General features: G+C 47.3%; 4 protein-coding genes, 1 non-coding gene and 1 pseudogene across 16 annotated transcripts; 2 read left to right on the top strand and 4 right to left on the bottom strand.

Moving 5' to 3' along the window:
* Positions 1-9,536: 9,536 nt before the first annotated feature.
* LOC116751956 lies at positions 9,537-10,063 on the top strand (annotated as a pseudogene).
* A 31,212-nt stretch (positions 10,064-41,275) lies between these two features.
* Positions 41,276-93,659, top strand: JADE2 (jade family PHD finger 2). Of its 9 annotated transcripts, none has more exons than XM_032627998.1 (13): positions 41,367-41,383; positions 46,937-47,121; positions 52,079-52,136; positions 54,262-54,350; positions 65,353-65,510; positions 69,691-69,851; positions 70,520-70,731; positions 72,197-72,364; positions 73,854-73,970; positions 75,225-75,689; positions 84,856-84,973; positions 87,561-87,689; positions 88,962-93,659. In XM_032627998.1, the coding sequence occupies exons 3-13, from the start codon at positions 52,079-52,081 to the stop codon at positions 89,768-89,770; spliced, it is 2,484 nt and encodes an 827-aa protein (XP_032483889.1). In that variant the 5' UTR covers positions 41,367-41,383; positions 46,937-47,121; the 3' UTR covers positions 89,771-93,659. The 9 variants fall into 9 exon arrangements, with proteins under 9 accessions (XP_032483891.1, XP_032483889.1, XP_032483892.1 ...); XM_032627997.1 differs by lacking the exon at positions 41,367-41,383 and adding an exon at positions 42,614-42,948; XM_032627995.1 differs by lacking the exon at positions 41,367-41,383 and adding an exon at positions 43,137-43,241.
* Positions 43,253-46,428, bottom strand: LOC116751737 (translation initiation factor IF-2-like). 2 transcript variants are annotated; one of them, XM_032628007.1, is made up of 5 exons: positions 44,617-46,428; positions 44,500-44,585; positions 44,203-44,352; positions 43,902-43,981; positions 43,253-43,664 (listed from the first exon to the last, which is right to left on the bottom strand). In XM_032628007.1, the coding sequence occupies exons 1-5, from the start codon at positions 44,652-44,654 to the stop codon at positions 43,533-43,535; spliced, it is 486 nt and encodes a 161-aa protein (XP_032483898.1). In that variant the 5' UTR covers positions 44,655-46,428; the 3' UTR covers positions 43,253-43,532. The 2 variants fall into 2 exon arrangements, 1 of the variants encoding a protein (XP_032483898.1); XR_004349325.1 differs by lacking the exons at positions 43,253-43,664; positions 43,902-43,981 and having other exon boundaries at positions 44,204-44,377; positions 44,500-46,428.
* Positions 93,660-101,637: 7,978 nt separating the features above from the next.
* SAR1B (secretion associated Ras related GTPase 1B) lies at positions 101,638-133,562 on the bottom strand. 3 transcript variants are annotated; one of them, XM_032628004.1, is made up of 8 exons: positions 133,436-133,556; positions 123,720-123,835; positions 123,064-123,139; positions 119,063-119,182; positions 111,061-111,126; positions 109,489-109,592; positions 108,076-108,207; positions 101,638-106,584 (listed from the first exon to the last, which is right to left on the bottom strand). In XM_032628004.1, exons 3-8 carry the CDS (start codon positions 123,119-123,121, stop codon positions 106,468-106,470), a joined length of 597 nt encoding a protein of 198 aa, XP_032483895.1. In that variant the 5' UTR covers positions 123,122-123,139; positions 123,720-123,835; positions 133,436-133,556; the 3' UTR covers positions 101,638-106,467. The 3 variants fall into 3 exon arrangements, with proteins under 3 accessions (XP_032483895.1, XP_032483894.1, XP_032483896.1); XM_032628003.1 differs by lacking the exon at positions 123,720-123,835 and having other exon boundaries at positions 133,436-133,562; XM_032628005.1 differs by lacking the exon at positions 123,720-123,835 and having other exon boundaries at positions 101,638-102,144; positions 133,436-133,542.
* On the bottom strand, positions 117,155-117,259 carry LOC116752470. The gene has a single exon (XR_004349536.1). It is a non-coding gene; the product is annotated as a U6 spliceosomal RNA (small nuclear RNA).
* Positions 133,563-136,632: 3,070 nt separating the features above from the next.
* On the bottom strand, positions 136,633-137,956 carry LOC116751462 (protein N-terminal glutamine amidohydrolase-like). Its single transcript, XM_032627372.1, has one exon. It carries the CDS (start codon positions 137,851-137,853, stop codon positions 137,230-137,232), a length of 624 nt encoding a protein of 207 aa, XP_032483263.1. The 5' UTR covers positions 137,854-137,956; the 3' UTR covers positions 136,633-137,229.
* Between the last annotated feature and the right edge of the window lie 3,147 nt (positions 137,957-141,103).

Here is a 141,103-nt window from a genome sequence, read left to right as displayed (position 1 = left end):
CTGACTTCGAGGTTATAAGCTGTAGCATTAAGGCTGATTGAGACTGCATGCCATGTAGTTCCTCCACTAGGACATACCCTGAGCTAAGCTTCATATGGCCAAATGTCTGACTCCATAGAAAGCACAAGAGCAAAGGTAGTCCTTAAAAACTGGGCTTTCTCACTGCTTTAGTGAAGTAGTGACATCCAAGCTATGCTGCTCAGGGACCCCTCTGACAAAGCATAACCAACACCAACAAGAGGTGCATCCTCACTGGGAGACAGTGACCAGAAGAACAGCATAGGGAAGAGACAGCAGACCCTGCATGGGACCTTCCTGGACTATTCCAGAGCATTCCCTGGAGCTCCCAGAAATCCTTGGGGCACCAAGCAGGGGGCTGCAGAAGCCCTGCTTGAGCAGGTGGGAGTTAAGAGTCAGGGATATATAAGCTGGAACCATGCCTGGGTCCCCTTGTCCTCACAGGCTAGGGAAGCAGTGTGTGTGTTCCTGCATCCTCCCCATACTTGGAGGCTGTTTCAGTAAACTGTAAGATATAGTATGGTGAGGACATCCTGTGTGTAGTGTGAGAGCATGCTGAGAAGCAAGAGGTCAGTGGGAGCTAGCACCTCCAGGGAAGGGCTCCAAGATGAGGCAGGGTGTGTGGTAAGCCTTTCCAGGTTGCTAAGTTTTAGTGGTATAGAGAAGAGAGGACTGGCCTGGCCTGGCCAGTCCAGCCAGCATCAGGATAGAGGCTGGAAAGGCCCACAGAGTCATCATCACCATCTTCTCTGAGGAACTGGATCTCAGGCTTAGGAATATAATGTGTCTCATGGAGGCCTGCAAACCCCTAAGCCCTCCCCTGCATCAGGCCTCACTCCTGCTCGTCGACAGATGAGCCTCCCGAGTCTTCTGCAAGTATTTTCCTTTCTTCCTCGCTCACGTTACTCCCCAGCCTGTCACTTTCCAGCACCCCGACATGGCACTGAAATGGCTTTGGCTGGGTGTCACCAGAGTCCTCCTGACTGTCAGATCCATTGCAGTTTTGTGGGGTTTTTTTTTTCTAATTTTTATTTATTTATGGCTGCATTTGGTCTTCTTGGCTGTGCAAGGGCTTTCTCTAAGTTGTGGTGTGCGGGGGCTATTCTTCGTCATGGTGCGTGGGCTTCTTATTGCGGTGGCTTCTCTTGTTGTGGAGCACGGGCTCTAGGTGTGCAGGCTTCAGTAGTTGTGGCACTCAGGCTTAGTAGTTGCGGCACACAGGCTTAGTTGCTCAGCAGCACGTGGGATCTTCCCAGACTGGGGATCGAACCCGTGTCCCCTGCATTGGCAAGCAGATTCTTAACCACTCACCACCGGGGAAGTCCCAGATCCATTGAAGTTTTAAAAAATAAACAGCTTGCTTGAGATCTAATTCACACACCATACAATTCACCTATTTAGAGTATACAATTCAGTGGTTTTTAGGGTATTCAGAATTGTGCAACGATCACCACAATCAATTTCAGAACACTTCATCACCCTCCTCCTCAGAAAACCATGCCCATTAGGAGTCATTTTACTTTTCCCCTCACGTCCCACTTCTAGACCTAGATAACCACTAATCTACTCTCTGTCTTTATGGATTTGCCTATTCTGGATATTTCATTTAAATGGACTCACACAGTATGTGGCTTCTTTCACTTACATAATGTTTTCAATGTTCACCCGTGTTGTAGCATATATTAAAATTTCATTCCTTTTTATGGCTGGATAATATTCCATTGTATGGATATATTTAATCTGGTTTATCCATTCATCTGTTCATGGCCATTTAGGTTGTTTCTACTTTTCGGATATTATGAATAATGCTGCTATGGAATTCATATACAAGTTTTTGTATGGGCATATATTTTCATTTCCTTGAGTATATTGCTAGGAGTAGAATTGCTAGGTTATATGGTAACTCTATGTATAATGTTTTGAGGACCTGTCATATTGTTTTTCCAAAGCAGCTGCACTGTTTTACGTTCACATCAGCAGTGCGTGAGGGTTCCAATTTCTCCACATCCTTGCCAACATTTATTATTATCTGTCCTTTTCTTTTAATTGAGGTATAGTCGATTTACAGTGTTGTGTTAATTTCTGCAGTACAGCAAAGTGATTCAGTTATACATATATATATATACATTATTTTTTATAGTCTTTTCCATCATGGTTTGTCACAGGATATTGAATATAGTTCCCTGTGCTATACAATAAGACTTGTTATTTGTCCATTCTATATATAATAGTTTGCATCTACTAACCCCAAACTCCCACTCCATATGTCCTTTTGATTAGAGTCACCCAAGTAATGTGACAGAGGATCTCATTATGGTTTGATTTGCTTTTCCCTAATGGCTAATGATGTCGAATGTTTTTTTCATGTGCTTATTGGCCATTTGCACTCTGTGTTCTTTGAAGAAATGTATATTCACATCCTTTGCCCATTTTTTTAAACTATTTGTCTATTATTGAGTTGTAAGAGTCCTTTATATATTCTAGATACAAGTCTCTTGTCAGATACATGATTTGTAAACATTTTCTACCATTATTTGGGTTGTTCTTTTTACTTTCTTGATTATGCTCTCTGCAGCACAAATTTTTTTATTTTGATGAAGTCCAGTTTATCTCTTTCTTCTTTGGTTGCTTGTGCTTTTGATTTCATAGCTAAGAAGCCATTGCCTAATCCAAGTAATAAATATTTATTCTTATGTTTTCTTTTTAAGAGTTTTACCTGTTACATTTAGGTCTTTGATCTGTTTTGAGTTAATTTTTCTATATGGTGTGAGGTAGGGATCCAACTTCATTCTGCATGTGAGTATTCAGTTGTGCCAGCACTATTTGTTGAAGACTGTTCTTCCCCTGTTGAACTGTCTTGATACCCTTGTCAAAAATCAGTTGACCTTAGGGAATTCCCTGGTGGTCCTGTGGTTAGGACTCTGTGCTTTTGCTGCTGAGGACCCAGGTTCAATCCCTGGTGGGGGAACTAAGGTCCTGCAAGCTGTGTGGTGTGGCCAAAAAAAAAAATCAGTTGACCTTAAATGTAAGAGTTTATTTCTGAATTTTCAGTTCTATTCTGTTGATCTATATGTCTTATCCTTATGCCAGTATCACACAGTCTTGATTACTGTAGCTTTGTAATAAGTTTTGAAAGCAGGACGTGTTAGTCCTCCTTTTTTGTTCCCCCAGCTTGTTTTGGTTGTTCTTGCTCCATTGCATTACCACATGAATTTTAGAATCAGCTTGTCAGTTTCTGCAAAGACGCCCATTGGAATTTGATGGGGATTGCATTCAGTCTATAGATTGCCATCTCAACAACATTAAGTCTTCTGATCCATGGACATGGGATGTGTTTCCACTTATTTAGATCTTTAATTTCTTTAAAAAATGCTTTGCAGTTTTCAGTATATATCTTACACTTCCTTGGTTAAATTTATTACTAAGTATTTTATTCTTTGTGAATTGTTTTCTTAATTCATTTTTGGATTATGTTGCTAGTATAGAGAAATACAATGGGCTTTTTATATTGATCTTTTTTTTAAGATAATAGTTTCCAAATATTTATTTATTTAGGCTGTGCCAGGTCTTCGTTGTGGCCTGCAGACTTCTTAGTTGCATCATACATGCAAGATCTAGTTCCCCGACCAGGAATTGAACCCGGGCCCCTGCATTGGGAGCACGGAGTCTTACCCACTGGACCACCAGGGAAGTCCCTGTTATTAATCTTATATCCTGAAAACTTGCTGACCTTATTTATTAGTTCTAATAGATGTTTAGTAGATTCCTTAGGATTTTCTATATACAAGATTGTGTCATCTGTGCATAAAGATGGTTTCACTTCTTTCTGGTCCAGTGACCTTTTATTTCTTTTTCTTGCCTAATTGCTCTGATTAGAAATTCCATTACAGTGTTGAATAGAAGTGATGAGAGTGGACATTCTTGTCTTATTTCTGATCTTCAGGGGAAAGCATTCAGCATCTCCTCATTAAATAGGATATTAGGGTTTTTTGTAGATGTTCTTTATCAGGCTGAGGAAGTTCCTGTCTATTCCTAGTTTGTTGAGTGTTTTTAGCATAAAGAGCTCTTGAATTTTGTCAGAAGTTGTTGAGATTATCATGTGGTTTTTGTCCTTTATTCTATTGCTATAATATATACATTAATTGATTTTCAGATGTTAAACCAACCTGTGCTCCTGAAATAACCACATTTGGTCATGGTTTATAAAACTTTTTATATGTTATTGGATTTGGTTTTCTAGTATTTGTTGAGGATTTTTATATCTATATTCATTAAATATATTGATCTATAGTTTTCTGGTTTTGATACCAGGGTAATACTGACCTCATAGAACGAGTTGGGAAGTGTTCCCTCATGTTTATATTTTTAAATGACTTGGTTTTCATATTGCAAAAATAAGAAAATACAGAAAAGTACAACTAAAATTAAAGTTACTTATAATCCCACTAAGTAGAGGTAACCACTGTTAATATTTAAGTGCATTTCCTTCCCATTTTTCCTATGCTTATACATGTTAAAATACAAAATTGGCATCATGTATATGGAGTTTGGTATGCTGTTTTGCTTTTTGTTTTTTTTTAATGTTAAACTTACATTTGTGAGGACTACCCTAGTGGCGCAGTGGTTAAGAATCTGCCTGCCAATCCAGGGGACAAGGGTTTCCAGCCCTGGTCCGGGAAGATCCCACATGCCATGGAGCAACTAAGCCCATGCGCCACAACTACTGAGCCTGCGCTCTAGAGCCTGTGAGTCACAACTACTGAACCCATGTGCCACAACTACTGAAGCCTGTGTGCCTAGAGCCCGTGCTCCACAAGAAGAGAAGACACCACAATGAGAAGCCCACGCACTGCCATGAAGAGTAGCCCCCGCTCACCACAACTGGAGAAAGCCTGTGTGCAGCAACAAAGACCCAATGCAGCCAAAAATGAATAAATAAATAAATAAATATATTAAAAAATTAAATTACATTTGTGGGACTTCCCTGGTGGTCCAGTAGATAAGACTCCACGCTCCCAGTGTAGGGGCCTAGGTTCTATCCCTGGTCAGGGAACTAGACCCTGCACGCATGCCACGACTAAGAAATCCGCATGCCGCAACTAAAGATCCCCCATGCCACAACTGAGACCTGGCACAGCCAACATAAATAAATAAATAAAATAAAATAAAGTAACATTTGTGAGCTACAGTGGAATATTGTTCACCCATAAAAAGGAATCTGCAACATAGATGAACCTTAAAGACATCATGCTAAGTGAAAAGCCAAACCCCAAACGTCATATATTGTATGATTCCATTTATAGGAAATATCCATATACTAAGGTAAATCCATAGAAACAATGCAGATTGGTGGTCCAGGGGCTGAAGAGTGTGTGTGTTTGGGAGGTGGGGGGAATGCGGAATGGGGAGTATGGAATGCTTAGTGAGTACAGGGTTTCTTTTGGGGGTGAGGATAATGTTTAGAATTATTTAGAGGTGGTGGTTGCACAACATTGTGAATATACTAAATGCCACTGAATCGTTCATTTTAAAATGGGTATCTTCATGTTATGTGAATTTGACCCCAATAAAAAAATTACATTTGTGAGCATTAGTGTATGTGATTTAAAGCTATTTAAAAGTGTGATCCTAAAATATTTTATTAGATTTTTAAAATTACAATATGTACATATTTTGTTGTTATGAAGTAAAGTAATAGTTAAGGTTTATGTGGAAATCCCAGAATCCCATAATGATTTCTCAGCAGCTACAAATATTTCATTACAGATATACTTTGTTTTACTGTATATCTAAGTCATCTAAAATTATTATTATATTATGCTATAATGAATATCCTTAAAATTGCTTTTTAGAAGTGAGTTATTATTTCCTAAGTTACTAGTTCCTAAATGAGTTGTCATTTACTTAGGATTGATTCCTAGAAGTGAGTGTTTGGGTCAAAAGGGAGGAATCAACATGTGTAAGATTCTTCAAGTTCACTGCCAATTTTTTTACACAGCTTCAGCAATTATAATATTTTAAATAAATCTTTGCCAGAAAAGGCAAAAATATAAAGTTTTATAAGATACTATAGGAGAATATCTTCATAATTTTGGGAGAGAGAAGATTTTATTAAGCTAGACACACCCAAAAAAATCATAAAATTAATACATAAATTGAATTATTCTCAAATTAAAATTTCCTGTTCATTAAAATATTACAAGAATTAACTGGCAAGATACAGAGTCAGAGAAAATATCTGCAAAACATATAATTAGTAAATGGCTGTATCCAGAGTATATAAAGAACTTCTATAAATTCATAAGAAAAACAACTGAGTGATAGCGAAAGTACTATGTATAAAAAATTTTGAGTATACCTAAGGTAGTATTTAGAGGAAAATTATAGCATTAAATGTACATATTTGAAAAGAATTGTTGAAAATATGAGCCAAGGATGCATTTCAGGAAGTTATATTCAAAGTAGAAGAATGAAATAATAAACATAAGAGAAGAAATTAATGAAATAAAAACCAAACATACAATAAAAATTTTTTATATTAAAATTTATTTTTCAAAAAAATAAGGAAATTGAAATACTCTTTATTATGAAGAAAAAAGAAAATAAAGAAAAAAGGAGAATAAATAAATAATAGTAAGAATGAAGAAGGGGATATTACTAGAGATCAATACACATTTAGAAGATACTAAGGGGCTTCCCTGGTGGCGCAGTGGTTGAGAGTCCACCTGCCGATGCAGGGGACACGGGTTCGTGCCCCAGTCTGGGAAGATCCCACATGCCGCAGAGCAGCTAGGCCCGTGAGCCATGGCCGCTGAGCCTGCGCGTCCGGAGCCTGTGCTCCGCAACGGGAGAGGCCACAACAGTGAGAGGCCCGTGTACTGCCCAAAAAAAAAAAAAGAAGAAGATACTAAGAAGGTATTAAGAACAACAATGCCAATAAATGTAAAAAGTTCAAGTGAAACGGAAAAATCCCTAGAAATAATAATTTATCCAAGGTGGCTCATGAAGAAATGGAAAATCTGAATAGTCTCATAAATATTAAAGAGATTGAATCAGTATTTATCTACTTATTTTTTTAAATTGAAGTATAGTTGATGTACAATATTACATAAGTTACACAATTCACAATTTTTAAAGGTTATATTCCATTTATAGTTATTACAAAATATTGACTATATTCCTTGCATTGTACAATATATCCTTGTAGCTTATTTATTTTATGCATAATACTTTGTACCTCTTAACCCCCTACTCCTATATTGCCCCTCCCCCCCTTTCCCTCTTCCCACTGGTAACCACTAGTTTATTCTCTATATCTGTGTGTTTCTTTTTTGTTATATTCACTAGCTTGTTTTATTTTTTTAGATTCCACATATCAGAGATATCATACAGTATTTGTCTTTCTCTGTCTGACATTTCACTTAGCATAATATCCTCCAAGTCCATCCATGTTATTACAAATGGCAAAATTTAATTCCTTTTTTATGACTGAGTGGTATTTCACTGTGTGTATATGTGTACATATACATGTATATGTAAATATGTACACATCTCACATCTTCTTTATCCATTCTTCTGTTGATGGACATTTAGGTTGCTACCATATCTTGACAATTGTAAATAATGCTGTTATGAACGTTGAGGTGCATATATCTTTTGGATTTAGTGTTTTTGTTTTTTTATGGATATATACACAGGAGTGGAATTGCCAAGTCATATGGTAGTTCTATTTTTAGTTTTTTGAGAAAACTCCATACTGTTTTACACAGTGGCTGCACTAATTTGCACCCCCAACAACAGTGTAGGAGGGTTCCCTTTTCTCCATATCCTCACCAACATTGTTATTTGTGCTGTTTTTGATGATAGCCATTCTGACAGGTGTGAGGTGATATCTCATTGTGGTTTTGATTTGCATTTCTCTGATGATTAATGATGTTGAGCATCTTTTCATGCGCAGGTTGGCCATCTGCATATCCTGTTTGGAAAAATGTCTATTCAGGTCTTCTGCCCATTTTTTAATCAAGTTGTTTGTTTTTTGGATGTTGAGTTGTATGAACTGTTTATATATTTTGGATATCAACACCTTATCAGTCGTATCATTTGCAAATATTTTCTCCCATTCAGTAGGCTGTCTTTCTGTTTTATCGATGGTTTCCTTTGCTATGCAAAAGCTTTTCAGTTTAACTAGGTTCCAATGGTTTATTTTTGCTTTTATTGCCTTTGCTTTAGGAGACTGATCCAAAAAAATATTGCTATGATTTATGTCAAAGAGTGTTCTGCCTATGTTTTCTCCTAGGAGTTTTATGGTTTCTGGCCTAACATTTAGGTCTTTAATCCATTTTGAGTTTATTTTTGTATATCGTATTAGAGAATATTCTAATTTCATTGTTTTACATGTAGATGTCCAGTTTCCCCAGCACCACTTATTGAAGAGTCTGTCTTTTCTCCATTGTATATTCTGGCATCCTGTGTCATAGATTGTCTGACCATAAGTACATGGGTTTATTTCTAGGCTCTCTATTCTGCTCCACTGATCTATGTGTCTGTTTTTGTGCCAGTACCATACTGTTTGATTACTGTAGCTTTGTAGTATTGTCTGAAGTCAGGGAGCATGATTCCTCCATCTCTATTCTTCTTTCTCAAGATTGTTTTGGCTGCTCGGGGTCTTTTGCATTTCCATACAAATTTTAAAATTATTTGTTCTAGTTCTGTGAAAAATGCCCTTGATATTTTGATAGAGATTGCATTGAATCTATAGATTGCCTTGGGTAGTATGGTCATTTTAACAATATTAATTCTTCCAATCCATGAACACAGCTGTCTTTCCACCTGTTTGTGTCATCTTCAATTTTTTTCATCAGTATCTTATAGTTTTCCAAGTACAGGCCTTTTACCTCCTTATGTAGGTTTATTCCTAGATATTTTATTGAATCAGTAATTTAAAATCTTCCCGCAAAGAAAACTTCAAATCCAGATAACTTTAGCTGTGAATTATAGTGAACATTCACAGAAAATAAATTTTCATTCATACACAAACTATTCTAGAAGTTTAGAAGTTTCTACTGCCAGAAAACCAAAGCTATCCTCCTCAACTCATTTCATGGAATTAATATGACCCTAACCCCCAAATCTGACAGGATCAATATAGGAAAATTAAAGGCCAATCTCACTTATGAACACAGATATAAAAAATGCTAACTGACCTATTATTAAACAAAATTTAAGATCATATGAAAAGTATTATTTTAAAAATTTAGGAGCTTCAAGCTTAGTGAGGCCCGGTAGGGCTTAGAGGCCCGGCTGGCTGCAGCTGGGGAGCCTGAGGCCAGGGCGTCGTGTGCAGGCCCTACTGGGCTGGGCCGTAAGCCACAGCCTCGGCAGCTGCAGCGAGGCCTTCTGGATGCCGGTTGGGGCTCTGCAGAGCAGAGCAGAGGCTGCGCCTGGGCCATGGGTGGGCGTGAGCGAGGTAGCCCGCCAGCGGGCCCACTCCCTTATGCGTGGTGGATGCGGCCACGGTGATGCATGCCCTAGAGGAAGAGAGCTTCGCGCTGTCCATCTTTTCCACCTCTGATGCAGAATTTGATGCTGTGGTTGGATATTTAGAGGCCATTATCATGGATGATGAGTTCCAGTTATTACAGAGGAATTTCATGGACAGGTACTACCAGGAGTTTGAAGACACAAGAGAATAAGCTGACCTACACACCTATTTTTATAGAATCTATTTCTGTGGTAGAAAAGTATATAGAAGAACAGCTGTTGGAGCAAATTCCTGGATTTAACATGGCGGCTTTCATTACAACTTTACAGCACCATAGATGAAGTGGCGGGTGATATTTTCGACATCCTGCTCACGTTTACGGATCTTCTGGCTTTTAAAGAAATGTTTCTGGACTATTGAGCAGAAAAAGAAGGCTGGGGACTGGACTTAAGCAGCGGTTTAGTGGTGACTTCATTGTGCAAATCATCTTCTATGCCAGCTTCCCAGAACAATCTGTGGCCCTAGGTCCCACCTCCAGGTAATGGGATCTTTCTAGACATCACCAGCCCAATAGACTGGGAGAGGCTTTGGCTAATGATGTCAGAAGAATACATCTTGGAAAGACTGACTCTGTTCTGCAACTCTTCGTTAATGTTAACTATTGATGGGTCAGGAGAAAATTAGCTGACTTTCCTGGGACACATTCTTGTCTTCAGTAACCCTAGTACTCCTCCCCGAGTAGACACGTCTCTCAGGAGCTTCTGAGTATGGCTCCTGCATTAAGCTCAAGTCCAGCATTCCACCTGGGGGACACTTCCCCAGCATACATGTTGGTGTGTCCATGTTGGAAGAACCCACCATCATCAACTGTCTTGGCCCAGCAGGCCTTGCATGTCCCATGAGACTTTTTGTGCACTCACAGCTTTTTATATGGGTCAGAGTTTCAGTCCTGCAGTCTCAATGGGGTTTTTGACTGGGAGTATTTATCTAGGGTTTAACTCAAGCTAGCTGACCATCTCAAGATTTTTGAAAATCCTACTATCACAGTTCATCTTGGCTGTAGGAATCAACTTAGAGAGATTTCCTTTACCTAAAAGGTACATGTGAAAATCAATTCTTAGTCTTACATGTACAGTCCTTGTGTCACTTTCTGCTGCTCCTGATGTAGTTCCATTGTTTCTATAACTCTCGTTTACGTGGTTTTTTAAAAAATAAATTTATTTATTTATTTATTTTTGGCTGTGTTGGGTCTTCATTGCTGTGCACGGGCTTTCTCTAGTTGCAGCAAGCGGGGGCTACTCTTCGTCGCGGTGCACGTGCTTCTCACTGCGGTGGCTTCTCTTGTTGCAGAGCACAGGCTCTAGGCGCGCAGGCTTCAGTAGTTGCAGCACACAGGCTCAGTAGTTGTGGTGCACGGGCACAGTAGTTGTGGCTCGCAGGTTCTAGAGCACAGGCTTAGTAGGTGTGGCGCACAGGCTTAGTTGCTCCGCGGCATTTGGGATCTTTCCAGACCAGGGCTTGAACCCGTGTCTCCTGCATTGGCAGGTGGATTCTTAACCACTGCGCCACCAGGGAAGCTCGTTTACATGTTTTTGGAAAAATATTTTTATAGATGAATACTCAGGCTAACCTAGTGGATATAATCTTAGAACTTCCATGATTACCTACTTCAAGATCAAAGTATTATATGCTGTGTGCTTTTTGGCTATTAGTGTTACGAAAGCAAAAATGCTTTCTATGTTGGTGTTCCTATTTTACTGGGCACCAATGAATGTATGCTGGAAATGGTCTAAAAGGTTTCCTCTTCTTAGAGCATGTTAGTATTTGTGCAGGTTTGCTTAAAACCCTTTCTTTGTAAATCAGCTCCTTAGGTTTTCTGTTGGGGTTGGGGCTCTGCACTTCCTTCTTGCTGTCAAAATAATCCTACCAAGACAGTGTTCCACTGGTCTAGCTCAGTAGGAGATAGCAAACAGCTTTACTGGCCATCTGTCTGCTTGGATTTAGTACACTGGTTTAGTACAGTGTTTGATAGAACATTACTGACTAGAAAACATGGATGTCACATCTCTAGAAAGAAAAACTATAGTGGTTCAGTTCCTAATGTGTACCTTAGTTTTTTTGTTTTGTTTTTTATTTTTTATTTCAAGTAAAAATAAGAATCTCTACTGACTTTTCACTTGGCTGTTCTGGTTTTAAAGGATGAACTATAGGCTGTGTGGTTTTCTGTACCAACGTGGTGCTTATTAAATACTTTTGTACAATGAATAAAATATGAGGTGTTTTGCAAAAATCAAAGGAAAAAAATAGGAACTTATGATCAAGTTATAATTAATTCTATGAATGCAAGTTTTGTTTAATATTCAAAAACATTAATTTATCACGTTAACAGATTAAAGGAGAAAAACCTTACGGTTATCTCAATAGATGCAGAAAAAGCATTTGATAAAATTCAACATCCACTGAATCAAATGGATGAATAATTCAAAAAAAATTTTGCCAAACTGGAACTGGAAAGAAAATTCCTTAATTTTCTAAAAGCTTCTTTTGAAAAATAACTAATGCAAGCATCATACTTAGTGGTGAAACATTGAAAGTTTTCCCTTTGAGAACTGGAACACAACAAAGATATCCATTACTACCACTTTTTTTCAACATTATACTGGAGCTTATGGCCAGCACAGTGAAGAAAGAAAAGGAATAAAGACTGGAAAAGGAAGAAACAAAACTCCCATTATTTATAGGTGATAGGATAGTTTACAGAGGAAATAAAAAATAATCTACCAATAATTAGAATTATTGAGAGTTCAGCAAGTGTCTTGGCCTTAAAAAAAATCAATGTACTTAATAGCAGCAACAAAGAGAAAATTTTAAAAGGATAGCATTTGTAATATCAATTAAAAATGCCAAATCACTAGGAATAAACCTAATAAAAGTTGAGTAAATCTCCAATGCAGAAAAAATGAAAGCATTATGGACAGAAATTAAAGATCTCAATAAGTGGAGATATGGTGTTCATGGATTGGAAGACTCAATATTACAAATATTGTCCGTTCTTCCCCAAGTGATCTACAGATTCAATTTTATGTCTAATAAAAACTCAAAAACTCATCAGTATTTTTTTGTGGAACGTGACGAGATGATTCTTAAATTTATATGGACATGCAAAAGGCCAAGAATAGCTAAGTCATTCTAGAGGAAGAACAAGGCTAGATGAATTGCTGTACCAGATTACTATATATTTATAGTAATTAAGAGAGTATGGCATTGATTGGGGGATAGACAATTCAATGGATTAGAGAGGAAGTTATGCAAACAGACCTGCATATCCAGATGCTTGATTTGTGACAGAGATGGCACACGTAGCAGTGACAAAAAGACAGACTCTCAATAGAGTTGGCTGGAACAATTTGATATCCATATCAAGAAAGAATGAAATTGGAGGGACTTCCCTGGTGGCACAGGGGTTAAGAGTCCACCTGCCAGTGCAGGAGACGCGGGTCCAAGCCCTCATCTGGGAACATCCCACATGCCGAGGAGCAAGTAAGCCCATGCGCCAGAACTACTGAGCCTGTGCTCTAGAGCCCTCGAGCAACAGCTACTGAGCCCACGTGTCACAACTACTGAAGCCTGCACGCGCAGACCCCGTGCTCCACAGCAAGAGAAGCCACTGCAATGAGAAGCCTGTGCACCGCAACTAAGAGTAGCCACTGCTCGCCACAACTAGAGAAAGCCCGCGCGCAGCAACGAAGACCCAATGCAGCCAAAAATAATTAATTAATTAATTAATTTTAAAAAGAATGAAACTGGACCCCTATCTCACACCATACACCAAAATCAACTCCAGGGGCATATGGACTTAAATATAAAAGGGAAACCTGTAAAGTTTCAAATTAATAATGTAGAAAAATATCTTCATAATCTTGGGTAAGGAAAGTTTTCTTAAACAAAGCACAAAAAGCAATACTACAAAAGAAAGGTGAATAAAATGAAGAATTACCATTCATCAAAGACATTAAGGGAGTTAAAAATCAAGCTACAGAATAGCAGAAGATAACTGCAACAGATAAGATTAACAAAGGGTTTTATCCAGAACTCATTAGAATTAATAATAAAAGACAACCTAACAGAAAAATGGGCAAATCAAACTCATCCAGTTGTATACATTAAATATGTACAGCTTTTTTTTTTTTTTTTTTTTTTGCGGTATGTGGGCCTCTCACTGTTGTGGCCTCTCCCATTGCGGAGCACAGGCTCCGGACACGCAGGCTCAGCGGCCATGGCTCACGGGCCCAGCCGCTCCGCGGCATGTGGGATCTTCCCGGACCGGGGCACGAACCCATGTCACCTGCTTCGGCAGGTGGACTCTCAACCACTGCGCCACCAGGGAAGCCCTGTACAGCTTTTTTTAATATCAGTCATACCTCAATAAAGTGGTTTTAAAAGAAATAAATAATAATTTAAAAATAACTTGGCAGAAAGAAAAAGAAAAATGGACAAAAGATAGGCATTTTGAAAAATAAGAAACTCAAAGGCCAATAACGTTAAAAAACAGTGCTCAATTTCTTTGATAATCAGGGAAATGCAAATTAAAATCATGATGAGATACCATTACACACTTATCAAATTGAATAAAATTTAAAAGTCATGATACCAAGGATCAGCAGAAATATTCATCCATGTAAATCTACACAAACTTGTGCAACCACTTTGGAAAACAGTTCAGCATTACTCAATTAAGCTGTAAATAACATACTCTAATGACCCAGCAATTCCACGCCTAGGCAAATATGCTACAGAAAGAGTGCTTATAGGACAGGAAACATGGACAAGAATGATCATAGAAGCTGTGTTGTAATAGCCCTCTCATAGGTCAGGTTCCCAGGAAACAGATGCTGAGATGGAGTTTGGGGTGCCAGAAGTTTATTGAGGATATGAGGGATCAGCATCTATGAAAGGAAGGGAGAGAAGCAGGACTGAGCAGAAGTCAAACTGTGATGCAGGTTCAGTGAAGTCTAGGCCATCTTGGTAGGGAACTCTGGAGCAAATATTCCGCATCTGAATACTCCTATAGTGGATAAAAATGGCCCAGCCTCTATATCCGTCCTTTGTTCAGTCACACCATGCAGTCTGCTCTGGGAAGAGGCAAGGCACTATCTGTAGCTCAGGTGGACCCTGAAGAAGCTATGACTGACCACACTCCCAAGCAAATCCTTCCTTGAGGAGGGATCTGGGTGGCACATCTTTGCATCTGACACAAGGCCAAACTGGCAACAACCTAAATGTCTGTACAGAAGAGAGGTTAAACTCTGCTATGTTCATACAACATACCCATAATTCCCCAGTGTTTCCTCCGGTACCTCTGAGGCCCGTCTGTTCTAGGGCAACCAATGATCCTATCCTTGCCAATACTTAATTTGGACAGTCTTTTTAAATTCTAGTCCTTCTAGCATGTAGTTTTTTTGTTTTTGTTTTTGTTTTCGGTACACAGGCCTCTCACTGTTGTGGCCTCTCCCACTGCGGAGCACAGGCTCCGGACGCGCAGGCTCAGCGGCCATGGCTCACGGGCCCAGCCGCTCCGCGGCATGTGGGATCCTCCCGGACCGGGGCACGAACCCGTGTCCCCTGCATCGGCAGGCGGACTCTCAACCACTGCGCCACCAGGGAAGCCCATAGCATGTAGTTTTAATGAGTATTTCCCTAATGACAAATGATGTTTAGCATCTCCTCGTGTGTTTATTATCTAAATATCTTCTTTGGTAAAGTCTTCTTCAATTCAGTTCTTTTGCCCATTTTAAAATTGAGTTGTGTATCATTTTTGTATCTTTGTATGTGTAGTTTTGTATATGGCTCATACATATAGGCTTACAATCCATAGCAACCTAACTTTTGTATATGGTCTATGGTGTGAGTAAGGATCAAGATTCATTATGCTGCATATGGCTATCCAGTAGTTCCAGCATGATTTGGTGGAAAGATCGTTTGTTCCCCGTTGGGTTGCCTGGGTACCGTTGAAAATCAATTGATCGGGTATGGTGTGGGTCTGTTTCTGTCTTTACACTAATATCACACTTTTTACACTAGCTTTTAAATTTACCTGAATTCATTTAGTATAAGATCTAAAGTTAAAATCTGGATTTGTTTTTTCTCAAACAGTTAACCAGTTGTCCCTGGGGGGGGAAATATGCTTTCATCTCTACTGTTTTAAGGGCCGGGTTCATTATATATAGATTATACCCTATATGAGTCTATTTCTGGGCAATTCTCTTTCATTGATATGTCTGTGGTTTTACTCTCAGTTCTATGAAGAGTGTTTTGACTAATATTCCTACCTGGGAGTAAAGAGGGAGCCCAGAGCTCCAGCTGCTCTGGGAAGACTGCCTCTCCTCAGACCTCCAGACCACCGTCAGCAGGAGTGAAGAGGGCTCCTGACCTTTACTGTCTCCTCCCACCTCCTGACAAACCCAACCTGGCCACCACCCTCTGCCTCGGACCCCTCAGGCTGCTCTCATCAGTCCCTTCATCCCCATTCGTATCGGTCCCCACAAGAGGCCCAGAATTCTCAGGGCATCCCTCACCCCAGGACTCTAAGCCCCATGTGACTCTGTATTTCCCTCTTTGACCCCATTGCCCAGCCTACCGCATGTCCAGAAACCCTTTCACTGGACTCGCTGAAACTCATGATCTGGCAACAGTAAACTCCCCTATATCCTCAACTTCATTTCAAAATGTCCCTTTTGCTTTCTTGCTCTAATGAAAAACTGCCTCTCCTGTAAGGACTCCACTCTCCCTACAGCCTCTCAAGTGGTGGCTGTTTTCCCTCTAATGGTCCTTGTGTCCCTGAGTCTAGGAGTGGGTGGTGCCCATTTTGCTCCTCAGTGCCACTTCGAGACAGTTTGCCCTCCTCCTTAGAAACACCCATGTTTGGAAGCCATGTCATCAGAGAAGACCACCCATTTCTCCCCTTTTGCAGTCACTTATAGACCTCCTTGTCACTCTCCATCATTCCTTCAAGATTGTAGCTCCTGGCCCACAGTCACCCTCTCCAAGGCCACTCCTGCCTTGGTTTTTATTTCAGCATTCATGTAAATAAACAGACCCCTTGGACTCCTCTTCATGATCTTGGCTTCCACAGTGCCTCAGCCTCTCACTCCCATACCCAGACTTTAAACTGGTTGTAATCTGTCAGTGCACTCCCTTCATCACTTCAGTTTCATGCATACCGTTCTCCAGTAAACACTGCCTCTCTCTCCAGCTCACTCCATCTAGTACCCATCTCCACCAGTTCTTTGGGGAACCAAGCAAGTGTTCATTGCCCCACTTCCTTCCTCACCCAGCTCAGAGTTCATGATCCAGTATTATACTCTCTCCCTTGCCCCTCACTGCACTATAGTCACCTGGCAAAACCACATCCCTGGTTAAACTCAACCCTCTAGCTACTCTCCACCTGCAGCCACAGGCTGCCCAGGACTGAAGAAAAACCCACAACTGAGCTGAGCAGCCTCGCTTTATTTATTTATTTATTAAAGTTGTTTAGAACCTTTTTTAATTATTATTTTTTGATTTGTATACAATTTTAAAAGTTACTTTCTATTTACAGTTATTACAAAATATTGGCTATATTCCCCGTGTTGTACAATACATCCTTGAGCCTATCTTACATCCAGTAGTTTGTACCTCTTCCTCCCTCACCCCTATGTTGCCCCTCCCCCCCACTGGTAACTACTAGTTTGTTGTCTATATCTGTGAGTCTGCTTCCTTTTTGTTACATAGCCTTACTTTAAATTAATGCCACAACCCTCCCTAAGTGAGACCTAAAAGCTTCCCAGCAATCATACTTCATCCCCAAGTCTCCTCACACCCTCTCTCCCAGCGGATTGCTCAGATCTCCTCCTCCACCTCACTCTCAGCTGACAACCTCTTCCTAGCTTAAGAAAATAGAAGAGAAGTTCCATGGGCTCCACCACTACTTCCTCCACCCACCTGCATCTGTGCTCATCAACTCTGCCTTCCATTTCGCTAATGTGGGTGAACCTTCCGTGCTCCTATTTAAGGACAGCCCCCTTTTTTGTGCACCAGATGCCATCTCTACCTGTTTACTCAAGGACTTCAGTCCAACATTTATTCCCCCTTCTCATCTGCATCATCAAAATTCCCCTCTCTCCAGCATTATTCCCATCAACGCACAAAAATCCTGTAATTTTTCTACCTTAAAGAAAAACCTTCTCTTGGCCTTATATCCCCCTCAAACTGTCACCCTATTTCTCTGCTCCTATTTATGGCACAACTCCTGGAGGGAACTGACTCTTCTTGCCGCCTTCACGTCCCTTCCTCCCTTCCTTCCTCCCATCCGCTCCCATCAGCCCTCACTGCTACGGCAAGACTGCCTCTGTCAAGGATTCTCCATGTTGTTGAATCTCAAGCCTCACTTTCCTTGCCTCTTCACAGAATGTGAGAGTTCATCTGTCCCTCCTTGGTGCCCGGATTATCACCCCCCTCTCCTGGTTTCCCTCCTGCCTCTCTGGTTGCTCCTTCACCAGCCCCTTTGCTGGCACTTCTTCATCTCTAAGGCTTAATCCCTAGACCCCTTATCTCCACTCACTCTGTTGTTAATCTCCCCCAGTGTCCTGGCTTTAAATATAATTCGGTTGTTGACAACTTCCAAATTTATATCGCTGGCCTAAATCTTTTTCTGAATTCCCACTCATATTGTCTCTAGGCAGTCTCCTGAAGCTGAATCATGGCTGCCCCCCTCCAATCAGGCCCAAGCTTACCAAGTCTGCCTGGTCCAGAGCTCGCCCACATCCCATGTAGACATTTGAGTTTTAAACCCCATTAGAGGATGAAAGTTAAGACTTTTCCTCTGCATGGGCCTTTGGAGCCAGGGCAGTTGGAGTGGCTGAGCAGCTCAGGGGGAAGCACTCCTGGGTGGGTCAAGGTGACCACTGTGGCTGCATCATACATGTATACCGGTGCCTGCCCCTCAATACCAGTGCACTCTGCCTGCTCTGTGTCTCCTTCCTGCCTTCCTCCCCAGGTGCAGGGACATAGTGACTTTCCAGGAAGGCCCAATCCTGAGGACAATGCCCATCTACCTTGTGTCCTCGATGCATTGTCTCACCTTTGGACTCCTTAGCTCTCCGGAACCCCGTGGTGACCAGGACAAGTGCGGAGCTCTGCAAGACCCCTCTGGCTCCTTTCCTACCTTCTCTGGGCTTACTCCTCTGGAGCCATACCTAACCTGGGGAACCCACCTGGGCTTTCTTTTTTATTTAATTTTTCTTTTAATTTATTTTTGGCTGTGTTGGGTCTTTGTTGCTGCACACAGGCTTTCTCTAGTTGTGGTGAGCAGGGGCTACTCTTCTTTGCGGTGCATGGCCTTCTCATTGCAGTGGCTTCTCTTGTTGTGGAGCATGGCCTCTAGGTGCGTGGGCTTCAGTAGTTGCAGCACGTGGGCTCAGTAGTTGTGGCATACAGGCCCTAGAGGGCACACGCTTCAGTAGTTGTGGCATGTGGGCTCAGTAGTTGCAGCACGCAGGCTCTAGGGCACATGGGCTTCAATAGTTGTGACGCATGGGCTTAGTTGCTCCAAGGCATGTGGGATCTTCCCGGACCAGGGATCGAACCCATGTCCCCTGCATTGGCAGGCAGATTCTTGACCACTGCACCACCAGGGAGGTTCCCCACCTGGGCTTTCAAGGTGGGTTATGGGTCCTCCCAGACCAGTACCCACAGATGGGAGGCCGAGAGTGCTGTTCACTGCGGCAGGAGGCATCCATTTTCCAAGAAGCCTCCTGAGTGGGCTTCTTAACATCGGATGAGACATAGGGCAGTCTTCTCCTCCCCACACCACTCAAGGCTGCAATTTTGCAAACCAAGAATTAAAGGCTGCAATGCTCAACGCCCTGTGGTCTCCCAAAGTGGGAGGATCCTAAAGGAGGATCAGCTTCCCTTAGAAGGCACATTGGCAGGAGGTACCCGGGTAAACAAGCAATCTTGAGGCAATGCTAATATGCTTCTTCCTCTTCTTCAGAGTGTCTGGCTGAGTCTAAATTGAATTATTAATCTAGTCCTGTGTGCCCGTGTCACTTTTCCAGACAACCAGTTTATTCATGACTTGCCCACTAACAATTTCAACATGCAATTTGCAATGAAATTTGACTGATCATCAATACCATAATTAGTTGCAAATGTCTGTGCTTATATTTGTTCGGTGTAGGGGCTTTTTCATTAAAGTGACGGAGGCCAGTAAATGCCATGACTTTGCTCTGGGATATAGGACTAGCAGCAGCTGTCGTGTCTTGGGCCAGAAACAGGAGGGTTGGTAAAAAGACTGTGGGGATTTGAAGCTGCAGCACCAGGAGTTGTGTTTTCACATTAATACGTTTGTGTTCACAAAGAGGAATCTAAGTTGGGCAGATAATAACATGTGTAACCCTTGAGGAAGAAGGGAACTGGGGTTACTTTGCTTGGCCTCTCCCTCACTCTCCCCAGGTCTGCTTGTATACCTCCAGTAACAGGGGGCTTACTACCAGGTGAGGCAGCTCTACTTAGCAATTTCTTCCTTGCCTGGCTCCCACCTGCCAGTTGTATGTCTCTCCCACTTAGTCCAGGGTTCTGGTCTCAACACAGAAATTGGCACATTGCATGAGCTTGGGCCAGTCTCTGAGCCTCAATTTATACATCTGGAAAAAGGGAATCATGCAGTTGTCTTATCTCAAGGATTACAACAGTCAGACTTTTTAGCTGCAAGCAACAGAAATTGACTCTTAACTTAAGCAGATCAACTTACTTGACTTAAGCTAAATTGATTTAAACCAAAAAATAATAAGGATTTTGAGCAGCTGAGAGAGTCGAGAATCTCTGGGCAGAACGAAGAAGCAGCTCCATAGACTACACCACTTCTAACAAGGCCCCAGATCACAGTGCAGTACTCAATCAGGACCTTGCTGCCATCACTGTCACCACTACTACCATGCACTAGGATGTGCAGGTTGGGCTGCACCATCCTGTCCATGCCCTCGGGTATCACAATCTCCACCACCCCAGAACGTGGACCTGCTGCACTCACGATAACCAAGTGCTTCTTTGGGCCTCTAGCTCCTGGGTCACAATCTGGAGCCTGTGTGTCTGATTGTCAGAGCCTAGGTCATGCGCCCTTGCCCAGCCACAGGGAGGCTGGGAAACAAATGCACGTGGTACTTTCAGCCGCTCTGGTGGGAAGTGGGCTCTGCCTCAGAATGAGGGGAATTCCCCATCACAGGAAGAGGGTTCAGATCCTGGGTGGCCAAAAAGAAGAACAAAGAATCAAATATGATAGTAGATGTTAAAGAGGTTTGAAAAGGTATCAAGCTCCACACACCTGCTAAAAGTTATGATTCATTCTAAAAATATTTCTGCAGATACAGAAGGGAGAAAGTTGTGGTCTCTGCCCTCAGAGAGAACACAGTACAATCAGGGAGTAAGGAGGCATGAGCCAGATGACCCCTGCTCCAGGCAGGGGCTGGTAACTCTTGTGGATTTCAGGGTGCCCAGATTATACACTGATTAACTGTGATGTACCTAGTCCCAGTGAAGTGGACAATATTTGGGGGTTTCTGATGCAATCCAACATTTTCTTGGAAGTGGGTGGTATCTCATATTCTCATTGTATCCTAGAGCTATGCATCAGTCCCCTGATGTCTTGTATAGACCCAGGCCCAAGGATTCCTGCCTATACACATCTATTCCCTGTCGAGAACTGTTGTGGTTCCCCTGCTTAGTATCCATTTCTCCTCTTCTGGTAACAGCCACCCAACTTTCACCTGAGGAACTACTCTTGTCATTTTCACCCTGGGTACTTCAGGTGGTTAATTCCCTTTCTTGAGAGTCACATGTGAATCAGGCCTGGACAATCAGAGCGGCCTAATTCATTGTGCGTTATTCAGAGTTCCATAATAGTTGGTTTAGGGATGGGAAGTGACACAAGCCAAGCCATGAGTTCTAATCGGAGCCATACCAGGTATTTGAGTGGCCTAGAAAAAGATGTTGTCCTTTCATGGACTTGGAGATGTGAGGGTGTCATCTTGCAGCTGTTTGCAGCTGTCTTGCCATCACAGTCTAAGAACAGGGTCAATTCTAAAGAAAGCAGAAATGAAGAATAGCCTGGTCCTCAACAAGGACCTACTGTATAGCACAGGGAACTATACTCAATATTTTGTAATAACCTAAAAGGGAAAAGAATCTGAAAAAGACTATATATATGTATAAATGAATCACTTCGATGTACAGATGAAACTAACACAACATTGTAAATCAACTATACTTCAAAATAAAAAAAAGAATAACCTGGTCCTAATGGCATTTTTGAGACCCTGGACCAAGCTGTGCCTGAAGCCCCTGAACTTTTCCATTATGTAAACCAACCAACCCAACAAATAAATAGATCCCTTTTGCTTAAGCAAGTTTGGGTGAGTTTCATATTACTTAAAGCTAAAAAAGTCCTAATTGATTCCCCCCCCTACACACACACACTCTGCTAAAGTACCAGCCTTGAGCCAACTCCTTAGGAATAGCCACAATGAAATCAACAGAGGGTGTTCTCTCTGATACAGTAGTTCTTCAGAGCCCCATGATAAGGCAAGTCTCCCAAATCATTCCATTTTACAGATAGGAACACAAAGGGACAACTAACCAACAGCCCAGGGTACACAGCATCAACCTAGAGGCCTATGAATGAGGGGACTCTGGTACCATCCCCCAACCTCCCCAAATCTCAACCTCTCCAAATCTCAGAAGCCAGTATGAGGATATATAGCTAGAAACGAGCTGATCATATGGCTGAGGCAATGGTTGGTAGGATATCCAACCAAGAATGTACATGGTCTATGTAGAGTTCAAGAAACTAACCTAGGTCTATTATAAAATTCTTCTTGGCATCAGGGTAATAATTAAACTTAGGGCCCCTGGCCGCACCTGTCCAGGTCTTCTCAAAGACATCTCCAGGGCTTTCTCTCACAAGGCACCCCCACCACCACCCCAAAGGAGCCATGTGTGCTGGTTGACCGTCATTGCTTTGAGCAGTGAGCAGTAAACTAACTATGGCGTTTGCTCTTAACGACCAGCCTTCAAAGCATGGAAAGCATTACTCAAACTTTAAGGGAGCCACCTTCTTTCCCAAGATACTGAGGGGGACTTCTTTCAGAGATGCAGTCAGCTCTGTCATTCCAGGGAATGAAGACCTGGACCAGGGAGAGTGACTTGAGGACAGAATCTACCTCTGAGAAACCCTGCTTGAAGGTGTTGACAGTAGCATGGAATGGAGGTCCCATGAATTAGAAACTGCTCAGTACGGGACCAGATGGGGACCTTCCTCACCAGGCTCTGAGAACAGCCTGCCAGCCCCCTAGCAGTCCTGAGCTGCTAACTCAGTTACACAGGTGGACAAGACCTGTTCAGGCACGTGGAGCCCCTGTTGTATTTTTGGCACCGTATGACAATGTTGGGATGCCTAACCCTACATGGAATCTCACTGTTCTTACCCACAGTCAGAAAAATGGGTTTCCCAGAATGGTCCCAGCTTCAAATATTCTGTCCAGTTGTCAGACCCCATGTTCCAATTTGGGCTTCTGAAATGGTAAGGGCGCATTGATGCCTGAAAAGGACTCTAGGGCTAAGGACCTCTATGGCTAAGGATTTGGTACTGCGTGTATCTTGAAAGCCCCAGTGCCCCCCCACAAGCCCAAGCTCTGCAGAATTGTTAGCAGGCTGAGGGTAGGATCTGTGGGCCTGTGGGTATGGGGGCATCATTTCTGAATCACTTTTGGAATTGGGCTGGCAAGTATTTGTAGCCTAAGAAATGGGTTGAGACATTGCCTTGAATCTCTCTCTCCTTCAGTTCTAAGTTTCTTCACAAAAGCATCACTGCCCACTCACACACACTCACACCCAGTCCAGGTCAGGCATCCATACCTTTTGCCTGCCTCTAGAACAGTGGTCTGCAAACTATTTGTGTACAGGGTCAGACAGTAAATATTTTAGACTTTGTGGTCCGTAGGTCCATACGGTCTCTTGCAGCTACTCAACTCTGCCTTGTAATATGAAAGTAGCCAGAAACAATACGTAAATTAATGGGCTTGGCTGTGTTCCTTTGCTTATGAACACTGAAATTTGAATTTCATATAACTTCTACTTGTCATGAAATATTGTTCTTCTTTAATTTTGTTTTCAACCATTAAAAAATATAAAAACAGGGCTTCCCTGGTGGCACAGTGGTTGAGAGTCTGCCTGCCGATGCAGGGGACACGGGTTCGTGCCCCGGTCCGGGAAGATCCCACGTGCCGTGGAGCGGCTAGGCCCGTGAGCCATGGCCGCTGAGCCTGCGTGTCCGGAGCCTGTGCTCCGCAACGGGAGAGGCCACAACAGTGAGAGGCCCGCGTACCACACACACACACACACAAATATATATATATATATATATATATATATATATATATATATATATATATATATAAACAATTCTTAGTTCATGGGCTATACAAAATAGGCAGAGGGCCAGATAAGGCCCTCAGGCCATAGTTTGCCAATTACCTGTTCTAGAATGTGCCACCCTGGGGCCCAGACTCCCAGAGTCACTGAGGCGGTCATGTCCTATAGAAATATGGGTGGTAATAAAGTGATCAACCCTTTGGTTTGCCCAGAACTGAGGGGTTTCCCAGGATGTGGGATTCTGGGTGCTAAAACCAGGACAGTTGGTCATCCTAGGTAGTAGTCAATTACCCAAAGAGATGGGCTTCAGGAAGCAGCTGGCCAGGATTCCAGAGTAGCCCCTTAGAGCCTGCCCCATGCACTGTCTATTCCTTGCGGTTTGTGGTGGGGCCTTGTCCCACTCTGCTTGGCCCTCAGCAGGGAGATGCCCCCTCCTCCAAGTGAGAAATCCTCTGTGGTCTGGGAGCTCTCAAAAGGCAGGAAGTTGAATCATCAGCTCTGGTAACGTCTCCGTCAGCCTGTGGGTCGGCCTGGGGAGCTCAGGGCTCCAGGCCCAGGGGGCTGGCTCCACACTTTGTTTGCTGTTTTCTCTGAAAGGAAAGCTCTAGAAGGAGGCTTCCACTGAGGTTTCTGAAGAAACGAAAGCTGTTACATCAGGTGGGGGAGGAGAGCTGGATGGCAGGTCCATTGGGGCACTCACCCAGCTTTGGCCTGAGCTTGCTGTGTGACCTTCAGTTATTCTCTCACCCTCTCTGTTTCTTGGCTTTGGCTTCTACCACAAAAATGCTGATTCTTGAAATCCCCTTGAATTAAGAGTGTGGATGGTAACTTAGGAGAGCATCCTAGCTTTCTGGAGGACTTATTCTAGCTTTACGACCAGGGATGAAGGATACTCAGGTACACATCCTTGTCTCCCATTCACCTGGGAGCAGGACCTGACCAGCTACCCTGGTTCAGACTGCAGAGGCTTTAGGAAGGTGACAAGACTGGATTTAAGGGACTGAAGGAGAGGGGCAAAGGAGGAGTAGCAGATTAAAGAGGGATACCCACAGGTAATAACAGTGATACTGTCTACCACCTGTTCTTTGTTAAGCACTCACTATGTGTCAGCCCCTGGATGATCTCATTTGATCCTCGCAATGACCCTCTGAGATAATGACTATCATTATTTCTGTTTTATAAGTGAGGCAAATAAGGTCCAAAGAGGTCAAGTACCTTGCCCATGTTCAAACAGCTGCCAAGTGGTGGAGCAGGCATTAACCACTTTGTTAGACTGAAGCTTTGAGGTTCAGGGTTGTGGGCTGTACTCAGGAAGCCCACAGATGGCAGTGGGGAGGGATGAGCTTCCCAGAGAAGTCTAGGGTAGGGTGGGGGGAGAAAGTGTTCTTCCTTCCTGATACTGCACAAGGACCTCCAGAGAATACTTAGAAGTCTGGGGTTTGCTGGGCTGGGAGATCAAGCCCCTGGAGGAGACAAATGACACCCACAGATTCTCCAGAAGGTCTCCATGGGCCTGGTGAGGAAATTGGACACACAGCAGGGTTTGCTGCAGAGCAGAAGCAAAGAACAAAGACAGCCGGCCCTGCTCCAAAGGCATCCCCTGGATACTCTGTATGCCCCTCCCCGCCTACACGTGGGTGCCATACTCAGGGCTCAGACGGTGGGCCACAGGGTCCATGCCATGCCTTGCTGGGTTTCCCTTTTCCTCTGCAAGGAAGGGGACAATGGGAGATCAGCGGGTCTAACCATGTGTAGCAGGGGACCAAGCCCAAGAGGGGCCACTGACAGAATGTACTTGCTGGAGTGGAGGCAGCCCCCAAATTAGGTGTCCTCAGTAACCCAGCTGGTTGACAGTCCTGGGGAAAGACACCAACCCAGCTATCCAAGCCACTGACTGGACCCCCCAACATGGGCTCAGGCCAGGCCTAGAGATGCCTTCTCTGATTAGCAAGTAGGTTCCAAGCTAGGCTTAGCCAAACCTCTGAGCATACCTTACCCTCTCTGGGGCACCATGAAATTCTGCATGAATCCCTTAATCTAAAAACGGTTTTATTGATGTCTGCTATGTGGGCAGTGACTGGATTGGTAAGAGCAGGGATTTTAGAAGCTTCATTAGCTTAAGGACCTGCTAGGAGCCAGGCCTGGACTGATGCCTTGGGGTAGAGGTAGGGGGTCTGGAGTCTGCGTGCAGAGGCTGAGGCTACCCTCCTGACACTTGGACCTGTACTGGACCTTCACTCCCCCCCACCCCCCTTCCTGCCACATAGGCCTCAGGAGCCAAACTCTCCTTGCAGACATTTGGCTTCTATCACCTGGCTATTTTAGACAGTCCCACTGAGCTAGACTTGATTATGGCAGAACTGAAATAGTTCCATATTAGATGTGGCTGGCTCACCCTTCCAAAAGAGCCTTTTTAGGACCCTTGGGGTCTTATGGTGAGCACAGCCCTCATCCTACCCTCCGATCCCTCTGGCACGAATGGAGTAGCAGCCCAGGCAGCCCAGCCTCACCCAGGGCCTCCGGACAGAATAGGAGCTCCATGGACACATGCGGGACTGAGGGCCTGGGCAGCACAATGCTTCTGGCCCGGTCTGGGCCCTGCCCTCTTCCCTGCCCCCAGCTCCTCCCCACAGGAGAAAGGGCAGAACAGGACTGGCCGGTTGAGGACACTGTGGGACCATGCCCTGGGAGGGACAGTTCTGGGCCTCTCCCTGCTTCCTGTGAGTGTCAGCCTGGGTGTGGGGCCCGGGAGGCCCTAGTGCTTCCCAGTCCAAAGGCCGCTAACAGCCCAGGGACCGTGTGTGGAGGAGGCTGTTCTTCAGCCAGGGAAGTGCAGGGCAAAGGAGGGCGGGCTGGGGAGAAGGAAGAGGCTGAGCTTAGTGCCCATCGTGGGGCCTGAGTGTGTCCGTGCCAGGGCTTTCCCTCACCCTGCAGTCTGGACAAAGCTCTGCAGAAGAGTCCTTCTTCGGCTCCTTCTGCTTCCGGTGGCACGTCTCCTGTAGGACTTGAGTGAGATATCACCAGGCTGCCAGGCTCCGGAGGCAAGTTCTGCCCAGCCACTCCTGGCAGTCTCCCCTTCAAGGCATTTGTCCTTATCAGGGGTGAACGCTGTCAGACTTGCCAATGGTGGAACTTCTTACCCGGGGCAGGTGCGTGAGGGAGATGGGGATTGGGTCAAAGAGCCCTTGTGGGACTTTCCTGGCGGTCCAGTGGTTAGGGCTCTGCACTTCTACTGCAAGAGGCATGGGTTTGATCCTTGGTCTGGGAACTAAGATCCCACATGCCGCGCGGTGAGGCCAAAAAGTAAAAAAAAAAAAAAAAGAAGAGAGAGAGAGCCCTTTGCAAACCCCTCCTCTTGCCTCAAGGAGCCGGGGCTCCCCTGTAACCCTGGTCACCGGTGGGGCCAAGTGGTAAGAGTGGGAGGACCTCAAAACTCCAAGGGAGCTCTGGGGAGATGCCGTGTGGCCAGAACAAGGGAGACAGCCACAATCAGGGCTGCTGGTGTGGGATGGTTCTGCTCCAGAGGTACTGAGTGCCCTGTCTTGGGGACAGTGAGGGGTGGTGAGGAGGGAACTTGGAAACGGCGGAGGGGCTGGCCTCAATGCCCTCACCTGGGCACTGTGTTACAGACTAAATGAGCCCTTATTCAGACCGTGAGTCTCAGACTTCAGAGGAAGGTGCTGGCACTTCCAGGTCAGTGCCTGGGAGCACTTCCTGAAGACGTGGGCGCGCCAATATAGAAAGAAGAGCTGTTCAGACAGGGGGCCGTGGGAGCAAAGAGTCTGGCAGTGGGAGCGTGCCCAGCAGGTGTCCGGACCAGTGAGACAGCCGGGGAAAATGTGTACAAAGGTTGTGGGTAATGAGGCAGCAAGCAGTTCAGAGCTCTCGCCCTGAGCTCCATGCCCTTCCAAGCCTTTGCCCACTGTTAGGGTTGAATCGTGTCCCCACAAAAAGACATACTGGGGAATTCCCTGGTGGCACAGTGGTTAAGAATCCACCTGCCAATTCAGGGGACATGGTTTCGAGCCCTGGTCCGGGAAGATCCCACATGCCGTGGAGCAAGTAAGCCCATGCTCCACAACTACTGAGCCTGCGCTCTAGAGCCCATGAGCCATAACTGCTGAGCCCGCGTGCCACAACTACTGAAGCCCACGCACCTAGAGCCCATGCTCTGCAATGAGAAGCCACCGCAATGAGAAGCCTGCACACCACGACGAAGAGTAGCCCCTACTCGCTGCAACTAGAGAAAGCCCACGCAGAGCAACAGACCCAATGCAGCCATAAATAAATGAATTAATTAATTAAATAAATTAAATAAAAAATTAATTAAATAAAAAAAATAAAAAATAAATTAAATAAAAAATCCTAACTCCCTCCCCCACCCCACCCCACCTATGAATGTGACCTTATTTGGAAATAAGGTCTGTGCAGATTTCGTTAAGATGAGGTCATTAGGGTGGGCCCTAATCCCGTACAACGCATATGCTTGAGACACAGACACACGTGAAGAACACCACGCGAAGAAGCAGAGACGCTTAGACACAGAAGGAAGACAACCTGGTGACAATGAAGGCAGAGATTGAAGTTATGCTGCCACAAGCCAAGGAACGGAGAGAAGGAAGAATCCTCCTTTAGAGGCTTTGGAGGGAGCCCAGCCTTGCCAACACCTTGATTTCGAACTTCTAGCCTCCAGAACTGTGAGAGAACCAATTTCCATTGTTTTAAGCCACTCAGTTTTCAGTACTTGGTTATGGCAGCCCCAGGAAGCGAATGCCCCAGGCTGGTTCTGCTGCCTGGATTACCCTTCCATCCTGTCTGTGCCCTTCTAGCTAGCCTGCTTACTGGCTTCAAGTGCCACCACCTGCTCCACGTGGCAGAGTCTAATGTGAGTTCTTTGTGTCACCCAATGCTGAGACCATGTACAGTAGATCTGTAAGGTTTGCTGGCCAGCCTGCCTCCCAGACTAGACTGTTAGCTTCTTCAGGGCAGGGGCCTGGTATACAGTGGGTGCTCCATCAGTGTGAGGTAAATGGAGGGGTCATCAAGACTGGCACATGCCATCTGCTCCTTCACAGCCTAGCCCAGCTCAGGTGGGCACAGAGCTGCCCAGAGAGGTTACAGCATTGTCCATGCAGACCGCTCTCAGCTCCTCCACTCTCCAGTTCCCTCCTGGTCCCACATGAGTCTGAAGAACTTGGGGAAGTTCCTAGCCTTCTCTTTCAAGGAGTTTGCCGCACCATCATTGCTCAGGTCCCTCCAACAAGGGGACTGTGTCTGTGGCTTGATGACTCATGCACACTGCTCCATCCCGCAGCCTTGGGCGGGACCCAAGGCTGGGGATAATGCCAGCCAGAGCAGGCTAGGAGCTTGGACATCCCGTTGCCCCAGCCCAGTCCCAGGAACGGAGTGTTCTCAAGGCTTCGAGAAAAAAATCTGGAAGCAGGGAAGCAACTCTCATTTGAACTGAGATCTGAGTGACAAAAAGGAGCAGGCAGAGGAAACAGTGTGTTCAAAGGCCCTGAGGTAGGAATGAGCTTGACATGATGAGGAACTGAACAGAAGTCAGGGGAGGCTGAAGTATGGTGAAAGAGAGGTCAGTGGGAGGACATGTGATTAGATTGGGCCCATCTGGATAATCCAGGATAATCCCTCCATCTCAGGTCCTTAATTTAATCACATCGGCAAAGTCCCTATTGCTATATAAGTAACATATTCCAGGTTCTGGGGAGCACAGCATAGACATCTTTAGGGGGCGTTATTCTGCCTAATAGTATCTCTCTCATCCTCACGTCTGTCTCTTTCACTTCATTTCTGTTTTCCTTTCTACCTACCTATTTGGACCTGGCCATGGACCTATTGACCTGTCACCTGGTCACAATTTATCTCTCTTCCTACCCCTTATCAGGTATCAGCAAGTTACTTACCAATCTGTCATTCCTCCATGGCTTTAATCTTTCAATCTAATAATTGCATCACCCCTAAGCCATCAATCTAATAAACTGACTTTTAAAGTCAATCTAGGGACTTCCCTGGTGGCCCAGTGGTTAAGAATCCGCCTGCCAATGCAGGGGACACGGGTTCGAGCCCTGGTCCGGGAAGATCCCACATGCGGTGGAGCAACTAAGCCCATGTGCCACAACTACTGAGCCTGCACTCTAGAGCCCGCGTGCCACAACTACTGAGCCCGCATGCCTCAACTACTGAAGCCCATGAGCCTAGAGCCTGTGTTCTGCAACAAAGACAAGCCACCACAATGAGAAGCCTGCGCACCGCAACGAAGAGTAGCTCCCGCCCGCCGCAACTAGAGAAAGCCCGTGCGCAGCAATGAAGACCCAATGCAGCCAACATATAAATAAATAAATAAAGTCAATCTACCATTTACTTGTCCTCTGTCCATGATGAATTATCAATCATCTAGCTCCATATTTGCACATGTGTCACATACGTGGACATTCTCAACGTCTGCAAATAAATTCAATGAATATTCTCTGGGTGCTTGCTATGTGCCCAATTTTATGTTGTGTATCGGTGAGATAAAGGGCTGATGACACCCCCCCCCAGTAGCTATATTTGGTTTGCTTTACCATCATCATCATCATCATCACCATCAATGCAATCAATGCCAATCCATGTGCACTGTTCAAATTTGTTATCCACATAGGGACCTTTTGTTAAAATTTTTATTTATTTATTTTTTTATTTAGGCTGTGTAGGGTCTTCGCTGCTGCGCGCCGGCTTTTCTCTAGTTGCTGTGAGCTGTGGCTACTGTTGGTTGTGGTGCGCGGGCTTCTCACTGCAGTGGCTTCTCTTGTTGCAGAGCACAGGCTCTAGGCATGCGGGCCTCAGTAGTTGCGGCACACGGGCTCCAGTAGTTGCGGCATGCAGGCTCAGTAGTTGTGGCTCGCAGGCTCAGTAGTTGTGGCAAATGGGCTTAGTTGCTCCACCGCATGTGGGATCTTCCTGGACCAGGGATCGAACCCATGTCCCCTGCATTGGCAGGCGGATTCTTAACCACTGAACCACCAGGGAAGTCCATAGGGACCATTTTTATATGAACTTTCCTGACAAATCCAAGGTGTTCTAGTCTGACTTTTGCTCACTAGCCATCCCGTGTATGCATAAATAATGCAGACTCATTTTAACTTGATCTTAGATAAAGTGTGGGTAGAAAAGTATATCTGCTGGGCAAGCACGTTATGTATCAAATAAAAAATCCTAAACTTAAGTGGAAATTATTTTTAGGTTGTCTGGGCAAATAGCACAAAAGATAGGAACTCCAGAGATGTGGCATCAAGCATGTGTGGGTACATGCAGACACAATGGCACAACACACACATACACATACACGTGGGTACACACAAATGCACACATGCACACACAAGCACATGTGCACCCTCTCCCTTCCCTCTCTCCCCACATAACGGCTCCTTCCTTCCCCCCACGCACACAAAGGGCCAAAGCAGACACTTCTGCACTGAGTCATGTCCTGCCTCATCTTGTTTCCACTCTAGGTATCTCACCTCCTTACCGGGGTTGTGAGATCTTCTGGGGCAAGGATGGTGCCTGCTCTTCCCTGGGCCTGCCCTCCCTTCCTGGTTAGCTAGAGGACAGGGCACTTAAGAACTGCTTGCTTCTCCTTGAACTCTGAAAGCAGTTGGAGATCAGGAAGATAAGGAACTAGATGCCCAATGGCAGAAGCTCTCCAGGGGAGTCCCCATTGCTAAACACAGTTCCCCCTGCACCCTAGGAAACTGCCTTTCCTGCCTTAGCTGGATGCCAGGGTAATGCAGGGTTTCCTTCTTCTGTAGAACTCTCCTAAAGGACCTGTGTTAGGTGGATAAGCTGCCTGGAGCTAGCCTAGCTGGAGAGCAGCTCAACAAGAATACCCTTGTTTCCAAGCATCTCTGTTGCACAGGCATCCAGCGCCAATTCCTGTCCAAGCCTCTCCCCAGGGCCCTGGCAGGAGATCCAGCACATTTGGAAGCAGCTCGCCACCTGCCACAGCTGTAGGTCCTAGATGTCCAGCAGTTATAGTGCCCAAGGTCACCCCAGGCTCACAAGTCACTTTGTCCATAGTCCTAAAGAAGGAATAGCTTGCTCATTAGTGCCTGCAGGAGGCTCTAAGGTAGCCATCTTGCACCCTGGAGTACTTCCTGGCAATGGGAGGCTGGTCAAGGTCAGGACACCATTAATGAAGCCTTGACTGCGGTGAGGCATCTCAGAGCCAACTGGCCTTGCTGCTTCTGGCTCCATATTGAGCCTTAATCCTATCTCCATATTTGACCCTATGCAAACCCGATGTATGCCCCTTCTACATCTGTGGTATCCTCAGGTCAGGGACCTCATGTAACACATCCCTGTAGCCTGAAGCCAGCCCAGACCAACCATAGGAATTGTATGCAGAACAGGTGTGCACCTGTGCACAGGTCACACCAAGATCCCACAGGCCCAGAGCCCAAGCCCTGGCCTCAGGCACCATCTACTTCTCTCACCCAAGCCAGAGCCCTCACTCAGTGGATTTCACTAACTGTTTAGGTACCACCAGGTAATGAATTATCCCTACATTTGTTCCCTAAGGAGACAAGCTGGACCAGGTATCCTCACGCCAGATGTGTTGAGAAGAAAACGTGCTCTACCTGTCAGAGGAGGGAGCTCCTCCCAGAGGCCATGCTGCTCAGAAACTTCTCTCTTCCCACACTGGTTCCCAGTCGCAGTCTGACTCATGCCCATGTCTCAGCAGGCCAAAGGCCAAGTAGGGCTTTACCATGCCCTTCCTGGAGCTCAACCTCCATGGAAAGCATCTGGAATAGACTTAGAATCTCAGACCTGGCCAGCCGGAGAAGTCCAAACAGGCTCCAGGCCACCCAGGAGTCAGCACTGGAGTTAAACCAGAGAGCAGGCTTCTTGTCCCTGCCTGCCAGGACCACAGTCTAACCACTGTTAGGCTTGGGGAGCACATCCCTCTACCCCACTGATGCTTCTGTTCTTGGAGAATTCTAAGCACCTGTGGGGCAACCAGCACTGCCCAAGTGCAAAGGGCTTCTTGAGACTCCCCAACAACCACAGGGTCACCTCCTCCTCTCCATGTCCACAGCCCTACCCCAGCCCCTTACCCCTTCCCAACCTCACTCCTTATGCTCCAACAGAGGCAACTGGTCATCACCAGACACTTCATTTTTTTTCTATGAGATTACATATATCTGTGTGTCTGTGTTCAGATTAAAATGTAGACTTTTGTAGGTATTTTTTAAAGTAATTGGGATCATACTGTACATATTACCCTGAAACTTTCTTTTCACTTAACACTTTTATTAGGGCTCTTCCTACATCAGACACACAATGCTTCTTAGTTTGATGACTTCTTCTTTTTGCTCTTGGTTTATGTAGTGAGTTCTCTAGTGACAAATATTCAAGCTATTTCAAGTTTTCACTGTTATAAACAATACTGTAATGATGCTCTTAAACAGCTCCTCTTGTGCCCACATCAGAGGATCTCTCTGGGGGAGATTCCTGGAGGTAGACTGTACATTCTCATCTCCTCCTTCCAACGTGGGACAACCATAGGGTCTCACCTTTCACCCTCAAGAAGCATACTAGTATACTTTCCTGTACAAAGGGTGGTTCCCTTTTCAGGAAGAATCTTGGGGCCAGCTATGAGCATCACGGTGTATACCGTACTGCACTGCTATAGACCAAGCAGACACTACCCATCACTCTGGAATATCCTCCATCCTCTCATCATCTGAATTGCCATCTATATGTAGGTCCATCTCCAGGCTCTTTTAAAGAAACTCTCTTGACCATTACACCTCACACGCTCCAAGACAGTTTGTTTTACCTTGACCATCCCATCTATGCTTAAGGACTTGTCTTCCTAAATGGGCCTAGATCCCTAGAAGACAGGATCTTGACCTGGAACTCACTGCCCTAAGACAGAGCCTTGTTTGTATAGGTGCTTGTAAAATGCTTGCTATTTCTAATAAAATCAAGTTACCTCCAGTATGGCTATGAACTCATCAGTAAATGCATGGGAAGGGTCTTTGTAAGGCTGCCACATTGGAGGGGGGTGCTTTGATTTATGAGAAACCCTGGGAAAAGTAGAAAGGGTTTTTCTTACACTGTTCAACTTGATTTGGAGCCAGGGCCTTTGGTTCTTGGCGGTTTTTGGATTGGGCCAGACCCCTCAGCTCCGAGTGGGGTGTCTCACACTTTGACTCTGGTCAAGCTGGCCCCTGACTTGGCTGGAGTTACTGCCTGCTGCCAGTTTCTGGGGAGGTGTTTGGAGGCCCCAGGGATCTTCTTTGCCTTCTGCCATCTGTGACCACTGGGCTGGGGCTGAGAGTCTGAGAACAGACAGGTGGCCTGGCTGGCACATCATCTAGACATCTCCTGGGGCTGGTCAATACCATCTCTAAACCAGCTGGCAAAGGCTCCAGAGGGGTTCCTCTCCCCAGCATGCATTTGTAGCACCACAGAAAAAGCCAAGGCTGGATCTTGCCAGGTCAGTGTCTTCAGCCACAGGCACAGCCCTGGGCAGCTTTTCTTTCTGTTCCAAACCCCAACTGCAGCCCCTGTTTAGAGCCTAGGAGGCAGAGGCTGCTGAATTTGTCCGCTCTTGAATGCCAAACTATGTGCTTTGCACAGGGCTTGACACAGAATAGGCAGCCAGGAAATATTTACTGAATGGCCAACAAAATGAATGTTCACCCTCCCTTAGGGGAGGCCACCTAATGCCACGGACTATATGTGGGAGGGTAAGGATTGGATTCCAGAAACAGAGGAGACAGAAGAAAGTGTGAGTGAACCTCACTTATATCTATGCAAACTTCCCAGATTTCACTTTTTCTCTTCAGGATTCCCAGGAATTCTCCAGGGACTCTAGTGTTAGGTTAAGTGTTGTGATCCACTTTTCCTAACCCTCTAAACCTGTGCTACTTCAAGCGTGATCCATGGACCAGCAGCATCAGCATCATTTGGGGACTTGTTAGAGATGCAGAATCGCAGGCCCCACCCCAGACCTAAAGAATCAGAATCTGCATTTGAACAAGATCCCAGGTGATTTACGTGCATGTTATGATTGGACAAGCGCTGCCTTAAGCAGCTAGTGAGTGAACATAGGACTTCTCACCTGGCACAGAGGTTGGCTGCTAGAGAGCATGGCTAACTACATCTGGGCTTCTGCCTACCTTAATGACTCAGACAAATTATTGAGTCAGATATTTTCTGTCTTTCCAGTCCATGAATACTGTCTAGAACATAGTAGGCACTCAATAAATATTTGATAGACAAAGGTTGAATAATTATCATGCTATTTTCTCAATTTAGCCTGCTTACAGTATGCTGGACCGCTGCTTCTGGACATAAATTGCAGGTTATTAGAAAGATTTTTTTTTGACTCCAATAAGAACCCCAGGAAGAATGGCTGTTATCATATGAGCAATTAGTGAAATGCCAGGCCAATTCTTGGTACCATGTGAGTAAGTTCTAAGTGTTTTAAAAAGTGTGGTTCGAGGCCAACAGCATCAAGCATGACTAGGTGCTTGTTAAAAATGCAGATCCTCAGGCCCTGACCCAGACCTGCCCACTGAGACCCTTTAGGGATGAGGACCCAAAATCGACATTTTTAACAAGCATCCCAGGCACACTAAAGTTTGGAAATTATTGCATCCTTAATTTACAGAGGAGGAAATTAAGGAAACTGATTTGTGCAAAGTCACAGAGCTGGTGAATGGTGGAGACAGGACCAAACCCACACCTGCCTGAATCTGGAGTCCAGTTTTAACCGTATTGTCTGTTATACTGGAAAAACTGATGCCCAGGCTGACTGTGTGTATTTAGCCACATACATCACTTTGTGTGTATTTCATGTGTCCACAAAGTTTGCTAGATTGGGAACTCTTAGGAAATCTTGGAAGGCAGTGAATGTGTTTTATTTCTCTCAGTATCTGTAGCATCCACTACCATGCCTGGCAACTGGAACGTCCTCAACAAAAGTAGTTTCAATTGCATTTCTACACATATATAATTATCCATTTCTACAATCATGTATATATAGATTACCTCTCATTTTCAGGTGGTATCTTGGAATAAGCTATAACAACTATAAATATTCCCACTGTCTTCACTGATTCAGACTTGTGCTCATGCCACTCTGTTGACATGGCTCTCGTCAAGATCACCAGTGGCCTCCATGTGGCTGAACCCAAGGATCAATTGTCAGTCCTTATCTTACCTGACACCTTTGTAGCTTTGGACACAGGGCTTTCTTCCCTCCTGAAACTCTCTCCACTTGGCTCCAGGATATTCCTTCTATCTCTCTGAATGCTGTCGCTCCTTTTTCCACTTTTTTTTTCAATTTTTTTTTAGTGTGGGAAAATACACATAACATAGATTTTACTCTCTTAACCTTTTCTAAGTGCACAGTTCAGTGACATTAAGTGCATCCACATTATTGTGCAACCGTCACCACCATCCATCTCCAGGGCTCCTTCATCTTGTAAAATTGAAACTCTATATCCATTAAACAATAGCTCCCCATTTTTCCCTTTCCCCAGCCCCTGGCAACCACCATTCTACTTTCTGCCTCTATGAATTTCACTACTCTAGATATCTCGTACAAGTGGAATCATACAGCATTTGTCCTTTTGCGACTGGCTTATTTCACTCAGCATAAGGACCTCGAGGTCCACCCACGTTGTAGCCTATTGCAGAATTTCCTTCCTTTTTATTTTACTTATTTTATTATTTTTAAAAATTTTATTTGTTTTTGGCTGCGTTGGGTCCTCATTGCTGCGTGCGGGCTCTCTCTAGTTGCGGCGAGAGGGGCCTACTCTTCATTGCGGTGCGCGGGTTTCTCACTGCGGTGGCTTCTCCTGTTGCGGAGCACGGGCTCTAGGCGCACAGGCTTCAGTAGTTGTGGATCGCAGGCTCTAGAGCGCAGGCTCAGCAGTTGTGGCGCACAGGCCTAGTTGCTCCACAGCATGTGGGATCTTCCCGGACTAGGGCTCGACCCCGTGTCCCCTGCATTGGCAGGCAGATTCCCAACCACTGAACCACCGGGGAAGCCCCCTTCCTTTTTAAACTTTTTTTTTGTGTGTGTGGTACGTGGGCCTCCCACTGCCGCGGCCTCTCCCGTCGCGGAGTGCAGGCTCCCGACGCGCAGGCCCAGCGGCCATGGCCCACGGGCCCAGCGGCATGCGGGATCCCCCCGGACCGGGGCACAAACCCACGTCCCCTGCATCGGCAGGCGGACTCCCAACCATTGCGCCACCAGGGTAGCCCCCTCCTTCCTTTTTAAATTTGAAAAAGATTCCATTCTGTATATATACCACATTTTGCTTATCCATTCATCCATCAGTGGACACTGGGTTTTTTCCACATTTTAGCTATTGTGAATAACGCTCTGTGAACACTAGAGTACAAATACTTGTTCAAGACCCTGCTTTCAATTCTTTTGAGTGCATACCAGAAATGGAATTGCTGGATCGTATGGTAATTCTATTTTTAATTTTTTGAGGAATGGCCATACTGTTTTCTACAGTGGTTGTACTATTTTACATTCCCATCCACAGTGTACAATCATTCTAGTTTCTCCACATCCTTGCCAACACTTGTTATTTTCTGTTGGTTTTTTTTTTTAATTAATAGTAGCCATCCTAATGGGTGTAAGGCAGTACCTCAGTGTAGCATTTCCTTAATGATTAGTGATGTTGAGCATCTTTTCTTGTGCTTATTGGTCATTTGTATCTCTTCTTTGGAGAAACACCTGGATACTTCTTTTTTAACACCATCTTGCTGATTCTTCTTCATCTTCCAGACCTCTTAATCTTGCAGTGCCCAAGGCTGCCATCCTTGGACCTCTTCTCTTTCTACACCCACTTCCTTGGTGATCTCAAACAGCCCTATAGCTTTAAATACCATCCACCTGCTGAGGACTCTCAAATGGTATCTTCCCCAGACCTCGTCCCTGGGCTAAGGCTGCCATTTCTAGCTGCCTACAGGATGGCTGCATTTAGATACCTAATATGCATCTCAAGCTTAACATGTCTAATGCTGAGCTCCTTATTCTTCCCCCAAACCTACTCCTTCCACAGTTTCCCCCATCTAGGTTAATGGCAGCTCCCTCTTTGCATTGGCTCAAGGCAAAAACTCTTATTGTCATCTTTGACTTCTTGTTTTCTCACACCCCATCAACAAATCCTGTCAGAGCTATCTTCAAAATATATACAGAACTTGGCCACTTCTACTGCTACTACTCTAGTCCAAGTTAACATCATCTCTCACCTGTTTTATTGTTATGACCTCCTAACTGATCTTCCTGCTTCAGCCTTTCCCCTTCAGTTTGTCCTTCATCTGGCAGCTGAGTGACCTGCAAAACCCAGTGTCAGAACATGTCGTTCTTCTGCTCAAAACGCTCCATATTGTCCCTAGCAAAAGCCAAATTCTTAACGATGCCCTATATAATCTCTTCCTTGTACGTGTACATATTAAGTACATTCCTGCCTCAAGGTTTTTGCACTCACTGGTCTCTGTGTAGACAGGGGTTCTTAACCTTTATTTCATGCTATGGACCCCTTTGGCAGCCTGTGATGTGTGTGGACTCCTGAGTATAATATCTTTAAATCCATAAAATAAGCTTCATAAATTATAAAGAAGACCAACTATACTGAAATACAACTCTCAAAATATTTTTAAAATGTGTAATATAGTAATGTATATGTTTCTTATTAATTCATTAAATTACAAGAACTAGCAGCCTAAGTTTGAAGTAGTGATGAGTGTCATGATATTTTAAGATATTGGCATATAATGTGATATGAAGATATCTGTGATTTCTACTGGCAACAATGTCACAGGTGCTGCTAATATCACTGTGATTTGCTGTCTGCATTCATAATCAAAGAACACGCCAAATTTTAACTAGTGAAAATTAAAATATAGTTTTTGTTTCCTAAGGTTGAGACCCCCTGAATTCTATACTCAGACCTCTGGAGGGAGGTGTCTATGACTCCAGGTTAAGAATCCGTAGCTTAGAATGCTCTTCCTCCATAAACTCTCACAGTTCATTCCTTCACCTCCTTTTACTCAAAAGCCACCTTCTCAGCCAGCTCTTCCCTGGGGACTCTATTTAAATTGCATCCTCACATTCCCTATCCCCCTTTCTACTTAAATTTTCTCCACAGCACTTACTCACCTTCAAATATAATATTTTTTTAACTTTTAAAAAAATTGTGTATTTCCTTTAACTAGAAAGTGAGTTGCATGAGGATACGCATTTTTGTCTGTCATGTTTGTGCTGTGTTCCTAGCACCCAGAACGATGCCTGGAATACAGAAGGCACTCAATAAATATTTGTTGAAAAAGATGAATGATTACATCTCCAAGGACACCATGTTTCTTCTTTTTTTTTTTCTGTAAAAAGTTAATGAATGATTTGTGAAATTTTTAAGAAGGATTAAGGAGTTATAATTAGCTTTAATGCTATCATTCTATTTACATTTCCAAGGTTAACCTTAAACAGTAGCAGAGAGCTGTGGGAAGTCAAGGATTCTGATGGAGCGCCCAATCCTAAACAAGAAGTGTCTTCCAAGGACTCTTTAGGTGATCTGGATCGTACCCAAACTCAGGGGAGCACCTCAGAAACAAAGTGCTGCTCATAAAATTCTTTCTTGCCAATATAGCGATCAGGCTCCCATCCCTGATCAAACCAACAATATTAATACTTTTTATTTCTGGCAGTGTGGTAAAATGGAAAACACATAGGTCCTGGGGTCTGCTGGACTAGGTGCCAGTTCTGTCACCACTCGCTAGCTGTGTGACTGTTGGTAAGTTGCTAAACCTTTCTGAATAGGTAGCATGGTTTTTGTGAGGATGAAATGGGATGACTAACAGTCCACAGCACAGAGAAGGTGCCCTATAGATGGTCATCCACTCCCTCTTCCTCCTCTAGGTCATTTTATAACTGCTTGCCATGGGATCCTGATGGCTAAGAGGAGGAGCCTGTCCAGTCCTCTCCTGCATGTAAACCCTCTGCAACTAGACCCAACAAGAGCAGTCCCCTTGAACTGGGCCACTGTAAATTGGTACCTCCACTCTCACCTCATATGTGTGGCTACCATCTGGATCTTGACCATGGAGGCCACAATCATTTACAGTTTTTTCTCCTGGCCTTCCCTTTTGCCCACACTGGGAGATCTTGTGTATGTCCCTCAGTTTCTCAGCGCTAAGAGCTTTCAGGGAGTGTATTCACACCCTCCCAAAATGTAGGCACCAGGAAAAAGGGCTAATGTGCACTGCGTACTCTGAGCCAGGCCCTGCTGTACACATATAGTGTGTATGTGTGTGTGTACACACACACACACACACACACAGGGCCTCAGGAAGCCTCCAACTACCCCATTCTACGAAGGAGGAAAAAGAGACCCAGAGATGAATTCACTTGCCTACATGAAGCAGCCTCTGAACTGCAGAGCCAGGATTAGAGCCCAGGTATTTAACCATTTTGTTACATGCTCACAACCTGCAACATCTGTTTCTAGGCACTGAGCTTGAGGTTGGGAAAATCCTACCAACTGACCACTAAATGCTAGAACAGGTCTAATTGGGAGATACCTAGACCCTCAGTCTTGCCAGACAAGCCTCCCCAGACTTGTGAATGAAGGCCAAGGAAATGTTACAGTGACTTTTTGAGCTCGTATTTCTTTCCTGTTGCAAAAGTGCTTATTTCAGCATCCATCATCTCCCTCTGTTGTGTAGACAATCCGCCCTGTCAGAGGATTTGTGCTGTTATTATGAGTTTGTTTATTATTAGATTTATTTCTCCTATAAGGAAATGTGCTCACAACATTCCACCGGGGAATCTTCTTAATTGTCACATAAATGTCATCTTATGTAAATTGAATATTTATCTTTCCACAGACGGGGTGGAGGGGAAAGAAAGAATAAACAAACTTCAGTCTTGGAGAGGGAAGGTGGTTTCTGTCCCAGTTCACAGCTCACCCACGTGCCTTCAAAGCCAAAGGTGAGGTGAAGAAATTATTGGATCATCTTTGAGGGGCAGCCAAAAAGGAGGGGGAAGAAAAAGTTGGCAATGATGCTTTGAGGATATTGGGCCAGGCTCCCAGGTCTCCCCCCCCAAACCCCGCCTGAGACCAGACCACCCCCTCCCTAGCTGGGAGCATCTGAGAAGGCTGCAGCTTGCCCCCCACTTCTCCCCATCCAGAAGGCCAGCCCTGCTCCTTCCTCGAGAGAAGGTGAGCACGGCGGGCGCAGCGGGTTGGGTGGGTGTGGCCCGCGGCTCCGGGAACGGACCCAAGGCCCCGCCACCGCCCGAGAGCCGCCCGACAGCCCGCCTGCCTGGCGAGCGCAAGCTCTTCTTCCAGAAACTGCGAGGATCCCAGCGCACTGTTTGTGCACCACAAGGTCAAGTCGGGAAGTGGAGCCGGAGGAGGAGGGGCGAGGAGGCGAAGGGTGGGGAGAGGGGCGCCCCGCTTCCTCGCCAAGTGCCAATCCTTGGAAGTTGCCCCTTGGTTTTTAACCCTTTAGGGGGACTGGGAAGGACGAGCAAGGGGGAGGTGGCCACCCCGGGGCAAACTCCTACCGGGCCCAGGACGTGCAGCCACCCACCCACCCATCACTGCGTTCCCTACCCCCCGGAAATGCGGGGTAGAGCTGGGCGCCAGGAGGCACTCGGGCGGGGGGAGGGGGCGACGAACCCGAGAGGGACCCTCTCTACGGACCGCCCCTCCTTCTTGAGGTCGCCCACAATTTCAAGTTTACCCCGCCCGGCATGTTAGTTTCCATCTGCTGTGGGTGGGGGAGGAGAGCCGCGCCCCCTCCCCCAGACTCGCGCGCGCCCCTCCCCTCCGCTCCTGCCAGCACTTTCTGCTCACTTCTGGCGCTGCGAAACGCCACGCGATTTATTCGTTTCGCATTTTAAAACCAGCGATTCAGGATCAGGGCCTAGAGCGAGGGTCTTCCAGCGCTGGAACCCCGGGAGGCGGGGTGCTCAGTGCAAACCTCGTTCCCTCCGCGAGTGTCGCCTTCAGGCTGTTATTTGCAAAGAAACGTCTTTTTGACGCAGGGAGAAATGGCAAATTTTAAGTACGTCATTAATATGGCGCCAAAAGATTTTTTTAAGTATAAGCTTGCTTTTTTTTTTTTTTTTTAAGGTTGCGGGGGGCGCCGCCCGGGTCTGGGGCGCGAAGGGGGCGGGGTGTGAGCAGAAAGTGTGAGTGAGAGAGTGGAGGGGCGGGGTATGTGTGTGTGTGAAGTGTGAGCAGACCTGATGGGACTTGCACGGGCGCAGCCGCCGCTTGGGCCCGGCCCTGGGGACAGGGCGGGCTGGGGGCGCCCCAGCGCCCGTGGGGAGTCCAGGCCCGAGGTGCAGGCAAGAGGGCGGTCCGGCAGGGTACCCTCCCCCCGGAGGCCTGCAACGCTACCTGAACCCGCAGCTGAAGCCAAACAACTGGGCGGGGGGGTGGAGGGGCGAGGCGGGGGGTGTCAGGAGTGGAAATCCGAGTGAATAAGAAAAAAGTGGCTACTCCCCCTCCCTCGCTCCTCCCGCCCGCCCCCACCCCACCCCCACCCCAACACATTTTTTTTTTTCTAAAGAGATCACAAGGAAGTCTTGGTTTAAAAAGAAACAGAAACATACACAGGGGGGTTGGTGAATGGTGCCGACCGCGGCCATCGCAGTTGGAGGCTATTTGTGGGGGGGGGTTAGAAGCGTCCATGGAGTTACTTTGCACCCACTCCTAGCGGCAAGGGCTTAGGTCTGGCGGGCTGACAGTCCCCGGCCGGGTGCGGTGCCGGGGACCCCACGGGCCCGGCCGCCTCCCTCGCCACGACCCCGGATGGATGCGCGCCCCCCGCCCGCCCGCGCCGGCCCCAGGAGCTCCGGGTTTCAGGAGCATCCTTCCCACGCCGGCCCCAGGCGCGGCGCGTAGCCGGGGGTAGCGGCCCTCGGAAGGGCACCGCGGAGCAAGGTAAGATCCAGCCCCCGGCGACTGGCCCTGCGCATCTCCACGGCGTTATTTTGTGTTTTTGCAACAGATCTCCAGCGCTCCTCGCTCCCTCGCGCGCTCTCTCTCTCTCTCTTGCTCGCTCGCTCCCTCTCTCTCCTGCTGGCTGCTTGTTCTAGGAAGCCAGCGCGCGGGGGGGGGGGGGGTGCCGATGCACAGCACAGGGGAGAGAGATTGCGCATGTTGGTCAGTCGTGTTTTAAAGAGTACATTGCGGGGAGGCTGAGAGGGGCGCATGCAACAACAACTTTTGGAAGGGTGAGCTTGGCGACCTTCTTTATTAATGACTGCGGCAAAGCGCCCCCGGGCCGGGGAGGGGGCGCGGGCGGGCGGGGGCGCGCCGGGGCTGCAACTTGCCCCGCGGGCTCTGGCAGGGCGGAGGGGCTGCGGCGGGAGACCTGTGCGGAGAGGAGGTCGCGCGGCCGGGGACGTGGGTTCGGAGGACCCGGGGCTATCTGCCCTCCTGTCTCCCCGAGTTTATTTTGTTGATACGCAGCACGTCCGGGCGCCGAACCGGGCTGAGCCGGTGCACATGACCCTGCGCTGGGCTCACGTGCAGCCGGTCCGGTCCCAGACACCTTCCGGGGGCCACCGCCTCCGCCCTGTCGCCCCCTCTCCGGGCTGGGTGCACGCGGGCTCTGCACGCGGGGGCAGCATGCTCAGCTCCCGGACGCGGAGGCTCTGCACAAATTAAGCACAGTTTTTTGGAGGGGCGGGGGATACCCTTTCCAGGTGAGTATGGAGGGTGCGCAGCCCCAGCGCGGGGGGCGCGGGCTGGGGGTCGGGGGCAGCCCCCCCTCCAGGGCTGCGCGGGAGTCCAGCGGGGGAGAAGCGCCGGGAGTGGAAATGTACCGGCGGCGGCCGGAGCGGCGGGTGCGCGCCCGCGGGGCGACGGCAGGGGGCGTGGCCCTTGTTTACCTTCTTCCAAGTCTGCCGGTTCGCGTCCCGCTCTGGGGACGGTTCTGCAGTCCCCTGCCGTCCGCCTCCACCCCTGAGCCCTGGGTAGTACCGGGAAGATGTAGGCAAGCGGCGGCCCGAGCCTGGGACTTACACACCTGACTCCCACATGAGTGACATTGCAGCCCCCGCCCCCACCAAGCACCGCTGCAGTCCCTCTCCCGGATCCCCGGCCCCGCCCCGCCCCCGGCAGAGGCATCTTCCCGGCCTCACCTCCTTCCTCCCTCTCCCCTCTCTCCCTCCCTCCTTCCCACCCACTCGCCTGCGCCTGCGGAGCCGCTCCTGCCCGCCTCCTCCCCGCCTGGGTGCAGACTTGTGGCTCCCTCCGGTCCATTCCCGCTTATCCCTGGGCCCTGAGACACCCTCTTCTTCAGGCCAAGGGATGTGAGGGGGTCAGTTTGATGACTCGTAGCTTTAATGTCAGAAAAGGGGAATGTCTGCGAGACAAGCAGGAAGCCTTCGCTATAGCTTCTAGAGGCCCAGGACACCCACCCTCCCTACACACACACCATCCCCACACACACAGCTGCCACCCCCCTAGGGGCTCGGCCGCCCTTACCCGCTACGCCTAAGCCCTTTCTCCAGCCCCGGGGGCCAAGGCCACCTCCCGGCGCCACCCCCGGCCCGAACCGCTTCTTGCCCTTCCTTCGACTGGGCCGGAGCCCCCCGCAGCCACCTCCGGCTCCTCCTCCCAGCTCCCGCGGTCAGAATCATGCCGGCGCGCCTCCAGCCTGCTGTCCCCCGGACTGCCTTTAGGGGCAGGCTGGAGGCGCGCGCCACCCCCTCCCAATCCCCTTAACCTTTGCTGCCGGCCGGGACATTTTTCCTTAGCACCTTGAACGCAGATCTCCTGCCCTGGGCTACTGGGAACGGGAAGGGCTGTGTTTCTCTTTTCTCGGTGCCAAGGGCAGGAAGGATCCGGCGCCTCTGGTCTCTGCAGACTCCCAAACCTTGCCCCGCGCTTAACATACTCTCCCACTACTTTACCCCACCCCCACCCCCGCCGCCCCCATCTACTGCGGGATTCCAAGACACAAAGTTTCATATAGGGTCTGAGTTTGTAGGGTGTCATCAGGAGGCGTCATGTTTGCACTCCGAGCTGAGGAGCTGAGTGGGCACGACTGACCTGCCACCTTGCCTTTGTTGCAAGGGGGAGGAGCCCTGAGCTTTGAGTCCAGACAAGCTGTGAGGATGTCCCTTTAACGTATGTTTGCAAACTGAGTCCTGGGTCTGGGTGGTGGTAGGGCTGCCTGGCCCCTCCTGCCAGGGTGGCATTAACTCCCTCCCTTCACTGGTAAAATTCCCAGTAGGACATTTGGCAGAAGAGCTGGGCAGGGAGCTGCCAACCAGGCCTGGCCCTGTCTCCTGGGTTCCCAGGGTGCTGGCTTGTCCCCTACCCTGACTTCTTCTCCCACCTTAGGGCCCCAAGTGAAGGCACCATCCCTCCCATCCCATCTTCCTCAGGCGGGTTGGGACTCGCAAAGTGATCTAGCAAGAAGAGAAGGAAAATAACAACAGAGTAACTGTAAGAGGAAGGAATGAGTAATAAAGCCGACCCAGGCAGGGAGGAGGGCTTTTATGTTTAAGAGATGCTATTTGCTTTTTAGGTCACAGGCTGCAAAAACAGGCTTTGATCCGAAGTGGGCGAATAATTTATTGAGAAAGTTTGCATGGTAGGGGAAAAAAGGGATGTTTGTTTGATCTGGAGGCCTCTCAGTTGTCCCAAGTGCTGTTGGCTGTTGTTTAGAGTGGAAAAGCATTTGGTTCCACAGCAAATGCCTCACCGAGGGAAGTCCTCGCCCCAGGCAGCAAGACTTGCAGTGAATGCTGGTTTTGAAATTGTTTAGCCAAGGGTCTCCCCAGCACTTTTGGAGTTGAAGTGTTTAAGGATAGAGTTGTTTGGGCTCGGGATGCAGCAAATGTGTCCAGAACATTTCCCATCCAACAGGCTTTTCCTTTCCCTAAATTGCCTGGCTAAACAGCCAGTAACACTGATCCAAGAGGCTGTCAGAAATCTCCACTTAGCTTTCGCTGACAGGTGAGGTGGGACTGCTGGTCCCCAGCCCCCAAGTCCTTCCAGAATCATGAGATTAGGCTTTTGACACTGATTTCCACATCCTCAAGGTTGGGGGGCAAGGTATTCTGGTTAATCAGTGTTCCAGTTAACAGGGAGGTACTTGTCTTATACCCAAGACCCAAGTCAGAGGCTTCCAGTCCAAATTCTTAACAGCTCATCCAGCAGGCTCTTCGTGGGCCTCACAGTTTTCCTTTTAGGTTCTCCAAGGGGAGGCCAAGTCAGAGTTATGAGAAGGGGGGGTACCCCTTGCTTGCCCTGTCCTCCACATAGGACCCTCACTATGTGTCTCAAAGATGAGGAACCCAGGGGCTTCCCTGGTGGCGCAGTGGTTGAGAGTCCGCCTGCCGATGCAGGGGACACGGGTTCGTGCCCCGGTCCGGGAAGATCCCAAATGCCGCGGAGCAGCTAGGCCCGTGAGCCATGGCCGCTGAGGCTGTGCGTCCGGAGCCTGTGCTCTGCAACGGGAGAGGCCACAAAAGTGAGAGGCCCGCGTACCGCAAAAAAAAAAAAAAAAAAAAGACGAGGAACCCAGGAAGATTCTCAGAAAACCTATAGGAATCTGGAATACCCCAGCCATACCTGGGAGTTGTAGGTCTGTGCACTGTACACTGTACCCCCTGGGGGGGGAGGGGGGCAAGGTGCACTATTTGGAGCCAGACAGTCTAGGTTTGAATGCTAGCTTTGCAGTCACCAGCTGTGGCAATTGCTCTGTGCCTCAGTTTCTTCATCTGCAATTGGGGTTAATAACAGTACCTACCTCATGGTGGGTGTGTGGATTAAGCGATATATTGCATAAAGAAGACTACGCACAAAGCCAGGCATGTGGTAAGCACTTGATTAGTATTAGCCATTCTTACTGTTATTATGAATGACCTGGATAGGACCCAAATGCAGCTGACCTTTGATCTCTCCCCTTTAGGCTAGGCCAGAGAGCCAGCTCCCTTCTCTGAAGAAGGGATCAGAAGGACCCTGCAGTTGCCAATGGGCAGCCATCCATGGGAGCGATTGGACTGAGCTTTGCCCTCTCTGAGGTGGAGGGTAGGGTGCGAAGGTGCTGAAGGACAAAGTAGACAAAGCCCCTTTCTCTCTCCCAGGATCCCCTTGGTATGTCCCCAGAACTGGGTCTGGAGGGTGGGTGTGGACAGTGTGTTCTAGGGGAGCTGGGTGCCCCCTGGGACACTTGGAATTGCAGGTGGGCAATGATGGGTGTTGGAGGAGGGTTAGTCTCCCCCGTGATTGGAGAAGTAAGTTTGAGCATCTGTGTGTACCAAATCATTTTTGTCATGGCAGATACTGTCCCTGAGAAGGCATCAAAGTTAATGAGAGATAGGAGAGAGTGGGGCTCTGACCCCCGTTTAAAATGGTTTAAGAATGTGCAGCTCTTGTTTTCTGAATGTCTGGCCTTCCCGACACAAGCAGGCTCTGAGGACAGGTTTTCCAGCCGAAATATGATTAAATTGTATTAGCATCTTATTACATACACGCCTTAGTGGTCTGCCTCAGACAGGGAGAGTTTTTGTTTCTCTTTGGAAGATTGTGTCTGGAATGGTAAATTGCCTGCTTGAAAGCCTCCCCACCCCCCTTTTTTTAAGGAGGAAGACGAAATCCTGCTGTGTATGGTGGCAGGCTGGGTAGGCCTGGTGGCCCCCAGAGAGGAGAGGCCAGAGGCCAGGTTGGGGTGTTTTAACTGCCTAGGGAGCTGCTGCAGTAGCAGGCCTGAAAGGCCCACTGTTTCCAGGGTCAGCTGGAAGGGCGTTAATGGAGGCCCAGGGTGTTTATTTGAGTTTATTTGCGGAGAGGTCTTTAAAAGGGGGCTGGCATTGGGCCTTGGTGTTTCAAGTCCAGACCCGAGGCCCCCACTAAGACCAGTGGCTAGTGTTGCCGAGAAAACATCTGCCACCAAATTGCCGTCCTATTACTGAGTTGACATTGATCGTTAGCCAGGAGCCCAACCAAATACAGCCTCCTGGAAGATGTGTGAGGTTAAGACAGGGAAGGCGGGCCATGCAAACGGGACGAAATCTTGGGCTGGGGTGTTTGCTCCCGCAAGCTGCGAGCAGGCCAGCTGGGCTGCGTGGTCCCACACTTCTAGAGGGAGGAGACAAGAACACACTCGGCACTCCATGTGTACCAAGTCCCTGTTATGTGCTGGGGCGCCAGCAGGAATCCAAACAGTTGCGCTTTTTACTCTCGTGGAACGTATATTCCCAAGGAGGAGGACATTCAACAAGTAGCTCAACAGACACAAATTGTGATGGGTGCTCTGAAGAAGCTGACTGATTGGGTGGTGGGCTTTCTGTAGATAAGGCAGCTGGCATAGACCTCTGTGACGTTTAAGCCGAAACTTGAAGGATGAAAAGTCAGACGTGCCTAGGCTGCGTAGACCATTCCAGGCAGAGAGCACACCTGTGTACAGGTCTCGAATCATGGACTGTTTGGTTTGTTTCGGGCAATGAAAGGAGGCCAGTTTGGCTGGGAAGTGGTGGGGATGGGGGCGGTGGTCAGTATGTGGTAGGCAGGGGTAAGATCACGTAGGGTCTTATGGTCAGAAGCTTGAGTTTTGCCCTTTGAGCAGCAGGAAACCTTTGAAAGATTTTAAATAGGGCATGACATGATCTGATTTATGCTTTTTGAAGATCATTCTGGCTGCTGTGTGGATCTTGGATTATGAGGGAGCCATAGCGGAAGTTGGAAGATGAATGAGGAGTCCCGCAAGAGATGAGACTGGCTTGGACCAGCATGGTAGCAGTAGAGATAGGGGAAATGTGGGTGGATTCTCACTGTATCCTGGAGGGAGCGCCCACTGGACTTGCAAGCGTTGGCGGTGGGGCGGAGGAGGCTGTGGACTGCTGCTCATCGAGGGGACTCAGAGGGGACCCGAAGGAGAGCCGTGTGTGTCTCCATGCTGGGAATGTTGTGGGAGTGCAAGTGCACTGGTGGCAGTGGCAGGAAACGGGGATGCTTTCTTTCCCAGAGTCTTCTTTGTAGGTAAGGTTTCAGGAGCACTTTCTGCCCCTAAAAGCAAATGCCTTGTGACCCTGAGGTATTTTCCCAGAGCAGACCTTGCTTTGGGAGAGGTTGGGGGAGGCAGTGGAAAAGGAAAACCAGAGGCCAAGACCATGTCTTGGCACTCCCATCCCCCACCTGCGTGTATATCCCTGGATTTCAGCTTTGGTAAAAGAGTCCTCCCTGTCTCCTTTGCTGGGTTGGAGAGGGCCTTCATGGGGCAAAAGGCCATGCCGCAGGGGAGCCCAGGCCTCATTTGGGGCTTCATTAGCCACTGGCAGTAGAGGCTCACCTGAGGCAGGGAGGCCTTTGGAACAGACTTGGTTCAAAGGAAAGAAGCAAAGCAGTGGTTTCCCGCTGAAGCCTAGTTATTATTCCAGTTAAGCCACCGCAGAATCTGCTCCCTTAATAACACCCTGCTAAGGAGGACTCTGGGGTGTTTCACGGAGGGCAGGTTGGACGGGCGGCTGGCTGAGAGTGGGTGCAGGTCTGCACGCCAACGGGGCACTCTGGTCCTAGGCAGTGAGAAGGTCATTGGCAGTCGAGAGGTCCTGTTGTAGGGGACCTTGCTTACTGTGCAGGCTCACTGCCTCGCTGAGGAGGCCTTCAGGTGGGTGCTGGTTAGGAGGACTGTCCACCTGGCCCGAGTCCGCTGTGGAGTTAAGAACCAACACTCAATACGGAGTGCCAGCCACCATGCTAAGGGCTTTATACTGCTCTCATTTACTCACCAGCTGATTCTGGCCCACAGATGTGTTTAGTTTGGCCCTCTCAAAGTGTTTTAAAAATCTGAATCAGTTGCCAACACTTTAAGTTCAGGAGATTTATGTAAAATTCCAGATCCAGTTTGTGTCCTTTGGGAGGTGTGTCTTTTCCAAGGTCCCTGATCTAGTGAGGGGTGCAGGTAGGATTTGAACTTGGCCTCCCTGAATCCAGTGCTCCTGCTTTATATGCTATGAGAGAGCCTGGCTTGCAAGTGCCCCTTTTCTGGAAATGAAGAGCAATGCAATTCATGTAGAGGATTGCAGGAGAAAACAGGTGGGTGCACTTAGAGCACCTCTCCCCCTGCTCCTGTTCTACCTGTGAAAGGGCTGGGTTGGCAAGATGTAGGCTAGAGTCAAGAGTTCTGTTAAAGTCACCTCATCACACTCAGACCCCGGAGGATAGCAAGGATGGGCAGCTGTGGGTGGTGGAGCATTATTGCCCCATTCAGTGTGTGACCTGAGCCACGGGGCTGCTTGCACTCTGCTGCACAGAGGCAGGGTAGCCTAAAGGTCAAGAACATGGTCTCCTGAGTCAGACCTCTTACGAGCACTGTGATCTTGGGCAAGTCACTTAACCTCTGAGCTTCATTTTCCTCAGCTGCAAAAGGGAAGCAGCCGTCAGGCCCACCAGCACCAAAGGGCTGTTCTGAGGCCTCAGTGAGGTCCCTGTGTACCAGGACGCACCCGCTCCCCAAGCAATGGGTGCTTAGCAGTTTTAGCTCTTGTTCCTGCCTCCTTGGCGTCCATGCTACCACCAGGCATCCCTCCATACCCCCACACCCTCTAGAGAGCACTTTTCCTGCACCTTTGGAGCTGGGCAGCAAGCAGCGCCAGTGAACCTTCCTGTCATCCTGATCCTGCTACTGGGGGCACAGGGGTGGAGAGAAGCTCCTGGCTAAGGTCAAATATGAGGCAGGAGGGTACTTCTGAATAGCTCAGAGTTCTGGGTAGTCACACCCCGCCTTAGAGAGCCAATGCTCCCTGGTCTCTGCAGGGCCACAGTCAAATAAGGTGACCCCCAGGCTTGGGCATGAGCAGACTTGGGATGACAGCAGGTGGCAAATGGGATTCCGAGTGGGGGTGGGGAGCCTGGCTGGCCTGCAGCTGGGACGGGCAGCGGGGCTCTTTCCCTACTGACACTGGCTCCTTGTCCTTTGCTGTGGACAGTGAGGCAGCCCAGGGTCTAGACTGACAGGAACACGGTGGAAAGCACTCTGGGCCCTGAGCCCCAGGTCTCTTCTCACGTTAGGACTCGGCCACTGACTAGCTGTGAGACCCGGGGCAGGTTAACAAGCCACTCAGTGTGCTCCCCTCCAAGAGGGACAAGAGCAGGCTCTGCCACCCAGGACTCTGCAGGATTAGAGGAACTAGTGGGTGGGAGAGCACTTCCAAGAGGCAGGAGCTGACAAGGGCACAAAGGCAGCTCAGTGTGGGCTCAGGGATCAGACCACGTGGATTCAAATCCCAGTTCAGCCAGTTACTAGCAGGACAAGGCACTGAGCCTCCTCCGTAAAAGAAGCGAATAGCTCACAGCTCCCCAGGTTGTTAGGACCTGAGATAGCATGGGTAGGGGAAAGAGCTCAGTATGGAAGAGCTGCCCTTCCTACCTCGAAGTTAAATACTGTAGTGGAGAGAAAGTTGGTTTTTTCTTTTATCTGCAGAAGGACATTGAGGGGAGGGAGGGCAGCCCAGCCCAGCCCATTCACCCTGGGCCTGGTGTGGCTCAGGGACCCAGCTTGCAGCCTCCCTGCCCCCACCCCATCTCCACACCCCTCTGGCGGCCGCTCTCAGTATGTGCCCTCAGTGCCCTCTGGACTGGCTTGTCCCTCAACTCCGATAACCTGATCCTCCTAGAAGAGTCAGTCTCGTTTCCTGTGCCCTCCCTCCCCAGCACCCAGCAGGGTACCACTTGTAACTTGCAGGTGAGAGTGGATTCTTCGGTGGGCCTGAGTTTCCTTGAGTGGAAGCTGGCACTGGGCAGGTCCTGGTCTCTGTTCATTCTGGGGCTGCTGACCCCCCTTGCCCTCCCTCGTCTTTGACCAGACTCTCCGTTGTCTGAGGCTCTGGGCTCAGGAGGTGGGAGATGCCGCCCCCTCTCCCAGCCCCAGGGCCCATGTAGGTGGGCGGGGAGAGGGCGAGGCTGGTGAGGAGAAGGCTAGGGCACCACCTTGTTCTCACTCTTTCTCTGCAGTGGGGTGAGTGTGGGGAGGAAGGTTATTGGGCAATTTTCTGAGAGACTGAGGATTTCCCAAGCCGCCTGTGAGTATAATGGGGCCTGCCTTTCATTGCAGATGGAAGAGAAGAGGCGAAAGTACTCCATCAGCAGCGACAACTCTGACACCACCGACAGTAAGGCCTTCCATCTGGGGCTCCTACCGGGAAAGTGTTTGCATAATTATCAGGCCCACAGGCCCAGATCGGGGGACACTGCCCCATGGTCTCAATGTTGATGAAAGCATCAATCAGGCCAGGTCCCTCTGCTCCTAAGAAAATCCCCACACCACTGTGGCCTCCAGGGCCTTGCTGTCCTCTTTACTCTACTCCCCTTTACCCTCTAGCTCTCAGCCCCATGTGTTTTGCTCTGGTTGGAACAGATCAACTCCCCTCTGGGCCTTTGCCTATGCTGTTCTTGGCTGCTAGGAACACACCCCTCTCCCTCTGGCCCTGCCGTTGGGTCAGGGCCCTGTAGAAGTGTCCACACAACAGATAAAAAACCTGTCACTCTTCATTATAGTGACCTGATAAGTATCATTTCCTAACCAAGCATCATTTCCTTATTAAGGTAAGCTCCTTGATAAGAGGGGTCATGTCTTGCTGACTGCTGTATCCAGCTAGATCGGGCACATAATAGGTGATCAGTAAATGTTTGCGGAAAAAATTAATGAAGGAGTCTGACCTTCATGGGATCTTGGCAACAGAACCTCAGGGTAGACTTGTGTGGGGGCTGGGTGTGCCAGCCCTGGATATGGGGGGGGGCACTGTTACAGAGAAAATGGGGCTTAGGGAGCCCCTTCTTAAATACGGAGGCGAAAAGGGAGGTTTGTGTCAGGTGAGGGCTTTTTTCTGGTACTAGAAGGCAGCTCTTCTTAGATGCCCTAAGAACCTGGGCCTGCATGAGCCAGTCGGAGTAAAGAGTTCCATTCTGCCCTGTGTAGGAGAGACACTCTGCCAGGAAGATCCCACTTAGCAGTGTCCTCTGGTGAAAGCCCAGGCTGAGGAAGAGCCTGCGCTGCCCGGGAGGCCGGGCCTGGAGCCCTGCAACTGTAGACCTTAGTTTGTTCACGTACGTGGTGAGCAACTGGGATTGGGGAGATCTCCAAGGCCCCTTAGAGCTCCCGGAGTTCTCTAATCCCCCGGAGCCTGAGGACACATGCACTAGAATGAGAAATCCGGTCCCAGCCCCTTCTCTCCCTCCAGGTTTCACTCAGTGTCCTTTGGGGTCTGTTTACTCAGCTTGGCTCTGGTGTCTGACCTGGCCCGCCGTTCCTCCCTGAAGCAGTAGATCACAGCGTCCGGCCCTTTGTGGCTGCAGTCACGCTGCCTGTGGCCTGTTTCAGTAGAGCCAAGAAGAACTGCATCCTCCGCTTCTAACTTTATTTCAGGCAAAGGAACCCTTGAGGGCCAGGCGCCCGCAAGGGAGAGCATCTGGGCAGCTGAGCCCTGTTTCTGCATTGGAGTTGGGCCGGGCTGAGGCATCCTCCCTTTTCACCAGTCCCCACCACTACCCATCCGTAGCTGCTGCTCCTTTGACCCATAGGAGTGGGGGCCATCCTGAGTGTAGTCCAGCGAGGGCCTCTAGACCCTAGTGATGTAATAGGTAATCTTAATCAAGAAAGCGCTGTGTGCCAGGGACTGTGCCAAGACTTTACAGGCATGATATCATTTAATTCTCACAACAACTCTTTGAAGATAGTTATTCTCTGCCCCCATTTTATAGAAAAGCAAGCTGAGGCTCAGAAAGACTAAGTCATTCGTCCAGGGTGAGGAGCTAGTAAGTGGCTGAGCCAGGGCTCAAGGTTAGTCTGTGGGTCTACTTTAGAGCAGCAATCTTCCCACTACCTTGTCTAGCCTCTGTATACCCACTGGGCATCATCCCAGAGTGTCTAATCAGCAGTGGGGGTGGAGAGTGGCCACAGAAGGCTTCTTATAGCCCTCCTTCACCAAGGAGGAAGCAGAGGACCAGAGAGGGCAAGGGATTTGTCATGGATCACACACAGGAAGCTAATACTGAGTCCTTGTCCAAACTGCCTTTCACCTCCCAGGCGTCTTCTGGTTGGTGGGTAGCGGAGGCATCATGTCCCCATTCATTGTTGGAAAGGCCCAGAGCAGGGACAGCCCACCAGGTGCTTACAGAGGTCTCCGCCTCCTGAACATTCAAGCCAGAGCTTTCCTGACAGACCTCCTTTCCTTGGACATGGGTGGGTGGTGTTCCTGGCCTTCCAGGGGCCCCTCACGGGCTGTGCTCTCTCTGCAGGTCACGCTACATCTGCATCAAGATGCTCCAAACTGCCCAGCAGCACCAAATCAGGCTGGCCCCGGCAGAACGAAAAGAAACCCTCAGAGGTGGGTAGTGACAAGTATCCTGGAGGAAGATGAAACAGAGGTGGAAAGGAGAGGGAGGGATGTATGGGGGAATTGCAGGTATATGGGGCGGGGAGAGGATTCCTGGTAGAGGGTGCAGTCATTGCAGAACAAGACCAGTATGGCTGAGTAGAGTGGATGGGAGGAAGGGGTGGGGGAGCCAGTTCTCATAACCTTGTAGGTTGTTGTAAAGATGGGTCCTATTGATCTGAGTGAGAGGAGAAGCCTTTCAAGGATCGTAAGCAGGGTAATTATATAGTCTGCTGTTTTAATGAAAGGTCCCACTGGCTGCTGTGAGGAGAAGGGAATATGAGGGGCAAGGGTGGGAGTGGGGAGGATTCTTTGGCAGTGGTCCAGGAGAGAAATGACGGTGGCTTAGAGCTGAGTGATGGCAGTAGAGTAAGAAACAGTAGGATCTGGGACATTCTGGAGGTTGAGCCCAGAGTGACAGGATTTGCTGATGTAGGGATGAAGGGTGGAGTCCTCAAAGTCATCCAGTTAGGTCAGCCACTCCTTATTATGCCCATTTCACATGCATCTGCCCTTTAAGCCTTCCTTATTTTGACGCTGTTTCTTGGGACAGGTGGAGGTACTTATGGCCTCTGGAGCTGTGGAGGAGAGCTTTGGGGGTGGGTAGACAAATGGACATGGGATCCTCCTCTGCAGCCCCTGAAAAATTGCATCCTAGAGACTCATCGCTCCCTCTTAGGTCTTTAATGCGTTGCACTGGGCACAGAAGAGACCCTTGGCACAAATGAGGCTGCCAGAGCATTGAGTACCCAAGAAGGGGGTTGCTTTTGAATCTGACCCTTAAGAGAGAGATTGTTCTGCAGCCCACAGAGTAGCCAGGCACTGGGCTAGACACTACTTTTTTAACCTTCCTGTTATAATAAGGAAATTGAGGATCCTAAGGTTATACAGCCAAGATGTGAGGTTCTTGGGGCCAACCGCGCCAAGGGTGGGAAGGCTTGGAGTTCTGGGGCAGAGCACTTGGCCCGGGTTGAGGGAGGATATCTTTGTTCTGAGCCTGGCAACCTCCTCTCCCCTCCCTCACTGCAGGGGCCATCCTGGAGCTGCTATCATTAGCCAGTCCCTAGAGGGGGTCTTCCGGAAAAACCTTGCATTTGAAAAAGGACTCCCCGCCTCCTCCGGGAGCTGGCCTACCCTGGGGCTCTCCTTTTGTGGGGTTGGGGGTGGGGACACCTTTGAGACCTGAAACCTCCCATTCCCATCCCCCAACCTAGTATCCTCCCTTGGCCCTATAGGGGAGCGGTGGAGATGGAAGGAAATATCTCCAGGAATGCAGTCAGGACTGGAATGAGAGCAGGGGGTGAGGTGAGCATGGGAGGATGCTGTTCTTGAGGCTCTTGGCACCTCCTGGTCTGGCCCTGCTCAGTGGGTGGAAGGCATGTGCTCATGTGCACTGGGAAGTAGGATACAGAGTGTGCTAGGGCCCTGGGAGTCCCGGGGACCACCCCTCCACCCGTCTGCCCCCACCCGCATCTTGAGAGCTGCAGGGGCTCCCAATTACTACTAGGGTTGGATTAGTAAAACAATAGCCATCTTTTGTGCCTTCCAGGTCCTGGAAGGCAGGAATTGTTCTGCCTGTTTGGGAGCTGAGGAACCTGCCTCTCAGAATCCCACCTGCCCCCTGCTTTCAGGGGCTATTCAGATTGGAGAAAAGAGGGGAAGTTCTGGGGAGGCCCTGGGGCTGGCTTAATCCCTTCCCCTGACTCCCCCCTTCAAGCCCCAGTGGGAGGCAGGGCCTCCTCTCAGGGCGGAGATCCCTGGGGCAGTGCTGCCATCTACACCGGGGATTGGCAGGCAGGCTGGGGGGAAACAGGTGTCAGGCAAAGGCTGAGGGGAAAGGGTGATTTGCATGGGGCTGAAAATTCCCCTGCCTCTTGGGTTTTCCAGCGCAGGGCCTTTGAACCTTTCCCCACCTAAAAATAGAGTCAAACCATTGCAAGGGTGTTGATCCCCAGCCCTGCTGGGGACTGGCCTTGCATGGCCCTGGGTTCAAACCCAGGAGCCTCTGCAGGGGGCTCTGAGGCCTGACTGGAGACACCCGCCCTCAAGTCTTAGGCTCCAGAAGAGCTGAGGAAGTCTTCCCCGCCTTGAACTGTCGCCAAGGACAGGCTTTTCCTCCCACAGCAGGCTGGAGAGCAGCCTGCGAGGTTTCCCTCGTCCCCTAAGTGAGGAGGCTGAGCCATAGCCGGCATAAATTCCAAGTTATCGTGGGGCAGAGAGGAAACCATCAATGAAAGCTTCCAAATTATTTGGCTCATGAGAAGGCGGAGATGAAAGCGAGGATTTGGCGGCAGATAACGTTTGCAGTAAATCTCTTCACAGGGCTGTCCCTTCTCTTTCTGTGCATGGGCTGGAGAGAAAGGCCTTTATAATCTGCTGGAGCTGGGGGCCGAGGGCTATGGACACCTGGTGAAAGGGCATCTGGAGTCCCTTCTGCTCAGTCCCCAGAGTAAGAAGCCGGTGGGGTCGTTTTCAGGCTGCTCACACGGTCTGCTCCCAGTCTGGCCCAAGTTCCCAGCCTCAATGCTTGCAAGTTGATGTGTGTGGTGCAGGAGTCCCTTCCTGGTGGCCGCAGAGCCATGGGACCCATGGCTTACTTCGTCTCCTCATCTGTGAAGGTGGACATTGATGGGTGGCGATTTGAGGATTAGGAGTATCTGGCATAGCAGCAGCACTGGCACGTAGAGAAGCCACCAGCTATGGAAAGAGCTTTAGGCCTAAAGGTGGCTTTAGGCGACACTGGCAGGGCTGCCCCTGGAATGACCTGTGCACTCTGAGGGTGCAGATCAAGGAGCGCGCTATACACCAGAGGGAGGTGCCCCGGGCTGGAACAAAGTGATCCGACCAGGAGTCAGGACCCTGGACAGGGCCGAAGCCTTGAGGCCCAGCTTCCCTTCTGGCCCTTAACCAGTGGGTGGCCTCCCTCATCCTGAGTGAAAGGGGACTGCAGGCCTCAGTACCGGGGGGCTGAGAGAACAGGCCCTGGGATTCCTGGAAGGCTGGGTTAGGATTTTTGGTGGGAGTACACTAAGTCTGAAGTTGGCCCCAGGATCCCGTTTGGCAGTGGAGGGGAAAGGTGGGGCTGACCCCAAGCACACAGGCTGCTGCCTTCCTCTGCTCTGCCTGCCAGCGGGATCCCAACAAAGCTGAGATCTGTCCCTTGGGGCTTAAGTCGGCCAGGCTAGTCCTGAAGGAGAGGAAGGGATTAGCCTGGTTGGGGAGGTGATATTAGTACATAAACCACGCTGAGGCCTTGGCTTTCTGGCCTGGCCTGTCTCACCAAATAGCATGAACGTAACTTAGTGGGTCATATCTGTGAGAGCCTTATAGAGATCACAGACCAGAGATTATTTTTTTAAATACCAATATCAAACCCCCAACCCTTATCATTCCCAAGAATTCTGACTTAAATGTTCTGGAGTAGGGCCCCAGGTACCTGTACTTTTTAAAAGCCCTCCTGCTGGAAGCCAGGCTTAAGAACTACTGCCATAGGGTAGGAATAAAGACGCAGACGTAGAGAACGGACTTGACACAGTGGGGGAAGGGGAAGCTGGGACGAAGTGAGAGAGAAGCAGTGACATATATACACTACCAAATGTAAAACGGATGGCTAGTGGGAAGCAGCCGCATAGCACAGGGAGATCAGCTCGGTGCTTTGTGACCACCTAGAGGGGTGGGATAGGGAGGGTGGGAGGGAGGCTCAAGAGGGAGAGGATATGGGGGTATACGTATACATATAGCTGATTCACTTTGTTATACAGCAGAAACTAATGCAACATTGTAAAACAATTATACTCCAATAAAGATATTAAAAAAAAAAAAAAAAAAGAAGAACTACTGCCATAGACCTTTTCCCCTGATCTGCTAAGACAGGAGTTTCTGGCTTGGTCCTCCCTGGGAGTTGAGGGAGGAAGGGAAGGCCTTCCAGCCTGGGTCCGTGACCTAAACAAAGGCTGGGAGTGTGGGTGGGAGCATCCCACAGCTCACCCCTTCTCCCAAAGCAGCCAGGGGACTGAAGGTTTCTGCCAAGCCCTCTGCCTGGCATAGGTGGGAAGGGCAGTTTGAGAAGAGACCCGGAGGCCATCCTGTGGTTTGGAGGCTGCTGTTTGAAGCTGTATCTTCCTCAGGCCTGGGGCAGAGAGGCAGATGGAGGGGCAATCCGAGAAGCGAGGGTTTCCCCTAGGCAGGCTGTCTTGAGGTAGAAAGCTGAAAGCTGTGTTTTCAGGAAGTCAGAGTCCCCAGAAGTCAGCCAGTGGGCGGGGACATAGGTCCTTAGGACCCTAGGACTAGTGATAGTGATTAAACTCAGCAGACACTTGAGAGCACCTACTAGGCCCAGCCTAGTGCTAGGGGGCACAGAAAATGCAGGCCCTATCCCTGGGGAGCTTGTCCTCTGACTGTTAGCAGGATGCAGGTGCTATACAGGAAAGTGACCGTTATGAGAGGTGCGGCCGCTTTGCCACTAAGGAGCTCTGTGACCTTGGGCAAGTAATAGTTTCTCTCTGAGCCTCAGGGTCATCATCTATAGAGCTCTGCCCTGCAGTTACTGTTCTGTAGATGTGACTGTCCTGCCCTGAGGCCTGTGGAGCCTGAGGGTGGGGGAGATCCCAGACGTGAGTGGAAGTGAAGCTGGCCTCCCTGGGATGGAAGCCTGGATGGTCCCAGAGCAGGGTGGGCAGGAGCTGGCCTCCTTTTTAGGCCCTGGTGACAAACTGTATATACCCCTAGATGAGAGAATGGGGCTTCTCTGCAGGTCCACAGGGGCCCTTCACCAGTGCTCAGCCTTTCACCCCTGGGACAGGGCCCAGGAGAAGGAGGTGACCCTGTGAACAGCCTCTGCCACCAGTGGAGTGTCTTCCTGACCCAGGGTCTGTGAAAGTTCCTCTATAAGGATGGCCTTCCCTAGGAAAGGCAGCGAGTGGAGAGTGAGAATGCAGTATATCTGCTTGACCCATTGCTTTTGAAAATGGACCTCTTCCTCCCTGGGTGAAGGCAAGGGTGACCAGATTGTGCTGGGGTGCAAAGCCACAGGATAAATAAAGGTGCATTCTTGGAGGAGCCAGAGGTATTACCCAAATGTTTGAAATAACGTATTTTATATTAAAACAATGATGGCGTATGTTGTAGCAAAATGCTCCCAAACTTGAGAAGTAAAACAGGAGGCTCCAAAAAAGAAAAGTTTTTTGCTTACCCCTGTGGTTTTGAGCGGTGTTTCTAGCCAGCAGTTCCTCTGCTACCCTGGGAAGCAGGCAGGCAGTGAGGGGAGCCCTTCCTCTGGGCTAAGCGCCTGCTCTCTGAGCCTCCCACTGCCTTCCTCTGGGGTGGGGGGCAGAATCCACTTCTCGTATAGTTAGGAACATTGCTGCTCCCGCCAACTGGAAAGGCCTCCTGGCCTCTGGGACTTGTCTTGCAAAAGAAATGTGTGTAATAAATTCTCTTTAAGAGCAGGAAGTGCTGTTATCCTTGTGAAAGAGAAAGATGTTGAGTGTGTGTGTGTGTGTGTGTGTGTGTGTGTGTGTGTGTGTGTGTGTAAATGTCTGACCAAATTAGCCTAGTGGTAGCTTGAATGGGACTGGGAGGCTATTTCCAGAGCCCTTCTCTGGAATGTAGGCCTAATTTTAAGTATCTAAGTATGCTCTTGGCTGAGATACTCTTTATCAGTTTCCAGCCCAAGAAAGAGATCTTTTTTAAAAGAAGAAATAGCTGACTGGTTTGCAGGCAGCCTTACGTTGGTTAAAGGACAGTGCAGACCTTAGGCAAGTGGTTTAACCTCTCTGAGTCCTGGTCTCCACATCTGTAAAGTGGGAGTAATATGAATTGGGTGAGATTGTATATATATAGCATTTAGCACAGCACCTGGCATACTAGAACAGGGCAATCACTTTTCACTATTAGCTGTTCTTTCTAATGAGATGAGGTGCTCAGAAAAAAAACTGTGATTTCAAATGAGGTACCGGTAGTAATTTTACTTGGCTCTTTCAGGACAGACTGTGAAACATCCTTTGGGAGATTAGAGAGAGGGGGCACTCCTAGCTTTGCATTGGGACTTTTGATGTGGACAGAGTCAAGGAGAGGCGGTCCAGGCCAAAGCTATTTTCATTGGCTTTGGGACAGTGACCAAGACCAGTTCCTGAGTTCCACCTGGAAGAATCCTTTGGGCCAGACCTCTGTCTGCACTCTCCCTGCTAGGAGGACAGGACAGGAAGTTTCAGAGTTTAGTCATACTTCAGACCAATCCTGGGGTTCATTCACTTACTCACTTGTTTCACAAGCATTTCTTGAGTACCTGCTATGTGCCAGGCGCTGTGCCACAAACAGGCACAATGATAAGCACGACACATGCAGTCTCTGCCTCTCTCAGCTTGATTATTAGAGGAGATGGACATTAAGCAAATAATTACACAAATAATCATATTCTGTAATTATGATAGATGTTGGAGCTTTTCCTTAAGTGACTGAACTTCCCCTCATGCCTCTTGGTCTGAAATACACTATGATGTAGTACTTCACCCTTGAGAAAAGGAAGCAGAAACTAAGGTCCCAGGATGAAATGTTCAAATAACATTCATAAATCTTGCGATCATGTACAGAAACTCTTAGCATAGCAGAGTGAAAGTTGCCTGTTGTCATTGTCTTTATTTGCTTTTGGACATGATGTCAGACTCCAGATATGACATGCTTTCTGGCATAGCCCGTTTTTGGTTCTTCTGGGGAAGTAGGTACAGAAAGCTCCATAGACTTTTCAATGCTTGTGGTCTTCAGTCTTGGGAAAAGGAACTAGAGGGCAAGCCACGTGCAGTTTCCCCGCATCTGGGCAGAGCAGGGTCTTCAGCTCCCTTCAGAGCTGCGTTGGCACCTCTGGCACTCACATTGGTTACTAGATTAGAGTTTTAGACCTTTAAACATTCTTCATACTGTTTGAAGAAGCTACAATTAACATCTCCCAAGCAGCTCAGCAGAACTTGGTTGCTAGGCAGCAGACCTCTAAAGACAATTTGTCAATTTCTGCCAAAAGGGAAAAATAGTAAACATTCACATTCTTAGAAAATTGCTTGTTTTCCAGCTTCCAACTTCCTTGCCATGGCAAGGCCTCCAGTTCATCAGTGTCCATTTTATTCCTTATTTAGTTTTCATAAATAATTCAGAGGCATTTTAGGAGAATAATCGAGCCTTTTTTTAAGCCTAACCTTTGGCAGTTCAAAACAGAAAGATGTTTGGGTTGCTGTATTTGTGGACAGGTTTTGTATGAATGTACAGGGGTTCCTTTGGAAGGTACAGAGTACCGAGCTGTAGCCTTGGGCAGCTACCCAGAAAGGTGGTAGCAGATCCATGGGAGGCTCTTGAGTAGTTCAGCCTTAGTTAGCACCTAGCATGTGTCAGGCCCTGCGTGCACTGCTGCAGCAAGAGACGAGGAGATTCCAGTACAGGGGCTGTGGAAGTTCAGAGGAGCCCAGAACTCAGCCTGGCATCGGGGAAGGCTTCCCAGAGCAGATGTGGGCTGGACTAATACCCTAAGCGTGAAACAGGCTGCCCCCACTTTGGCAGGGAGAAGACTGTCCCAGCAGGGTCCTCTCATGTGCCAAGGGTGAAAAGTACTTGGGAGGGAGACTACCCGTGCATCCTTGTGGCCATGGGGCCTGGTAGACTGCAGCTCAGCCTGAGGGCAGTGGGAAGACAGTAGAAAGCCACTGGAGAACTTGGAACTTGCGAAGGTCACTGTCTGATTTGCATATTCCAGCCCTTGGGGAAACCACTTGATTTGGCTTGGGGTTAACTCAAGGGCATTGGCCATGAGCAGGTGGCCAAGAGGGGCTGGGGTTGTGCAGGGGTGCTGAATGGCTCCGGTGTTGTCTATCTGGGTTCCTTTGCCACTTCCAACATGAAGGACCTTGTGTAGGTTATTAAACTAACCTGAGTCCCGGGTTTCTCAACTGTAAAATAGGGATAATGGTAGCACCCACCTCACAGAGTTGGTATAGGGACTAATAATTCAAGAACAGCCGTTAGACTGGCACTGGGCACACAGTGCTCTTTAAGTGTTGACTGGTACCATTAAGATGGTGCTGCCCTTCCTGTGCTTCCATCAGTCCTCTGCCCAAAAGGGCCACAGGTAACCAGTCTGCCCCCTGCTGCCTGAATGACCGCAGATGAAACTTGCAACTCTCTTGGGACTGAACTCTTTTTCTCTCTCTCTCTCTCTCTCTCTCTCTCTCTCTCTCTCTCTCTCTCTCTCTCTCTCTCCTGAATCTCCCTGACTGAATTGAGCACGGGATCCCTTCCAGCTCTTGAGTTCTCAATGCCAAGCCTGTTCCTAGGTCAGGGCCACCTCTCCCCCCGCTGGTGCGGCTTGGCAGTCTGTCTTTGCCTTACAGACTAGGGCTGCCTCTTGCTCCATTCAGTCCACGTGCTTGGGTTATTTCAGCTCTGGATATATGCATGGTGTGTATCACCTGTTCATGGGGGTTCAAAAAGCATTGCCAAGGAGCCAGCTGGGGGCCCAGAAGGGCCCTTTTATTCATGCATTCATTTGATCATCCACTCAGTCACTATTTATTGAGCACCTACTATGTGCCAGTCACCCTGCCAGGCATTGAGAATGTTGCAGAGAATAGGACAGGTGTGGCAGGAGAGATGACAAGAAGCAAGCAACATGCATACACCAGTTAATTTTCAGGAGTATAAATACTGAGACATGAGGCAGAATGATGGGCTGGAAAGTGGCTCTGTCGAGTAGTTGGCGGCCCTGAGTCAGGGTGATCAGGGTGATCCCTCAGGGGTGACATTTAAACTACAGCCCAGGATCAGGGAACAGCAAGAGGTTTCAGACTCACCTGTGCCCCTTTTGGAGGGGCACACAGTGACACTTGGCTCTTGAACGGTTGATTTCCGGTGCAGGATGACAGGCTTTCACTGTCGGGCGGTTCCTTTTGGCATCAGAGCAACAGGGCATTAGATGTCGAACCACGTGGCTTGCCAGGCTTGGGAGAACTTTGAGACAGTCACCAGTCCACTGTGGGTTCAGTTTACCCCCACCAGGTCGTATACTGGGTCCCAGAGGGAAATAACCCAGCCCCAGCCAGCAAAGGGAGGTGCCGAAGGATACCACAGAAGCACCCAGTACCTGAGTTTGTGTTTTTCTATCAGCCGTCTTGCTACTTGCTAATAAGATATGCAAATTATCAGGGCTGTGAAATCTTTGCACATTTCATCTTCTGTTTAATTAGCATTTAATCGTAATCTCATTTTAATTTTTTCACACTGGCACCCTAATTAAATGTTAGGGTTGGGGCTTCCCTGGTGGCGCAGTGGTTGAGAGTCTGCCTGCCGATGCAGGGGACGCGGGTTCGTGCCCCGGTCCGGGAGGATCCCGCGTGCCGCGGAGCGGCTGGGCCCGTGAGCCATGGCCGCTGAGCCTGCACGTCCAGAGCCTGTGCTTCGCAACGGGAGAGGCCACAACAGTGAGAGGCCCGCGTACCGCAAAAAAAAAAAAAAAAAAAAAAAAAATGTTAGGGTGTTAGCCTTAACAATTAAGTTATATTGGCAAATAGAGTCTTCAAGAAACTTGACCTTTTGCAAGCCAGGGCCCTCTCTAGCTAGATGCAGACATTAATTAGTTTTCTGCAAGATGCTGCCTTGAGCCCCCTTGGTGTGCCCATTTCAGTTGTTTCCTTGTGGTTACAGCCCTAGATTCAAGTGAGACACACAGCCAGCGGGTGGGGCCTCCTGCAGGCAGAGATTACCACTGAATGGCTTGTCACGAGCCTCTGGAAGGCCAGTGGATGCTGATTCTTCCTCAGCGCTGGGTCTGAGGCCTGGAGGACTCCTTGAAGTGGTTTCTCTTCTCTCCACACTGTGAACTCTCCTTTAACTTGTGATTCTCATGTGATGATCACTGGGAAAGTTGGTACCAAAGCAAGTCACACAGTGTCCAGTGCTGCCACCAGGTCCTACAGCAGCCTTTTGTGGAGGACCCAGTGAGGCCGAGCAGCCAGGGCAGGTGAGGCACTGCCAGTGCCACTGAGGCTTGCCTTGGAGGTTGCTTTGGGGTGGGGGCAACAGACAGAATGTGGGAAGAGCTGTTTCCCCACAAGTGAGCAGGTGCTCAAAAGAAAACCAAAGCATGAGGGTGCGTCCAGTCACAGCCTGGCCCTGAGGGAATTTGGATGGGCTTGATTTGAGAAGGAATTCAACACACTCCTCCTACCCCATCACAAACAGAATGGTACTTCAGAGCTCCCACCGAGCAGGGCTCATGGTATCCTTGTTCTTTTTTTTTTTTTAATTTTTACTGGAGTAGAGCCGATTTACAATGTTATGTCAGTTTCAGGTGTACAGCAAAGTGAATCAGTTATACATATACATATATCCACTCTTCTTTAGTTTTTTTTCCCATAGAGGCCATCACGATATCCTTGTTCTTGAGAGACCGTGGAGACCCTGACCCATGAGAGGCTATTCTCTGGGCTGCCCCAAACCCTGGGCTCTCCCTCAGCTATCTGCACGAGGCCCTGGCACGTAGTTGCCTGGACTCTTTGACGCTAGTGACTGTGGTAGCAACAGCAAACATAACTTTGGATCTTCAGCAGAAATTTCTGAACCGTTACTTCACGGCAGTATTGCATTCACAGAAGCCTTTCTGCCATCTGATGTTTCCTCACTGTTTTTGCTTTTCTCGGCAAGTCTTTCCTCTTCTCTCTGAGGTCCACTACCATCCATCACTCACATTCTGTCCTTGAGCAGGTCAGAGCACATAAATTCAGTCCAACACATTTATTGAAGATCTTCTGTGTGCTGGGTTCAGAGAAGATGCATTCTTGTACTTAGTACTTTTGTGCCATCTTCTTATTTTTGAGTGAGTGGGCTTTCTGCATTTGCCTTTTCCTGCCCTGGCCTGTGAAGCAGATCACACTGAGGCAATCTGAAGCCATTCTCTCTCCACCTTTGCTCCCCACAGGTTTTCCGGACAGACTTGATCACAGCCATGAAGATTCCAGACTCATACCAGCTCAGCCCAGATGACTACTATATCCTGGCAGACCCATGGCGACAGGAATGGGAGAAAGGTGTGCAGGTGCCTGCGGGGGCAGAGGCCATTCCAGAGCCCGTGGTGAGGTGAGCCGGGAAGCCCAGGCCAGGGGGGCCGTAGGCAGGGGATGAAGGGGAGGCTAGGACCAGTCAAGGGATTCCTTTCTAGTGTGTCTCTATTCTTAGATTCTTTTGCCCTAAAAAACACTGCAGTGTTCCAGAAATACTGCAGGCCAAGGGTTTGAGCTTGGGCTCAGCTCTGGAGCCAGACAGCCTGGGTTCAAATTGCCAGTCATATTCAGTGCGACCTTGGGCCAGAAATGTAATCTCCCTGGGTGTCAGTTTCCTTGTGCGTAAAATGGGAGTGATAACAATAGCACCTGCCCCATGCAGTGGTCGAGATGATGTAGAGAAACGATGCATGGCAGGTCCTGGACACAGGACCTGGCACACATGAGCACTCGGTGAAAACTGGCCATGGATTAGCTTGACGTCGATCCAGACTGGGTCCCACCAGAGGATCTTCTCAGGGAAATCTCCAGGTTTTCAACTAGTCCTTAAGATAGGGATAAGCCACGCTCTTGACTTCTTCAGCCTTTTTAAGGAGTTCTTAGCAGGAGGGAATCCAGTGCCTGGCACACACATCAGATGTTCACGAAGCAGTTGCTACGACCAGGCTCTGAGGAGGCCCTCCTGCCAGGGCTGGGCCAGGGTTGGCTCAGGGATGAGTCCTCATTGGGCTGTGGTGCCTTCTGCTCTTGTAGGTCAGAGAGACGCCTGGTGCTCTTGTCAGGAGGTGGCCTTGTGGCCATAAGCCTTGCATCCAGTGACAGAGTTCAGCCAAGTGCTTCTTGCTGCACCCCGGGAAGCCCTCCAAGTCATGTCTTGGGACACAGGGGCCTACTGTCCTGGCCTTCTCTGCCCACCAGCTTGCCTGGGCTGGGCAGCTTGTGTTATTGGCAGTTCATTCCCGGCCTTGGCAGCCCTGTGGCTCTCACTTAGGCTCATTTTGACCAGGCCTGGGGCAAAGATCTCAGCTGTCACCTCCCTTGACATTGGCACTGTTGCTTCCTGGCAGCCACACCTATGACTGGCTCACAGACACCCAGTGCCTGCTTGATGCCAGGCCTGTGCTGGGCATGGGATTACAGAGGCGAAGCGGACTCTAAGCCTCACTCGGTGGTCAGTGAGGATTGGGTGTTGGGCAGTGCTCAGCCTCCTGGGCTCCCAAGGGCTGAATGCCTACCAGCTCTTGTCTTCAGCTCTCTGAGAATCAGGGAAGCTCCAGGCCTCTCTGGACGGGAGTGTATGTGGGATTTAGAGAAAGAATTTATTCTACACATCCTCTGCCCAGGGCCGAAAACGTGGGTCGGCCTCCTAGCCAGTTTCGCACCCTCAGCTCTGCAGACTGAAGAACTGTTACTGACCTCTTTGAACCTGTTTCCTTCTCTGTAAAATGGGTCTAAAAACAGTACATGCCTGATACTGTGGTGGTGAGGATTAAATGAGAATTCGCATGCCAGGGGCCCAGGATAATGAGGCAGAGGGGTGGGCCACCAGCTGGGCAGAGAGGAGTGAGTCCTGCTTAGGCTCAGCCCAGCAGTCTGTCCTCTGTCCTTGATGTCAGTGTCAGGTGGTTCCAGAAACATCCGCCGGCCTGGGTGATTACTTGCAGATGCCTCCACACCAGCAGCTTGGCTTCAGTTGGTGTTGTACCTGTTGACATCAAGACGAGAGCATGTGTTCAGACAGCTTTGGCTTTACTAGGTACATTCCCCACATACACATGGCTGCTCTAGGCTGACAGGAGCCAGGCACTCCTGGACCATCCATTGCTCTTTGAAGAGGATAGACTGGAGGGGGAGGGATGCTCTCGTGGAGATATCTCTGTGCCCCATCTTTCCCTTTCTCCCTCCAGCCTGGTCCCTACATCTTCTGGGGTGCCTTCCACTGCACAGCCCTCATCTGGAAGCTAGCACGGCAGCCACCATGCTCAGAATTGTTATAGGAACTCTGTTCCTGAGAACTTGCTATGCTGAACCTGTTAACACTCATCTTCTCATTTAATTATCATATTGGCCCTCTAAAGGGCATATTGCTGTCCCCATTCTATAGATGAGGAAGTCAGGAAATTCTGGGGAATTCCCTGCCTGACCACCACCAGGACCTTGTGGGCTGGGCCGGGAAAACACAGGCCACGGGAACAAGCCCTGGGTTGCCCCTGTGTGTCCCAAAGAGAGTCTTACGCCCTGATCACCCTGGCTCGCCGACTCTGCCCTCCCCTGCTGCTACCCTGGCTCCCTCCATCCCTCTCTCCTTGCCCAGTCCTCCCTGGCCCTTGAGCAGGTCTTCCCACCTCACGGTCTGAAACTTCCCTGGATAATGAGAACCTCTCACTCTCAGATCATGAATTGAGGGAGGGCCTACACTGCTCCCTCAGTGTGGCAAAAAGACTCAGCTCAGGGAAAAACCAACCTCTGGTGTCTGTCTGGTCTCCTGGAGTAGAGAGCCCTCCCCTTCTCCAGATCCCAGCCCAGCCATCCACCTCCTCCCAGATGACCTCAGTCTTACTGGCTGCTGCTGAGACTGAGGCCTTGGCCTAGGGTAAGGTCTGTCCACCCTTGATAGGAGTGTTTCCTCCATAGTCAGAGCCAGAAGAGGCCAAACAGATGAAGATGAGAGCCCCAGGAAGTACAGGAAATGCCTTTTTTGTTGTGAGCCCTCTAACCTCAGCTTCCCAGAGAAAGGAATGTGATCTTGGCCCCAAGAGGTCTGGCCAGGTGGCAGCTGACTGAGCACACAAGTGTGGGTAGTTAGGCCAGTAGGTGGTGGGCATTTGGGCAAGAGTTATCCAAAACCCCAGCTAAGCGTATGCTGGGGGCACAAACAAAGCAGGGTCATGGCAAAATTACGGTGTTTTTCAAGGACTATGTTAATTTAAATAAGAGCCCCATGAGGAAAGGCAGAATTTTGTAGGACCAAGAGTACTAACATTCCTTCTATTTGGAGTGATCTGGGGGCCAGGGAGCATCACGTCATTATCTTTGCCTGAGACCTTCCTTAATCTGGGCATCTTGTGTGGGAAAAGGTGGTGCCAGGCCCTTTCCCTTTCTCCTCGTCTCCCTCAGTCTCCTCTGGGCCTCCCTCTTGCCTGGAGGCCATTCTGCCTCCCTGTCTCCTTCATCCTTCCTGCCCCCCTTGCTGACACCGGGGCATTTCCTGGAGCCCAGGAGCCCTCCCCACAGCTGAGCCACGTCTGTGCATCCAAAGCCCTGCCTTCTCCTCCCCAGTCGGCGCTGAGTCACAGCCCCTGGCAGCCCTGCCTTCGACCCCAGGAGGCCTCTCGGGCAAGTAAGGGGCCTCTCAGCCCTGGCAGGGCTGGCCAGATGGAGGCCAGGCTCCGCAGCAATAACCATGGCAACTGGTAGGGGGTGGGAAGAGCTGGCATTCTGAACTGGCATCAGGAACTGAGGGGCAGCACACAGCTGATCGAAGAGAGGAAGCTGTGCTCTCCCAAGGCAAAACACCCTCATTCCTATTCAGAAGAAGCAAAGTGTATATCTTAAAATACATACTCACACACATATAGTGCTTACTACATGCCAGGCACAGTTCTAAGAGCTCTACATGTATTTATCCATTTAATCCTCATGCCAACTGTAGAAGGTAGGTGCTGTTATCATTAGCCCATTTTCTGGGGCACAGAGAAGTTAAGTGGCTTACCCAGAGTCACACATTAAGTGGTGGAGCTGGACTTGGAGACCTCACCCTGCAGTCAGGGCACTTCCAAGCTGCCTCAGAGGCAGAGCCATGGCCCGAGGGTGGGCTGACCTGGAGTGTGACCCTGAGACTGTAGCAGGTGCATCCTCTTCACCCCAGAGGAGCCCTGGCCTCAGTGCCCCCGAGGCTATTGGTGGAGGAGGGGCCAGAGCTTGTGAGGGCCTGAAAATAATCCCTGGCTTCTCCCCAGCTTTGAGGGGTATGCTGAAGGACCTGGAGGCCAGCTGGCTCTATCCCCCTGGTCCCAAAGTGGCTGGCACTGGGCATTGCCCAGGACAGCACTTGGAATGCCTCCTACAGCCTCTGCAGGGTGGGCAGGTGGGAGGAGGGAATGGAAGGAGGTGGGCCCTGCTCGGCATCAAAGTCTCACACCTCACTTGCCCACTAGCTCCTCAGCCAGGCTGGCCAACTTACTAAAGGCCCCCGGACCCAGCAAGAGTAGCAGGCTGAGGGTACCCTCCCCTCACACCTTCTCTTGATTTCCTAGGATTCTTCCACCATTGGAAGGCCCCCCTACCCAGGTGTCCCCTAGCGGCTCCGAACTTGGTGAGGGCTCCCAGCCTGATTGGCCAGGGGGCAGCCGCTATGACCTGGACGAGATTGACGCCTACTGGCTGGAACTCATCAACTCGGAGCTCAGGGAGATGGGTAGGTGACCCGCCAGCTGAGAATGGGGTGGGGGCAGGCCAAGGAGGGTTTTCTTCTGAACCCCAGCACCCTCACCCTCAGAAGGGCAGTGGCCATGTGGGCTTTGGCACGCCACAGGTCTGGGGGGAAAGTCCCTGCTGCGTTACTGATCCCTGTGCTTCAATTTCTGTAGCTCTCAGATGGAGGCAATGATAGCATGTCATTTATACGGTTTGGGGGAATACTGTAGTAAGTGTGACTGTTGCATGAAGATTGAGTGAGTGCTAGGAGTCTAGGATTACAAATGGGGCCAGGGTCAGTTGGTATGGGCCTTCTGGCTGGAGCCCACCGTGTCCCAAGAAGGGCCAGCTCTGCCATATTCGGCCACCTTCCCAGGTCCCCCCCATACACATAGCTCGAGCAGTGGGTTCCCCACGGAGCCGGCTGCATCCCAGAGACACTTCATGGTATCTGTGTGTACACAAGCATGTGTGTGGTCGCAAGAAGTGTCTGAAGTCAACACCACACCAGGCCCCGGGGGCCTTTGAGGTTGCGTGGTCCAGCGCAGTCAGGTTTTGGACCATGGAGCTGGGGTCCTGAGGGTGCAACCAGTGAGTGGGTGGAAACCCTCCTGTACATCTGCCCTGAGAGGCCAGGCTCCTGACACCCTGCCCTGCTGTCCCTCACAGAGAGGCCAGAGCTGGATGAACTGACGCTCGAGCGCGTACTGGAGGAGCTGGAGACTCTGTGCCACCAGAACATGGCACGGGCCATCGAGACGCAGGAGGGGCTGGGCATCGAGTATGATGAGGATGTCGTCTGTGATGTGTGCCGCTCTCCCGAGGGTGAAGATGGCAACGAGATGGTCTTCTGCGACAAATGCAACGTCTGCGTGCACCAGGTAGGCAGCCCCCATCGCCGTCAGCATGCTGTGCGGGCAGGCCTCTGCCTGACCCGGTCACCCTGGCTGTAGGGGTGCTGCAGTACTGTGGGCATGGGCCCCTAAGAAGGAGGGCAAGGGGGTGGAAGGGAATGGCGTGAGTGCCCGTGGTGCGAGGGATACCCAGGGCCCCTCGGCTCAGCCCCCTCAGCCAGATTTGAGTAACGCCCATTGGATGGTCTTTCTGTCCTGTCCTGCCGGCCTCCCTCAGATCCTCCCCACTGAGCACCCTACCCCCTCCTCACCATCCTGACCTTACAACGAGGTAGCACAGTGTAGTGCTCGAGAGCAGAGCCTGGAGCCAGGCCACCTGGTTTCAAACCATGGCTCTGCCCTTTGCAAGGTATTTGATTTTGGGTAAGTTTCTTAATCTCTCTGAGCCTCTGTTTCCTCAAGTATAAATAAAAGTAAGTTGTTGTGAGGATTAAGTTCCTTACTATGAGTCATTTGGTTAGAACGGTATAGTAAGAGTTGTTCGTGTTTGTTAACAGTATTGGTATTATAAACCAGGTGCCGCCTGACCAGGCTCCCCTCTTCATCTTGGGCCCCAAGGCTATAGGTCTGGGGCATCTCTGGGCCTTGTTTGTAGAAGATGTAGAAGACCTGACAGGAACCCAGTGGACCCACTCTGGCCCTAACTTTGAGGCCCTCCCTTACCCACTTCTGCTGGAATAGCACCCAGGGAGCTTAACAGGGCTTCACCTGGCTGGCAGGTTGGTAGGCAGTGCACCACCCTCCTCATTCATCTATGTCCCTTATACCCAGCAGCTCTTAGATCCATAAGCCCTAGGTATTACCAGAAGGGTGCCCAATCACAGATCCCTGTGAAAAAAGATGAAAGCTCTGGGCCTTGTCCTCAGGCAGCATACATACCCAAATTTGTATTCAATTTTTTTTTTTTTTTAAAGCGGGCCTCTCGCTGTTGTGGCCTCCCCCGTTGCAGAGCACAGGCCCTGGACGCGCAGGCTCAGCGGCCATGGCTCACAGGCCCAGCCGCTCCACGGCATGTGGGATCCTCCCAGACTGGGGCGCGAACCCGTGTCCCCTGCATCGGCAGGCGGACTCCCAACCACTGTGCCACCAGGGAAGCCCTTGTATTCAATTTAAGGGTATTCATGGATGCCCCTGAAATCCATCACTGATTAGGAACCTCTGCCGAAGTGACTGACCTCCCAGCAGAGGGCAGAGCTGAGCCCTTTCACAGAGGACTGTGAGATGGTGAAATTTCAACGCACAGCCCACGCAAAGAGAATCCCTGGAGCCCTTGCATTATAGTCCCTTAGGAGATCTCTTTGGCAGAGATGAGTAGCAGTGTCACTCTGGAGCTCCTAGCTTGGGCTGGGGCTAGGACTGTTTGTAGCCAAATGCTGACCAGACGCAGATTGGCCAATGCCTCTGACCTGTGACCACCCTGCTCTTTCCCCAGGCATGCTACGGGATCCTCAAGGTGCCCACAGGCAGCTGGTTGTGCCGGACGTGTGCCCTGGGTGTCCAGCCGAAGTGCCTGCTCTGCCCCAAGCGAGGAGGAGCCTTGAAGCCCACTAGAAGTGGGACCAAGTGGGTGCACGTCAGCTGCGCTCTGTGGATTCCTGAGGTGGGCAGATGTGGGGCTGGGGCGGCCCTGGGGCACAGCCGTGGGGAAGTGGGTCTGAACAGAACTCAGAACCCCGACGGCAGAGCACTAGGAAAAGAAGGTGATGGGCCACGTTAAATGGCGGATCTCAGGTGTCGAGCCTGGGAAGAGCTCAGGCAGCAGCCCACAGGGAACTTTACCCATGGACCTAGGCAGAACTTGGGTGGCTATTTCCATGGGAAAATGGGATTATGAGCCACTGGAGGATCCAGGTGGTGTGAGAGCTGGACAGAAGTCAGGCAGCCGACTCTAGGGCAAAGCAGGTTGTGGGTCTACCCAAATCTAGGCGGTGGTCCCAACCAAAGTCAAGTGCTTTTTTTAAAATGAAAATAAGCCAAATGACCTAAAAGGAAATCAGGTGGGGAGCCTGATGAAAATTGGAGAGTAGGGCTGTGGCTGGAATGGGGGTGTGGGCTCAGGTCTGAGTCTGGGGGGGTACTATGGACGATGGGCGGAGCCCACAGTGAGTTAGCAGAGACCCTGGGCTCCTGTCTTACTTGAAATGTGAAATGCTGACATTCGCTGGCGTTTCAGCTCTCTCCCTGCTGTGTGCCCTGACCTAGAATGAGGCCCCACTCCAATGCTGCCTGTGCCCGGAAGCAAGCCAGGTGGCCCTGTCAGCAGGTGGCCCCTCCCCTTCCTGGGCTCGCAGTCTGAAAGTCCTTGCTGGGACCCACATCACAGGTTTCTGTGATCATAGTGGTTATGTCAGCAATAGTCACTCGCGGCCACATCAGCATCTTGAAGTCTGGGACTACTTCTGAGTATACCTGGTCTGGGCACATCAGGGACACAGGGGATCAACAAGGACCTACCGTGGGGGCTCTTTGGTTCAGGATCTCTGGGCGGGGGCCCTTTTTCCCTCCTCAGGCATGGGCAGTAGGAAGGCAAATGTACCCTGCCTCTGGGGCTGAGGAGTGGGCTGTGCCCAGGAGATGGGCATGGTTATAGCCCTGTCCCCATAGGAGGGGCTAAACAAAGGCACATCCCCCTTGGCCAGGAAAGCCCTGGAGGTCCCCAAGAAGAGATCCTACCATGGGGACCTATAGTCGCCACCCAGAAAAATAACTAAAATAAATTCAAGTTCTAATAAGAACTCTGAAGATGCTATTAACAAAGGCCTGAGGTACAAAAGAGAGGGGGACCTCGCATGTACTCATCTGCACATGGAAGCATCTCTGTCTTGAGACTCACATAGTCACAGGCACACATACACTCAGTCAGTTACACACACGGAAGCGTACTCTCCCAGTCACAGTTTAAGCCTAGCCGCTATAGAGCACACACTAACACAACATGGTCAACTTGGGAAGTCAGGAAGGACTTGGGACTCTCCCACTGCCGTGTCTGCCCACCACCTGGTTTCAGCAGACAGGCCCCCCATTTAGGTGATCCCTGGAGGCAGGCTGGGGATGAGAGGCCTGATGCAGCTCCCTGTGTCCTGCCCCAGGTCAGCATCGGGTGCCCCGAGAAGATGGAGCCCATCACCAAGATCTCGCATATCCCAGCCAGCCGCTGGGCTCTGTCCTGCAGCCTCTGCAAGGAGTGCACGGGCACCTGCATCCAGGTACACAGCCCCTTCACCCCGCTGCTGCCCGGGAGCCCATGTAGGAGCCAGCTACACAGAGGGGTGTGTCTGGGACACTCTGTAAAGCAGGCCACTGCCAGCACCCTCCACCTGCCCCATGTTGCTACAGACAGAAGCACTGATGTGCCTGGGACAGGGACCAGAGCCAGCACCCCACCTGCCGGGCACTCCTCCATCCCTAGTTCCACTAGGCATGGGTCACAGGCCTGGGGAGCCAGGCTCACCACCCCGTTACAGTACTGAGGGGGCTTTCCCCAAGAGCAAGGGTCTGTGGGCTTAATAAATACATTGACCTCTCTTCTGATGTCAAACTTGACATGTAAGAGGGGTAAGAATCAAACTTTTCCTCCAACTAAACTAACAGGCTCTCCCTACACGTGGCAGGGCTGTGTTAGTTTGTTGACAGTAACGGTTCCCAAATTCTAGGGCGTATCAGTATTACCCAGAGGACTTGTTAAAACACAGATTGCTTGGCCTACCCCCCAGAGGTCCTAATTCTGTAGATCTGTAGGTGGCGCTGAGAATTTGCATATTTCTAGCAAGCTCCCGTGTGATATTGATGCTCCTGGCCTATAGGTTGGGAAGTGGGAGGGTCATCCTTTCTCTCCCTTGTCTCTTCAGGAACAGTTGTCATTGTAAACACTAGATGTACTTCCACTCATTTATAAGACTTTCAGAATGGTTTGTGAGTGCAGCGTAAACGGCCACTAATATTTCGATGGGTTATTGCTGAAACAGTTGTCAGCTACCCACAGGCATCATCCCAGGTAACTCAGGCCCTGAGTTGGCCCTAACTGACTGGACAGGAGAAGAAGGAAGGGACCCAACTCCAACCCCTCTTCCCAGAGGACAAGGGAGGGGCACAGCTCCCCATCTTAGATAACATTGCAGGAGCAGAGGAGGCAGGGACCCATCAACAGCCTCTTTCTTTCGATGCCTCAGATCCAAAGTCGTTGTCCGCACAGAAGTGCAGCTTGTCCCCAGAGGGATTGTCAGTCATCTGATTGTTGACTTCCCCAGGGTATATGATGCTGTCCAGCTCCCCCAGAGCTCCCCTTCCCATCTTCCATGACTCCCTCCACAACCTGCAGGATGTTGGCAGCCCATGCCATTTTGTTTAGGGTCTCGCCAGCATTCTGCATTCTCAGTGTAACCCTGGGGGATGCCCCACATTGTTCTTCCCTCCCACCAGGGCTCCCTTCATACCTCACGCTGCCCTTCCTCTCCCTCTAGTGTTCCATGCCTTCCTGCGTCACGGCATTCCACGTCACATGCGCCTTTGACCACAGCCTGGAAATGAGGACTATATTAGCAGACAACGACGAGGTCAAGTTCAAGTCGTTCTGCCAGGAGCACAGTGATGGGGGCCCACGGGGTGAAACCACGTCCGAACCCGTGGAGCCCAGCCCAGCCAGCGAGGACCTGGAGAAGGTGACCCTACGCAAGCAACGGCTGCAGCAGCTGGAGGAAGACTTCTATGAGCTGGTGGAGCCAGCTGAGGTGGCTGAGCGCCTGGACCTGGCTGAGGTGCTGGTCGACTTCATCTACCAGTACTGGAAGCTGAAGAGGAAAGCCAACGCCAACCAGCCACTGCTGACGCCCAAGACTGACGAGGTGGACAACCTGGCCCAGCAGGAGCAGGACGTCCTCTACCGCCGCCTGAAGCTCTTCACGCACCTGCGGCAGGACCTGGAGAGAGTGAGTCCCCCTGCCGCCCCCCAACCCGCCTGCCCGGTGGGCAACCCAGGAGGCCTTTCCACCCCTCCCTCACTGCCCTGGAGCAGCCGTGGTTCACCAGGATTCACATTGTGAGCTCTGGCCAAGGCGCTGAGGGCCTCGGGGTCTCAGACAGGGTTGGGGTAACTGAGCGTTTGTAGAACAGGGGAGGATCCAGCTCTGAGGTCTCTGAGTCCCTCTCGTCCCAGCCCTTTTGCAGGCCTGGTGAAGGGTGGGGCCCCTGCCAGGACTGTGAGGCTGGGAAACACCAGGGCTGGGGCAAGGACCCAAGCTCCTGACTCCTGGTGGTCTCTGTGGGCCCTGCCTGGTCCCAACACACGTGCTTTGCTTAGAGTCGGAGGCAGGGGAGGAGCTGGGAGTCACAAGTGAGTTGAATCGGTGTAATAAGCACGTGCTGGGCCAAAGCAGGGAAGACAGGTGTGAGTGCAGCTCCTGGGGGTGCTGGGTAGAGGAAACAGTGTGAGCAGAGGCACGGGCTGGAGACCAGCTGAGGCCTGTGTGGAGTGGAAGGATGGGGCTGCGTGGGTGGACCAAGGTGTGTCTGGAAGCTGCAGAAGTGTTCTAAGCGGGGACTCTCCTGCTGTGGCTGCAGATTCCAGATGCTCACCCTGGAGGTGGAATCACGGGGCCCAGATGGAGTGAGTGCGTTGGCCAGAAGCCCTCAGCTGTGCCCTGGGAGGCAGGGGATCTTGCCTTGGTCCAGGCGCATCGCTTTGGGGGCTGAGTGAGATGAGGAAGATGTGCAGACACCTCGGTTTTGGGCTGGGCCGTGGAGGTTGGGGACCAGTGAGAGTTGCTTTCCTAGAGCCTGGAGGCCCCCCAGAGCCTCTAATGCCTGCTGTTCCTCCCAGAAAGAAGGGGAAAGAGTCCTGCCTTCTGTGGAGTGTGCCCTTGAACTTGGCTTTTTTGGTACCCCTCCCCTGACTCCTCCAGCTGATAAAGTACCACCCCCCAAGTTGGGGGCACCCCAAGGATGAAGCAGGGTGTCCCAAGCCCTTGATCTAGTCCTCTGAACCCCAGGTTCCGTTCTGGCCTCTCCTCTGGGTGACATTCAGTTCTAGGATTCGGAGTACGAGGGGTCATGTCAGGGGGACACAGACTCACATGCCTGCCCGCTGCCCAGGCCATGCTGGGAAACAGCCGGGGTGGAAGCATCAAGGGGGCTTTGTGTGACTTAAGGCAAGCTGCTTTACTTAGGCATGTCTCAGTTGGCGAGTCTGTAGAATATGGTTAGAGCAATTCAGCAGATGTTGTGCTGTGGGCAGGGCGGGGCGGGACAGGGGGGCATGGAGGTGGAAGCTCTGAAACTGGACCCGGCTTCTCCACCCTCCTGCACCCCACGCATCTGCCCTGAGGCCTGGTCACGTGGAAATGACCCTGCTGGCCTGGGAGGGAGCTTACTGCCTGGCAGCCAGCCTGCCACCAGGTCAGAAGGTGGGGGGCAGGGGGATCACCAAATGTCCACGGTTCCAGCCAGGACAGAGAGCAGGGCCACCTACACTGCAGTCACCGCTTCCTGGGTAGCCCAGCCTCCTGTCTCCCAGGGCCATCAGGTACAAATCCTTCCGAGACCAAAACTGCTTCCACACTTGTCCTCAGGCCACCCTCGAGTCTCCACCCGCAGGGTCTCGAGTACAGACACCCTGCTTTTAGCCCTCCTGTTTCCAAACGACTCATCACATCTGACCTCCCTGGTCTGTGCTGCTCAGCCCACATGTCTGGCCCTGGCTAGGCTGCGTGGAGAGGTCAGGGGACGGGCTCACCTATTGAACCATCATCCTGGAAAAAGAGATGAGAGGTAGATATTGCCATCCATAAGGAGCAGATGGGGAAGGTGGGGCTCAGAGAGGTGAAGAAAGCCTTGGAGGAATGTGTGTTTTCTAGAGTTGAGTTGAATTGGGGCCTGAATAGGAGAGGAGTTTGTCAGAGAGTTGTTGGCTTATTCTCTATTCTGTACATTTCCTGGGCAAAAGTACCCCCTTATCAGTCCCCCGACCTCTCGACCCCATTGTCAACTGGTACAGGTGAAGCCAGGGGCTGAGGTTGTCATGGGCTAGGATACTGAGGTAGCTCTGGGGCTCCTGGGTCTGTGCCTCACAGACCCCTTTGGTTGAGGCACAAAGCCCTCCAGGTGTGAGTTGGTCCACTCTTCCCCAGGAAGAGGAGGCAGGGCCAGCCTTGGAGTCTGTGCAGCTTCTCAGGGTTCAGGAGGGCCCTGTCAAAATGCTGCTTCTCCAGCAGCCTCCAGGCTGGGCTGAGGGGCACCAGCTGAGTGCAAGGCCAGGGAGTGCACAGCCCTGGCAGGCTGAGGAGAGGAAGTCCTACAGCCATGCGCCAGTTGACCCCCTCCGGTCCAGCCTCAGATCTTTTCACGGCCATGCGTTGGTGACTCGAGTGAGTGAACAGGGCCGAGAACTATGCCATGGGGGAGGCTTTCTGCAAAGACCCATGACTGTTGGTGGCCTGGCCAGCAGGCCCAGTCTCTGACCATGACCCTGTGCCAACAGTCAAGAGTATCCAGCCTGTCTCTGGGCACCACGCCAGCTTGGGCTGGATGCATTGAGGATTCAAGGCAGGGGTTGAGACTGAGGCTGTGTGTAGCCTGGGTCTACATTCAGTTCCAGCACTTCCAGCTTTGTGCCTTCTGAGTTATAGTTTCTACTTCTCTGAGTTTCAGTTTCCTTTCCTGTAAAATGGGAATAAGGATCTAGCTGACCTTAGATCCCAGGAAAGATAGGGGATAGAGCTTAGCACACTACCGTCCATTGTTAGTGGTGGTTACTGTTGCTGTTCTGTGTCTTAGAAGGGTGGGCTGCTCAGATGGCGGCCTCCAGGGAGGACTGAAAGGGCAGGCCCAGTGCTAAGGCCCAGGAATCATGCATCCTCCCTGATTGATTTGCCTCCCAAGGCAGGAGTTTTGCTGAGAGAAGCAGGGGTCATGCTACCACCAGCATGAAATCCCATTTTACGGTCAGCCTAGAAGATATGCTCTCCTAAGATTTCAGCCTTAGGCCTCAGCTGTGGCAGACAGCACAGGAAGGCATGGCTACTGCAGCCTCCCAGAGTTATTCACAGCTGACAAAAAAATTGCAGCTCTGATGATCAGCGATCAGCCCAACAAACACCGGTTGGTGTCCCCTAGCAACTGTGCTGGTGGTTTGGGCTACGTGGGGCCTCACTGCCTGTGGCTCTGGATCTGGTTACCAGGAGTTTATTGAAGGTTTCACCTGGCCTGAGAGGAGCCGAGAGGGCAGGGGCAGCTTTCAGACACACACACACACACACACACGCGCCCCAGGGGATGGACATGTAGGAACTCCCCATAGCTCTCTCCAGGAGAGGAAGGTCCTGCCCTCCCCCACACTCGCCACCTGCTTCCTCAGCAGTTGTCACACCTCGTTTACTCTGTCCTCAGTGCCTGGGTTGTGTCTCCTTGACCTCCCACCAAAGCCTGTCTTGTCCCGGGCAGCCGTGGCCTCCAGCCTCCAGCTCGTCAACCCCATGGCTCCCAACTCTAGGATTTTTTCCAACCCGTTAGCCCCTCCACCCACTCAAAGCCTGTCACCCCCTCCAACTGCTTTGGGTCAATAGCCCCGAATCCCCAATCCCCCTTCTTCACCACAGTCTCCCATTCTCCCTGCTCAGTTCCTCCTTCACTGTCCCCTGCTTTCTTCACTCCCACCCCATGTGGCATTAGCTCACTGCCAGTCCCTTGCACCTGTGCAAAGGCCACACCCCAGGCAGAGCCTCACCCAGTAGGAGGCACTCAGCCCACCAGGAGCGATCCTATAGCAGTGAGCAAGTGAGCCCCCCAGGGTGCCTGCCAGCCAGCCTTGGTGGGACACTAGCCAGCAGCATTCTGGGCTCCCCCATTACCACCTGTCTGCACCCCTGCCCCCCTCCCTCAGGGCTCCCCCGTCTCTTAGCAGACCTCACCTCCTGTTCCTCAGACCAGAACCCTCCAACTCCTTGCCCGGTGGTGCCCTCTGTACCCGTTCTCTGCCCTTTTCTCCCATGTCCTCCCCTCCCCGCCCCCCAGGGATTTCTTTCCAGCCCACACCCCGCAGCACAGGAGTATCTATCTTGTCTTCACCCCTTCTCCGTCTCCAGGATTCCTCCAGTGTCCGAATTCATTTTACCTTCTCCCATCTTCAAAAGCAAGTCCTCCCTCCCCGTGTCCCTCTAGTCATGGGTTTCTCACCCTTGTTACTCTCTCTCCTTTTCTGTCATCCCTCACTGTTCTTACTTCCTTGCTTCTCACTCTGCCTAGGCTCCTGCCACCACCATATTCCAGAACCTTCCACCAGGGCCACCTACAGCCTCCATCTCCCATTTCTCCATCCTCATCCCCCAGCCTTCTCAGCAGTGGTTGCCACAGTCAAGCATGCCCTTGGTCTTGAAACACTTTTCCTGTGGATGCTCTGACCAGATTCCCCCCGATACCCCAGTTCTGCTCCCTCTCTGAGTCCTGGTTGCCACAGTCAAGCATGCCCTTGGTCTTGATACACTTTTCCTGTGGATGCTCTGTCCAGATTCCCCCCGATACCCCAGTTCTGCTCCCTCTCTGAGTCCTGGTTGCCACAGTCAAGCATGCCCTTGGTCTTGATACACTTTTCCTGTGGATGCTCTGACCAGATTCCCCCCGATACCCCAGTTCTGCTCCCTCTCTGAGTCCTCCTTGGTCCCAGTGATCATTCACCACACTAGGTCTGACCTCTCCTTGCGCATCTGCTCCACAGCTTTACTCCCCATCAGGAGGCTGGCTCCAGCCCACACCTCCCTCCCCACCTCCAGCATCTCATGCCCAGTATCCCCTGTCCCCACCACAACCTCCCCAGGCTCCATGAATGCCCCCTACACTGGTCCATTCTAGCTCAAGATAACTGGCTGGGAGTCCTCCCTGCCCCTCTCCTCTCCTCAGCCCACATCCAGGTTCTCTTTGCAAAACTTGCTGTTATCAAAACAATTTTATCAAAAAGTAAAACCTGCTTTTATTACTGATCCCTGCTCTAGTTCAGGGGGACTTTTCCGCTTGATTCTATTTTGTACTCTTTGATTTTTTTTTTTTTTAAAGAGAACATTTTGTCTTTATAATAAGAAAAAAACAATGTAAGAAGTCTGATAGCCTGGGTGGGCTTCTAAGGTGGTATCTATAGTTTTCCCCAAAAGCCATCATGGAAGAGGAATTTTACAACATTCAGTAACATGTAGCTATATTACCAAGAATCTTGGGAGAAATAAGAGGAGTAATTGATGATTCCAGGGTGAAGTGGGAATGAGGGGTCACAATGTGACCAAAGTACCAACCAGAGAATGTTGGCACCATTGGGATTCTCACAGAATCTTCCGTAGCAGGAATCTCCAGACATAAGTGATTGTGTAATATATGTGCCCTTATCATGGAAAGAAAATTGAGCATTTACCTCCAATATATTGTATTTTTAGTATCTCATTTATATCTTCCATGGTCTGTTATAAAAGCAAACCTAATCAGAATTTCTAATTGCACCCAAAAAAACCCCCAAACACTGGAAGTTCTAATATTTTCTTCCTATAACTGTGATGAGCTATCAAAATCAATAATAGCCCATGCAGCTCACTTTGGAGGCCCTTGGCCTAGGACAGTAGTTCTCAGGTTCCATGGTGCTATGTAAAATGTATATTTGAGGGCCCCCGCCTCCAGAGAGTTTGATGTTCCCCCAAGCCTGGGAATCTGTATTTTTAACCAGCCACCCCAGGGATTTGGGGGTAATCTTGGCCAGTAATTCATTTGAGCCTGCTTTAAGAAACCTTGCTCTAGTGTTTCGAAAAGATAAAAAAAGAAAAGAAAGAAACTGCATCTGTTTTTGTTTGTTTTCGGTACACTGACCTCTCACTGTTGTGGCCTCTCCCGTTGCGGAGCACAGGCTCCAGATGCGCAGGCTCAGCGGCCATGGCTCACGGGCCCAGCTGCTCCGCGGCATGTGGGATCTTCCCAGACCAGGGCATGAACCCATGTCCCCTGCATCGGCAGGCGGACTCTCAACCACTGCGCCACCAGGGAAGCCCTACATCTGTATTTTAATAGGAAGTAGACCTTGGCTGATCTGTTTTTAGGCTGGAAATATTGAATGGTTTGTTCTTAGGCCTCCAAAGTAGCCACGAATCCATCCACCTCTCTTCATCCCTACTGTCCCCATGCGTACTTGGCCACATGACTGCCAGGAGGAAAGAGACGAGGATATGAGGAGGATAAGGTTGGGCTGTTTAGATGTGGTGGACCGGAATGCCCTCTGGAGGTGATATTTGAGCCAAGACCTGAAGGATGAGGTCTAGCCTTGGGAAGAGAGGGTTGAAGAGCATTTGGGGCCAAGAGTTGAATGTATATCAAGGCCCCAAGGCAGAAGTGGGCTGGACACAGAAAGAAAGGGACTGGAGGACAGTGCGGCTGGACGTTGGAGAACTGTGGGACATAGACTGTGAGGATGACAGTGGGAGGTCAGATTGGGCAAGGCTCTGAGCTGTGGCTCTGGTTTTTTTAAGTGTGACAGGAAGAAAACTATATCTGTTTCCTAGGGCTACTGCGACAAAGTACTACAAACTCTGTGGCTTTAAACAACATAAATTTGTTTTCTCACAGTTCTAGAGGCCAGAAATTCTAGATCAAGGTGTTGGCAGGGTTGATTCCTCCTAGAGGCTCTGAGGCTGAAACTCTCCATACCTCTCTCCTAGCTTCCGGTGGTTGCTGGCAACCCTTGGTGGTGTTCTGTGACTTGTAGACCCATGACTCCAGTCTCTGTCGTCACATGGCATTCTCTCAGTATGTCTTCACATGGCCTTTTATAAGGACATTAGTCATTGCATTTAGGGCTCACTCATATCCAGTGTAATCTTAACTAATTACATCCAAGGTTCCAGGAGGACATAAATTTTGGGAAAGGACACTATTCAACCCAGTGCAGAATCTATTGGAGGTTTCAAGGGGAGGAGGATTTACATTTTAAGATTTACATTTGTATTTCAAGAATATTGCTCCAGGATAGCAGAGAGGTCAAAACAGCTGGCTGTCCAGGTGAAGATGATGGGGGTGTCCAGGAGGTGGAGGAAGCTGTTGGGATGGGAGGGAGTCAGGTTCACCAGGAACAGGAATTCCCTGTGGTATTCCAGTCCAGTGGTTAGGACTCCACGCTTTCACTGCATGGGCCCAGTTTCGATCCCTGGTCGGGGAACTAAGATCCCGCAAGCTGTGCAAAGCGGCCAAAAAAAAAAGTTCACCAGGAAGGACTGATGGGACATACTGATGGATCAGCTGTGGAGCAGATGAGGAGGGGCTGGGTCCTTAAGGATGACTCCTGGGTCTCAGCACTTACACATCCCTGCTCCCTGGTCCCCACCACCACCCACATCCTTCCACAGTTCCCCCTGACCAGGCTCAGTCAGGCCTCAGAGCCTGACACTCTAGCCACAAGGCCTTGCTCTCCTCTCCCCTACCTGGCCTTACTCTGGGTTCTTGTCTTCAGCCTGTGTCCCTCTGTGATCACCTCCCACCTGGCCTATCTGCCCCTTTCTCCAGGGAACCTTCTCACCACCCCCAAGTCTGGGTCAGGGCTGCCTGGGTCAGTACTTGGTCAGCATCTCTCTGCTCTGCTGGGCAGCAAGCTCTCAGAAGAAAGGGGCCCTGGTGGCACTGCTCGTAGCTGAGCCCAGGGCCCAACACAAGCCTGTGCTTAGGGACATGTGGGGGGAGTCCAGGATCTGCAAGGAAGTCAGACGGTGCCAGTGAGCTGAAGCAAGGGCAGGCTGGGCCAGGTGGCTGCCCCTTGGGGAGGTGCTGGCCACAGGAGAGCCTGGTGTTCACAGTCTAGGCTGGGGTGCGGAGTACTGCTGAGAGTCCTTGCAGAACCTGTTCTCCAGAGGCCTGCTAGCCTGGTTCAGGTGTTCCGGGGTCTCCTTCACGACTAGACTCAGGAAGGAGAGGAGGAGGCCCACGCCAGCAGAGGTCTGATGACGGCTACCCCAGGGCAGTAGAAGTGATGGTCATGACAACAGGCAGGGGCTCTGGAACTCTCAAGTCATGCCCAGGCAGTTAAGGATATGGAGACTGAACTCAGCCTTGAAGACGGAACCCAGCTGGAGGTAGAATCTGGTGGGACCCGGGATTCCAGTTCCGCACTTTCTGGCCAGCTGTCCCTGTTGCTGCTGGAGACTGTGACCTAAGCTGAAGAAGTGCCAGAGCAAGGCAGTGTCCTGACGGGGAGGAGGCCTGGTCTTGGTCCCAGAGGTGTGATGTACCCTGAGAGCAGCCGGTGAGGGATGGCACGCTGGGCAGAGGGAGGTGCCAGGTGGCCAGGGAGCAATGTGGCGCATCCTTCAGGTGCTTCTAGACCAGTCACAGGGTGGGCCCTGTCCCATGGGCTAAGCAAGCTGGTCTCCCAGGCCCTAAGGGGCTCTTCCTAGCTGGCCTAAGGGAGTCAGAGAGGCCCTGCCCTTCCCCACGAGGAGTTCTGTCTCTAGCCGACCGAATATGGCCGAGTGCACTTGGGCCCTTGACCAGAGCAGCTGTGGGCCTGGCTCAGGGCCAGTGCAGCAAGTGGACACGGGTCAGCTGCGGGCTGGACCGCTGTGCATCAGGCAGGCACAGCCTGTCCGCTCAGAGCTCTTCTGCTGGAGCGCTCTCTACTCATGTGCTGGTCATTCGTGTCTCAGGATAGGAGGTGGTTTTTGCCGGGGTGCTTGTGGCTAAAGTTTCTTCAATGGAAGGAAGGCTTGGACGGGAGCCAAGGGGTGAACTTGGTGATCTCTCGAGGTCCCCACAAGCCTTGGGGCACTGTGTATACAGGGCAGGGCACCACGTTGGAAGGGCTTTGGGCACTGGCATGACTCAGCCCGGAAGTTTAGGCCAAGAAGAGGAAGGCAGTCGCCCGCCTGAGCTCCGCAGATGCTCTCCCTGCTGGCTGTGATCCGAAACACAGCCTTGGCCCCGTGGTTTGGATCAGAGTGTTGCAGCTCAGGGCTGAGGATGCATTCAGGGCCTGGGTATTGATTCCCAGATGTCCTGGGCAGGTTAGGCAGTGGTGGCCCCTCAGAGCTAGGAGGTCCAGGTGGTTGCTTATGAATAAGGTGGAAAACCTCTCTTGTGTTTCCTCAGGTTAGAAATCTGTGCTACATGGTGACAAGGCGCGAGAGAACGAAACACGCCATCTGCAAACTCCAGGAGCAGATATTCCACCTGCAGATGAAACTTATTGAACAGGATCTGTGTCGAGGTAGGCGTCCCCCCTGCTGGCCGCCGCCACCCCTCCTCTGCACACCCTCAAGGGGCTGGGTCCCAGTGAGGATGTGCGTCTTCGGGGCCCGATGCGGCATGTGTACAGGGTCAGGGGCCACGGGCCCCCACCCCTACCCTCTGTATCCAGTTAGTAGGCCCAAGTGGGGCCCTGCCGGGGGTCCTAGGTGTGTGTTGGCAGGCAAGGAGCCAAAGATGCAATGTGGGCTTCGGACCTGCCCTCGTGGAGCTTTCTGGTTCACAGGGCGCTCAGGCGGTGCTGGGCCATAGTGGTTCAGGAGGAAATTGCATGTGAACAGGTACAAACCAGGAGTCCCAGCACCTCTGTGCTGGTGCTGGGGCAGGAAGGGCCCAAGCTGGCGAGCTTCCCTGAACCCCTGTGTGCCTGCGTTTCGATTCTGAAGAAGGCAGCTCTTACGCTTTTGCCATCACGTGCATTTAACAGATCCGGAAGTCAAAGGTCAAAGAAGCTCTGACAGCGGTCTTACTTATTAGCTGTGGATATTGCTGGACAGTAGGGCCCTGCCTGGACTGTTTACATGTTAAGGAAGGCAGGGCTTAGCCCAGAAAATGGTACTCTAATGTGGAATTCTGTGCAGCAGAAATAGCTGGATGGGGAGATTTTTAAGCCAGGGGCTGCCACTGCCAACTCGGCCTGTGGGTCAGGCTGGGCCGGGAGTAGAGGGAGGAGAGCTGCCCGGCCACCACCAGAGCCAATGACTGAGAACCTGCTACTGCCCCACCCCCGCCCAAGAGCTGAGCTGCCTCGACTGCGCTTTGGAATCACCACCTACTCTGGCCCCAGAAGCCAGCACTGCCCAGGACAGGTGCTGGGTCATGGTGGGTCACAGCCATGCAGAGGTCAGGGCTGACTGTGTACCTCAAGGACCATGGCAGCTTCCTGGCTGCCCAACCTTTCCAGGCTCCCTCTCATCTGTCGGTTCCTTCGGCGAGCGCTGATTGAGTATAGACGGGATGCCGGGCTCTGTGGCGGGCACTGCGAGTACCCTGCCATGGACTGAATGGACAGGCTTCCTGTCCTCGTGGAGCTCACCGTCTGGAAAGACAAAGGAGAGTGGTGTCCAAGGGGCTGCCGTTGGCGCCAGTGCAGGGACAGAGGTATCAGGGTTGGCTTCATGGTGGTGGTGTTGCCGGAACACCTCAGCCTTCTTAGGACTCACTATGGCCACACCTCCAACTGCAGGAAGGCAGTGGAGAGTGGTAAGGTATGCCGTCACAGGCACAGGATTCCAGAACCACGGTCAGGAGCTTGGAGGGTCGGCATCCCCGCATTGAGCTGGAGACATTCGCAGCTCCTAGACCGGAGTGGCAGCAACAGGCCACCTTTTGGTCAGGGCAGGGCATTTGGAGAGAAGATTAGTTGGCTTCTGAAGCTGATGCCCTCAGTGTTGTGACGCTTGACCCGTGGGGTGAGACATGGGCTACAGGCATATTGCTGAGGCCTGTCTGGCCAGAGGGCTAGAGAAGGTTTCCCAGGGGCAGTGTATTTAAGCTGTGAGCTGAACCAGGTGAAGGACAGGGCAAGGAAACTGCATATTTGGAGACCTGGAGGCCAGAGCTGTCTTGTTAGAGAAACTGGAAGGAAACTGGCATATCTGCAACTAGGGCAGAAGGAAAATGTCTGAAGTGAGGCCGAGGGGTTGCCAGGGTCAGATGTGCAAGGTCTTGTGCCCTTGGAAGGAGCTCAGGCCATGGTGAGGGCAGTGGGGGACTTGAGAAGCCCCTCTCTGAAGTATGTAGGCACCGGTCCCAAGTGATAGATGAGAAGACTGAGGCCTGGCCTGAGGTTACACAGGGAATTAACAGCAGAGCTGGGAAGATTCCCGGAGTTGGGGCCACACTCCTCAACCTTCTCTTAAACGCTTACTCAGGAAGCTCTCCAGCCTCTGGCTGAGAAGCTGGGAGAAGATTCCTGGCAGCTCCCCACCACAACATGTCCCTCCCCTGCTCCATTGTGTTCTACGGCTCCCCAGACCCATGTGGTCATGGACTAAAAGGATATGAGGGCCAGGTGTGTACCCTGAGTCTCCCATCAAAGCAGACCAGGAGAGCGAGGCAGGGGACTTGCTCAAGGGCGCTGCCTGCTGTGTCAGGAGTGGAACCCAAGGCTCTTCACTCCTCAGAGTGTCCTGTCCACCTTCAGGTCTGGCTCCTTGGCCTGGCATTTAAGGCCCTGCCCTGTCCACTCACCTCCAGCCTTCCCACCCACCAGGACTCTGTCCTGAGATCTTTAGGCCATATAGATCAGACGTCCAGGTCCTACAAAGTGGTCTTCCACCCTCCTCGTGGCCCTGTGCCCCTCACCAAGCCCCTCAAGGGCAGTTACCCCTCTCTCCCACACTAGCTATTCCCCGACTCACTGGAGCCCCAGTTATCCCAGGTCCCACGTGGCTCAGAGCCTGGACCACAGAGGCAGGAGGAGGTGACCTAGAAGGCAAGGCACTGACTGATGGGGAGGACTCCTTGGATGCCACACAGTGGTCTTAGTTCTGGCTGGGCTGCTTGGGGTAACCATCTCCCTCCTGCTCTCTCTTTCCCTGACGCAGAGCGGTCTGGGAGGAGAGCAAAGGGCAAGAAGAGCGACTCGAAAAGGAAAGGCCGCGAGGGTCCGAAGGGCAGCCCCGAGAAGAAAGAGAAAGTGAAGGCAGGGTCCGACTCAGTCCTGGGGCAGCTTGGTGAGTGGCCTGGTGCACACAGCCAGGCTCATACCATCACTCCACTTGCAGCTCCCCACGAAAGGCCATGGGGACCACCAGCATCCCTGCTGCAGAGTGGGACGCCCGAGAGGGGTAGCCGGGCCCTTGCTTGCCCACGCACTCCTTCCAGCCGTAAAGGAGGCTGGGGTCTGGCATCCTGAGAGTTCCTCTTTTGTAGACTGGAGACTGGGCCCAAGAGCTCAGGGACTGCTAGGCCATCCTGGCGCTTCCAGGAACCCAGCCTCATGCTGGGAGGTGAGGGCCTGCCGTCATTCTCTGTCCCTGTCCCCCTCTGCCAGAATGTCCTCAAATGGGCCTCCCTTCAGCCCCAGCAAATCTTCCGGGAGCCACCCAGAGAGACCCATAGGAGTGGCCCTGGCCCAGCCCATCTCATTGTCACAGACCTATTTACGGCTGCCCCGTTAAGCACAGCAGTCCTAGAGGGACCCTCAGCCTTGGGCTTTGTCTCCTAGGATGTCACGTGCTTCCTCTAGAGCACTTCTCAGGGCAGGGGTGGTGTCCCCTTCCCGACCTCAGCTCTAGTGTACAAGCCCCAGGTCATCTTTTATTTTCCTCGGTCTCAGGAAGGAAACAACTTGGGATCTAATGGGAAGCCCAGTCTCACCAGCTGCCACCTCCCAAGACCTCAGTAAAGGAGGGAGGACCCATAGCTGGAGCTGGCCCTGGCATCCAAAAGGGACCTTCTACCCAGATATACCTTGCTGTCCGGTTCACGCCTGACACCCATATCCAAGTTACCTGCTTTGGAAGCTCTGAGAAGCGACACATGAAAATCTAGTGCCCCCTGGTGGCCTGAGGGTGCTTTCCTCCATTCCTCCATCCCTTATGCCCCCAGGATACAGGGTGATGGGCAGGCCTGGGCGTCCACCTTGTGCAATCTCGAAGGGCCCTCGCTTGGTTTCATGCTCTGCTGTTGCCACTTTGAAATTCTTAAAATTTTTGAACAGGGAGCCCACATTTTCACTTTACGCTCTGCTTCTCAAACTGTGAAGCCTGTCCCAGGAGCAGGACGTCCTTCTGGGGAGAGGGGTATTTGGTGTGGAGCCTGCTTTTTGGCGGTGTTGGCAGGATGCATGGACGAAACAAGATAACTCAACAGGGTATAGCACAGAGGGAAAGAGGGAGGAAGGTACGGTGGTGTGCAGGGGAGGGTCAGAGAGGGCTTCCTGAAGGAGAGTGGGACACAACACCTGCTGGCATCTCACCTGCCTTCTTTCTCCCTTCGGCCAGGCCTGTCCACTTCGTTCCCCATCGACGGCACCTTCTTCAACAGCTGGCTGGCGCAGTCGGTGCAGATCACGGCAGAGAACATGGCCATGAGCGAGTGGTCGTTAAACAATGGGCACCGCGAGGACCCTGCTCCGGGGCTGCTGTCGGAGGAGCTGCTGCAGGACGAGGAGACGCTGCTGAGCTTCATGCGGGACCCCTCACTGCGACCTGGCGACCCTGCCAGGAAGACCCGTGGCCGCACCCGCCTGCCTGCCAAGAAGAAACCACCACAGGATGGGCCCGGTTCACGGACGACTCCAGACAAAACCCCCAAGAAGCCCTGGGGCCAGGATGCTGGCAGCGGCAAGGGGGGTCAGGGGCCACCTGCCAGGAAGCCACCACGGCGAACACCTTCTCACCTGCCATCCAGTCCTACAGCCGAGGACTGTCCCATCCCAGCAGCTCCCGAGAGCCCCCCACCGCTGGCCCCCGAGACCCCAGACGAGGCAGCCCCAATGGCTGCCGACTCGAATGTCCAAGTGCCTGGCCCTACGGCGAGTCCCAAGCCCTCAGGCCGGCTTCGGCCGCCCCGCGAGAGCAGGGGAACCCGGAGATCGCCAAGTGCCAGGCCTGATGCCGGGACAGGACCGCCTTCTGCTGTGGCCGAGAGGCCAAAGGTCAGCCTACACTTTGACACTGAGACTGATGGCTACTTCTCTGACGGGGAGATGAGCGACTCAGATGTGGAGGCCGAGGACAGCGGGGTGCAGCGGGGTCCCCGGGAAGCAGGGGCTGAGGAGGTGGTCCGCATGGGGGTACTGGCCTCCTAAGTCACCCCCTACCCCTGTCCTGGGCCCTGCTCTGGTCCGCCCACGAGGCCTCAGCCCAGTCACAACTGCCATTTCCAATCTCTGCTGAGTGTCTCAGACCCTCGAGGCTGCCACTCTGTTGTGGTTTTATTTTTAATATAAAGAGAGTTTCGAATTCCACACTATTGTCTTTCCTCTGTGCTGGCCTAGGACGTTAGGATTCCTTACATGGCTCTGGCCACAAGGACCGCACCAGGTCCTGGGCACCATCCCTGCCGCGGCAGCATCCCCGCCCGGCCCATGCGGTATTCCTGGGCTCCTGGCTACACGTAGGCAAGGTGAAGAAGAGCTCAGGACTCCAGCCTGCTGCCACTGGGTGACACAGAGTGTCATTTGGGCATTATTATGGCAGATGGGCCAGCCTAAGACCTGTCCCGCCTTGCCCCCAAATCCCACTGGGGTCCATCTGGGGGGTCCTGCTGCACTCCACTGATCCCCAAGGAAGTATAATAAGTGATACCCAGCCAGAGTCTACTCACTGTCACAAGCACAACGAGCTTATACGAGAAAGCACTGAGGGGGCGAAGAGGGCCTGCTGGTTCCAAGGGAGCCACAGCCGTTCCTGATCGACCCACATCATCAGAGGCCTGCCCGCCCACCCCGTGACCCTCCACTCCCTTGCTGCTCTGCCCCTGCCAGCGCCCAGCCCGGCGGCTCTGGGAAGGGCTTCCCAGAATCCTTCCTGAGCTGTGCCGTTTTCTCAGGGGACTCCCAGCCAGCCAGCCGCCAGTGCCGGCGGAGGGCTGCAAGGGAGGGCCAGTGCCCAGATGGGGGGCGTGGGGCTCAGACTCGCCCACTGCAGAGAATCGCTCTGGGACTCCAACTTCCTTCCTTCCTTCCTTCGGGGCCAGTCTCGGCCGAGGTCTGATCACTCCCAGATAGCTGACCAGACCAGACCACTTGCCTTTTCAAGTTTCCCAGTCCTGCTAAGAGATGAGCTTCTTCCTCAGTTTCCTTTTGGAAACTCCTCTTTCCAACAAGCAGTGGGATCCCGGGGCCCAGGACGCGTCAGTGACGGCCTGCTGGGGCTGTTTTAAGTGTTGCTGGATCTCCCTGGTTCCTCCCTCCCTCCGAGCCTTAACCCCCTTTCCCAGCCATTCCCTCCCTCCCCACCATCACCGTCCTGCCTTTCCCACCCCACCCTCTAGGTCCCAGGTAGTAGCTCTGAAGAGTTTCAGTGGAGTGGCCCCAGGGTGACAGCTCAGGGAACAAACAAAACAAGGAATTCAGTGAAAACGTGTTTTTCTTTCTTTTATGAATTACTCCTGGATCACTTCTGCCACTGGTAAAGCCAGAACTTCTCCAACAAGAACCTTGCAAAAGTCCAGTGAATCAGTCGAATCATTCTGTGGATGCCAAAGAATATTTTGACCATAATACAGCACAGCCTGGACCTGACAACTTGTCACTTGGACTATTTTTTAAACGGAGCTCTTTAGCAACCAAGTATAGAAACATGTTCATCGCACACGTCCAGGAGGCGAGCGCAAGCTCTTGGACGAGGATGCTGTTCTGCTGCTGGTGTTGGATTTCAGATCCCCAGGCTGGGCCCGCTGTGAGCTCTCCTGAACTCTGAGACTCACCGTGGGAGGAGACTGATGGCGAAACCAGCGTGGCAAAAGTGTTACCATGGGGTTGCCCCCACGTGACACACGAAGCGCAAATCGGCGGGATGGGGAAGCAGCTCGAGCACCCATCCCCGACTCCAAATTTTCAAGGTACGACAGTGGCATGATCATCGACACTCAGTTTCATGTGAATTTTATCAAAACAGGAAACAAAGACAACGACTAAGTTGAAAGGGTCGGACAGATTTGTCCAGTCGGAGCAGACTCGGAGTGGGCTTCGAGGACTCTGGGCGTTGGGATGGCATGAGCTACCATGTAGAGTTTAGTCTGCCTGCCTGCCCGCCTTGGCAGTAGTGGCCAGTGCAGTGTCAACATCAGCACCCCAACCCCATTCTCTGTTTACTGCCTTTGAATAGACCTTCCTTCCCCGTGCTTCGGGTCACCTCGGGCCACAACCTTGTCTGTGCTGGATTGCTCAGTCTGACCTCACAGGAAGCAAAAGGGACGAGCTTTAAAGAACAACCAAGCTCTGCTGGGGGATGGGGGGGCCAGGAATGGCTCGGGTCCGGTAGACTCGGCACTTGCCTGTTTACCCTTCATCCATCCTGAGGCAGAGTGTGGGCTCCCTGGGGGTGAGGGTAGGGAGAGAAGCAGGGTGGGAAGGTAGTGGGTCTGGCCAGGGTCTGGACTGGGTGGGCCAGGCCGGGCAGCCAGCACTCTGCAGAGGGCCTCTACTCAAGTCGGCCTCTGGATTCCGACCCTTTTCCCGATTGGCTCTTGCTTTTGGATTGAACTATCCCTGGGGCCCACATCCTGCACGGAGTCCAAGTGTCTGTAAGGCTGGCTGGCCAGGATCTCCCAGGCCACGCCCTAGAGCTGTCCTTGTCAGGCAGCTGTCCACCCCTAGGATGTCCACCGGGCTGCAGAGAGGACGAGGATAACCGGTTCCCACTGCTGGCCTTTCTGCTATTAGCCACAGCCCCTTCGCTCTTTTTCCAGCCCGCCGACGGCTTTGCCGCCTCGGAGTTTAAGATGGGAAGCTGGGAAGAAGGTAGGAGGCCTTTTCCAGACCAGAGGCTGAGGCAGATCTTTCGCTTGACCGTATCTGATCACACTCACTGGCCCTCCTCAGGGAGGGAGAAGCTGCTCTGGAGCTCATCCGGGCTGTCATCACCACCCTCCCAGTCCCCACTGCCCACCTCCTTCCCCCTCATCACAGTGAGAAAGGATAATGTGCAAGGAAAGTATTTTTATGGATCATAAATGTATTTTAGAACAAATAAGGAGAAGAAAGGTAGAAGGGTTTATTTTATTAAATGAGCTCTGACTCGGTGACAGTGTGTGAGCATTTGCAGTGTGAAGGTCTCAGGTTCCTTGGAGAAGCCACCCAGGTTTCCAAACATGGGTGTTGGACTGTGGATGTGTGAGCCTGTTCCAGAGCACACCTTGTGTGTGTCCGAGTGCAGGCGTATCTGTGTGTGTCGTGTATGGGCACACGATGGGACTTGGGGGACAATTCCTCGAGAATCACCTGCTCGATTCTAACAGACATTGGCAGCAGCTGGATTTGGCGTTTCCTTGCTTACTGCCAGATGTGGCCAACCTCTGCCCACGCCCGAAGCTCTGTAGAATGGCCTGGGTGCCTGTAGCAAGGCCCCTGGGGAGGCCCCTTCCCATGCCCCTGGCCCAGCTGGCCACATTGGCCAAAGAGCCAGGCTGGAGTCTGGGGCCTTTGGTTGTTCTTTAAGGCACTCCCTGCTACTTTGTCCCTCGGATGCACAGCACTCTGTGCTCCACATCGGCTCGGGGTGGGGGGATGATATGAATGTCACAGGAGGAGACACCTTCTGTCTTTGTTTCAATGAAAGTGATGTGCCATTTGTTAATATACAAGAGAAATATTGAAAATATATTGAAAAGAGCAATTTTAAATTATTTTTGGCTTATGTTGCAATATTTATTTTCTTGTATTAGAAAAGATTCCTTTGTAGAGAAAAAATGTATTTTTCATTAACGCGAAAACCTATTTCTCCTTTTTGTACATTGTCCATGTTTGCTACCCTTCATGAGCAATAGAATGTATGGCCGCCTGGGGGTGGCCGGTGCCCGCGTGCCCTGCATGATTCTGTGTTGCCGCTGCCGCATAGCTCCCAGTCCCATCCTGTCCTGCTCACTCCTGGGGGTCTTCCAGAGCCCAGCCCCCACTAGGGCCCGTGTCTTCACGACCCCTCCGCACTCCTCATGTGTTGGCAAACGCAGTTAATAAAGCGATGTTTTCTGTGCTGGCTGGTGTGAGGCTCTGTTGCACCGGGGGCGGGGGGTGGAGGTTCACTGAAACGGCGAGTGTTCCCTGGCTGTCCGAAGGGACGTTAGCAAGCGCTCAGTACGCACTGGGGCTGGGCATATTTCATTTTCTCCTCACTGCTTTCATCCCCTGGAGTTCAGAGTGGACGATGGAGCTTCGCAAAGCCACACCCCTGCTAAGAGGTGAAGTTCAGCGTTCAAGTCGGGACCCCTTGAGCCACCTACCTGGGGCAGTGGGAAGGTTTGGGAGGAAACTCGAGCCTCTGTCCCTAGATCAGGGAAGGCTTTTGCCCAGGCTTGTTTTTCACTCATTATTTCCTGAGTACTTACTCCGGACCAGGCTCTGTAAAGTATGGGGAATGTAGCCACCATCTATCTCTGCCCTGGGGGAGCTCACAGACCGGCAGGGACACAATGAGGGAGCTGGGAGGTACTATGGAGGCCTGGGCTGACTGGGCAGAGGTGCATTCAGGTTACTCTGAGGAAGCAACACCATTCGTTCATGCATGCATTCATTCACTTGACCATCAGTCTACTGAGATACATCTCATTCTGCCAGTGTGCTGGGTCGTACACTGTGGATGGCACCAGGACCCTGCCCTCCCGGAGCTTCCAGACTTCCAGGCGTCGTAGATTTGAAGAATAACTAGTTGCTCGCCCAAGGGGAGCTGGCTGGGAGGAAGGGACAACAAGCGCTCTGGGTAGAGGGCTCGGCAAGCGCAAAGATGGATTAAGCTACGTGCGGAGGGGTTTTGAACCTCCTCTGAGAGCCCAAGGGGAGGCTGTGTGGAAAGGGGCTTGAATTGAGACTCAAGGAATCTAGCTTCTGGGGCCGCTGACTTAGTTGTTAACCACGGAGAACTGCCCCATTTCCTCACTGATGCAGTAGAAGGTAAGTCCCCGAGGGCACCTCCAGATCCAAAGTTCTGTGATTCCCCCCGATGCAGAAAAGTGATGGAAAGAAACCTGGGGTGAGCGAATGTGCTTTGAATGCCTATGGAGGGAGGTGTCCCTCACTGAGGGGCCACATCCCTGCTGCTGGGACCTGGGAACCCTGTCTGACAGAGCTGTGTGGGTTCTTTCAGGGCACCCAGCTGAGCGTGAGAAGGGCTCACTCGGCATCCTCAACCACAGTCAGCATGAGGTGCTGGTGGATCAGCCCCAGGGTTGAGGGGGCTCCTGCTCGGCCAGCCCCCCTAGCTGTGGTTTGGGGCTGTCAGCTCTCTGGGCCAGCTGCCCTGGGCTCGGCACCCCAGCCTCTCCCTCCTCCCAAATCCAGGCCCACTTGACCGCAGTGCTCCAGAAGAGTGATGCAGGGGCTCCGTGGCCAGACCTGCAGCTGCAAAGCTGTGGGGCAGGAGAGGTCAAGGTACCTGTGGGTCCAAAGCAGCAATGTGCAGTAGAAATAAAAGTGTGAGCCGCATCAGTAATTCTAGTGGCCACATTTTTAACAAGTAAAAAGAAAGAGGTAAAATGAATTTTTTAATTTTTTAATTTTTTTATTTAATGCATTATATCCAAACTATGATCACTTGAACCTGTAATCAGTATAAAATAATTACTAATGAGCCAATGGCACAGGAATCCCAGGGGAGGCCGGGCGTCCACTCCCGCCGTTTCGTTTATGCACACATGGATTCAGCACTCACGGGGCATCAGCTGCTGGGCCCTGAGGACTCTGGGATGACCACATGCCCCTCTGCAGAGACCAGGCCAGTGTGGGAGACAAACTTTAATCCGATAGTCCCAAAACCAGGTGCGATGACACACAGACTGCGCGGCAGCGGGGAGGGACTCTCGTGCCCACCCTGAACTTGCCTTGTTCTTGTGAAACTCCTGCAGGGTAGGATCTGGGACGCCATCTGCTGCCCAGCCCTGATGCCGGATGATATGTGTTTTTTTTGCCACAATTTTTTTAAAAAAAGAATACTATATAGGAAAAAAAAAAAGGAACCCTGCTACATTTAATAATGTATGACTGCTTTGCTGCAACAACAAACACAATGTTAAGGAAAAAGAAGCCATTCTAAAACATTAAAAAGAAAAGAGGGGATTCCCTGGCGGTCCAGTGGTTAGGTCTTTGTGCTGTCACTGCCGGGGGGCCCGGCTACGATCCCGGGTTGGGGAACTATGATCTCGCAAGCTGTGCAGTGCGGCCAAAAAAATGTTGTTAATTTAAGAAAATTTTAATTTAAAAAATTAAAAACAAAAAGAGTTCACATTGGGCCTCTGCCTTTCCTAGAGCACCCATGACTCTCCTGGGCCCCCCAACTCAAACTCAAGTCTTCTTTTTATTTTAACCCAACCCTCACAGTTTTTTGCACAGCACTGTAGGAAAATATGTCTGACCCAGGCCGAGGAAACCAGGGTTCTACTCTTCTCTCTGCCGTTGACTTGATGTACCTCAGTTTTCCCATCTGTAAAATGGGAGAAGAGGTTGGGGATACTGCTTTCTCTAGGTCCATGGTCAGAGGATGCGGTCAGTGAGGATCAGGTCAGAGTCTGCCGGGGCCCTTCATTTTACCTTAAGTCCAGCTGGGTGAGGTGGGGCTGGCTGGCAGAGGGGGCTACATGAGCCTCCAGACTGAACTTGGACAGAGCAGGAGCAGGAAGACGCTGCAGGCTTTCACACAATCAGAATGCCATCATGGCCGCTGATTCATCTGTCACCAGGTGAGGGGTCAGTAGGAGCATAGCATTAGCCATAGGTGTGATCATGAGGTGAGACACAAGGTCCGGTTGGGACGGTGACAGGGTTAAGCACTGAGCAGGGCCTGCAGGCACTGGAAGGAAGGTGAGGTGTCCGTCCTCCAGGCTTGGGTATGGGGCCGAGGCCTCGCTGGCAAGGCTGGGGGTGGGGGGCTCTGTGATTTGGGTGACAGCAATTGTAGGGTGGGCTTGTCCAGGTCTAGGGGTTTGGGTTCAGTGGGCAATTCCCCCTTATTCTCCCTCCATCCTCAGTTAACATTAGCTAACTGTGGCCGTTCAGGTCCAGAGAATTCATCCATGAACACACCACAAAGGAGAAAGTGACTAGAAATGGATTCTTGTGGGCCTTATGGTAATGCAGAATTAGGGACTGTGTTTTGGCCCTTTCTGGACCTCAGTTTTCTCATCTGTCAAATGAGGATGAGAGTTCCTACTGGGCCCACCATGCCGGGTGGCTGAGAGTTCCTACTGGGCATGGATGTGAAGGGAACAGAATGAGGAACCACTGACTGGGTGAGGGGAGGGGGAACAGCGGTTTAGGCAGAGGGCGCTCTAGCGCTGGCAGACTGACCAGAGGCCAGGAGGCCAGAGGGATTTGTTTACTGAGTCCCGGAATCCTAGCGGCGAAGCCCCGAAGCCCCGCTGTTTACAAGTTCTCACGGCTCTTCCTGCGCCCAAGCAGGACACCTGTGGTCTGGGGGCAGGGCAGGGACTGGCCACGTGCGGCCTGGGCGGGGCCGGCTAAGGGCGGGTTGTAAGCACCTGGTGTTCATTAGGGAAGCCATTCACGTGATGCCTGTGCCAGTCAGCTGCCTACGCCTGAGAAACACCCACCTTCCCAGCATTCCCGGTTCCTCGGTGGCCATCCTGAAACCTCGTAACCCACGAGGCCCGAGGTAGCCGAGTTCCTCCTGTCCGGCACCCTCACCCTCTTTTGCAAAGAAGGAACGTTCCATGGCTGGGGACTGAATGTTGGGAGCAGCACGAAACTCAGAAGAGCACCAGGGTTTGCAGGAGAAGCCAAGTAAGAAAAGTGACTCGGCAAAATAAACCATCACCTGTGGATATTCTGAACTGCTATCTTGGGACGCTGGGTGATTGCCTGGTTCTGGCGACAGGTGCTTGGTATACAGAACTTTGTTTCCCACACGCCAGCTGTACTATTCATGCTCATCAGCTTACAGAAGGAAGCCTAGGAGACTTGGGAAGGAGCTGCCGTGGACGGGCCTGATAGCTGCCTCGTCCAGCGTAAGACTCCTAAATGGGTTCACGGCAAAGGGAGCAGTGTGCCCTGTAGGGACGTCCGGAACCAGAGGGGTTGCTTAAATCTTAGGGACCCCTCTGCCCTCCAGGAGCACATCCTTCTGGTCAAGAAAGTGTATGGGACCAGTACCAACCTGCACCGTCAGTCCTGGGTCCTACCTGGCCCTCATCTGAGGAGCCGCATCTGGGTGATAGGACCTCAGTGTTTAGGGGGGTGGGGGGGCGTGAAAGCACGTCTTGTCCACCACCTTCTCTAGGACAGCCTCTGAATTCTAGTGACACAGAGCCTGTCACTTTATAAGCAACCCACTGCTAAGCCATCTGTATTAAATTTTTAAATGTCTTCCTTAAATTCAACTGTAATTGTCACTCTGAAACGATGTTTCTATTCACAGGCGGTTCTGAGCCCGGGAGCCACAGAGGTCAGTCAAGTCCAGTCCAGTGTCCGCTGGGCAGCCCTTGGGCTGTGTGATGAGTTAGGACACGCTGCCCACCTGACTTTTCAAGTTCAGGACTTTTCTAGGGGATCAGAAGGCAGGGTACTCCCCTCATCTACTTCTATTACGCTTCTCCTGCTCGATGGATGGAACCACCAGATCTCCACACTGTGCAGGCAAAGCCAGTCCCAGGTAAGAGGTGCATGAAGGGGGGGGGGTCAGAGAGGGACAGATGTGGTCTCAGCTCCCCACTCCCAGCAGTACCCTCAGGGAGCCCCACTCCCTCAGCCCGATGTCTTGTAGGTTGTGTAGCTGTGTCAGCAGCTCCAGCTTGTGTTTTATTTTGACCTCAAACGTGTGTCTTCCCCATTGTCAGCGCCACACATTCTGGTGCACGTGCTCAGTGTGGCCTTTTGGGGATACATGTCTGTCCAGGTGTTCTCAGCTTCAAATAGTGTATCCTGATCTGATGGCCCCATGAGCAGGCTCCCCTGGTGGATCCCCGGCTCCTGCCTTGGGCTGGAAAACATGGTCATACATCATAAAATGTTGGTTTCGGAATCAGTGTCAGAAGTAGCCTACTTATCATGACAGGTGAGAAGCAGGTTGAAAGACGAGAAGGATCAGCCCCGCTCTTCTGCCTCCTTCTCAGTTCAGGCCTCATGTTCCCGTCTTTCCCTCCACTGACATTTCCTTCTAAGATGCTCTCCACACAGCACCTCTTCAGGTTCTGGGCTCTACCGGCCCCAAATCACAGCGTGCCCTTTTCTGCCGTGCCTCTGTCATCGCCATGCTGTCTGCTCGCACTGTTCTCTCACCCCTTCTCCACTAACCAGTTTATACACCTTCAAGATTCAGCTCTGGTGCCCCTTTTCTAGAAACCTCGATGGGGTTTGGGGGCCTTTCCCTTTTGCCTTCCATGGTGCCTTAGGCAGATCTCTGCCCGTTTTTCATCATTCCATGCTAGTCCCCAGCGGGCAGGTGTTGAGGAAATTCCTGCTGACTGACTGGTGGAAGGGCAAACAGAAAGTAAGGCCAAATGTCCCAACCTGAATCCAATACCAGCACAATACTTGCAAAATCCCTGGTGATAACGGTTTTCCACACGTAAGGTTTTGTATATGCGAGAGAGAAAAAAAGAGAGAACCTGGTGAGTAGGGACCCCGCCTCCTACTTTGCCCAGCCCAGCCCAGCACGTGGAGTGGTGGGCAAAGGCTGCCCACATACCAGGTAATCAGAAGGGTCAGGCACTGCTTCTCCAAAGACGCAAGGCAGATTGAGGCCCCAGAGAATCCGAGAGGGGTCCCCATGCCACCCAACTGCCAGAGGCCTGTGGATTCTGAACCTGGCCCCAAATAGCAGCTGAGGTGGAAAAAGACTCAGACTGTTCTCTAAATATCTTTGTGCCACTGCCATCTGCTGCAGTCAGGAAAGAAAGCAGCGTCGCGTGGTTTCCTTCAGGAGCTGTCAGAGCTGTGTCCCCATGCAATAGAGCCCCTAGTTGTAAATAAGCTCTGGGGCCCAGAACAGGGCTGGAGCTCTCCTGTTCTGCCCCTTATCCAAAAAGGGGCGCTTGGCCATTCAAGTCTCGAAAGTGAAGTCCCTAGAACGGAGGAAAGTCAACATGAGTTTCTCCAGACTGCAATCAATGTGGCGTGGCTTCCCAACCAAGAGGTGGATCTAGAGAGCTCAACCCAAACCCAAGGGCCAGGAGAAAACCCTAAAAACGGTGCTGTAACTCGGTAATGTTTATAATCTCTAGTTTCTGAGATTTTGCTAATCCCAAATGAAATGAGACTACAATTCCACTGATGAGGGTCACATTCAGTTCCTTTTAGCTCAAGAAAGTAGTAAACCAAAATCTCCATTTTTGACCCCCAGGTGTTTCTCTGTCCATCTGTACCTCACCTCCAATTATTTCTTCCCTTTGTTTATTTTACCAGCCATGAAACGTGACACCTGTGAAGATTCTGACTGGAGGACTGATACCTATTAACCCAGGACCTTTCAATACAATCAGGTAAGAAAGCGCTTCAGTCTTCTTTTTGCAACATTACCAGCTTGTTCGTAGTGGCATAGTGCCGTCACTGAAGTCATAGTGACTTTAATAAACAGGTTAAATGGTTCACCATAGTGCCCCCAATCAAAATCCACATTCCAAAGCGAGGCTTCCTTTGCTTACTAAATAATAGCCAGAAAATTATTGTCTTGGTGTCTGATTTTAAATAAATTGAGTTAAGAGGCTTTGTAAACACAGGCTCTGACCTTTGTCAATTAACTGAATCCCCAGTTGAACCCTTTATAAGGGACGCAGCAGAAACAGGGCCTGTTCTAGGACCTTTGTTAATCATCAGGTTTCTAAGCTGTTGTTCTCACCTTTCAATTAGGAGGATGGTGGCCACCACCCAAAGGGCTTCTTTTACAGTTTCCTAGTTCCTCTATTCCCAAAAAGGTGTTTTTCACACTCTTTTGGGGGCTATGATATTGCATTACTTGTAGCTTTAGTACAAATATCAGATAGTCTAGTGGGATATTATATAGCTAAATTCAAGAAAATGAGCTAAATAAACTGGACTTTATTTTCTTAGCATTTATCCCTTCAGTGCATTCACTACCTACCTATTAGTTGCAGTTCAACAAATAACTTGAGTCCATACTAAATCTCTATTTGATGGACCCAACTGTAATAGAATCATGATCGTTTATGTTAAGAGTTAGCATAAAGCTTGATGTCCTGCACACTGTTAGTGGGAAGGTTAAAGGGATGGCTGTAGAAAGGTTTTATATTTGGATTTAAGTCTCAAAAGTAGCTTGATAACCCGTAACAAAATGATAAAATTTTTCATTCGAGTCACCTGAGGAGTTGAAAAAAGTCTGCATCCTGAGGGCAGCCTGGGCTTTGGGTGATTCTGAATTGCAGCCAAGGTTGAGAACCACCGACTACAGGTTACACCGACATAGGATTTACTAATAAATGAATTCTCAGGGGAAAAAAAAAAAAAGATACATTTTTTTCTTCCCTGATTGGCCAATGACCATTTAGTGTTACTAGTATTTAGTGTTATATTACTGTTTTTCCTAAATGAAAATCCACACACTTTGGCACCAGGAAAACCTGAGAACCTTGTTGAAGATTTGGATTTCTGCCCTCCACCCCACCCCGGATTTACTGAATCACAATATTTGGTGGGATTTTTTTCTCGTGTGTTTTAAAGCCAGCTCTGCCCCGATCCCCCGACACACACACAGGAGATTCTGATGCATACTAAAGCTAGAGAACCTTGATGTAGATAAAACCAACCAGCTGCCTTATTTTTCACATTTCAACGGACTTGGCATCGTGTAAGTCCTACTACAGTGTGCCCGTGAGTTGTTTTCAGTCTTACAAGGCAAATTAGGCCTCGGTACTTAATTTAAGCAAAGGTTCCTTGGAATCCTTGCACAAAGGGTACGTTCTATAATCTTAATAATTTCGAAGTCCAAGAAATTTCTAATAAGCATAATGAAAATTACAATTGGATGGTAAAAATGGGACTTGACACCAGAGTGTTTCAAAGACCAGGTAATCATTTTATTTTTCTATTCCTGACACTCAAATTCTTAGGGGGTGAAAAGACAATAGAACATAATCAAAATAACACACAAACACAATTCAAGGACATTTAACCAACTATTATAGCTGTTCTTTGTAAAATATATAAAGGTAAACAAACATCTTTATATAAATTAATGCTTAACAATCTGTATACACTGTAAAACAATTGTTAAAATTCACACTAAGATGCTAGTGCAAGCAGTGGTGTACAAAAGTGCAAACAAGGTTAGTGATGAAAAACTTATCACCGACTTACCACTTCAACATACTCTGCATTCAGTCAAATACTGAAGGCCTCACCACGGAAAACACTTTTATCACTTTTAAAGTTATGTGACTACATTCACCCTGAGTGCTCTTGCCTCAGTATGGCAACTGATTATGAGTTCAGGTGAGGAGCAGCACCAGGGAATCCAGAAACCCGTGTGAAGTTGGCCATTCTGATGTGAATCTTCATACCTGATAATGAAAACAATTTCAAGGACAGCTTGTATGTCAAAAACTGTAGAACTGTCACCTCCCTTGACCCTCAAATATTTAAAACTAAAATTAAATCTAATTCCCTCGCTTCATTTAAAATACATGCTGAAGAATTCATCCACTCCAGTGTGGCTTTTCCACAGAAAATAATTCTGCATGAAATCACTCAAAAGCCTTTCCCATTTCTGTCCTAAAATCTATTTGGGGTGGGGGCACTCCTGAAACAAAGTTTGCTTTGGATAAATTTGCTTTACTGTGATTACTTTGGACTCCGTTTAAAAGTGTGGTCAAAGCCTGAAACAATCAATCAGAGGTACTAAATATATTAGCTACTTAATGTTCCAAGTTATGAGGACAAAAATTAGTTCAAAATTGCATCTTCAACAGACTCTGTAGATTCCCTTTATACTCAGGGATCTTTTTATCCAGGTGTGGGCTGGGGTACGTGAGGGGTAATGGTTCCAGGGTTCAAGAGTAGAAACATGGTTTTAACAAAATTCCAATCACTTTACACAGAGGCACAGTCCCTATATTTTTAAGAGCTTGTCCTCTTTCTTTTCTTTTTCCTCTTTTTCTTTTTTCTTTTTTTTTTGGTTAAAAAGCACTAATTTGCATTTCAAAAGGACAATGATGGAAATGACCAGAAACATAAATATAGAGCTTTGAGAATTTAGTCCTTAATTGAAGATATACTGTTTTCTGAACTCTTAACTATTTATTACAAAAAAAAATTTTAATGTTTATAGAAAACCTTTAATTCCCTATTAATTTTGCATCCAGAAGTTTATATTTGCTAATCTCTGCTTTTTTCATGCTCTCTTGGAGACTTTTTGAAGCTTCACCAACTTTTACATACGTTTAAAATGGTTCAAACAGGGACTTCCCTGGCAGTCTCCACGATTCCAATGCAGGGGACACAGCGATCCCTGGTCGGGGAACTAAGATCCCGCATGCTGCATGGCACGGCCAGAAAAAAAAAAATCCAAACCATATACTCTAAATAAAATCAACACAAGATTTTCTGAGAGACTTCCTTTTATATTAGCTATTTTCAATGTACTCTGGTCAAAATTTATTTGGCAATAGAAGTCTTGCAAACTTCAGTCCTGTAAGTGACTAAGACTGAAATGCTACGTTGAGCCACATACCAAGTACAGTTTCAGAAAATGTAAACCTGTCTCCTGAAACTCTCAAATCATGTCAACTAGAGGTATTCTGTTTTTAATGATGGAACTTGTGAAAATGCTGGGTTAATTAAATCATTTTGCAGAAGGCAAGAAACACTATTATCAAATATTACTCTATTTTAATGATTTACAAGTAACTTACATGCTGGAAAGCACTACACAGAAGTGTGAGCCAGTTGAAAACTAAAGAAAAGAAATGTTCTGTGTATACACTGTAAACCACAGTAAATTTGTATATGTACACAGGCACACAAAACTAAAATTTAGATCTATGCAGGCAGTATCTGAATTCATACTTCTTTGGCACTCAAGAGATACTGGGTCAACTAAGCCAATGGTGAAGAATATTTTTTCATATGCTTTAGGAAATATCTGTGCCCCGATTTTTAAAAATGCTATAATCTTCAATCTAAAATTTCACCAAGATAAACTGGAATCCATCAATTTAAACAGTTACACAAAAGTATAATTAACAGCAGTCGTTGAAACAGGTGTGAGGTTGAGAAGCTCTTCTTTAAAAATACAAAAGCCAGCTGAGACCCTCTATTTTTAGTTTTGGACTTAAGATTTTAAAACATCTTTTGAACACTTCCTGATTTATATGGAATCCAATCTTAACTTGTATACAACAGTGTTAATTACATTTTCACACTTTACAGTGGGAGGAACAAAATTAACCTACGTCCCCAATACTACCGTTTACCCAAAAACGACTCCGCAAATGTGCACACTTGCACAGGCACATACAGAGTATATGTCCCCCATGTGCTTTTACTGCTTCTTGGCATTCTCTTAACTTGCTTCTCCTGAAGGAAGCAGTGACTTAGTGTATATGCTCTGAGGAGCTCTCAGAACTAGATGGTATGCCCAATGGCTGGGGAACTCTGAGGCCCATCTCCCTGGAGCTGGCAAGAAAGTGCAGCTTCATGTCCAGAGGTTCAGGTCATAAGACTCTTACATCATTGGGAAAATATCCACAGTTTAGTGTGGTCCACAAAGTGACTTTGTTCCTTTGATCCCAGTGACAGACCTAGAATGAGAGTTCTGGAACAACATATTTTGTACCAGAAAGCAAATCCCCTCTAGAGAAACCACTAAGCTTTTTCCTTTATACCAATTTATAACACAAATAATTAACTTCTCAATTATCACAATAGATACTAGGAAATACTTGAAGAAAGGCATGTCCCTGTAAATATTGAAAAGATACCATCAACAAGAGGCAATTACTTTTAATAAGGCTTAGTTCTGTCTGGTCAAGACGTTAAAAATGAGTACTTTAAACATATCTGGCAGAATAAACCAAGAGGCTGAAATGTCATTTGCTACTTTTCCCACGGTGTTACTGATGTTTCTAGGCAGGGAGAAAGCTTTTTATTTTCATTTAGAAGGAAGCTGAAAGTGAAATAGAATAGGTGAATTCCTAAAACCAAATGTCATGGTGAAATGACCTTGTTGGTTTAGCTAACTGGTAATTCCTTCCAGGCATATCCTTCAATCCTTATTTGCTTCATATATTACATTATGGATGACAGAAAGGACTACAGTAACTCTGATTTAGACAATAGCTAGAGAAAAACACTGATTCTGGTATTAAAATTACTCTTGATGGAATTGGAGCAATCTATTCTCAATGGAATTGGTTAAATATACTATGAAACCTTGGTTTATGACCAAGAGAGGAAATCTTAAGCTTGACAGTCTTTAAAAATAAATATTTGGCGCTTGTCTTTCAGCGAATTATGGGAATCTCTGACATATAGAAAAAAATAACTCAATTTCTTAGGAAATTAAAATGCTTTAAAAAGCTAACTAAAATCTTACTAGAAAGCCTGTCAATGAGGTTTGCAGACACTATCACATGGCAAGAATTGTATCTAAAAACAAAAGCCTTTTGTGCTATAAAGTGCGAGCTAGCTGAGAATAAAAAAAAAAAGAAAATTAAATACATGGATTCATTTTCTTTCCACCAAGAAATAAAATATGCCAAAAATGCAAAAGAGCTGTAGGACAGGAGCAAAATCCCCAAATATCTCAGTGACAAATGAAGGAGAATAGGCTCTTTTTCCTCAGATGCACGCCTCCACGATGAGACTGTGCACAAGACCCTACTTGTCGTTTGCCCTGGAGAGTACCATTAAGTATAAAGAGACTGGGGAGTACCTCTAAATGTGGGGAGACTGGTGCCTGTCACTACTTTTGGTGAAGAGGCACAGTAAGACGGAGCACTTCAGAATCAGACAACTGGAATGGGCCTATCAAACCAAAAATTAACCTTGGGTTGTACCAGAAGATGTGCTTTTCTGCAGAAGGCCGATCCCACAGGGACTAGGACATGGACCCCATCAGCATTGGTAATGGTAGTGTTACAGATAAAAATACACATGATTCAGAGATAAATGTGGTATAAGGTACAACCAAACACAACTTGTCTCCTGGAAAATGCAAAAGCCTCTAGGAACTTAAGCATTATTCTAAATATTCTGAAGCAGTCTCCTTTCCCAGTAAGCCCCTCATATAGATAATAGTAAACATACAAAATTTCAGAGCATACTAGCCAGATAAGACACATTAAAATGAAACATTTGCCCAATAAGGATGCCACACATTAGGGTTTGCTTTATTGCATGACGTTTGCATAAGAAAAAATAATGAAAACTGTAAGGCATCATGCAGTCATCAATAAGCTAATCATTAACTGTTCACTTAAGATAGGTGGACACATAATCTAAAATTAAAAACCTAGTTCCAAAAAAGTACATAAAAAGTTTAACATGATGAACTTTTAAATATGGTTTACATTTGTAGTTTCATATTAAAAAGTGCTTCAAAGGTAGTCTGGAAAGTTGCTCTTTAAAAATGGTGCTGGGGGTAATGTCAGATTATAAACTAAATTCTAATTATTTTTATGGAATTAGAAAGCTACATTGTGATATTCAGCTTACTTGAATCAGTCTTCAATTCTCACTCAAATTAGGTTGATAAGATATTAATAATCTAAAAAACATCTGTTTTCTAACCAACAAAAGTCTATTGAACTCAAGTTATGCATGTCGAGTGATCAAATCTCTGAGTAGGCCTGAATGGTGAGACCCTGAACCGATGCGGGCTGGTGTTAATCAATGTACTGAGCCATCCAGCGGAAGCCTTCTCCATAACCTTGTCTTTTGAGCACACTACACATAAAAACTTCTAAGGGCCGGGCATTCAGTTCTTTCAGAGATACACTGCCCTAGAAGAGAAGATAGACATTATGTTGAATGACCCCTTAATGAAATAAAAGCTCCACTCCCCAGGAGAACTGCAGCTCGTACATCTTAGAACAAAGGGCGACTGTGATAAAGCCACGGCTGTTTGGCATCCAAGTACCCTCCCCTAAACACACAGGACGTCTCCTCTCACTCTGCTGGAGGACAGGATGTCTGCTCAGTGGGACAGAGGTGAGCTTGTGAGGCACACAAGAATGAAAATAATCGGTGACTTAGAAAAAATTCAAGTTACCTGGGACAACTGGCTTCACTTATATTAAAAACAAACATTCTCTGAGTAGGTTTATGACTAAACAAGGCATTTCTTAAAATTAATGTAATGTGGAGCAGGGACTTCCCTGGCAGTCCAGTGGGTAAGACTCTGAGCTCCCAATGTGGGGGGCGCCAGTTCGACCCCTGGTTGGGGAACTAGGATCCCACATGCAATGCAGCATGGCAAAAAAAAAATAAAATTAATGTGCAGTTATTAAAAAGAAGAAACAGAAAATAGACCAAAGTCTACCATATCTAACATAAGAGTCTCCTTCCATAGGCTGCAATATTTCTCTACTCTGGGATTTTTCAATACTAAGGTCCTTCCCCAAAACAAATACCAGTAAAAATGAATGCAAAAATAATGTGTCTTAAAGCTTATTATAAATCATATGTTCAGAAAACCCCAACACTGCTATGGCCAAGTTTACATTTTATTTTTATCTGTGGTGAACTCTTAAACACTGAACTGAGGGCCTAAATACACTACTGGTATGCTTAAACATTCAAGTATATTATTTAGTGGCTAATTCTGAAAAATTATGACAAAACTTTGAAAGCTTTCATTTAGTTTCTCATAAGCATAGGCTTTGATTTTTTTTTTTTTTTTTTGCGGTACGTGGGCCTCTCACTGTTGTGGCCTCTCCCGTTGCGGAGCACAGGCTCCAGATGCGCAGGCCCAGCGGCCATGGCTCACGGGCCCAGCCGCTCTGCGGCATGTGGGATCTTCCCGGACCGGGGCACGAACCCGTGTCCCCTGCATCGGCAGGTGGACTCTCAACCACTGCGCCACCAGGGAAGCCCGTAGGCTTTGACATTTTTGATATCACCAAGAAAAGGTTTCATTTCATTCAGTGGTAGAAAGAAAATAAATGAGGACATTAAAAAACGACCCAAATGTATAAATGACAGTTTTTAAGGAAAAAAAATGAAAATGGGCTTATGAGGTAGGACAATAATAATTTAAAGACATCTGGTTATACACCTGAAACTAGTATAATGTTGTATGTCAACTATACCCCAATTAAAAAAAAAAAAAAGCCAGACTGTACCAATTAAACCGATAAGAATGATTACTGTTAGGGGTAGTGTGGGAACACACTATTTCAGAAGATTAAAAATAAATAAAATAAAAAGATATTTGTACTACTGAATGAAATATTCACACTTGTCAAAAAAATTCTTTTTTTTTTTTTTTTTACCTTTCCTGTTGTTTGACCATATAAACCAAACATCTCTCGCAACCTCTCTTCACTGATGGCTTCAGGTCTGTCAATCTTGTTTCCAAGAATCAGTATAGGCACGTTAGCAACAGTTTCATCTGTCATTAGTGACTGAAAAACAAAACAAAACAAAATGAACGACAAGATGTTGATATGAAACCATCTAAAGGTTCCTTGTGACAAGCTACCAAATGGGCATCAAGGACTCATTCTCTGTCATACCCGTCAGTTTGGCTAACTTTCTTTGGCAAACTCTCCCTACATTTTTTTTTTTTTTTTTTTTTTTTTTTTGCCGTGCACGGGCCTCTCACTGTTGTGGCCTCTCCCGTTGCGGAGCACAGGCTCCGGACGCGCAGGCCCAGCGGCCATGGCTCACGGGCCCAGCCGCTCCGCGGCATGTGGGATCTTCCCGGACCGGGGCACGAACCCGTGTCCCCTGTATCAGCAGGCAGACTCTCAACCACTGTGCCACCAGGGAAGCCCTCTCCCTACATTTTAAAGTGAGCTCAACAAACCCAAAGCTCAATTCTTCTGCCTCCCTAAGTCTCCTTCTGTAAATGCTCACTCTGTGAATAGACCCAACACTTTGAAGCATGCAGACCTGGTTTCATTTCTAGTTCTGCTGCTTTTGAGTTGTGAGATCTTACACAAATAAGGCTCATTGAAGTTCAAAGAGAATTTGCAATAGTACCATCTGCCTTATGGAGTTAATCTGAGAATTAAATGAGGTAATATGCACAGTGCTGGGCACAAAGTAGGAACTCAGGAATTCCCTGACCCTGTTCCAAGACCAGAGACTATCTGGACTTTTCCACATGAATAAGTACTTGTTTGCTTGCTCTAGGCAGAGGCATGGCCAGGTCAACCTTCCATCAAATCATGGACCTGCTTTCTCTGTGGACCCAGATCTAGCACTGACCTTGCCTACTGCTTCTGAGCCCCTTTATGAAGCATGTGACCTGGGAGACGGGAGAGGAGGTGGCTACACATGGCCCTGATCACTCCTGGGAGTGGTGACAAAGATAGCATGTTATGCCATTTCCAGGTTCTGGCTAACTCCTGAAGAAACCAGCATCCTAGGAGGACCAGGGGCTTCAGATCAAGCCACTACAGGAATGTAGCAGACATGAAATATACTACAAGGGCACACTCTGCACAGAGTGAGCCCAAGCCTTCAGGAAGGAAGTCTGCATTAGTACCTCCTCAATAGCTACAATTACTCCAAGCTACTCCCTCTACATTCTAAGTAGAATAATCTCAGAACTCCACAAATTGTCAGGAGTTACATCAGAGGCTGCAAAAAAGCCACACTCTGATACCTACACATCCAGCCTATTTCCTCAGGCTTACCAGAGTGATTCAACTATGTTTAGTTTTAATTATTTAACTTACATCAAGTTCTTCTTTTGATTCTAACAGCCTTTCATGGTCTGCACAATCCACCAGAAATACAATGCCATTGATAGCAGGCAGGTAGTTTTTCCACACTCTTCGAGCTAATAAAAACAATCAGGAGTTAGATTTTATTTGCTGGTCAAACCTAGCAGATAGTTTGAGGGAAGAGTCCAACAAGATATCAAGTGTAGTTATCCCTTAGCTGCTGCTACTTCATTATATACTCAAGTTAATCTTTCACCCAATATTGCCAAAATCTTTCCAGGTGACCAAAGAAGAAATAACAGGTTTTCCTTGATTGTGGGCAAGTCAAATACTTCACTCTGCCCCAATTTTCCTATGTTAGAAGAAGAATTAATACTTGCTACTAATGGACAAGGATGCACATTAAGTTCATTGGAGGGACCACTACTGTTTCTTATATGCAGTGTTCATTTTTTTGACATTCCTTGTTTACCAGTTTTTTGCCAGTGATAAATCTGGAGTCAGTGACAGAAGGAAATTAGTATCGGGTACAGACTTGTTAAGTTAAAATAATAAAGCAAACTGTTCTACTCATAACAGAACTTAAAGTTTATGAAACCATTAGGGTAATTTTTGCCATGACATTCTCTTTTAGAGGGGAAAACAGTTTTGGGGGTACCCTAGGGGAAGGTAACTTTATTTTCTGACTTCAGTTTTATAATATACCTTAAAATAATATAGAAATGAAGTCTCAAACTCCATTAGGTTCTAAATCTAATCATTATATTCCAGGAATTAGTTTATGTATATTTTAAACAATTGATATATGTCTCAAATGTGCTTTCACTAGCCACAGGCTTTGTAATATTCATTATTTATGAATTACCATGTGGTGGATACTGCTAAGTCCTTTTGGGGATATTAAAAAATAACTAGGATTTCAGTCCCATTAAGTTTAGTAGAGGAAATAAGACAGTCGTTCCACACTTGCAGATATGTATACAAACACACTAATTGCTACGTAAGTATAGTTGAGAGCACTCCCAGCTGGGAGTGGCTTCTCAGGGGAGGCAGCGGGACTTACACTGGGCCCTGAAGGTGGGTTACCTATGTGCAGATGGGGATGGCATAAGCACAGAGGTGGGAGAACACCAAGATGGTTTGGTTTGGTTGGAGTAAAGAGAATGGGAAAGGGTATAGTGGGAAGTAAAGACTCAAAAAGTAAAGTGCGATCAGATCATAGAGATCCTGAGTGCCAGGTCAGTGAGTCTGGCCTTTATTTTATAGGTAATGAGTTAGCCACTGAAGGTTTTTCATATAGAGCAATAACATATTCATAACATGATTACGACAGTAAGCGAAAGGTGGACTGGAGCAGGGTAAGAATGGAGGCTAAATTTTACTGATATGCTTTACCACCAAAAGCAATTCAGACTTAAATTGGAGTACCATGAAAATCATCCTTTGCATTTAAAGCGTTTATCTAGGGGTAATAACTCCTAAATTTTAAGTCTACCCTGGCTTTCTTTGAATAGAATGAGATTTCATGCACTGGAACGTAATGGTCACATTTTTATTAAATAAAACAAAGCAATAGAATCTCACCTTGAACATGTCCACCCAGATCAAAAGTTGTAAATGTCATGCCAGCAATGGTTAGTTCTTCTGACGCTAAATAATAATACAAAATATTTTAACAACATGAAAATTAGACATCCATTCCTGGTATATATTGCCACTTAAAGTTTGATTTACTTTAATTGCAAATAAGGTCAAATCAAAAAGCAATTCTCTGTTGTAACTACTATATTCCCTTTCATATTGCCAATATAATGCACGTAAATGGTAATATTCATTTCTAGTATTCACTACCCACCACAAATCCAACACTTACTTATTTTTCCTTCTCTATCCTGCTGAAATTGACAATTATTTACTGTGAATTCAAGTGACTGCTCCAACCTAATAATTTTTCCTGTAATTCATCTTAAACGAAAAAGGTGAAATAACAGTATTCTCTCATGGCTGTCATATTTCGCAGGTGACAGTCTTTAATGACAAACACAATTATAATAAAAAATTTGGCTATTATTTCTTCAAATATTTTTTCTACTCCCTTCCTTCCCCTTCTGGGACTTCAATGATAGGTTTGCTAGACTACTTAATATTGTCCCACAAGTCACTGAGGCTCCGTTGATTTTTTTTTTCAGTCATTTTTCTCTGTGTTTCTTTTAGTTTCTATTGCATTGACTTAAGTTCACTGGTCTCTCCTTCTGCAGTATTGGCACTAATTTGCTACTAATCCTTGGGACTTCCCTGGTGGTCCAGTGGTTAAGACTTGTGTTCCACTGCAGGGGTGCGGGTTCAACCCCTGGTCGGGGAACTAAGATTCCACATGCCGTGCAGTGTGGGACACCCTCCACCCCACAAAAAAAATTGCTATTAATCCTATCTAGTGAAAATTTCATTTCAGATATTTTATTTTTCTTTTCTATAAGTTCCATTTGGTTCTGTCTTATATTTTCCATTTCTCTCATTATGTTCATGTTCCCCTTAAATCCATTTTTTTTTTTTTTGCGGTACGCGGGCCTCTCACTGCCGTGGCCTCTCCCGCCGCGGAGCACAGGCTCCGGACGCGCAGGCTCAGGGGCCATGGCTCACGGGCCCAGCCGCTCCGTAGCATGTGGGATCTTCCTGGACCGGGGCACGAACCCGTGTTCCCTGCATCGGCAGGCGGACTCCCAACCACTGCGCCACCAGGGAAGCCCTCCCTTAAATCCTTAAGCATATTCATAACAGCTATTTCAATGTCCTTATTTGCTAATTCCATCATCTTTTTTACTTCTGCCAACATCTTTGTTACAATCTGTTTTTACTGATTAATTTTTCTCCTGGTTATGGATCATACTTTCCTGCTTCTTTGCATGTCTAATGATTTATTGAATGTTGGATTTTTTTTTAAATTAATTAATTAATTTATTTTTGGCTGCACTGGTTCCTCCCTGCTGTGCGCAGGCTTTCTCTAGTTGTGGCGAGCAGGGGCTACTCTTCCTTGCAGTGCGCGGGCTTCTCATTGCGGTGGCTTCTCTTGTCGTGGAGCACGGGCTCTAGGCACACGGGCTTCAGTAGTTGTGGCGCACTCACGGGCTTAGTTGCTCCGCGGCATGTGGAATCTTCCCGGACCAGGGATCGAACCCGTGTCTCTGGCATTGGCAGGCGGATTCTTAACCACTGTGCCACCAGGGAAGTCCCTGGATGTTAGATTTTGTTGTATCCTTTTCAAGAAGGTTGGACTTTGGGAATTCCCTGGTGGTCCAGTGGTTAGGACTCAGCGCTCTCACTGCAGGGACCCTGGTCAGGAACTAAGATCCTACGAGCCACGGGACACGGCCGAAAAAAAAAAAAAGAAAAGAAAGTTGGACTTTGTTCTGGCAGGCAGTTAAATTGCTTGCAGATCAGTTTTTTGGGTTGTTTTGTTTTTGTTTTTGTTTTTTTGCGGTACGTGGGCCTCTCACTGTTGTGGCCTCTCCCGCTGCGGAGCACAGGCTCCGGACGCACAGGCTCAGCGGCCATGGCTCACGGGCCTAGCTGCCCCGCGGCATGCGGGATCCTCCCAGACCGGGGCACGAACCCGTGTCCCCTGTATCGACAGGCGGACTCCCAACCACTGTGCCACCAGGGAAGCCCCGCAGATCAGTTTTTAAGTTTTGTTAGGGCAGACCTAAAGTAGCCTTTACTTTGGAGCTACTTTAGCCCCATTACTAAGATATGATCCTTTGGAGTATTCAACAAGGTCTCTCCTTTTTGGCTGGTGTGAACTTGGATTCCCGGCCCCATGTGAGCTCTGGGAATTATTTGGCTAACAACTCCACTATAACTGTTCTTCCAGAAATTATTCTTTGACTGGCCATGTGTATTTCACCCTATGTATGCACAGATTGGTAATCAGCCATGAAAATATCTGGAGTTCTGGGATTTACCTGGTGGTCCAGTGGTTAAGACTCCATGCTTCTACTGCAGGGGGCCCAGGTTCGATCCCTGGTCAGGGAACTAGATCCCGAATGCATGCCACAACTTAAGAGTTCGCATGCCACAACTAACACCCGGCGCAGCCTAAATAAATATATATATTTTTTTAATTTCTGGAGTTCCTTCTCTGCAGAGCTCCTTCCTCTGTGGTAATCTGCCCAGCAAATTCTAGTCACCTCAGCCTCCCCAAATTCTGGTCTCTGTCTCCTCAACTCAGTAAGACTACTGGGTTGTTTGGGTTTCCTCTCCCTACACCATGATCTGAAAATTACCTCCTGTGATAAAACTTGAATAGAGAATCATTTGTTTTTCTTCTCTCAGGAATCATAGCCCTGTGCTATGTTGTAGTAGATATTTTTGTCCAGTTTTCTAGTCATTTACAGTGGGATGGTAATTCCAGACTCTGTTATTCCCTCAAGGCCAAAAGCAGAAGACCCCCTACAATTACAATGAAAGGTTCAGTATAATTGTTAACTATTCAATATAACTATGAGACCCCAGAGTAGTTTATCTTGCTAAAAAAATTCTGTATGAAGACTGCCAACTGAATGAATAAGTAATACAATTTGTGTTCAAAGCATGATCCTTTCCATAAGGAAAAGATAATGCTTGGATGTGGTTGGCAAACTACCTCTATGGTTACAATCCCCAGTACGCTCCGTGCTTTCTAAAAGAAGTCCCAATTTGATTCAGATACAGAACACTGTTAACATCCCAGCAAGTTCCCTCTTGCCCCTTCCCAGTCTACACCTCCACTCCCAGAAGCAAGCACTGATCTGAATTCTATCACCACAGGTTTGTTTTGCCTGTTTTAGAATTTTATATAAATGGTATCATATAGTATATAAATTTTGTGACCAGCCTCTTCCATGCAATATAATATGCATCGTATGTATCAGCAGTTTATTCCTCTTTCTTGTTGAGTAGAATTCCATTGTTTATCCATTCTTTTTCTGAAGGACATCTAAGCTGTTTCCAGTTTGGGGCTACTACAGATAAATAAAACTGGCATAATAAACATTCTTGTATGAGAATTTTGGTGAACACATGTTTTTCATTTCTGCTAGATAAATACCTAGCAATAGAACTGCCAGATCATAGGGTAGATATATGTTACCTTTTTCACATATGCTTTTTCTTTTAAAATTTTTATTGGAGTACAGTTGATTTGCAATGTTGTGTTAGTTTCAGGTGTACAGCAAAGTGAATCAGTTATACACATATATATATATACCCATTCTTTTTCAGATTCTTTTTTTTAAGATTTTTAAAAGATTTATTTATTTATTTAAAAGATTTATTTATTATTTATTAATTTATTTTGGCTGCGCCAGGTCTTAGTTGCAGCACATGGGATCTTCGTTACCGCATGTGGGATCTTTAGTTGCAGCATGCAGGATCATTTGTTGCGGTATGCAGACTTCTCAGTTGTGGCATGTGGGATCTAGTTCCCTGACCAGGGATCGAACCTGGGCCCCCTGCACTGGGAACATGGAATCTTACCCACTGGACCACTAGGGAAGTTCCTATTTACTTATTTATTTTGGCTGGGCTGGGTCTTAGTTGAGGCACGTGTGATCTTCGTTGCCGTGTGCGGGATCTTTAGTTCCGGCATGCGTAATCTTTCATGGTGGCATTTGAACTCTTAGTTGCGGCATGCATATGGGATCTAGTTCCCTGAACAGGGATTGAACCCGGGCCTCCTGTGTTGGGAGCGAGGCATCTTAGCTACTGGACTACCAGGGAAGTCCCCAAATTCTTTTCCCATATAGGTTATTACAGGATATTGAGTAGAGTTCCCTGTTAGTTATCTATTTTTTTTAATTTCTTTTTAAAAAATTAATTTATTTTTGGCTGCATTGGGTCTTCATTGCTGCACGTGGGCTTTCTTTAGTTGCAGTGATTGGGGACTACTCTTCGTTGCGGTGCATGGGCTTCTCTTGTTGCGGAGCACAGGCTCTAGGCACGTGGGCTTCAGTAATTGTGGCATGCGGGCTTAGTAGTTGTGGCTCACGGGCTTAGTTGCTACGCAGCATGTGGGATCTTCCTGGACAAGAGCTCGAACCTGTGTCCCCTGCATTGGCAGACAGATTCTTTTTGTTTTTTTTTTAAATTTTATTTATTTTTTTATATAGCAGGTTCTTATTCGTTATCCATTTTATACACATCAGTGTATACATGTCAATCCCAATCTCCCAATTCATCACACCTCCCCGCCCCCCGGCCGCCACTTCCCCACCTTGGTATCCATACGTTTGTCCTCTACATCTGTGTCTTTATTTCTGCCCTGCAAACTGGTTCATCTGTAGCATTCTTCTAGGTTCCACATATATGCGTTAATGTACGATATTTGTTTTTCTCTTTCTGACTTACTTCACTCTGTATGACAGTCTCTAGATCCATCCATGCCTCTACAAATGACCCAATTTCATTCCTTTTTATGGCTAAGTAATATTCCATTGTATTTACGTACCACATCTTCTTTATCCATTCGTCTGTCGATGGGCATTTAGGTTGCTTCCATGACCTGGCTATAGTAAATAGTGCTGCAATGAACATTGGGGTGCATGTGTCTTTTGGAATTATGGTTTTCTCTGGGTATATGCCCAGTAGTGGGACTGCTGTGTCATATGCTAATTCTACTTTTAGTTTTTTAAGGAACCTCCATACTGTCCTCCATAGTGGCTGTACCAATTTACATTCCCACCAACAGTGCAAGAGGGTTCCCTTTTCTCCAGACCCTCTCCAGCTCTTATTGTTTGTAGATATTTGATGATGGCTATTCTGACCAGTGTGAGGTGATACCTCATCGTAGTTTTGACTTGCATTTCTCTAATAATTAGTAATGTTGAACATCTTTTCTTGGGCTTTTTGACCATCTGTCTGTCTTCTTTGGAGAAATGTCTATTTAGATCTTCTGCCCATTTTTTGATTGGGTTGTTTGTTTTTATGATATTGAGTGGCATGAGCTGTTTGTATATTCTGGAGATTAATCCCTTGTTGATCTCTTCATTTGCAAATACTTTCTCCCATTCTGTGGGTTGTCTTTTTGTTTTGTTTATGGTTTCCTTTGCTGTGCAAAAGCTTTTACACTTAATTAGGTCCCATTTGTTTATTTTTGTTTTTATTTTCATTACTCTAGGAGGTGAATCAAAAAAGATATTGTGGGACTTCCCTGGTGGTGCAGTGGTTAAGAATCTGCCTGCCAATGCAGGGGACATGGGTTTGAGCCCTGGTCTGGGAAGATTCCACATGCTGCGGAGCAACTAAGCCCGTGCACCACAACTACTGAGCCTGCGCTCTAGAGCCCGCAAGCCACAGCTACTGAGCCCGCAAGCCACAACTACTGAAGCCTGCACACCCTAGAGCCTGTGCTCCACAAGAGAAGCCACTGCAATGAGAAGCCCACGGACTGCAAATAAAGAGTAGCCCCCACTCACCACAACTAGAGAAAGCCTGCGCGTAGCAACAAAGACCCAACACAGCCAAAAATAAATAAATTAATTAATTAATAAAAAAAAAAGATATTGCTGAGATTTATGTCAGAGAGTGTTCTGCCTATGTTTTCCTCTAAGCGTTTTATGGTTATCCAGCCTTACATTTAGGTCTTTAACCCATTTTGAGTTTATTTTTGTATATGATGTTAGAGAGTATTTTTAATTTCATTCTTAAAAATATGGAATGCTTCACGAATTTGTGTCATTCTTGTGCAGGGGCCATGCTAATCTTCTCTGTATCATTCCAATTTTAGTATATGTGCTGCCGAAGTGAGTACACATATGTTTTTTGATTAATTTAAAAATATTAGTTGAAATGAATGTGAGCCACAGGAAGGTTGAGATAGCATCTGTTTTGTGCCACTGCTTTTACTCCTAGTACTTAGAACAATGTCTTCCATAGAGCAGGTGCTCAAAAAATATTTGTTGAATAAATTAAAAAGGGCAACATCATAAAATTTTTAAAATGACTTACACCTAATATAAGACCACTGTGTAATCTCTTCCATTTCTATTGCTTTTGCAGATAATTTTGTGTACTCAATTTCACCATGATCATTTTTCTTTAACAGTATTGTTCTTGTATCAGAATCTTATTTGTCAAGCCCCACTTTCCTCTCCTAATATAAAAAAAAAGTATCAATTTTACAAAATCTTCCTTTTCCAACTTCACTCACTAACAGCTTTAGACATAAAATGGTAATTTGTTTTGCTCTGTTTTCCTTCCTTGTTCTTTGTGTATTTACTGAACTAAATTAACTATCATATTATCTACTTTTTAGTCCAGTTCTCAATTTTATACTCATTACTAAGGCCAACACTCATTATTTCATAATTAATCTATGGATTAACTTGTCTTTAAACTCTCTGTGTACTTGATTCATCATCTTTTCAACAGTAAAAGTAAGTTCACAGGTATTTTAAGATTAGACTTCTGTTTCTAATAATTTTATCACTTTAACATTAACTTTACTTTCTCAAACAGTACCTATTACATAATCTTATATACAGGATGATACGTATTAAGTGATTTATAGAACCATTATAGTCTTTCAGGTAGTCTTTCTAAAAGGAAGCACAGTAAGTTATTTTTTAATTATTTTAAAACTTTCTAGGGGGGCTTCCCTGGTGGCACAGTGGTTAAGAATCTGCCTGCCAATGCAGGGGACACGGGTTCGAGCCCTGGTCTGGGAGGATCCCACATGCCACGGAGCAACTAGGCCCATGAACCACAACTACTGAGCTTGCGTGTCTGGAGCCTGTGCTCCAACAAGAGAGGCCGCGATAGTGAGAGGCCCGCGCACCGCGATGAACAGTGGCCCCTGCTCTCTGCAACTAGAGAAAGCCCTCGCACAGAAACAAAGACCCAGCACAGCCATAAATGAATAAATAAATAATTTAAAAAAAAAAAAAAAAAAAAACTTTCTAGGGAATTCCCTGGCTGTCCAGTGGTTACAACTCGGTGCTTTCACTGCTGTGGGCCCAGGTTCAGTCCCTGGTTGGGGAACTAAGACCCTGCAAGCCGTGGGGTGCGGCCAAAAAGAACACCAAAAACCAAAAACCTTTCTATAAGTGTATCAACACATGCCCTGTTTTTTGGAATAATTCTATGGTCTTTATATTAGAAATAGTTCAGGTTGTTAGGACTGGAAAAATAACTGGTTAACAAGTTGAGAGCTACCAGCAAAGTATAAGACTATAATCTGTCCATTGAATAATGATTAAAATAGTACAGTTCTAAAATTTGAAAGAAATTTAGGTTATGTAACAAGCTAATGGTGACTATTTATAACCTAAGCAATATGTTGTTGAATAGTATCATAATCCCTGAGGCAATAACTTTTTAATTCCTCTAGCTGGACAATGGTATACTAACTGATAAGAAGATATGAGTATTATTTCAAGATCTAAATATACTCCCTAGAGTTGGGTCACTTACTATTTACTATACTATTTTAAGAACAGGTGAAATGACCTGATCAAAATTTATCCACCAAAAAAACAAACAAAACCTTTTGGTTAGGGCCTATGAATTGGTATCACTTGATCAAGTAATATATTGTATGGGAGAATATACTTACTGGGATGTAACGTTGGGACATGTTGTCCAAGTCTATCATCTTTTAGCATGTGTAGCAGTGTTGTTTTTCCCGCATTATCCAATCCAAGAAATACCAATTTACCAGTTTTCTTATATAATCCTGCAGAATAAGAGCTATGATTAGTCAAAGTGATATCTGACAGACTACACAAATAAAATGACTTTAAATAAAAGTGTAATATAATATTCACAATTTAGTTAGATACTTTTCCTAATTACCCCAGATTTCTGATAAACACTTATTAACCCTTTGAACTTTTAATATTTTATAAACTGGCCTGAAAAAGCTTGGATATCTAACCTATTTTTAGTTTTGAAGAGCTATTTTAAATTTATTATGATTTGGGAAGTCAAATCATTATAAAACTAAACTTTGCCCCGATCAATAAATGTGTGTGACCTAAACTTATCTTGCAATGCCAAAATGCCAATTCCCTTGACAATTTATCTTAAATCCTCTTTTATTTTAGTTTATCCCTTGATAAATATCTGTGTCCTCTACTAGAGAAACACTCATAAAATACATGACATCATGTATTTATGAAGCTAGACCGCAAGAAAAATTAAAGAGTATTTTTCCACAGATAAAAATAAATTAACTATTTTTGACAATAAAAATTACAGTTTTTTTTCAGTAAAAACGTTTAGTTCACTGTCAAATTTCCCTGAGAATACGGTTAAACTATTCACATGATTGCATAACACTAAGCAACAACAAAAATATCCAAGCACATAATTTTAAATATATCAGTCAAGCATTGATAAAGGGATAAACAGATAAAGACAGCATTGACCAATTTACAGTAGACTGGCATTTACTGCAAAGTTCCATATTGAGCTATACATATATGTGTGTGTGTGTGTGTGTGTGTGTGTGTATTTTAAAGACTTTTCTTAGAGCACTTTTAGGTTTACAACAAAACTGAAAGGAATGTACAGAGATTTCACATATACCTCTGTCCCCACACATACATATCCTCCCCCAAGAGGACAAAAGTTTAATGACACATATTCAACAGTATACAGAGTATTTTCACCGCCCTAAAAAGTCCTCTGTGCTCTGCCTATACATCCCATCCCACCCAAGGCCCAGCAACCACTGATCTTTTTATTGTCTCCATATTTTTGCCTCTTCTAGAATGTCATAGCATGTCATGTAGTTGGAATCACTCAGTATGTAGCCTTTTCAGATTGGCTTCTTTCACTCAGTAATATGCATTTTAGTTTCCTCCATGTATTTTCATGGCTTGATAGTCCGTTTCTTTTTAGTGCTGAATAATATTCCATTGTCTGGCTATACCATAGTTTATCCATTCACCCACTAGAGGACACCTTGGTTGCTTCCAAGTTTTGGCAGTTATGACGAAAGCTGCCTCAAACACCTGTGTGCAGGTTTTCGGGTGGACGTAGGTTTACAGGTGGATGTAAGTTTTCAACTCCTTTGGGTAAATACCAAGGAGCACAATTGCTGGATTGAATGGTAAGAGTATGTCTAGTTTTATAAGAAACCAACAAACTGTCTTCCGAAGTGGCTGTACCATTTTTTCATTCCCACCAGCAATGAATGAGAGTTTCTGTTGTTTCACATCCTCACTAGTATTTGGTGTTGTCAGAATCTGGATTTGGGGCATTCTAATAGGTGTGTAGTGGTATTGAAATTTATTTTTCATGTCTTTAATTGTCTAATACCCATGGAATTCCATGAGGACAGGGAATGCAGCAGCAGCTCAAAAAACAATAAATGAAATTTTTAAGACATTAGGCAATTACAGATTCAGGCCATCCATTTTCTAATAAGTTCGTGCCAAAATAACATCTAGTTCTTTACCCACATTTAAGTTTAAGAAGTAAATTATTTAAGTCCTAATCTTTTGATCACATACTGACCAACAATTCCAATCCTAAAGAGAAGATTGTTTTCCATATTTACTTGAGCTGGGATACTACATCTCTCCTTTAATTATAAATCTGACTAATAATCTCCTTAAATAAACATTTCTATTTCTTAAAAGATTTCTATACAGACTGTTTCTAACCAACACACTCAATCTTACCACCCTTTTTTTTTTTAATATTTTATTTATTTTTGGCTGCGTTGGGTCTTTGTTGCTGTGCACGGGCTTTCTCTAGTTGTGGCGAGCGGGAGCTACTCTTCGTTGTGGTGCGCGGGTTTCTCATTGCGGTGGCTTCTCGTGTTGCGGAGCATGGGCTCTAGAGCGCAGGCTCAGTAGTTGTGGCACGTGGGCTCAGTAGTTGTGGCGCACGGGTTTAGTTGCTCCACGGCACATGAGATCCTCCCAGACCAGGGATCAAACCCGTGTCCCCTGTATTGGCAGGAAGATTCCTATCCACTGTGCCACCAGGGAAGTCCCTACCACCCTAACTTTTAAATAGTAAAAGTGTACAGGATAATATACTAAAAGGGAACAACTACAGCATTTAATCTTTAAACTGAGTTGGACTAAATTCTTATTTTGTGGTAGGCACTGTTAAGCACCTGCAAACATTTCACTTAATCCTCAACTCTGTGAAGTAGCATTATTATCCTCTTTTTTACAGAGGGGAAATGAAGGCTCAGAGTTAACTTGCTCAAATGCCGAAGTCAGATCTGAGATTTGAACCTATGTTTGATCCCAAAGCTTTGGTTCATTTTCATTTCTCTATACTGCTTCCTAAAGTTAGCACTATTAACCTTCTTGTTCCTGATTGTGATGCAATCTATTTTGCCTTTTCAACATAATTCAGCATAGATTCATTGTTCTATAAACTGAGATATAGATTCCAACATGTTATAACCCAAAGCCCCAGCAAAATAAAGTTTAAAAGCCTCTATTTCTGACCCAGTTCTTGCAAATATGTGACAAAATATTTCAGTCTGATAAAAAGATTTAAGAATTCTCTTGGAGGTAGTATAGAGAGATCTGACATTTGACCTGTAGTAGAGCAACAGTATAAAATAATGTGAGGAATTATATTTTTAAAAAGAAAAAAAACCACTCTGGGTTTTTAAAAATTTGCAACTAAGGTTCAACTAAGAAATAAAAATACAGTGACAAAATTTGATCTTACATTTTTATCCTTTCAATATATAGTAGTCAAACAAAATTTATATTTCCCAATCAAAATTTATTTCCTCAGTCAAGATTATGTTTGTGGAGAAAGAAATATTTATATAGGAGATATCATTCCATAAGTATGGTTGTGGCCAGTTTAGAACTATGTTGACCACTCTGTAATTACATGAAATGCTTCTCTTTCTGCCAGTTTACAAGATGATGGTTATAAGGAGACTAAACTTAGGACAAAATTTGAAAATAGGAGACTAGAAATATTTTCATTAATTATTGCAATAATAAAATTGTGCATATCCTAACATAAAAGTTAATCAAAAGCCTGGTTCAGGGGGAAAAAAAAAGCCTGTTTCACCGAAAAATGTGACAAGTCAAGGGTGTCAATAAAAGAATGGGAAGCAAAGAGTTTTCCTATCTTTAAAATCTATAAAGAGAGGAAAATCACTAGTCAGAATTGCTGGGTAAACAAGACTCATTTAGTAGGTTATAAAATGCCATTTATAATATATGAGGTACTTTATGGAACATGCATTTTTATAATAATAATAAAAAAAGAAACAATGCATTGGATTCCGGTGAGGATTACATGAGGTAAAGCATGTAAAGCTCTTGTGCAAACTGGCTAATAAATGGTAGCTATTCCTGTTAATAATATGCTTATCAACAACCTTAAAAGATAGGAATTATTATTATTTTACAGATAAGGAAATTAAGGCTAAAGTGGAGAAAAGAGTTTGTCTAAGATTACTTTGCAACAGGTATAATGAGTAATTGAACATGTTTGTATGATTCCAGAGCCCACATTTGTAACTACTGGGTTACATACAAAGAGGCTCTGTACAAATAAAAGACACTTTTATATAAGTAGGATTAAATGGGATAACAAAAGAGAACAAAGGGCCAACATTACCTAAAAACTGTAGCACACTGCTGAAACCACTGTAAATCCAGTCAAATATGAAGGACATAGCCAAATCTTATAGGGTCTGGAAAAAAAAGTGTTTTGAATTTAGTAGTCAACATTAAACACCAACAACATTAAACATCAACTGTGAGTAAATAATCCTACAACCTTACTACAAAGAATTAAACACTCTTTTCCATGCCAGTCTAACCTGATCTACACTGATGAATAAAAAACAAAATGTCATTAAAATACCAAGTAGAGACCATTCTTTGCCCCTCAAAGTAGCAAACATGAAAAAATTATAACAGTCAAGACTAGAAAAAATGTGGTAAAAGAAGCATTATTAGTGGCAGTATAAATTGGTACAAATCTTTTTCAAAACCAATTTGACAATAATGTATCTGTTGATACCATTTGACCCAAGAATTCTACTTTTAGAAATTGTCCTAAATATGGAAAAGCTTATGTATAAAGATGTTCATCAAAGTGTTCCATAAGAAAATTTTTAGAAATAATCTATGTTCAATAGTAAATTAAATATAGTATCTATGGCATATGAAATATTTACCAAAACCTTGGAGTGGGGGACGGGAGAGAAGGGAGAAAAGAGGAGAAGAAAGGAAATTGATCATGAAGTAAATTTCCGAGTCTGATTTTACCTATGTGGAGTAAAAACCCTTTTTCTTTTTCTTTTGTTCTTTTGTAGCAGTTGGTACCAGACAGTAAATTTCTGGGTTTGTTATCTTTCTGCATTTTTCAAATTTTAATCATGTTACTAAATGTAAAAAAAAAAAAAAAAAAAGATTAAATCACAGTAGAAAATACAGAGCATAGTTCAATTCAGCATTTACTTGACATGTACTTGATAAACTAATATAGCTAATATGGAAAATAAGAGAAAAAAAGCCTCTTTAGAAAAAAAATCACTTATACAAAAATATGCTTTCAGATCAACAAAGTTCATTTTCTAGAGCTGAACAAAAAAACCCAGGCCCCAAACTTGGGCCAAGTCCAAAAAGTTTGAAGGGTTGTGCTATCTTTGATATTCTTCAGACTAAGTATGACACACAACACTGCTTTCTATAACTGCCTCTCCCTCCAGTGGGCTGCCAAGCTGGACACAGATGGGGCCACCAAACTCAATATTCCTAGAGGGTAAGATGTTGAGAGCACATCACCTTGAGAGTCAGAAACAGAGAAAAGAGACAGCCTACCTCCAGTCTGTACAAGGCCTAGCAGTGTTTACTAGGAAATCCCCTGGATCCTGGCAATAGATTCTCCCCTCTTCTATTAACTTCTTACTTGAATTAGCGTAAGCAGAATTTTGTTCTTGCAATCAGTTGATTCCTGATTAAGACAGAGTGACTGGCAAACTATGAATAGTTTCATTTGTCAGTGTCACAAGAATGAGAACTACAACAGCAACATAAATATATAAGAATCTATTATCTTAGAAGTTCTCATTTTACTCAAGTTGAAAATTACACCTCCTTCTACTATTATCATTTTAGGTCATATAGAAATTGAAACTTAAAGTCAGAGAAAATATATACAGGTGGCTTGTCTTTTCTGAAGATTCTGAGGTATATGCTTTTCAAAGGGAATCATAATAATTTTCACTGTAGAGAATCAAATAAAGCAGTGGTGTGTTGAGATATTTAATTTAATTTAATATATATTTACCTAGTTCATATTACATCCAAAGTCTGGAGCTAGACATCATGGGGAATACAAATATTGATGACAAACATGGCTCTTTCTCTCAAAAAGATTATACAGTGATAAATTAGCTACACAAATGCAATTAAACTGAAAAATGTTAAAACTGAATAGGATATTATCTAAAATGGTAACAACTCACCCTATAGAGTTTCAAGACTCATTCAAACACAAGGGGAAAAAAATGCCCATACTCTAAGTCCTAAGCTACCAGGGGAGTAATGATCATAAGAGCATAAAAACAAAATAATAAAAATAAATAACAGAGATATGAGGTATTTATGTGCATACCAACAGAAAGAGGTTATGGTTTGCTCACAAATGCACTTTATATTTTGTATGAAAAAAGAGAAAACCAGTCCTGCTTGTCTCTACATCCGAAGTCCTATTTCCATAGTTCTATGGTGACACCAGGGTACAGCTAAGGAAAGGTTTCTTAGATGGTGCTTAGCCTGAATGGGTACAGCAAAAAGTCGGGAATTGTTAGATAATATGACTGGGGTTAGGGGACCGCAAACTGAGAGTAAAAAATCAACTGGTGCTAATTAGTGATGCAGAAGCCAGATTGATAAACAAATCTGAGACTAAATTTAGACATTAGGTCTTCATGCCTGCTGTTTTTAATATATGAACATAAGAAACGATGCTGAATTCGCCTTTCAACTTAATAAAACAAAGCAAAACAAACAAACAAAAAATATCAGCTACCATTTATTGAACGAGCATTATGGTCTAGAGGTTAAGAGCAGGAGCTCTGGTGCTAGGACTTTACTATCTACTTTAGGTAAGTTACTTCACTTTCCTCATCTGTAAAATGGGGATAACAATATTACCTGAGGTGGTTATTGTGAAAATTGATTACTACACGCAAAGCATTTAGTATTTTGCATGGAGGAAGCATTTAATTTTAGCTGCTGTTATTATTATTTCTTCTACTACATGGCCCACAGTACTAGACACTTTACAGATATCACCACTAAATACCCCAACAACCTTTCAGAGTACATATATTATTGTTCGCATTTTACAGAAGAAGCTGAAGTTACAGTAAGTAAAACTCAACTATTAATGATAGGCACAACTAAGTTTGATAGGCACAACTGAGTTTCAAACATGAGTTGAACTTCCACGTCCATCCCCTTTCCCTTACATTGCATTGCCTCTCTAAAGCTTTATAACAATAGTTTCAAAGGTTTAAATTTATTTAAGTCATTACATACCCATTTTTTAATAACTCCAGCTCATGACTCTGACATGTAATTCCTTCCTCTCCCTCACATCCAACACCCAGTCATTCCTTAGTTCTAACAATTTCTGCACTGAAGTCTCAAGCTTTCTTTGATGCTCACAGGAGCCACCTAGTCAAAAGCCTTATTGTCACTTTCCAAAACTACCATCTTAACATCAAAATGTGTTTCTACCCATCTGTACATGCTCTCCAGAGTAGCTTCCCCAAAATATCATCTTGGACTTGTTGCATAGTCAGGGTGACTATAACTCCCAGTTTGCTGGGGATAGTCTCAGCAAAGTTATTTCAGTGTAATTATTAACAGTGCTTCCTCTCACTCTCAAAAGGGTCCTGATTTAGGTTAAATTATATGGCCACGCTATGCTTGTGGATGGAGAGTCACTGGAGGTTTGTGAGCTGAGAAATGATACAATCAAACTCCTAGGCCCGTATTCCACATTCCACTCTTAGCTACCTTTCTAAGTTTAATACATATTACTTCCCTACTTGTAGCTTTCCCCAGACCAAAGTAAACTGCTTGCCATTCACCACTGGCGACCTGGACTTTACTACCTTAAAACCTCTGCTCATTATCCTTCCCAGCATCAGAATGTTCTCCCACTATCTCTGCTAAAGTCTCCTTGCCTCCAGCACCAGCCAAATGCTATGAAAGAAATTAATTCTCACTTGAGGGACAGATATAGATGGAAGAACCAAAAGAACCCAGGAAGGGTAAAAGAACTAGAAGAGAGAGGCAAGGAAAGAAGTTAGCCACATTAAATGCAGAGATGTCACAGCTAGCTTTGGTGACAAGGAGACAACAGTTGGCAGCATGAGTAGCCTGCAGTGGAGTGGTAGTACAGGAGAGCCTATGGCCGGTACTTAAAGCACAGCAGAGCTGTGTGACCTTGAACAAGTTAAAATCTCTCAGGGTGTTTTAAGAGCAAATGAGATACAATGTACAAAGTAAGTATCAATATTTAAAACCTGGCTTCTGTCATTATTGAGAAGAGAATGGGACAGGAGGTTAACAGGTGGAGGCAGTGAGGAAATTCTTCTTTCATTCTTTTTCTTTTTTATTTTTTTTTTTGCGGTACGCAGGCCTCTCACTGTTGTGGCCTCTCCCGTTGCGGAGCACAGGCTCCGGACACGCAGGCTCAGCGGCCATGGCTCACGGGTCCAGCCGTTCTGCGGCATGTGGGATCTTCCCGGACCGGGGCACGAACCCGTGTCCCCTGCATCGGCAGGCAGACTCTCAACCACTGCGCCACCAGGGAAGTCCTAGGAAATTCTTCTTTCAAAAAGTTTGAAATGGGATGAGGGAAATGAGGTTTTCTTCTTAAGGAAGGGTGAGGCTTGAGAATGTTGATAAATTGAAAGGAAGGAGCTAGTGACAAGGAAGAGGTTAAAGATGAGAAAGAGAAGGAATTAACCAAAAGGGTCAAAGTCTCAAGAGGAGCCTGGGCAGAGAGCACACTCCTTCTCTAAGATGAGAAGGAAGGAAGGCCAGGAAAGATGAAGAAGGGGTGTAACTACTGAGCCTGCGCGCCTGGATCCCGTGCTCTGCAACAAGAGAAGCCACCACGATGAGAAGCCTGCACACCGCAACAAAGAGTAGCCCCCGCTCGCCGCAACTAGAGAAAGCCTGCACAGCAACGAAGACCCAACACAGCCAAAATTAAATTAAATTAAAAAAAAAAAAAAGAAAAGCTACTGTGGGGAAAAGATCGAATTAAAAGATTGCTAAAAAGAGCCAGGGACTTCCCTGGTGGCGCAGTGGTTAAGAATCCGCCTGCCAATGCAGGAGACGCGGGTTCGAGCGCTGGTCTGGGAAGATCCCACATGCCGCGGAGCAACTAAGCCCGTGCGCCACAGCTACTGAGCCTGCGCTCTAGAGCCCATGAGCCACAACTACTGAGCCCACATGCCACAACTACTGAAGCCCGCATGCCTAGAACCCGTGTTCCGCAACAAGAGAAGGCACCGCAATGAGAAGACTGCGCACCACAACGAAGAGTAGCCCCCGCTCACCACAACTAGAGAAAGCCCTCACACAGCAACAAAGACCCAACGCAGCCAAAAATAAATAAATAAATAAATAAATAAATAAATAAAAAGAGCCAGTTGCTAGGGTTGAAAAACATTCACAGCAGTACCAATCTGTACTGATTTCTATCCCTCACCCCCCCACCCCAAGCAATGCTCAGCCTTAGAGAACAAGGAGCGAATGGGGTTTAGGGACTTCCAGAACAGCAAATGAAAAAAAGATAGGGGAGCAGGAATTTGACAGTACTAGCAACAGAGACTGAAGTAATCTGATCAGAAGTTCAGTCTGAGTGGATAAGGTATAAACACAGATAGCGCATGGAATGGGGTGAGGATCAAAGGCAGGCTCCTCACAGAATAGAAATGGAAGAATAGGGGAAGAGTCTTTAGCTAAATAGCAGGTGTAGATGTAGTAAAAGGGTGCGAGAAGTGAAAGGTGGGTCAGAATTGTGTCTGCACAGTGGAGGAAAATGTGGGGTTCAGAATTCAAGAAAGGATTGGGTCTGGGTGGTGGCCAGCTCCAAGGCCTGGCTCTGGCATGGGCAGCTGAAGAGAATTAGGGGTGAAGGATTCGGGAAGCTGGGCTATTCCACACTGACAGGCAGTGGAATCATCTAGAAGATTGGAGGGTAGTGTTTTAGAAAGCAAGACTGTGAATCAAGTGGCAAAATCCTTACTGAAGATGACTGTTGGTAGGTGAGAGTCACGAGGACTCAGGGAGGGTAGAGTGGGTAAGCCATGCAGGTAAATGGATTTTTTTGCATAAGGATGGTACCAATTTGCTTTTGTATAATTTGTCCCAAGATAACTAATTTAATAACATATATGGAGAAACTCTTCTTTAGAAATTAATGAGATATTTACATTTCTATAAAGTCACGGTTTCTGAGATCCTTAAACAGAAACTCCTTAAGCTAGGAGTCATCAGTCATTTTAAAGTAGAGGGAGTGATGTAAGTCAGAAAGAGAAAAACAAATACTGTACGTTAACACATATACATGGAATCTAAAAAAATTTTTTTAAAAAGTTCTGATGAACCTAGGGGCAGGACAGGGATAAAGACGCCAACATAGAGAATGGACTTGAGGACGGTGCGGGGGGCAGGATAAGCTGGGACAAAGTGAGAGAGTGGTATGGACATAGATACACTACCAAATGTAAAACCCATAGTTAGTGGGAAGCAGCTGCATAGCACAGGGAGATCAGCTTGGTGCTTTGTGTCCACCTAGAGGGGTGGGATAGTGAGGGTGGGAGGGAGATGCAAGAGGAAGGAGATATGGGGATATATGTATATGTATAGCTGATTCACTTTGTTATACAGCAGAGACTAACACACCATTGCAAAGCAATTATACTCCAATAAAGATGTTAAAAACAATAAAGTAGAGGTAAAAATGCCAACTAAGAATAAAAGTTACTTAGCCACAAACAGATACCTGAGCCCTGAGAACAGGTTACACAACACCATGAACACACTATTAAGACATGTGAAAAGCAAAGGTCAAGAACAAGGAAACATATACACGTCAGCAGATTTATTTATTGCATGAACACCAAACAGGAAAAGTTGCTAAGCAGATTAGAAAAGTGATCTACTCAAGTAACATGAAAATCAGTGCAAAGGGTGTAATGGAACAGAAATTCTCAGATTACAAATAACTTCTGAAAGCCTTGCCCCATTAAACTCATAAGGACAACTCCATTTTTATGAAATGTCCAGAATAGGCAAGTCTTTAGAGTAAATAGATTAGTGGTTGTCAGATTGGGGGGAAGGTGAAATGGGGAGTGGCTGCTAATAAGTACTGGGTTTCTTTTGGGGGTAATGAAAATGTTCTGGAGTTATTGGTTATGGTTGCACAACATGATGAACTAAAAAAACACTGAATTGTACATTTATAAAGGTAAGAAGTGTATGTACAAGTACCCTTTATGGTATGTATTCTCTCTCAATAAAGTTATTATTAAAAAATAAAGAAAATTATATGTTAAAAATTTACATGGGCTTTTAATATTTATAACTAATATAAGTAATTTAGCAAAGTCATTTAGGTATGAACTTTTTTTTTTTTTTTTTTTTTTGCGGTACACGGGCCTCTCACTGCTGTGGCCTCTCCCGTTGCGGAGCACAGGCTCCGGATGCGCAGGCTCAGCAGCCATGGCTCACAGGCCCAGCCGCTCAGCGGCATGTGGGATCCCCCCGGACCGGGGCACGAACCCGTGTCTCCTGCATTGGCAGGCGGACTCTCAACCACTGCACCACCAGGGAAGCCCTAGTTATGAACTTTTAAAAAATATACATAAGGGAAAAAAAATACACATGAGATGACAAGATATAAATACTCCAAAAAGTAGTGCTGGTAGAAAATAAAAAATATTCTAAGGAGGTAAATCCTATTCAGAATAGAATTCTAGAATCAATACATTAATAACTTTGGGAAGCAAAGCATGGTAGAGCTGTGATAAAATGGATGGAGTGCCTGTCCTAGAATTTAAAAAATCTAAACTGAATATGCATCTTTTTTTTTTTTTTTGGCTGCACCATGCAGCAAGGGGAACTTCCCCCACCAGGAATGGAACCTGTGACCCCTGCAGTGGAAGCTCGGAGTCTTAATCCCTGGACCACCAGGTAAGTCCTGAATGTGCATCTTTCGAAATACCATAATTTCATTCTGGGAAACCCAATCTTTCTGAGTGCCAGTTTGCTTCTCCATATAAGGGAAATACCACCTGCCTCACAGAATGTTAAGAATGATTAACTATGATAATGTACATGAAAACACTTTGAATACTACCCCATATAAGTGGTATTAATTCTTTCAAACTAAGTTAATTAAAATTCAAATCACAAAACTTTAAATGCCAATTTTCAAGTTAACTTCAATATTAACAACTATTAATATGAAAAAGTTTTTTTTCATAATGTTCTGATTTTACTTTAAATATTAATAGCACCACCACTGTCACCAGAAAAGGCATTAGAAGAGTTTCCTTCAAATCCAGGTAAGGAAATTTCACTAGGAGAGATTAATCGCAATTTTCTACACAATTTTGTCAAGCTTATGATTAAAATATGTACAAATTCCATAAGATTAGTATACTATCTGTAAACTAATTTAGGAACTATACATACCTCTCTCTCAGATTCAAACAGTACTAGAAATACAAAGGCCAAACTCTGCTTGACCATGTTTTGTAGAATTTCAGCAAGGCCCTATGCCTTTCAGTCGTCCCTCGGTGTCCTAGAGGATTGGTTCCAGGCCCCTACACCCCATCCTCAAGTCCCTTATATAAAATGTCATAGTATTTACATATAATCCACGCACATCCTCTAGTATACTTTAAATGATCTCTCAATTACTTATAATATCTAATACAATGTAAATAATAAGCAAATAGTTGTAAATACAATGTAAATGCCATGTAAATAGTCGCCAGCACTTGGCCAATTCAAGGTTTGCTTTCTCAAACTTTCTGGAATTTTTTCCCCCAAATATTTTCCACCCATGGTTGAATCCTTAGAGTGGAACCCGTGGATACGGAGGGCCAACTCTGCTAAAAGTATGGACAGTGACAATGTTGAATGTTTTAAGACAATGTTACTTTATAAATACTCACCCCTAAAATTGTTAAATTTTCTTTTTACAGCCTTTATTGAAACGGTGATGCAAATAAAAAAACTCTAGAAAACATTTTAGGATTGAATGTATAGCAATTATAATAATGGAACTAAAAACTAAACCTTTTAGTTCGTGTAATGAACAAAAAGTACATAATCAATTTTCCTTTAAGGGAAAGTGATGCTCGATTGAAATAAGGTTAAATCTATGTCAAATATAAATAGGATTTTTTAAGAGGAAAGGAAAAACAACTCTGTATTAAAAAAGTTGCGCACCTAAGTACTGAACTTGGCTACAATGAATTAAGAAAAAAAAACTGACATAAGCAATGACAAATTTAATCATTAAGATACTTTTGACTCAAATTGTTCTAAAAGCTATATACAAGGAAGAGAAACTTTTCAATACCATGATTTGAAAATTATTTGCTTAGTAATGTTTTGCAGAAAAATAATTTAAATGAGTTTCAGCCAAGTGTACTTAAAGAAGAGGGTGGAGAAATAATGAATCATTACTACAGAATTCTGATTTATAAGCTTCAAATGACGTGGCAGTGATTTTCATTTCTGATAGCCTACTCTTCGGTCTCAATTCTTGCTTGAAGTGCAAGGCAAAGGAAGGTTAAAATGTACCCTATTCAAACTGCTAATCTGCATAATTAATGACAATGCTTCTTTAATATTTCTAAAATGAAGGCAATACCTTCCTCTTCTGCAAACTCAGAAAACACCAATGAACTATCCTACAGTCTTTAAAGTTCAAAATATTTTGGTGACGAACGCAAGCCCACTAAAACAACGTTTGATATACACATTGCTTTGAAATATCAGCACCACTAATTATTGATAAAATGTAAACCTTCCTGTATTCCTCATGTGTAAAATAGAGATGATACTATTACTTCCTCATTGGATTGCTGTGTGCATAGCTAGCGCCTTACACATAGTAGAAAACAAATGTTCCTGTCCTTTCATTTGCTTCATTTAGACTTACTCTAATTCGTATTCTAACACTTAACACTGAACACAGGACATTCTTCAGCGTGAGACACAGTGGTAGTATAGATCTTGATATAGCAATAAAAACGTGCAACTAATATTAGGTTTAGTTTTTCAAATTAAAAGGATTTCTTCATCTCATTTTGCCCCATGTACCTAACACCTTAAATTCCTGACGCGTTTGGTTTTTTTGGTCAACAATGTTAGAGTTTTCGCTGTTGTCAAAATCAATTTCTATCTTGTTAGAAACTCGTGAAATAATCCCTAAATCATTGCAGTTTTCCCCCAACAGTTTATCTTTTTCCCAGTCAGCTGGGACTTGGGCTATGGGAAGACGTTACCCACTAGTGGGAAAGGAAGTTCGATTTGTTCCCGCACTAAGTGGGAGAGCTGAGAACAACAAGCCGCGTCACAGCCTCTTGAGCTGTCAGTGATCCCGCCGCCTTCACCTTACTCGGTGAGGAAACTGAGGCCGAGGGGAAGGAAGGGCTTGCCTGCAGTTCAGAGTCATCTCGTTCATTCCTGAAGTAACACACCGTTTGACAGCAGCGGTGTCCTATCCGGATGACCGTCAGAGAGGCCCCGCGAAGCACGAAAGGAGCCCGTCCTCTTTCCCGCCGCCAGATTCCAGGGCAGAAAACAGGAGCCCCTTCCTCGCCCGGCTACAGGCAGGGGCATTGGGTGGGCCCAGGCACGAAAGGCGCTCCTCCCCCGGGGTCCACAGCTGCCGCCCGCCGGTTCTCCGGGGAGGAGAGGCCGCCACTTACCTGCGATTGGAGAGAACACAATTCCTTGCTTGGCGTCGACCCTACTCACTCCGACACCGAACTGCAAAGCGCGATGGCTGCCGCGGCCCTAGTCTGCGCTAGCTCCTTCCGGGCCGGTGCGTGCTTCTCTCCCGAAGGTTCGCAGGACAGCAGCGCCGTGCGCCTCTAGTTCCGCCTCCTGGCGGTTCCGCGGCCAGTCCTACCGCTGAATGCTCCCAGAACTGGGGCCTGCTCCCCATACACGCCTGAAGGGGCTGCACGGGCTGCGGGCCTAGGCAGAGAAGGTAACACCGGTTCCTAGCGTGGGGAGATTATACGTGACATGATTTTCTGAAAAAATACATTTTCAAAGTGCACCTGTTTCTTGAGTTCAACAAGTAATTTACAAAATGTAACTATGAGCTTTAAACAAGACTGTCTTGACCCCAGCCGTTCTTTGCTCATGGATGTTACTTTTCTTAAATGTATTTAAATGGGAATACTTGGGTGCCTTGAATGAAAGTGGGATGATAGCACTTCCAAGATTGCTCTTAAGCCTAGGATTCTAGGTGATGCGGACAGAACAAGGAGGTGTTTGGGGACTGAAGCAGAGTTATTCGATAGATTCCCAACAAAGCCTATAACTGGCTCAGCTGGATCTCCCCCTCTTTCGTTTCAGCCTCAGGAAATGCCTTACTCTATTGGTCCTCCCTTTGCACTTGTCATTCTTTCTGCCAGAACTGCTTCCCCAGATCTCTCCTCTCCACCCAGCTAACTCCTACACACTCTTCAGGTCTCAGCACAGATAGCATTCTCATCAAAGCCCCCCTCTCAGACTTGGTTAAGCCCTCTATTTCAGGTTTCCCCAGCAACTGTACAATTTACCTTATCATTGAAGTTATCTTGCTTATAATTTTACAATTAAATATGTATGATTATTTATCTAAAGCCTCCCCCAACAGGCATTCTAGAAACTTCCTTAGGTCAAGAACCATATCTGCCTTTCCTCTCTTGAACCCGTTTTCAGTGCTTGGCATACAGTAGGTGCTTAATACATATGAGCAAGTGATTCATTCATAATATGAAGGACTCCTAGGTACATTTTTGTCCTCAAGGGGTTAAAGAATTTCCCTGGAGTCCATTGGTCTAGGTGGAGGAGCCTGCTGTTCCAGTCTGGGTTCACCTCTATTCTCCTTTCCACTCACCAAGTCTTAAATTCAGTTTGGTTTAATAAATACTTTTAAGTAGCTTGAGGCCCTTCACCAGGCTCCTCAAGATTACTCCACAGCTCTTTTCCTGGATTGCCTTTCTCTCCTGATATCCCTGGCATTTTAGTGACCCTTTAGATAGAAATCTAAATTATGATTCCTGCTGACTTCAGCAACAGATTGTAAATCGACTAGGGATGGGGGAATGACAATAAGCAAGACAGTCTCTTCCCTCCAGGGCCTTTCAGTTTGGCGGGGAGATGTGTTCGTTCACAACTAACTATAAAAGAAGGTAGGAGGAGAGAAAGGATAGCAAAGTACAAACTTATGGTAGGGGTGAGGAAGTGGAGAGGCAGGAGATATCAGTGTTTTAGGAGAGTCTAAAGGATACATAAGATATTTACTCCCAATCTTTTTGAAGATTGTTATTGTTATAAAAATAATACTTAGTCATGGTTAAAAAGTTTGGAAAATCCAGAAAAACATAATGGAAACAAAAATCGCCTTCTGTCACACCTCACAGATATAACCAGTTTTATAAGATTATAATCATACTATGAACAGTTTTGTAAAACATTTAAAATTAAAAACATTCCCATGTAATTAAGTATTCTTCTAAATCATGAATTTTAATGGCTGCATATTTATTTATTTATTTTTGTCTGCGTTGGGTCTTCATTGCTGCGCATGGGCTTTCTTTAGCTGAGGTGAGCGGGGGCTACTCTTCGTTGTGGTGCACGGGCTTCTCATTGCAGTGGCTTCTTTTGTTGCGGAGCATGGCCTCTAGGTGTCCGGGCTTCAGTAGTTGTGGCTCACAGGCTCCAGAACGCAGGCTCAGTAGTTGTGGCACATGGGCCCAGTTGTTCCACAGCATGTGGGATCTTCCCGGACCAGGGCTCAAACCCACGTCCCCTGCACCGGCAGGCAGATTCTTAACCACTGTGCCACCAGGAAAGCCCAATGGCTGCATTTTTTTTTTTTTTTTTTTTTTTTTTTGCGGTATGCGGGCCTCTCACTGTTGTGGCCTCTCCGTGCTCCGGACGCGCAGGCTCAGCGGCCATGGCTCACGGGCCCAGCCGCTCCGCTGCATGTGGGATCTTCCCGGACCGGGGCACGAATCCGTGTCCCCTGCATCGGCAGGCGGACTCTCAACCACTGCGCCACCAGGGAAGCCCTGCATTTTTAATAGAGTATAATAGTTAAGAGTACAACCCCTAGCTATAGACTATGGTTCTAACATTGAAGTTTCAGTTCCTGTATATGTAAAATGGGGATTAATATCCAGCAGGGATAATATATCATAATGAGAGAATAACATTCTGAAAGGAATAGAGATGGGAAAAACATCAAGCAAGTATTATGGTTTGACTAAATAGCTTTTGACTGGACTACCAGGGACCTTGACTCCCAAACTGTAGAGCCTTTCAGAGGTTCTGAGCAGAACAGGAACATGGTCAGTCATATTTTTGAAAGTTTGCTCTGGCAGCAGTGCGTGGGTTGTATTGGAACAGGTCAGGACTGAAAGCTGAGATCAGTGATAAGACAGCTGCAATCACAGAGGTGAGAGGTAACGTGGGGCGGTGCTGGGTCAGTGGGAGCAAAGAAATAGGGAGTCAGACATGCTTGATTACATGTTGGTAGCAAAAGTAAAGGAAATACCAAAGTTCAAAGTTTTAACTTGGATTAGTGAGTCTACTTCTCTCTCCACTACAACCACCTTACTGCAGGCCACCATCATCTGTAGCCTGGGTTACTGCAACAACTCTTCTTTCCCCATCAGTCAATTACCCTCACAGCTGTTGCACTGATTTTTTTTTAATGCACTCATCTTAAGGCATGAATTAGATCAAATTACTCTGCTGTTTACAATTCTTCAATTGCTTCCCAAAGTCTGTAAACTCTTTACAATGCCTTATAAGGCTCTTGCTGCTCTGCCTCCTGTATTTCTCGAATTTCACCTTGTGCCATTCTACCTTGTGCACCACAGCAAGCTCATTCCTCCCTCTGGGCTTTTTTTTTTTTTTTTAATTTAGGTCAATTTTATTTAAAAACATATATAAATAGGCCAAACAACACTTAAGCCTGAGAGGGCTGCAATCTTTGCTAAGAACAGAATGAATGGTCCAGAAAGACTAATACTTATTGCTGATTGAGCTCACAACGTCAGCCCTCTTCAGGCAGCAGCACAGTCACTAGCAAACATTTTACGGGCACCTTTTATGGGCATTAGAGATTCACAGAGCAACGGGCTACAGCCCTACCCTCAAGGAGCTTACAGTATAGCTGGAGAGACATGAACCATCCAAAACAGACACAAAGTCCACACATTTATCATAACAAAAGCAATTACTGGCATAAGTCTTCACATTTTTTAACAAAGGAGCAGTAGGAATATCTGAGCAACTACATCAAGTTTCAACCTGACATACCAAAAAAAAATTGTTTCTATCTATTCTTTTGTTCACTTATGCTTCAACTCAATTGAATTAAAAGAGGAAAGCATAATTCCAAGCCAAATGTACCATCATAACGTTTGCTGTCTCAGATGAAGGGGTAGATTGTTCACGTCCTAGAATTTCTCCATGGCACTACATCCAGAGGTCAAGTTCAGTAGTTCTGACTGCCAAACCGATGTACAAATTCAGACAGTGAGTAGACGGCTCCCCATCCCACCTCAGGATCCATATTGATAAAATCATTCAGGTTCATTTTGGAATCTCCAGTCTCAATGCAGGGATATGATGGAGGAGGTTCTCTCCAGTTCCCACTGGAGTCTTTCATGTGAGATCGGTCAGAAGCAAAGTTCTTCAAATATGAATCTGCGCGGATCACTCTAAATTTCCTTCTGAACTGTGGATGGATGTCCTCATCAGACTTAAAGGCATCTTCCACATAAGTATCAAAGGGGCAGGGAAATGGCAGGACAGTGTCAAGATCATAAATGAAGCTCTGTCCTCCACTTGAAACATGAAGCAAGACAACATGGTAATCCCAGATCACAGGTCCATCTCCAGATCTTGCCTGTTGTTTCCAGATAGGTATCATCTTCCTCTCATTAGATATGAAGACAGCATAACACTCTTCTAAAGGATACTGGTCGTGGTTTTTGATGTATTCACAGAGCTTCCAAATATTTTCTTCACAGTAGCAGCTGTTGTAGACACAGGCGTCCCGCGGGGGGCTGGCCAGCTGGTAGTGGGCGGCTGCGGCGGCGGAGACGTCCCCTTCCATGGCGGGCCTCGGCACAGGCCTGAGGCGAACCGACTGGAAGAGCCCCGCGGGCGGGCTTCAGCGAAGGCGTCGGCGCACTACGCGCAACGTGGGTTCGCGGGGCGGAGTGCTCCCTCTGGGCTTTTGTAGGTGCTATTCCCTTTGCCCAGTGTCCTTCTCCCTACCTTCTCCCTTTGTATGGGTAGCTTCCTCGTCCTTTAGATCACAGCTTAAATGTTACCTCATGTCCTAACCCTCCTATCCAAATCAGATCCTTGCCTCCTATTCTCTATCTCACTACCAATATCTCAACACTTATCAAATTCGAAATTTATAGATATATTTATTTACATTTTTATTGCATTTCCTCCACTGTAAACTCCACATAAGGAAGAGATCCTATCTATCCTGTTCTGTTTTTGCTTGGTGCCTGGCATATGGAAGGCATTTAATCAATATTTGTTGAATGAATGAATAAATCAATGAAAGAGCTGATGAGTAGAAAGTACGATGAAAAGATAGGTTTAAAGGGGAATTTATATCTCAGATCTCTGATACCATGGTGCCAGGTTGTGTGTAGATGGGGCAGGGACAGAGCGATATCTTTAGAGTTAGAAAAGGAAAAAGAGTTGGCATTTGATATTGTACCTCCAGTGCTACTCAGGGGCGATAGGGTCTGACCAGAGGCTGACACTATTTCAACTACACTACCAGGTCAGTATCAGATGGGACACAATGCAGCGTAATAGTTAAGAATAAAAGAATTAGAGAACAACATAGTTTAGAAACAAGCGCTAGTGGTGTGGTTTGGGCTACAGTTGCAATATGAACTTACAGTAGTGAATTAGTGAGGCTCAAAATATTCAGAATAGAAGATTGGAAGAGATGACGCTTTAAATTTATCCATTCAAAAATGTTTATTGAAAAAAAAATGTTTATTGAAAACCTGTCAAGTGTAAGGCCCCAAGCCAAGTGCTGAGAATACAGAGGTAAATAGGACACTGGCCCTGGGCTCTACTTTCTTACACTCTAAATAAGGAGACAGACATGAAATCAAAACGATTACCTTGGGCTTCCTTGGTGGCGCAGTGGTTAAGAATCCTCCTGCCAATGGAGTGGACACGGGTTTGAGCCCTGGTCCGGGAAGATCCCACATCCTGCGGAACAACTAAGCCCGTGCGCCACAACTACTGAGCCTGCACTCTAGAGCCCGTGAGCCACAACTACTAAAGCCCGCGTGCCTAGAGCCCGTGCTCCGCAACAAGAGAAGCCACCGCAATGAGAAGCCCGTGCACTGCAATGGAGTAGCCCCTGCTCTCCGCAACTAGAGAAAGCCCACGCACAGCAACAAAGACCCAATGCAGCCAAACATAACTAAATAAATAAAATAAACTTATATAAAAAAAGGTTACCTTAGAATTGTCACGATATGTATAGAATTTTATTCCACTGAAGAAAGATAAACATAAACACAAGTATGTAACAATGATGAGAAGTGCTATGAAGAAAAAAAAGCAGGGTAAGAGGGATAGAAAGTGAGCACAGAGGGTATGTTGTTGTATAGGGTGCTCAGTAAGGGCCTCACCATAAGGTATCATTTGACTAAAGAAGGGGTGAGAGATTGAGCTAGATGGGTGTCTTGAAGAAGAGCATCCCGGGTAATGGACATAAGTATTAAGGCAGACTTGTGCTTGGGTAGCTAGAGAGATAGCAAGTGCTGAGTGAGAGGGAGTGTAGAAGATGATGAGGAGAGAGAAGTAGCAATGTCAAGTCATCTGAGGCCTTGTAGGCTATGAGTAGGACTTTGGATTTTACTCAGAATGAGATGAGAAAAGCCATGCAGAGAAACTTTAACTTGATGGAGCAGGCAAAGGGAGCAATTACAGGTTTAGGGGTATAGGAAAATAAAAATGGAGTCAGTACTTAGGAGCTCAATTCAGCAGTAAGGATGGATGGGAGAGATTGAAACCAGTAAGACCATCCCAATAGCTCAGGTGCAAGATGATAATAACTAACCAGAGTGGGCAGTGAGAACTACATAAAGATGAAAAGTTTTCAAAGAAAGCAATGGGATTTACTGGCTTGGTGTGGGATGACTGTACTTGTAATGTACCTTCAGAGCTACTGACTTCAGATACAGACAGATGTCCTGTGAGAGGCAAATGAGGCCCGAGGAACTGTTCCTAAAGTGGAGCCACAAGAGAGTTTCAGAACAAACCTGCTGTTTGTAATTGAAACTAGTTCGTTTGTTTGAAATAGAAATAGAAAAAACCCCCAAAAAACTAGGAGACCTAAAATAATTTCCCTTATCCTGAAAAGTAAACAGGATTGATCCTGCTTATCAGCTGACAATTCAATAGTCACGAGCAGGCAGGCAAAGTGGACTTAGGCTGGTGTGAGCCAAAGTCCACTTCTGCAAATCAGCAAATTTTATTAGGGATGCATCTCCCTCTTTGGGGTCTAAATAAGTAATCAAGTTTAATGAAATATTCTTTGTACAGTGTTCTCTCCTTACTCAAACACTTTTGTGTCACTTATTTTGTTGTATATAATTTTCTTAAATAGGGTTGAAGGCTCTGAAAATAATGTGCAGAAAATGTGATACATAGATAAAAATATGAAGGGGCATATGCAGTAGAAGGGTCCTGTTGTTCTGAAAATCAGGATAAGAAAGTAGAATATATTACTGACATTAGCTTAGAAAAGTGTATGGTAGTGTAGGGTAGATATAAATAATTGACCAAAGAATATCGATACCCTTAACAACTGGTAATAGCACTAATAATTTTTCCATAAAATTTATGTGGCCAACTTAAAGAAGCCAGAGAAGGATTTGGTAATGTGTGGATAATATTTAATAGGAAAAGCACTTAACTGTTTAAATATGTTGTCTCACCTCAGTTATTTACACTTATCTTCCAACTATTCCTAAGGGTGTGCAGATGACAAATTATACGTTTTTCCTCAATATTTTTAAGCTGACTACATTGAAAATGTAAAAAACACTTGAAAGACTTAACCATTAATTTTGTTTCTTGTTTTTGGAGTGGGGGTGATAATAGCAACAGGGATACTTAGGGGTGGAACACATTTTAGAAGAAGCACTGTTTACTTATTAGCAAATTATTTATGTTTATTTAACCTGATTTAACCAGAGGTTATCTACTTTTTAAAATGGCTAATTCTTCTTCATCAGTATTTTTTTCCCTCAATACAGATATTGCTTAAACAGAACAAAGTCCAGAGAAACCTTGATTTAACCAAATCAAAT

Source organism: Phocoena sinus, chromosome 3, assembly GCF_008692025.1.
Source record: "Phocoena sinus isolate mPhoSin1 chromosome 3, mPhoSin1.pri, whole genome shotgun sequence".
Classification (NCBI taxonomy): domain Eukaryota; kingdom Metazoa; phylum Chordata; class Mammalia; order Artiodactyla; family Phocoenidae; genus Phocoena; species Phocoena sinus.
The sequence above is the reverse complement of the archived record's forward strand: the minus strand, read 5'-3'. Positions and strand labels throughout refer to the sequence as shown.

What these genes read in the sequence shown, in the direction of transcription:
- LOC116751737 (XM_032628007.1), bottom strand. Translation starts at nt 44,654, where the DNA reads ATGATTCTGACCGCGGGAGCTGGGAGGAGGAGCCGGAG. An exon ending in GCTGGGAGGAGGAGCCGGAG is followed by an intron (nt 44,586 to 44,616) that starts GTGGCTGCGGGG and finishes GCCCAGTCGAAG; the next exon opens with GAAGGGCAAGAAGCGGTTCG. An exon ending in GAGCGGCTCCGCAGGCGCAG is followed by an intron (nt 43,982 to 44,202) that starts GCGAGTGGGTGG and finishes GGTACTACCCAG; the next exon opens with GGCTCAGGGGTGGAGGCGGA.
- JADE2 (XM_032628000.1), top strand. Translation starts at nt 52,079, where the DNA reads ATGGAAGAGAAGAGGCGAAAGTACTCCATCAGCAGCGACAACTCTGAC. An exon ending in GCAACGTCTGCGTGCACCAG is followed by an intron (nt 70,732 to 72,196) that starts GTAGGCAGCCCC and finishes CTCTTTCCCCAG; the next exon opens with GCATGCTACGGGATCCTCAA. An exon ending in GCACGGGCACCTGCATCCAG is followed by an intron (nt 73,971 to 75,224) that starts GTACACAGCCCC and finishes CTCTCCCTCTAG; the next exon opens with TGTTCCATGCCTTCCTGCGT.
- SAR1B (XM_032628003.1), bottom strand. Translation starts at nt 123,121, where the DNA reads ATGTCCTTCATATTTGACTGGATTTACAGTGGTTTCAGCAGTGTGCTA. An exon ending in TGTCCCAACGTTACATCCCA is followed by an intron (nt 111,127 to 119,062) that starts GTAAGTATATTC and finishes ATTATTATTTAG; the next exon opens with CGTCAGAAGAACTAACCATT. An exon ending in ATGGTCAAACAACAGGAAAG is followed by an intron (nt 106,585 to 108,075) that starts GTAAAAAAAAAA and finishes CTTCTCTTCTAG; the next exon opens with GGCAGTGTATCTCTGAAAGA.
- LOC116751462 (XM_032627372.1), bottom strand. Translation starts at nt 137,853, where the DNA reads ATGGAAGGGGACGTCTCCGCCGCCGCAGCCGCCCACTACCAGCTGGCC.